General features: G+C 36.2%; 1 protein-coding gene and 1 long non-coding RNA gene across 7 annotated transcripts in view; both read right to left on the bottom strand.

The window, feature by feature from the left end:
- COL11A1 (collagen type XI alpha 1 chain) overlaps positions 1 to 62019 on the bottom strand; it is a 131537-nt gene extending 69518 nt beyond the window's left edge. For 2 of the 3 annotated variants that reach the window (XM_042820216.1, XM_042820218.1), the window contains exons 1-18: positions 61820 to 62019; positions 45430 to 45597; positions 42331 to 42544; positions 40015 to 40177; positions 28553 to 28681; positions 19979 to 20095; positions 19289 to 19384; positions 16812 to 17057; positions 14235 to 14297; positions 12457 to 12498; positions 12034 to 12096; positions 9677 to 9751; positions 6955 to 7038; positions 6634 to 6690; positions 3467 to 3520; positions 2106 to 2159; positions 1941 to 1994; positions 1325 to 1378 (exon numbers count right to left, since the gene is read on the bottom strand). In XM_042820216.1, coding sequence (XP_042676150.1) covers positions 1325 to 1378; positions 1941 to 1994; positions 2106 to 2159; positions 3467 to 3520; positions 6634 to 6690; positions 6955 to 7038; positions 9677 to 9751; positions 12034 to 12096; positions 12457 to 12498; positions 14235 to 14297; positions 16812 to 17057; positions 19289 to 19384; positions 19979 to 20095; positions 28553 to 28681; positions 40015 to 40177; positions 42331 to 42544; positions 45430 to 45597; positions 61820 to 61934 — 1848 coding nt within the window. In that variant the 5' untranslated portion in view covers positions 61935 to 62019. The remainder of the gene's footprint in view (positions 1 to 1324; positions 1379 to 1940; positions 1995 to 2105; positions 2160 to 3466; positions 3521 to 6633; positions 6691 to 6954; positions 7039 to 9676; positions 9752 to 12033; positions 12097 to 12456; positions 12499 to 14234; positions 14298 to 16811; positions 17058 to 19288; positions 19385 to 19978; positions 20096 to 28552; positions 28682 to 40014; positions 40178 to 42330; positions 42545 to 45429; positions 45598 to 61819) is intronic. The other variant, XM_042820217.1, reaches the window with a different exon arrangement.
- Positions 62020 to 75306: 13287 nt separating this feature from the next.
- On the bottom strand, positions 75307 to 136987 carry LOC122161088. 4 transcript variants are annotated; one of them, XR_006169077.1, is made up of 7 exons: positions 136963 to 136987; positions 120568 to 120609; positions 94746 to 94869; positions 92851 to 92979; positions 91865 to 91943; positions 86879 to 86962; positions 75307 to 80633 (listed from the first exon to the last, which is right to left on the bottom strand). It is a non-coding gene; the product is annotated as an uncharacterized LOC122161088 (long non-coding RNA). The 4 variants fall into 4 exon arrangements; XR_006169074.1 differs by lacking the exons at positions 75307 to 80633; positions 86879 to 86962 and adding an exon at positions 91192 to 91381; XR_006169075.1 differs by lacking the exons at positions 75307 to 80633; positions 86879 to 86962; positions 120568 to 120609 and adding an exon at positions 91192 to 91381.
- Between the last annotated feature and the right edge of the window lie 7192 nt (positions 136988 to 144179).

The raw sequence follows: 144179 nt of genomic DNA, 5'->3' as shown, positions 1-144179 counted from the left end.
AATTTTAAAGAAGACTGCCAAACAAACATGAGAATGCAGTGATTTTTAAATAGTGAGATGAAAAAAATGACAAAAAGAAACATTTGTTTTCATTAACACGTCATAAATTTCAATACAAAGTTATTCAATTTCAGTTCTCATTTATTTAGGAAATATGGGACAAATAAAATATTTGGAAAAAAAAATTCTTTATGATACAGAATGTCCTATGGACTGACGATTCTACCATTAAAGGTTGGAAAGCAGACAAGACACGTACCCTGGCTCTGAACCAATTTCTGCTTAGCCTTCAGAGTCGTAACAAGAACTTAATGTCTAGCCCCCTCTGCTGGTCACATGCTGATGAAGCCAAATTTCAATTCTGTGAAGTGCTGATTACCTTACATATTAATAAGAAGGAGTGACAGAAAAGGATCAAGATATTTGCATGACAATAAAAATTCTTTTTCTATTGCTGAAAGAACTCAAGAGAGTATCCTTAGATGTTGTTACAAAGCACAAAGTCACAGACCAGTAGTCAACACTGGTGACATTTTCCAAGAAGGGCAGCAACCATACTAATGCCTTGAAGGGTGAGAGCTAGAATCATTCCTTGGTCATCAGCACACATGGTAATATTTAGTTCTGAAATTCCTACCCACTGTTTTTTTATGCATTTACCAGGCTTTACACTCAGTAGAACATGTTATTACTATCTGTCTTAGGGGTATAATTTAAAGCAGAAAGCCTCGGCTGTGAAAGATGCAACCTCATCCTCTCAATTGGTATGAGAACAGGAGCTAGTATATTAGTTGTTTTAAGGATTATTTCAAATTTTCCCAAATTATCTGATATGACTTTGATCTGTCATGAATCTGAAGTTGTTGGAATGAGCCACACTAAAAAGTTCAGTTTGCAGTTTCAAATGCAGTTTTTGAGCAAGATTCTTGCAGGTTAAAAATTTTCATACTCCTGATACAGAAATGTAATGCTAATTTACTGTGCTACTGTTTCCCTTAACAATCAATTTAAATCTTGCAGACAAATTTCATCATCAAAAACAACAACAAAAAAATCTACCCAAAAGCCTAGAGCAAAGCCTGAAGATATGATCTGAATTCTAAAAATATATTTAAACCAATAATATGTGTGAACTGTAGTCTGGTTGATTGATAGTACTAAAATATTTTGAGGAACACATTACCTGACAAGACAGATATTATTCTGTAGTGTGAAATGCTGACATTCTGTTTCAGCTTTCCTCACAGTTGTTCGTGCTATTCTTAATGAATAGCACATTATTTCTGTGATTGTATCGTTGTATAAATATGCATGTTTTTCTTACCCTGTTACCTTTGTCACCAGGGAGGCCAGGAAGACCATCGAATCCTCTGTCACCCTTGTAGAGAAGAAATCACAGTTTCTGTAAATTACTGCTTACAGTCTATATTACTCTGAGTAAATTGCATCTTCTTTCTGTGTTAATTTTGAGTAATGTTACATTTTCTTATTGAATGAAATATATGGAAGGGGGGAGTACAACAATAAAACTCTCAAAGTTTTCTCTATGTATTACAGCTAGAAAATATGCCACACCAGCTTCTTTACTGCACTGTAGGTATGGTGTTTATAAAAAGAAGTCTAAACTGAATTGAAAAGCTCAATTCTAGCTGCCCTTTGTAGTTACAAGATTGATTTCATTACTGCTGATACTCTGTAAATAAAAACTAAGAGGGACATAATCATGCCCAAAGAATTTAGTTATTTCAAGGTCAGGCTACTAACCATTACCATTAATTAGCATATTTCAAATACATGATTCATTCTCAGCTTTTGCATTTGACCCAGCTATCTGAAACCTCAGTATTTTCACATGAGAGGAGAATTTTGGTTTGGCCTGGCTGGAAACTGTGGTGCTTGCTTAAAATCCATCCAGACCATTCCAAGGTCTCATTATTTACCTTTGCACCAGGTTCTCCTGGCATTCCTCTGGCACCATCAGCTCCAGGCCGTCCCTGCAGAAATGCAAAAGGGAAAACAGTTGAAAATGCAGTGAAAATAGTAATATTTAAACATCTAAATAGCATCTATTTACCCAGAGCAGGATTGATATGTATGCCACCTACCCGTTTGCCAGCTTTTCCACTTGGACCAGGGGCACCTTGAACACCACGAGGACCCTGAGTTTAAAGAGTACAGCAAAAACCTAGTTAAATATCTCAACTCAGGAACAGGGTTGGCTTTTTATACTGAGAGGCGACTTTTTTTTTTTCCCCGGGAGATGATAGATTATACTTTTTAAATGCTGATTTATATTAATAGAACACAATCATCCAATCTGGCTTAACTCTGTTTTAACACTAGTTTTCATGACACTACACATGGCACAATTGGCCCCTTTACTTAAAAGCTTGTTATATTCTTTTGATGACTTTGAAGATCCCAAGCCTGTAATTTGAAAATTCTTGTTCCTGTCATACCGAAATTATTTTAGGCACATAATAATTATTTGATGAAAACTGAAGAGTGCTTATTTCAGATTTCTAATTCATATGCAAGCAGGAGTTGTGCTCGTAAATAGATCACATGCTGTCTTAGCTTTATAGAGCAGAGCTTTAACTAGAGGAGAATCAAATTACTTCAGACTGAAAAACCTGATTGCACTGTTCAGACATGTAACTATCACTGTAGGTTGAGTGGGTGTATGTTTCTGTAAAAGTATTCTTATCACCCATCCAAATGTGTCTTCCTTGCATAGAAATAACAGTGATTAAGGACTAGCATCCAAAAATATTGAGTAGGAAGAGAAACAATGCTAACAATGTAAGTATGCAAACTAGAAGACTGGCCAGTTGTTCACAATTGTTCAATTACTTTCTTTTTCTTCTGCAAATATCCATGTTCAGTTATAAGACAGGTACTTAATAATGTAGCTGAGCCATGATACCACTTGGAATATGGCAAAATTATTGTTCCAGAGACACATACCATGATATCTTTATGAATCCCATATTACTTTAAGGTATAAACTAAAATATTTCCGTATTCTTTTACATCACCACAGGAGCTGATATAATAGTAAAATGAGAGTAAAAGTATGCGCTGATTCCTAAAGACCCCTTCTTGCTATGTCATTGAGTTCTTGAAAATATTCCTGTTTATTTAGTAAATAGAACCTCTCAGCTTATGAGACCCGATGAGATTACAGCCCAAGACTATATACATGCAGATTGACATTTAATTACTGAACAGAGATAAAAGTGACATTCCAGAAGTTATAACTGTTCTTTCTTTTGTAAAGGCAGATGGGCTTTCAAATTCAAAATGAAAAATCAAGCTAACACATTTTATTAAGTCTGTATTGTAAAAGCTATTTTTCCTCAACTGCATGTGGAAAGCACATCATTAACCATTTTCTTTGAAGAGATATAAATGAATTTTTTGTGAGAGTAAACAAGTTCAAACATAACAAGCAATATTATTGTACCTGAGGACCTGGTTCACCACTTTCTCCCTTAGCACCTGCTGCTCCAGGTCCTCCCTTGATGAAAAAAAGCAAAATATTATTTGAATACAGAACTTTAAGTTGCTAAGTTATTTTTCTATTCCTATATATTGACATGGAGAAAAAAAACAATCTCCTGTTTATTATGTAGTGTGAATTCACCCTTTGAATCTGAAGGTATTACCCAGTGCACATTGTATAGACCTTGAGACTACTGGTCAAAAATCTTTCTCCTACTAAAGAAAAATTCCTGCAAATTTGAATGAAATCAGAAGTGATACTTTGTGCTATAATAATACTTGAAAGCTAAATATGAGCACAGATTGCATTCAAACAAAAGTTCACCAGCCTCAAGGAAGCCAACAGAAATTAAATCCACCTCTTCTCACCTTTATCCGTTTCTGTGTTTCACAGAAGAAAACATAGAGTTCAATTCAAAGATCACTAACTGATGCAATCTTACCATAACCTACAGTGATATTTTAATCAAAATATTTCTGCATCTGCCATGAAAAAGTGCACTTTTATTTTTGCTGTGATCAAATGATACAGATCTTCAGTTTTACCTGTGAAAAGACCTAAAATAAATCTTCACCTAGGCTATGTGGAATCTGAGGCAAAATTAGTAGTCTTCACAGTTTTCTCTCTCAGTCTCTGGACATGCTGACATAGAATACAGTCTCAGGGAAGGTACATATTTAAGTACGATGGGTAAAAGTTTTTTTTTGCATTTCTGACCTCTGTAGCGGTTCATAACCAAATTAAGGTATTCAACACAAAAAGAATCTTTCAGACCTTGGAAGACTGATCCTCCTCCCATGTTTACCATGGTGACCATTCAAAGTAAGAAGTTGTCTCAAGGCTTAGCTTAATGCTGGATCTAGCATCGCGGAATGGAAAAAGTCCCACCAACATTCCAAGTACTGAATCAAATTCTAAGCAAATAGAAAATCATATCTCTGGTAATGGCAGCGGAAAGAACAGTAGTGATAGATGGCAACTGTTGTAAACTCTGCTTTTAATTAACATCAGTAAGCCGAAATTTATTTTGCATTCTACGCTAATCAATTATGTGAACTCCATACTCAGTTGAAGCCAGACTGGGGCTACAAGAAACCTGTGTTTAAGATTTTTAATGAATTATGTGCTTGTCTGTGTCTCACTGGCTACTAAATTAGCACAGTACAGTTCATATTAAGATGAAGAGATCCTATTATTTCATTAATTTAAATAATCTGAACACACAAACACATCAAGAATCTGCAGGTGCTTCTGCAACTGTAGGCCAGATGAAAGAGTTGGATTTCTAGAGCCTCCTGGTGGCTTAGTAGAAAAACATCTATTAATGTTGCTTAGTTAAATTTTGTATACAAAAATACATGATGACTTTGAAAATGTACCTGGTATAAAATATAACTAAAGGCATATAACCCGCTGTCAATAAAACATTTTATTTACAAACTAATTCCTTGCTTATAGCAGTTCTATAACTATTCTGTCTATACAGACTTAATGTTATCCTGCAGGTCTCCTAATCTAAATCACTGCTGGAAATAGTGTATTAGTTATTTAAATAAACTCAACCTGTCTGACTTTGCCACATATCTAATTGTGATCAATCAGACGACTGTGGCAAATTTCTGCAATTGTTTGAAACATTCCATTTTGGATGAATTACTCTAGAAAATAATTACTCTTGCATTCATCTGCTTAAAAACATAACCAAAGCCTACTAATTTTAGTTTCTGGGGACTGAGTGAGATTTTGATAAGATATTTAGCTATGATTTGTCTGTAACCAGTATATTTCATCTAGACAGACAGAGCTAGGTTAATGAGATTTGGAGCACAGAATAAACTGAAACAGGAATTTTGGCTCCATTTGAAGTTGAGGTAAAGCACTGCTGAACCAACCCAGAACACAATTTAGAGAAGTTTTAGTTCTACATAGCTTTCAAAAGTCATTGAAGGGAATGTTGAGCTGTTAGGATCAGGTAAGAACAAGATTGAAAGTATTCTGTATTATCCTTAAAACATTCCTTCAGCAGCCTCCCACAATAAACAATAGAAGTAAAAATTACAGCAGACATAGATCAAATTAATGGAGGTCAAATATTTTTCAACCCAGCTGTGCCACCAAAATAGACAAATTAAGTTTCCAAATAAAAAGACTCTTTCAAAAATGGATGCTATACAATCTTTAAAAGAGAATTTCACTCCATGTCAGAGAATAAATACAGTCACCTGGGAGAACTCAGAAAAGAGATTTTTTCTAAAATGCTTATGATTTTGGCTACAGCATTTATTTTACTTCATACTACAGATACTCTATAATAGCTTTTAAAATATCTTAAATGCTAAATAACACCATTTAGTAGACTACTGTATCTGAAATATCCATCTTCTAAGAGAGGAAATTGCAATTGGCAGATAAACCAGGTGATTTTGGCTTGCTCAACTTCCTATCTGTTTTTGCACTTTCATTGGACATTGATTGCCCTTTTGAAGTCTCTATAGGCATTACAGTAGCCAGTCTGTTTGTAACCAAAAAGCTGTTTTACATATCCTTAGAAAAACTGTTGTTTGTGTTCTGTGTATAGACTTAAAACATACAAGCTTTCAAAATATCCCACAGGGACATTTCCCAGATCATTCAGTATTAGCAGTACAGGCCAAATTCAGGTCTTAAGTAAAAAAAATGCAACAATTATTTTAGTAATCAATGTTATTTTTGATTGCCTACATAATGTATCTTAAGAATTTCCAGATTCAGCTTAAATAGTCACAGCCATTCTGCACAGTCTTACTTTAGTATATTCTTCTGTAGTGTTTCATATTTGCTACCAGAAACTTTGTAAATATTGTCACAGAGATTACTGACTATAGAGGCAAATGTAGTTATCTATGTAAGACTGCTTTGTAGCCTAAGTCCACCAGTGTTCAAACATTCCAAAATCTACATTAAAAACTCATTTAGTGTTCAGGCTGCATTGTAATCTTCAAATAACAATAAAAACTGTGACCTTAATTATAGCAATTTCTTTTCAAATAAAATAAGAATATGTACAGAGGTGCAGGCAGTGTCAGAGTGAGATCAGTGAACTTTTATTGGAGTGCTCTTAGATTCATGTCTCTGTTTTGCTTACATACCACAGGACCTGGTCTTCCAGTGAGTCCCATGGGACCAGGTGGACCTCTCATTGCAATCTGAGAAAACAAACAGAACAAGGCATCAGGTGCCAAGAAAAAGCTGCCAGCCCAGCATACAGATTTTGTTTTAAGACAATGTAAATACATCAGCAAATAGACCCCATCATTCACTCAGTAGTGAGTGTATTCTGTCATAACGATGTCTACTGTCATGAAATGATGCTTACAGCTGTTTACTTCACACTCTGAATGTCATAAAATGGAAATTCATTTGGAATTATACTCTTGTGGCAGTTCTATTTGCAGGCTCCTTGTGCTCACCCTTGCTTGCTGAAGAATAGCTTGTGCTTGAGCTTCCTGAGCTGAGATTGTTGGGCCCTTCTCACCATCTCCACCAAAGCGGAACTACAGGTATCAAAAAAAGAAATGGAATTCAGAGTTTATAAAATGAAAACCACACTTATTATTCACTGCAACCATGTAAACCACTCTGAAGACACTGAGTCTCAATATTTAGTTCACTTCATTAACTTCAGTAGATTGCTGAACTGGGGAGTTGAGCCACTGGATCCAGTATATGTATTAAGAGTAAGATTTTAGATCTGAAGAACAAATCTAATTGCTTAAGTGAAAATATATTCTTTAATGTATTTCTTAAAAATTAAAACGTATAAAAGTTAATTAACTTTTAGTGCGTTTTTAGATATATACATAAAAATTAAATTTAACTTAAGGCAGAATTCAATGTGAAAAAGACATTTGGTATCTAAGAGGAAACAGTTTTTTGTAATTTCTGACAATTTCAAAATAAGCTAACGAATACTCTGCACTCATGATCTGTTATTGTTCATGAAACTGCTGGTAGAAGCTTTGCAGTTTTGGAGGGACACTGAGCTGCAACAAGTAGCATGGTTTTCCAAAGGTATGACATGAGCACAGTGGATGTCAGGGCAGTGAATCTTCCACTGTTCACAGCAGTCTGTTTGTATGGTTTACCTATGCCCAGAGTTGGCATGGCAACTGAAGTTTTTCTTCTGCAATCATAATAAGATCAGAATGAAAGACTTTCTTTGGAAAAGTTATGGAAAACTTACTTGCTTTAAGCCCTTGCAAATAAGTACCTGACTCTTCTCAAATGAGAAAGGAAGAGAACTATCGAGCTTGCTGCCATTTGAAAGGAAGCCAGATGGCTCTGTAGGCATCTGCATAATGCAGAATCAACACTACTTTCAAAATATTGTTCCAAGCAATTAGTTATCTTGCATCCATTGAAAGAGTGAACCTATTTTTACGAATTCAAGCCCCACACATGATAACGAAGAGCCTCACAAAGGCCTCTCTACATGCCCTTTAGGACTCAGAATGTATCTCTGAGAAAAGTTAGTGTAGCTACTGCCAGATTTACTCCTTTACACTTTGGGTCTCAAGCTGGTCGGCAGGTCATCTGTAATAAAAGGATAGCAGCTCTCAGTGGAGCTTGTAAGTGGCTGAGGGAGAATAAGCAATTAGGAATGAGAATTATGACTATAAAAGTGATGACAGCAACACTGTCTAGAGTAATAAAACTCCCAAGAAATGCTCATTAACTTGGAAATCTGCTAAAAATAAAAGTGACAGTTTATACTTCAAAACATCTATCCTCATTTTGTGTGATTAACTATTTAAACAGCACCTGATTTTTAGAAAAAACTATATCACCTCGTTGCAGCTGGAACTAGACCTGGAGGATACCACTTTCTCCACTGAATGTTTAGAAAATCAGTAGAATAGTAGTGTATTTCAAATAGTTAGCAAAGATCAACCTGAGCCACAGACTCAGAAACAATATGATGTCCTGAAAATAAGATGGTAAATGAAAATGGTAAAGAAGTCTGGATGTTGGTTAAACTACTAGGACAGAATTCAGAACAACTGAAGCCAATTAAGAAATTCTTCCTGAGAAACCTCTCTTTGAACTTGGAAAACTACTTGAGCTCAGAGTGATTAATGTCTTAAACAAAGGCTTGTGATATTTTATAAATTGACTGATAGGTATAGTATTAGTCCACACTTACTACTTTTAATGGAACAAAGTGGTGAATCAACCTCTTCTGGCACAGCAATTACATTTGGAAGAATGATTTGGGAATAATACACAAGTGGCATTTTTTCACCAACTAATTGTTGGGCACTAAATATTTGCGTTATACAGCCAGCTGTGATAACAAAACACTAGCGCAAGCATGAGACAAAAAACACTACCTTTCTTTGATAATCTTTCCTTGATTGTTTCTTAAATAAAAAATAAAATTTAAATCATCCTTTCCTCATTGATACTGATGGAGTCTTGCCTCTTGGAACAGAACTGATGTAACTACAGCTCTGACCTTTTTTACAAAGATAATCTCACAGAAAATATTGCCCTTTCCTTTACAATTGCTTTATTATTACTCTGGTATGTTATTAGTCATCAAATCTTTCAACTATACACACTCTGGAATAATAACTTCCATGCACAATGCATCTCATACTAAAAAGCTGCAAGACACTTTTGAGGGCTCTGAGCTTGTCCCTCCACCTGCTAAAACAGATGGTGTTTTGCTTAAATTCCAGTGGGAGAAGAGCTGGCTATGTGCATCTATTTCTATTCAAAGGATGCTCTGACTTTTCAAAGAGGACAGTGAAGTCCAATTTTAGGCAAAGAATGTTTAAAACTCTCCAAGTGAAGGAGATTTGAAAGCACACATCTGCCTTTGTGGAACAGCAAATTCCTTGTTTGGGAAATATGTATCAGATAACAGCTACTGTTGAAAAAGTAAGGACCATTTTAGCATATGCAATACAGTCATGTAGGTTCTAATCAGGCAGCCATGCAGCAGCTAATGCCTATTCTCTGAAAAGAAAAGCAAACAAATAAACAAAGACCTCCAAATGATTAAACCATATGAGAAACTGTATCATCTCATTCCAAAGACAAAATCAGATGAAAAAGTAAGTACCTTTACATTTATTGAAACACTATCTTTTTGGAGTCTCTCTACCCTAGAACCACAACGCAACTTACCGGTAGCATTAACATGGTACCTGGGGGACCTGCTAAACCATCAGCACCAGGGAGACCAGGACGACCAGGTGGACCCTGGGAGAATACAAGGATGACAGAAAAAGGGATGAGAGTGAAAGGACAGTTATTTATGGAAAACGTTTGAATCACTTAAGCTTGTATTCATAATGAGGCACTCTGGGAATGTTATTGTGGTAGCTAAAGAAGCAGGCTTGGGGAAAACATTCAGCAATAGGGAAGAAAGATATTCTCTCTAATTATCACACAAATTGTTTGAAAATGATGTGAGGAGAACCTAGATTTCATAAGTTAGGCTGACTTGAGGTGTTCCAGTGTTTATTTTATCTGATACATAGAAAACTAACACTGCTGATTTTCTTTAAAAAATTTTGAGTATGTTTAATTTTGAATGGCTATATAAGTCCTACAGTTATGACTTGGAATGCATTTTCATGAGTTCCTTCTTCTGTGCCCATTTAAAAAGAGCTACATTTTTTGTATAATCTACAGTTGAAAAAATATACCAGTGTGTACACAATTCATATGGTTGCCAACAGGCAGTGCTATGCTGATTAACACCTCTGTTGTGACAACTGATTATCGAATTGCATCTTTTGTCCCAGCAGTTTGCAGGCTGCAGTTTTACTAAATGAAGCTGTCAAGGACATGAAGGACCTGTGTTATGAGTGCTCATTTGCATACTGCATGTTTGAGAAAAAAAGTATACATTCACAAGAATGACTCTGCAGGGTTGCAATGACAGATCAACAAACATCAAACTGACTTAAGTGATTCTTTTTCGCACTCATGAGTTGAAGAAAACAATGGGAAAGATGATACTAAAAAATGTGGTCTTTTTTCCTCTCAGGGAATTAAGATCAATAATCTGTTATTTTTAGCTCTTTCTCCAAAAAAGTCAGGAACATCATAGAACAAATCCCTATTAATGGCATACTGTAGGTAGGCTGTAAATAGAAAATTATTGCCAATTAAAAAGTATTGAATAACATGATGTTGTCATAATTAGAAAGAAGCATTATATATCTGGGCATTTCAGAGTTAATGTTAAAAAACTGTTAAATGCATCCACAAGGCACTCAAAGAACCTTCACTCTGACCTGTAGCAACTTTATGCCATATGATTATGAGTCTTTGTGTTACCAAGTGAATTTAGGGTTCTTGTTTCACTTTTTTCTCCCATGGCAGCATTTATGTGAGTGAAATTAATTTATGCAGTGAATACAGGTGAGACTTGTGCATAAGTGGCCTTCTACAGAAGGGTATGTTCATTCATTTCACAATTATCTTATACCCAATATTAGGATTAGGATGACAGAATAATTTATTACAACAGCTGAAGAACCACAGACATTTTTTACTTAAACTGTGTTCCTTTCCTGGAGAGGCAATGTTACTTTTCTAGCTTTTTAGCCTAAGATGAAAACTAGTCAGAATAGTTATAGAAAGAGCTACAGCCTTTATTCGTGTACACTGATTGTTTTATAAGAAAATAACCATATGTGCCTACACATATATTGAAGTCAGGCACATTACTTCACTGGGATTGAATCTGAGAGCAGAATCTAGTTGCAAACATCTGCATTGTTCCAGTGGGTTTGGTAACTAATTCCTACAATTATCTCTTTGTATAATGCATCTTTTTTAATACAAGAAATGAAGTCTACTCCACAGCAGGAACTTGATGTGTTTATTCAAGAATTTTCTTATAAGCAACGTAGTGAGCAGTTAGGTTAAAACCTGAGTATTATATGGATTTATTCCATTTTAATGTGTTAAAATTCCAATTTTATCAGTTTAGATTCCAAAATAAATCAGATTCCAAAATACAGTTGATCTACTAATCTACTAATCAAAATACAGTTAATGTGAAATAAGAGTGTATGCTGGTTTATTATCAAGGTGAAATGTTGTTGCTATTATCTATTTATTGAGGCAAATGCATCTTCTTAGCATTTTTCACTCACAAATTCTGTATAATAATGATCTTGTTTTTCTCTGCTTCTCTATATTTTATGGCTGAGTTCATATTGATTTTTTCGAGATGCAAACAAGATATTTTAACCTACTGCTTTTTTCTATTTTAAAATTATTTACATTAAAATGTACACAGACATACAGGCAAACTGGAACTTTATTCTTTTCCACTTTCATATAGAAGATATTTCTACCATTAATTAAATATTTATCCAGTTTTTCAGTTGATGCACTCAGCTGAGTTAATCAGTTCCCTTGAATTTTCTTAAGCTGTTTTTCAGATCAGGATCTAACACACTTGCTCTTGTATAATTAATGCAAGACATACCACGAATACCAGGATAATCTGTATGTTGACTTACCCTTTCACCAGGGTCACCTGGAGGACCAACAGGGCCTTGTAAACCTGGGGGACCTGTAAGACCCTATGGAAAATGAATGACAAATTATTATGTTGAATGATGACTCGCAGAATGCTTTTGAATTTTTTTTTTTGAAAGTTACGTTGAATACATATTTTGAGAAAATTGCATATATTAGTGCATAACTTTTTTTTTTTTTCTTATGAAGATTTCTAGTTAATACTTGGAAGTATTTGATTTTCACATGCACTCAGCTTGCAGCATGCTCTCACTGAAAATGCTGGACATGACCCTTATTTACGTCCTTCTTAAAATACTAACTTCAATACATCCCCTGTGAACTGTGATAAGATTAATTTTGTTTTAACTCAGGAATATCGAAACACAATGGCAATAAAAAGAAATCGTAATTAATCTACATACAGCAGGTCCTCTTGGTCCTGGCGGTCCTTCAATGAGCATACCCTGTTGTGGAGAGGAAAAAAGATACTAACTGGTCACATCTTGGACAAAGACATAACAATTTTTCTAGCTGAATTATTAAAACTAATATTTCTTAGTTTTATGACAAACTTTTCTTAGGATATTCTGTCCGCATAGTATAATACTATAGAATTTTGTTGAAAAAGTTTGTGGGATGTCTTTTTTGTCCTACAAGTTTTTAACTAAAAAAAAAATAATAAACAAAAGGAATGCACTTTAAATTCAGCTGCTGTAAGATGTTTTAAACCTATTTTGATTTCTTTTTTAGGAATTACGTTGAGATCTTCATAGGTCATTTACTAGAATTAGAATCTGAATTGTTCTTTTACTTAAAAATTAGAAAGACTTTTAGGCTACAGGGATCTTGTAGTGCTAGTTTCACAATAACATTTTATTTTTAATATATTGTTATTGTCATTGTGAATAACTCCAGTTATTTTTAGACTCAGGCTCCTATAGCACCTCATAATAAGTTTTCAGAGCGTAGATGCCAGTCTGATTTCCAGGTCACACTAAGATCCAGGAACAGATGACCTCCACCTATACCTGGCTTTCCACAGGAAGGAAGACTGGGCAAGAGAGCAGGAAGCTAGCTGTAGTGAACTCCAAAAATGTTGGATAGCGGCAATGGGTACCTCTCCAGTATTATGGAATTGAACTATCTCTTGCAAACTCTAAAAACCTATGCATTTTATGAGATAATGCATAGTGAGCTTCTTCACGGATTATGACTGACAAGTCAGCCTTAGCATACAGCTTATTCATTACTGTATTCCTCTATCTCTGGTGAATGGCAACTGAAACAAATGCTAATCCTATGATAGCAATATAGAATCAAAAGGAGTTCTTTGATCATGGAATCCAGAGTCTGAGGTTTATGTAATGATGACACATAATAGTATTTTATCATGCTTCAACTTTAGATATTTCTTCCCCTTAATATTCTGTTCTTCATTTGCTATGAAAGAGAAAACAGACCAAACTTTAAATTCTATTTGAGTCACATAGATATTTGAAAGCAGTCCTTGAAAATTCTAAAAGAATGAACCACACCAGCACTGAACTCCTGGCACATATTAAAAAATAGAACATTTTCATACAATCTTTTTAAAATCCAGGTATATTTTATTTTATAACCATCGCCCAGTAGTATAACATCCTGCTACAAAAGCCAAATTACCACACTACTTAAAGATGAGAAGAAATATGTAGGCTTGTGCTCCTTTACTGTAATTATGACCAAGTTATGACCTTTGAAACAAGTATTTAATTATACCTTCAGCAGTTTGATTGCACAAGCATGGGTTAAACATCCAAGCATTTATTTAGGCTCTTAGGTGGACTTCCCAGCCCATGCTGAAACCTGTACTTACAGTGTTACCTGAGCTGGAGGTTGGAAGATATCGCTGCACGTTTGTCCAAGCAGCAGTTACGCTAATTGCCCTGAAGAGCAGATCTATGCTCTGTTTTTTCCTAGACAAGAAGATTCTCCTTGTTTTAAGTGGTATGTGGTTAGTCTCTTGTGAAACAGAAGGAGAAGGCTGAACAGGCTACTGTCTTTTGCCACCTTTACACAGTCCACACTGCAGGTGATTGTTTCAGAGATCATGGATAAGGTTACTGTCATTGTATCATGAATGACGTAGTTTGAAAACGATTTATCAACAGTGTGCAAGCTATATAGTGCTAAAGAAAAACTCACCCACGTCTGTACTTACAGGTTCAATCACAGCTGGTTCTCCCTTTTGTCCTTTTTCTCCATAAGCCCCATGTTGAGTCACCTGACCAGTAAAAACAGCCCCCAGAATGAATATAAGTAGAAGGCCTAAGGACCTGGCACAATAAAGAACTGCAACAACTGGTAACTGAAAGCTAAAGCTGGAACTGTACTGTGCTATGAAAAATATATCACAGGTACACACATCAATCAAAAATGTTTAATGCAAAAATTGCACAAACATTTTAAAATCACTGGATATCATCAATTTGTAGAAATAAAATTAGTGTTCCAATGGGATTCAATAGTTTGCATACCATGGTTAGCATTAGGACTTTGGAATTTAAGATTTCTGTGTGCATGTCACAGAGTTGTTTCTTTCCATATTTGAATGAACGTATTCTCGGCAATTAGCAACTATTTTCACGGTCTTCTGAGGTAAGCAATTAGAGATTCCCTGTCCCTATATGGACAGTACTCTTCAAGTATTTCATTCCATTCTTTAGTCATCTAATGAATGAAAGTTAGTCTGAATCTGTGATTACATGGCTTAAGTGGGAGAAAAATTAAATGGCACTGCAAACATTAAATAGTGTTTAATGTATAGCCAATTATGGCGCTAACAAAACGAACTAGCATAACTGCAGAATTATTTTATGGTCAGCTCTGTGTAAAGTTTTAGGTTCAAGACTGAGAACAGCATGACCTAAAACAACAGGTCTATAACACATGCTAATGGCAGAATTCAAACAGTGAAGGAAGAAATATTTTTATTCAATCTATGAAATTCATGTTTTTCTTCAGAGCTACCTCTCTCGATTGGCAATATATCAACTGCAAACTAGAAATTAAATCCCATGCTTGTCAAATGAGAATTTTTTGCTTTCTGTAAAATGGTTCCATGTTTACACTAAAGAAGCTGGGGATTTGAACATATCAAATGACTCTGAAGACAATGCTACAGTATTTTAATATGAGTTATTCTGGAAAGGAAAACCAGAGGTATATATTCATTGCTTGTGCATTTCATACTGATTTATGAAATTACAAATTTCACTGTACAATAGTTCTGTACACTGTACAATATAACTCAAGTACTAAATGATCAGATAATTATGCTTGATTATATTCACACACTGTAAAACAAGGACACTGAGCACATATTGTAATTGCCCCTTTCTTGTAAGTTTCCAGGTACTCAGTACTTTTCACTTTGCCTTTTTGAACAAAGTTAAAACTTAATTTGCTTTAAATACATCCATATGTCAAAAGAAAATTATATGATACTCTAATTCAGCAGGTGAAAGCATTAATAAAGCTGGCACAGGCTAGAGGCCAGTTTCCAATTCAAGCTTCCTGAATCCTTTAGTTTTGGAGCAAGGCATTTTAAGGTGAAATTTATACCAGGGAATAGAGTCTACACAGCCATTTGCTTAATGCAAATGGTGCCTTATGGGCTCTTTCCTTTGCAGATAATCTGACCTTTTCTGTGTCATTCTAACACAGTGTTCCCATCTGTACTAGAAGGAGAAAAGTAAGCTTGTATCTCATTGCAAGATAAAGATCATTAAAAAAATACAATGACCTCAACTGAGTTTAGAAAGGAGTGATAAATGAAATACAGAAGCATGGATTTCAAGATTGGCAGAGAAAAGCAATCTCACAGCATTTGCTTTTATTTCTTGAATTCTTTGTAAACTGAAATTTCAAGTTTGTGAGGACAAAATAAATACTGAGCTAAGAAAATTCTTCAAGTTGGAACTAAGTCCTGCTTCTCGCCTCAGTCACGTTAGTTTTCTATGCAGATTCTACAGTCTGGTAAACTGGTAAATGAGGATCCTGGCACAACCAAGGGAAAATTAAAGCCTTCCTTTAAACCTATGTTTAAGTCAGAGGGAAACACAGAACTCTAAAACATAGAGCTCTAAAAAACTCTAAAAAAAAGAGCATGATTCACAGGACCCACCATGTCATCCTATCTTCCTTTAGACATACTGAGCTATTAAATCACTCCTACAAGGTCATAAAAATGTCACTGTTGACTAATTTTCATATTGAACTTATTTTCATAAATGAGTTCAGAACTCTAGCTTTTGACTCATTTCTTTTTATCCTTGGAAAGTAGAGGCCATATTATACTAAGGACTTGCGCACAATTCAACTTGTTAATGTAATCATGTAACAATGCTGATATTTTTTAGTTCTTGCACCTGTTTTAAAACTTACATTCTTTCCAGCTTTAGCTCTAGTTTAGAAAGATTTAAAAATCCGTGTTCATTTTTATCATTTATTCTTGACATTCCAAATCTCTTCTCTCTTCTATTTCCCTCCCAACTTCAATCCCTCCCTTACTCCCTTCCTCAGAAGTGACAAAAAAACCTGCATATAATAAAAAAACCAAACAACCTCAGGGTTACTAAAACAAGTGGACAAGTTTGATCCACAGACTATAAAAAGTGTGAATACACCTTATCTGTACAATGAGGTCTGTATTGGGCTTTTTAGAGTTATGAGAAAATGTAACTATAAAAGCATTGCTAAGTTAAATTAATCTGCATTATGCCTTCAAACAACTTACGCTTGTTTCTGTGATATCAGTCTCTGCAGGAACACCTGGACCAAACTCCTCATTAGTAGAATCAGTCGGTTTCTCTTCATATTCTTTATATTCATAAAAATCATATTCGCCTAAATCTCCATCTACCAGAAGATCAGATTCACTGAGGTCTACTCCTCTGCTTCCATATTCAGTTTCCTCAGTTTTTTTATCATAATCCTCTCCAGTTATGTATTCTTCAGCAAATACTTCTTCAACAGGGTTTTGCTATTCATACCAGTAGCAAAGATTTGGGAATAGGAGGAATATGTGAGTTAATGTTAGTAAAGCAATATAGGCATATGCTCAACCACAATGATGACTTGCCAAAAAGAAGAAGGAACAGTAGAACTACAGCACATTGTCTTTTAATTAGAGTCTGAAGGAATGGAACTCCAGTCTTTCAGAGTAATTAAAAGATCTTTGTATACATAGTACAAAGAAATAATGCTTTCATACTTTATTTTCTTCTAATTTCCAAAACCTCTGAATTCAATATACCCAGTACGTTATGTGTAATGCTTGCTTAATGTTTCATTACTGCCAAATATAGCTAAGTTTCTCTGCTTGGTTTCACACATAGGTATTCATGAATTTACACATACACACTAGTAAACAGCAAATAAATTCAGAGCTAACACATGTATTGTAACAATCAGTGAAAAAATTCAGGCTTGTGTACAATAACAGTGTGTAGACAGTGCAAGCATCACTTTTGCTAAGCCCAGCCACCTTCACTATCTTGCATCTACAAATCTCACTTCCAAGCTAAATGTTTCTCTTTTCATGATTTGCAGTTAATTTATCATTCCAAATCTAGAGATGTGTCTGTCATGTCATTTTAAACATATTTTTCGCTGAGTCAAGTCCCACCTGCAAAACTCAGATTAATTTTAACATTTCTCAAAGTTCAACATTGCTTGTAGCTTCCAACTTCGATTATGCAAAGTGTCAAACCAAGCAATCAACTTATAGGCATGCATATAAGGATGCTATATCTGAGATGTACAAAACTATTTGTGGAAAAAGAATTGCTTTATTCTGTTACAAAAATCTCTTGAAAGGATAGTTTTGAAATGAATCAAAGTTAAGATATTGCTAATATGAGATGGTTATTCCAGAGATGAACTACCATGATCTTAAAAATATATATTAAGAAGTTAATTAACATCCAGAGTCATTAAAATATAGTGCAATTAAAATAAAGGCCAGATTCTAATTTGACAGTTGTCTAATTCCATTAGCTACAGGACTATGAGTTTTCCCATATAGTACAGTAAACGCTAGAGCTCTGAGCCAATTCTTAGTCAGATTACGCTCTTAAGCAGAACTGTTCTCATTAAGGACATAATTTTGTGCTTTGGATCTATCTCATTACAATTGTACTATTGTACAATTAGCCTGTTCTTGCCCAAGAAGCAGAATAAATCTATATTCCTCTATCTATAAACGTATAGAGGTAAACATGAGACTTAATACAAGAACATTTTATACTAGAATAAGTAAAATATCTCTTAATTCATGTTCACCAAGATACATAAGAGGAAACCAGGAAAACAAATAGGGATTCTCTCTCTCTTTCATTTTGCTCTTTAAATCAAAGAAAGTGTTGAACAAAAACTATCCACAACATAAAGACAAAATACCATGGGATTTCACCAGTTTTGTACATCTTATAAGCAACATATTTTCATTTGCAAACAATATGTAAAAGAAAAATGACACTTTCTCTAATCAGTCATCTTTTTTCTAAAGCTAGCGTTAATTAATATGCAGACATATTAATCAACACTGCCTTTTAGGTGTAGTAATGTTAAAAAAATAATGTTTAGGCTTGTTGTGGATTTCTGAAAACAGAGTTTATACTAAGTTGAAATAATCATTTTATCTTTTTGATCGTTCAAAACACAAAGTTTCATTTGAATAGAATCTCAGTGAGAAATAATTAAGTTTTGTTGGCTGAAGAACTATTAAAAGAAGGCTTTGTTTTCTGACTCAACCTCAATACATAGCAATGCTTGCATTCGTTCTTTTCTTTAGTTAGGCTTGCTTTATGCTGCATCTTAAGAGCGACACAAAAAATTAGAAAGTGCACTTCCAATTACAGCAGGAGTACTGTGTCTGCTATTTAACCTAATTTATACTAGACATAGCTCCATTCATATCCACACTGAATGCAACAACCCAACCCTGCATTCCCACAGAATGAATCAATGAATGATTTTCAAAATCACAAACTTCGCATGAGTTCAGCAAATCTTGGAACCAAGGGGAGCTTTGCCCACGAAAATATTAGGTTCTGATATTGGCTGAGAAACCGTAAAATCTTATTAATCACTATTACAGATACATATATCTTCACAAACTGATATTCTTCCTTTAACAGTGTGTTGTTTTGCTTTATTGACACCTGACAGGTAAGTACATTTGCCTATAATTTTCTCAAGCGTTCTCATTACCTCATTGGCTTCAGTAGTTCTGGAGGGAGCTTCTGTCTGGGGCCTGTAGTCATTTTCAGCTATGCTATATTCTTGAAATTCATCGACAATGTTTGCCTAGTATTAAAGAAAAAGTACATTATCAAAAAAATCCTGTAGGAAAAATCAAGAGATATCACTTTTATTCAGGTTATGTTATAAGCCAGATATTCATCTGGTGGGGTTAGGTCTATTTTTTTCTCATTATCAGAGATCTTCCAGTCTTGGCCTGGGAAAGATCTTGATTTTTTCTTTGCTACCTTTACCCCTAGTTTGTCTTTTGTTGCTGCTTGATAACTTTTCTTCTTCTTGGATGCATATTTTTCAGATTTTTTTGTTGTGGCCTTTTGGGATTTGTCCTTTGAGCTAGTGGCCACTGTCCTCTTCTTCTTTTTGACCATGGCTTTCTTTTTCTGCAAATGTTATGAAAGATGGAATGGGAAAACATAAATAAAATGAAAAGAATGAATGAATGAAAGTGTATATGAATGTGAGATGAATGTTGTCAGTTGTGGGCCCTTCCATAGCTAAGGAAAAGTAAGTGTTAAAGCTGAAGAGAAAAGAAATGAATAAAAGAAAAACATTAAGTTTACATACAGATGACACAAATTGACAAACCACATGGTAGGGGACAGCTGGACACCACACAACAAACAGATCAGATTCTGTTACCTCTGTTTGTGCTATTGTCTCTTCAAACAGTGGGGGTCCCTCTGTTACAGACTCAGTTTCTTTATAATCTGCATCCCCATACTCATAGTCATATTCGATAAAATCTTCTGGTGTGTACTACATAGCAAATGAAAAATATGAGGCATTCCCATGTTAGTGGAAGCAAATTATATTTGCAATACTGGAGAGCATCTTAGCCTTTTTCTAGGACTAAAACTTAAGGTGATTAAGTTAGCATGAACAATTAAATATAATTGGGGGGAAAAACATAGTTCCTTATTCTTCTCAAAGCACAATGCAAAAATAGTAAAAGTAATAATAATAATAAAAAGAAGTAGCAGTGTCAGGAAAAAAATAATCTTTTATTGGACTGAATAGAAATACTCAGCTATAATTTGGATTACTGGGAGCAACAACTGATGTTTGCAAAATAATATATTTATTTAATATTTTAAGTACAAATAATGCCTCTTTTATCCATACTCTTTTATATATGTTTTCAGGCAACCAGGAGAGCTGAAGAGATGCCAATATCTGATGTGAATAGCATAAGTAATTTCAGATTCAGGGAAGAGCCTACAACTCACAAATAACCATGGCTATCCTCGTGTTTGGAGAGATTTAGTTCCCAAGACCAGGACTGCTCCACGATACACACTATCTGAGCAATTAAGTTACTGATATAATTTCATTTAAGATTCTCAGTTGCTATAAATTACTCCATAGCTCTGTATCTATAATAAAAGTATCAGGCAGAGATTTGGCCCACAAAAATTTTACAAGTGAAAATGTGCTTACAATTAGGTTATGTAATTTTATGACACTAGCTAGGAAGTCAGCAACTTCTGAACTACAATCTCAGCTCTGCCCTGAAGGTCTAGATTAGGCATAACAAGTGCTACTCATCACAGCTGAGAAGGTATTTTTACTTACTACCTCCATCATGCTTGAAGATACAGGGACTGACTGGTCCTGTAAATTAAAGCTATCTCATGTCTGCTACTAATTGTTTTCACATCTCCAGGCAGCCAAAAGGAGGTGGAATTGGGGCCAGAATCCCACCAATTTGATCCTTTTCCATGTTTAGAATATTAGAAACATTCTGATGTGCATAATGGGAACTAATGACTTGTGAAATCTCTTATTTCCCACTATAACCCAGCATCATTGCCTGAAGAATGAAGACAATATCTATTTGTTTCTTCAGATTGCTGAGAGGATTGCACATCTAAATGACTCCGAGAATTCATGGAAGTAATAAATAACATCAGCATAAGAAAGAGACATTTAAGAAAAAAATTATAAATGGGGTTTAAAAAAATGACCATATTTTAAAATATATTTGACTATGTGACCTAATGTCCGGCTTAACTGTTTACCTTAACTGTTTACAGAGGCTTTTGATACAATTCCTGCACTTCCGTTGAATACATTTTACTGAACATAAAACACGGAAAAGTTTATTACTCAGGACGTATGGGAACAACACTGAAAGACCTTGAACACTTATAAGTCATAGAATCATAGAATCACCAAGGTTGGAAAAGACCTCCAAGATCTTCCAGTCCAACCGTCCATGTATCACCAATATTTCCAACTAAACCATGTCCCTCAGTACAACATCTAAGCAATTCTTAACACCTCCAGAGATGGTGACTCTATCATCTCTCTGGGCAGCCTGTTCCAGTGCCTGACCACCCTCTTGGAGAAGTATTTCCTAATGTCCAACCTGAATCTTCCCTGGCACAACTTGAGTCCATTCTGTCTAGTTCTATTGCTAGTTACATGGGGAAGAAGCCATCTCCCATCTCACCACAAACTTCCTTCAGGTAACTGTAGAGAGCAATAAGGTCAAACTTGAGCCTTCTCTTCAGACTAAATAATCCCAGTTTAACCAGCAGTTAAATCTTAAAACTTAAGTAATATGTGATTGTTCTCTCTCTATTCAGTAAATTAAGATTCCATCCTAAGAGCAGTAATGTCAATGAAACATTTTGACTTATGTATGGCATTATCCAAAGGCGTCATGGGCAGTGATTATACATTTTTACAGGTGTATAAATGTATAAAAACATGTTTTCTGACTTGTGAAATTTTGGAAATGCATCTGAATACAACTTGTTTCGAATGAGCTATGCCACTGACATCCAGAAAACAAAACAAGGTGAAAAGTTTCTAGACCATAACCAACAACATAAAGGAAGTATAGAAAATACATAAAAGGTAGGCTAAGTGTCTGTGATGAATTGCGCTATCTATGCAGGTAATAAAATTGCAAGACTAAATGCTGATGTTGACTGGAAAGAAAAAAAAAAGCCTGATATTTATGCTGTGATCTGCCAGCAGTATAGTTTGGAAAGCCAGATACTTATGAATGAGAACTAGAAAACTTTCATACATATCCATGACAACATGAAAAGATCTGTTTCATCAGGTAAGATAACAAAAAAATATATATATATTCTACTTTGCAGGACTGTACTTTACTCACTTCTATTAATGAAAATTCAACTTTGGTTGAATTTTGATTGCTATTATATGCAGATATACAGGCAAAATGAACAGAAATAGATGATAAATGAGGAATGCCAGTTTCCAGGCTGGAATCTGAGTACTGCCAAGGAAGTGAAGGTTTCCACAGACATTTCTTTCTCTTTCTCTCTCTTTTTTTTTTTAAAGGCACAGTATTGGAGGGACATTATGGAGAGATATGGGAAACTCTCAGAAATCTGTAGTCGTTGTTCTGTTAATTAATGTAGGAGAAAGCATTTGGAATTTCAAAACTACTTAATGAATTGGAAAAGTACCCTCTGCAACTTTCTAAATTTTAGCCAAGTTTAGCAAAAAAGTCAAAGCAGGCAATGAAAGCAAGTATGACAAAGATGAATTTTGTCATGGAAGACAGTATAGCTTTGTTGCTATGTATCAAAGGATGGTCTTATTGGCCAGTAATGCAGGCAGAGAATGAAGAAATTGGAAGAGGATTTAAAGAGACATTCAGGTTGTAGAAGATTCTGATGATCTTCCTATGAGTACAGGCATAGTCAAGTAAAAGTATTGTTTGATTGATTGCTTTAATTCTACTCAAGTTGAGCTCTGTCTATGCTAGCTTACCAGTCCCTTTATACTGCTGCATATGGGGATGGTTATAGATTGACTATGTGCTCACAGAAAAAGCAAACATATATAACTTTATAAACTTTTCCACATATCTAAAACATTGACTGCATGGCATTTTAACTTGCTTAGGACCTCAAATTGGACAATAGCTAAAACATAAGGAGGGATTTCAGCTAACAGGGATCAGGTAACACATTTCAAATGTAATGTAATTTTCTGTTGTTTTTCTTTCTCCTGTTCTAAGACCACCAATAGTTACAGAACAGACGTTCTTGTAATGAATATTGCATATGACTACTTTCTTACAATTGAAAGGAAGAATAAAGCCTGCTGTTTCTTGATGAGACTTTCCACTATGACCTCATGCTTTCTTTACCAGAGTGATTATATTGCACTACCAGATCACCATGCTATTCCAATTAAAGAGATGAACTGTTTTCTTCATCAGATGAATTTTAGAAGCAGATCAGCAGCACACAAGGCCCATTTCAACTGTGGAATGACGTAAATATTCTTAGAGCCTTACTCTGAAAATGGTCTCTTCTGCTCTCCATACAAAAACTATTCCAAAATTGTCTCCTGTTCTGCAGATGTAAATTTTAACATTTTTTACTTTCTTTCAAAATTATGAAGAACCAGCAATTCATATGCTAAAGCAAAGAACTGTCAAGCCCATTGTTTATTGCATCAGCATTATACAAAGTCATCTATCTACTTAAAGAGTCAAAGATTACTATGAAACACTTTAGACTCTAACTTTTTACAAAATGCAATGAAACAAGGGATTTCAAGCATAATAGTAGTTTCAAATTCTGATGCAATAATAAAAAGAAATAAATGGCAGTAGATGTCAATCTTAGGACAGAAGGAAACAAAAATATTTAAAAGACCTCCGAATCTTTACATTATTTATAATAGTGATATGGGCAAGCAGATAAAAGAAGATAAGAACAAAATCTTCAACTTCCAAAGGCAGCTTCTGTCTGCCTTAAGGCTCTACATTATGTATCTATACAAAGAAAGAGTGCTAGGAAGATCTTTATTTTTAACAATGGCCAAGGTAGCAAAATGTAGTTTAAAGATGATTGAAATTAAACATGGTTTTCTGAAGAATATAGGTTCTGATCAGTGGAACACCTGAAATAAAGAATACTAAATAAACATCCTCTGAAAGGATGCCTGAATACTGCAATTTGAGTGTGTTCAGGAGCCATTTGCATCTTTGATTTAACAAGCTCATTTCATAAAAGACAAACATTTCATTTCTTCAAATAATCCATTAGTTTGGGATAGATCCAAAATAAACGAAGCAAAGTTCCTTTGGGGAGCCATTTCTCAAGAACAAGTGAGACAGTGTGATTTACTGGGTTGCAGAAAAATCTTCCAAGAGAAAATCTGAAATTCTGATAGCTGGAGCTGTTGAAAACTAGACTTGCCAACACTCCACAAAATACAATTCCCAACATTAATGAAGATGAAGACTGACCTCATCTTTCCCTAATCTAATTTCTGTGAGCTGGCCAAATGTACGTGATTGAAAGGAAGCTGAATTTAACTGTATTTCCATTTATAGTAGAAAGTGTTGTGAAAACAAGACAGAAGCCAGGCTATTCACAAAATATTTATAAGAAAAACATAGGCACATAACTTCCCAAGGAAAGAGCATCCCTGATATTTTTAAATTATCATTTCATCTGCTTATTCAATTCTTAATATCTAATTATACAATGCTGTGCTTGATTATAAACAATTATCTACAATCAGATATTCTTTTTCCTCCAGAAGCAGATTTTTCAAGTAACTTTTAGACACTACTGCTTTGACGTAGTGACAACAACTGAGGTCATCACTCTGTACTTAACACGTTATGGAGATTCATAGGTATTTGCCACCACAAACAAGTACAGTTAATGCATGCTTCAATTAAAGCATATCTTGAAAGTGCAAATAAATGATAATAAAGAATAAAACATCCTAGTACTTTCACATTTGCAAATGCCAGACTGAATGATTCTTAAGTCTGATGAAGCTGGACTTCGGTGCCCAAGTTTTGGCTTGCCTGAGCTACACTGAGTGAAGTGGAACTGTCTTGGGCACCATATAAAATATATGATATAGTTGATTATACATCAAGTAACAACTTAAAAAAATATATTTTTTATTAAACAACAACAACAAAAAAAAAGACCAAGAAAAACAAAGAGCTGGTAGGGTATTTAACCACTGTGTATGTTTTTGCTCTGGTGAAATATGTCGTATAAAAGTCTAGTAAAGAGAGGTTATCAGTTTTTTTCCTTGAGTTGAATGTCTGATTCCAACTCTATACATTAAATTTAACAAGTTGAACATATTGTGACTGAAAATGGCATTGCAAATATATAAAAATTGATTTTTTCAGAAATCTTGAAACCTGTTCTCAGATTCCCTATACATGGTCAGAAAAGCAGAAAAGCTATTAAATACATATTGCAAAATTAGATTGTAATGTTTTTAATAATTTTATGCTTTTATTGAGCTTTTTTGAAATGTTGAAAATTACAAAATTGGTCAGCATAGCATAAGTATTCTGGATATCTCTTCCACAGCGAATGTGTTAACTTACTAAATTACTTCATGAAATAATTATTAAACTAGGGCTTGTGTTAAATAAGAAAACTTGTATATGTGCTCAATAGAAAGAAAATGCTTGTCTTCACAGACACATACACATGTTTAGTATGTTGAAATATTGTTACTGGTAATCACTGTGCCACTGCATGGCAAAATACACGAGTTTCAATTTGACTGTGTGTGGTAGATACGAGAGAAGGATTTAACGCTACACTGCCCTCCTCTCCACAGCATTCCTTTGTCCGTGCTCAAGCTGCACACAATTGACTCACCAAAGAATACTGCTTAAATAACGTAATGTTAAAAGTGTATGGTCTTGTGGGTCCATGTTACTAGCTGTCCAGGGTTGCGTGTAGCCTGCATGCTGGATGTGCTTGTTATAAATGATATCTTACTCAAAATGCTACATATATGATGTATTACTCAAAAGGAGAACATTGTCAATTGTTTGATGTTATGGTTCCTTTTCTCTGTTTGGTGCTCATCACATGGTACTTCACAATAGATGTGAAGTATGTAACTGGGCACTTTATATGATGAACATAGAACTATATACGTGAACACACATAGCCTTATTATAATTATGAAACCTTATTTTTCTTTTGATCGTTGAATAAATGTCTTTCTCAACTGACGTTAAACAATTTTGATAGACTATAGGAATAATACTTGGCAGCAGGAAATTTAGCTGATCATCCATTATGGAGAGAAAGTAGACCCAGGGATATTTTATTTACTGCCTACATTCTTTAGAAACTCTAAAATACAGTCTAATAATTCTCCTGTAGTCAATGCCCAATTATTCACTCCTAATTTATCCAAAGAATATACTCTGAATCTGAAAGCTGATCACAACTGTAAGCCTTGTCTGCATGCATTACACTGATGAATAGGGACAATAATTACTGTCAGTGGTGGCCAAAACAAACAGGTATTTGTAATCCAAGACATGTTAATTTCTGCTCAAGAGTTGATGTCAGCTGGGAGACAAGTGTTTTCATTTTAGTTAATATGTTGTAAGCATTTAGATACATTGCTCCCCTGTTGACTCTGTTGACTAAGGGATTTTAACAACCTTTTCCCCCAAAGATCAGTTTATTAGACTGACTCCTTTCAGTTTTATTCAAAAATAGAAAAGCCTTAGCTTATTCAAACCTTTCAAGTCTTTACAAAGAAAATAATAATAATTAAAAAAAATAGTCCCAAGCCATACAGAAGCAAGTACCAGGGAAGTTCTGCAGAAGAAATGTAATATTGTTTGAAATTAAATGATGACATTAAAAAAAATAAAAAATGCTAGCTTTGGTTTTCTTTCCATAAAATATCAACAAAATGATTTTAGCCTGATCTGGTCTGGAACATAATGCATGGAAATCTGTATAACTAAACACACAGACAGACAGTCTTACGAGGGGCTCATTAACAGAACAGACTTTATGTACTGCCATGTAACTGTCATGCCCCTACATGTAATGTGATGTAATGTAATATGAGCTTGTAATTAACTTCACACATCTTCAACTGGATATCAGATGCAATGGATGTGGGATCCTGTGTAGGAGCTGTTAGGTCAGGGCCTGAACCAGTCACTCAGCACCTGGTGAAGGGGTGCAGCCAGACCAGGGAGCACAGGTGGAAGCAAATCACCTGTGTGACTGGAATGGTCCACCCCTCCCAAACCTCTTTTAAGGGCTGGCAGCTGTAAGGGAAGCACCTCTGCTTGTCTCTTTTGGAGTGTTCAGCGAGCCCTGATCCTTAGGTAGGGGGTAAGTGTTTCCTTCTTTACTACTGGATTATAACCACTGTGTTTCTTAGTTGATCCAAAATGAGTTTAAAGCAGCTATGTCTATTACTGCCTATCCTTACAGAGCCCCTTTAAACCAAGTTCTTGAACCCGTGGATCTGTGTACTTCATAACATAATTTTCAGTCAGACACAATAAATAGTAACAGTAAATAAAGTTATTGTTCATTAAGGAAAATTTCTGTCCCAAAATTAGCTCAAAGCATGCATCTGAGAACAATTCAATAATTTTTTAATGCTGGTTTCTTGAGCAGTTGGCAAGAATAGTCACTCAGGTCACACACAGTTAACTGAGAGCATACTAACTGTCCAGAGCCAAGTTCAATTAAGACATAAAAGCCACCTTTTACAAAAGATTTCCACCTCATAGTGAAAGTATGAGAACAATTTTATTACAAGTATTTGGAATATGTATGACAATGCATACAGCTGCTGACCCTTGGAGGTCTAATCTGAGAGGCTGTCTTGCCATTAGTGAATTGATTAACATACAGTTGTGAGAACTGTCTACAGTGGCAAATGGTTTCTGAATGATTTTCATATTTCTGAGGAAAATGCCAACATCAATATTATTCCTGTTGATGTTATTAGCTGCTACCAGTGGATCTGGCTAAAATAATTTTGTGGCCACATCTTATTAGAATATGACATTTCTAGCAGAAGAATTTCTTGACTCCAACTTACTCAGATCTCCCATCTCTTTTTAAATGTGACATTTGAAGGTACTCAGGATCACTGAAATCATAAATATACATAGGAGGAAAAAACAGATACAACTGAGCACAAATTGCTATCTCATTTTAAATAATTAGTTTAATGCTATTGAGAATGTTGGTTATTCAGATACCAGTGTGATAGCTGCCTTCAAATACTTGACATAAATGATTGCATAGAAAAAACTAATGTGCTCCTGCAACCTTTCTTCCTCATGTCTAGAACAAAGTACGCCATTTAGCTGTAATTAAATGCTCCCTGGGTAACTTGTATTCAGCACAACCACTAATGTGCAATAAATCTTTTCATACATGACTGATTACTCACCTCATCAACTTGAGGATCTTGAGCCTGAGCAGCATTAGGCACTGGGGAATCGCAGTCTGGACTATAATGCTCGCAATAGTCATATGCAGCTCTGGGGTCAGCTATAATCAACAACTGCTGGATCTCACCCTGTAGGAAAGCATATGTAGGTTAGGCAACATTTGTTTCCATTATTTAACACTCATCAAAAGCTCTCATTTTAAAAAACAGAACAAGGCACAGAGTATATATATTAGATATTGCATGTTATCACATACATAAATATAACATATCTACTTCATTTCTGCTTCCAAATGGCATCTTAACTATTTTTCACAAGACAAATGGTTAGGTGTGAAATTCTGGCTGAACACACTGTCTGCCTTTGAAAGGAGAGGGTGGGAAGGTATAACTCCTGCTTTGTCATTTTCATGCTGTTGTTTACTTTTTCACTGGGAACCAGTCTAAATTCCTAAGATTTAATTCAGGGCACTTCCTACTACCAGCATGCAGCTCAGCATGCAAGTGATCGACAGTATAATTGTGAGAGTTTGCATCACATCTGAACTCTTGACAAGAAGGAAAACAATAAAATGGGTTGCACAAGAGGAACACTTCTTGGAATAAAAAACAAATAGACAAACACTATGTGAATACACAGTATAGAATATATGGAAACAAACTTTATATATCACATATAAAAACAACATTGCACTAAAGAGACATACTATTCTGGATAATAAAAATGTCTTTGAGATCCCCTACAGTCATCACGTATGTTTATCATTTTCTACAGAAAGCTGGCTGATATTCAGTGTATTTCTCAACATAACAGTAGTTATGTTGCAGTGTTTAGTAAATTCCAGACATTTCTATTATGAGTTTCCTCATTCAGAAGCTTCTCATGCTGTCATAAAAATAAGGTTGTTGAAAATTGGCACATGTTCTAGGTCAAAGCCCATTAACTTCAACTGCCCACTGAATTTCCACAGAAGGAAGGTTTTTTTTTATCCTTTTATGTATTTCTAACATTACTTTTGATTTTACCAGTGAGAGGGTAAAGGAATAACTTTGTCGGTATACCTCTGCATGCAGAGTTGTTTCATGCAGAGAAATTATTGTAAGTGGTGAACTAGGAACTAAGAAAATTTGTGATCACCTCAATGTTTCCAAAATTGCTTTAAGCATTTCAGAATAGTAGCCTTCAACAAATAATAAAACTTGGGGAATAGTTTCAGATAGTAAAGAATAGTTCCGAATCCTCCTTCTTTTCCAAAAGAGAAATTACAGAAACTAGCAAACAAACCACTAACTGAAATAATCAAAATCCTCTCTCTTCTTTTCCTAATTCTATAATAATTTACCAACATATTTAACATGAAATATGAAATATTTAATTGCTTAGCATATAGCAGCTATATATTACAAATCTGATTGTTACAATAGTGTCAACTTCTTATCCTTTACAGACTTACTTGTATCTCAGATGAATTTAGAGCTGGAATGTACTTTTTTAAGCTTCTAGAAATGCTATAGTGCAGTAGTCTGCTTCAATCAGTGGTTTTGAACTGTCCCTTTTTTTTTTTCCTCATCTGATGCTTCCTTATTTGGACACTGACCTACATACCCTGCTGTACTTCCAGAGAAATTATCCAGTTGATTATATATGTAACTCCTACAGGGATACAACTGGGTACTTTGAATAGTTTTGTACAGTCAGTGTCGGCCTTCTTATGCATTCCTTTTCTCTACCACAGGGTGTTTCTAAAGTGCTCTGCCCTTCTTCTTTCAGTAGCCAAATTAAAGCTAAGAGAAGCAGTGGAATAAGTTAGAAAAAATTAGCAACTGAAAGACAAAAGAGATAAATCTTTGAACAAGAATTAGAGTAAGTTGCTATCAGCTCCTGTCCTCTGCTGAGTTCAGAGTATTGTCTTCCTTATATGTGCTCATGCATGGCTTTCTCAGTTGTCCATATAGATCAATAAAGAGTACATGGTGTGCCAGCCATGTAAGTAGTGTAAGAACTGCTCTTAAAACTGCTGTCTTTTTATTACAATGAGCTTAGAGAACCCAACTGGGGGAAGATGGCTAGCATTCTGTTGGAAGCTTGCTTTGTGCTGATCTTGAATGCCATGGAATTTTGGCACTTGTTCTTGTTGGATGTGTGTTCGCAAGAAGTACTCAGCATGCTGTTACCACTTGGCTTAGATGTCCCTAATTGCTAAAAGCTGTTCCCAATCCATTGACTGTACTTCTCAGCCCTGCCTGTCCACTTGTCATGGGTTCATATAGAAGGAGGCTCTCAGAACTCTTGCACAATATATGCAAAATGCTACTGGCCATTCATGTGTGATAGGTTTACAGAGAAACTAATTTATTTTCCATTTCGCTTCTCAAATGTTAATTTTCCTCTTTTTCCTTCAACGTCTCATACAAAAATACTGTTTTTCTTATAAATTATTTTGCCTTCATTTTCTTGCCTTTGCTAATTCAATAGCTTCTTTCAGTATTTATGTGATGCGTTGACAATATTCTTTCACTAGTTAACAAAGAACTTTCATTTCAGATTGACTGAAACATCTCAGTACACAATTCCACAAATTACTGCAGATTTCACTATTGTGACTTAGTCATGATGTAGTCACATCAATTTTTGACAATTCCACACACTTTCTCTTTGAGAATTTTTCACAGAATTATTTCAGTCTTAAAGTGTGTTCTTCAATTCAACCTTTTGAAATTTTGACTCCAAGATGGAATGTTATAGTTGTTTGTGCAGAAACCACAGATATTTAATCTGGCTATACTCTAAGGCCTAGACTCATGAATTTGGGGCACTTAATGATCTACCTGCATAAGTCCAACAACTTTAAATGAAAATATATATAAATGGAAATATGAGTTAATAACAATACTGATTGTTAACCTGTAACTTAACACTGAGATATCTAAATATATATGCATGTAGGCATAATGTTATTCCTATATAAAAACTTGCAGGATGAAAGGAAGTCTCACTTGAATTATGAGAGTAAGAGAGGGAAAACAGAAATGGGAAAAAGCATAAGAGAATAAATTACACCTGAGCATCCTTAAAGAACCTAACAGTACTCTGAAAAGTGTATGAAGAAAAAAAAAGTGCACAAAAGGTAGCTGTCTCTATAGATTAGTTCCATTTCCTTTCCTACAAAACTGCAATGGCAACCTTTGCTGGGCAGGGCCACTCAATCAGTTTCCTACACTCCCTCATCATGGGTCTTCCCAGAAAAGGAAATCACCCCAGCTTCTAACGCGTGTCATGTAATGACACACAAGCTGACAGCATATGTGTACTGAAAAAAAAAATCCACTGCAATGAGTAAATCAAAATTCTATCATCAGAAACAATCTATTACGATCTAATTTATAAAAAGAAAAAATACTTATCAGTCAGATGTCACATAATATAGTGAGACAAGACTTTCAAATTCCTTTGTATTTTTCACTAAGTTTTAACAAATCCAAGTGAAGTATATTGAAATAAGCAGAGGAAGCTAATTTCACCTCAGTACAGAAAGGACATTGAGGTGCTGGAGAAGGTCCAAAGAAAAAGGACAACAAGGCTTGTGAAGGGCTTGGAGAATATGCCCTACGGTGAGAGGCTGAGGGAACTGGGGCTGTTTTGTCTGGGGAAGAGGAGGCTGAGGGGGAGATCTTATTACTCTCTTCCAATATCTGAACAGTACTTACAGCGAGAGCGGGGTTGGTTTCTTTTCGCTGGTGACAGGACAAGGGGAAATGGCCTCAAGTTGCACCAGGGGAATTTTAGGTTGGATATCAGGAAAAAAATTATGGAAAGGGTTGTTGAGCACTGGAACAGGCTCCTCAGGGAGGTGGTTGAGTCACCATCCCTGGATGTGTTTCAAAGCCATTTGGATGTAGTACTCAGGGTCATGATTTAGTGGAAGGTTGTTAGAGTTAGGGTAGTATTGTTACGTCTTGGATGAACTCAATGATCTTTCAGGTTTTTTCCAACCTGAGTGATTCTATGGTTCCCAAACACAGTAAAGTTACTGATTCTTTTGAGAATAACTTGCGTGAGTGTAAGATACTTGTGTGTAAGAACCTGCACTTACTATGCACAATGGGAATTGAGGTGCTATCTGAATTTCCACCATATTTTGATGTCAGTGATAAGCAGATGGTAGTAGAAGGCAGAAGTAGGCAACTTGTGGTGGGGTATCAGAAAATTACACACAGCAATGTTTCCGTGTTACTACTTGTAACGATGTGTGTAATTCAGTTTGTCCAGAAAAGTGCTGCTAGCCTATTTAGCTCTCAGTATGTGCTGCCTTAAAACATAATATGTTTTTAATCCTAGAAAATAATTAATGTATCTTATGCACTGTTTATCAGATAGTTGCATAATGGACATGAAAAAGCTGAGATCTCTGCTGTAATTGCTCATAGATACAGGAGAAGGTTTAGCAAAATATTTAAGCATAATAATAGTAATATAGTAAGTATACAAGCACCTTTTGTAACCAAAATGGGTTAATTTGAAGACATTTTATTTGGATAATAAATACTTAAGTGAAAGAATAAAGAATAAATTAAGAATAAAAACAGTACAACCCAGTGCGTAATTGAGTAGTCCATTAAGATATGGAAAATAAATAGTTAAAGTCTATGAATGTTTCAGCTCCCCTGCTTTGGGAATGTGCACATAACTAAAATCACAGGCTTTTGAATCAGCCTCATGGTTATACGAAATAAGCTGCCAGAGAATCATAAAATAACTTGCCCATCAGTTATGCCTAGCATGCAAACATGACACAGAAGCATTACTTCTGTGGCATTACTCTAAAGGGGACTGTATCAAACAACTACTCTGCAAAATTCTCCAAGACTGTTAAAAGGAGTTAATTAGATGTGAGGAAATGTTTGCTTTTTTAGAGTGTCTTTGTAGCATGCCAAAGTAATTGTGAAGAACAAGACTAAAGAGCTACAGAGATAGAATACATTCAAATTAGTTGAATGTCTGCCTATTGGAACAGTGGGACACTTATTCAGATTTGTTTTTCTATGACGAGAAACAGCTTAGCTTAGAATAGGAAGCGTGTGATTAATTCAGTTGCTGAAAATTCCTCTGTGAATCTCAGGCACTCTACACTGATACTGCAGAATAAGGTTTGTGTATTTGTGTTTCTAGATGTGGTTGAAAAAGCACACCTCACTGAGTAGTAATATAATCCATAGCTTCTTCAGACTTGAAAACACAAAAAAATACCAAGTTGTCTAATACAAAATGAAATGGAGACACAGTCTGTAGGAAAGCAATAGACTGCCAAGTTCTCTTCCCAGTTTGAAGGACTAAATTTCTCTTGATGTAATTTCTGCTTTGGTTAGTTTCATGATTGTAATCTCTGTATCTGATTCTAACTTATCAGAGCTTCTGCTAGGTTCTACAGAAATAGCAGAATAAGGAAAACACTGAATTAGTTACCGTGTCTGGTTTTTCTCAATGTAAATCATTGAGGGCCTCAGATGTAAGGAACAAATATTATATCATTATAAGCAAAAAGTGCTTATGGCTCCATATTATCTTAATTATGTCAAAATCTTATCAAAAAATCTTAAATATTATGTCGTATTGAAACATTGAGGCAAATTCTTTTTTCTTTAAACTAAGTGATATTACTTGTGCTTTCTAGACATGGTACATTACAGAAGTACAGCCATAAGGTAATCTGTTTGCCAACTATCTTTTGTTTTAAAAAAATCTCCAATCCTACCAGCTTTGTTTAAAATAAATAAATAAATTATACATTTGTCTTTTTAACAATACTGTAAAGGGAATCATGCTATATGAAGAAAGTAAAGCTAAATCTAGTGTTTTTTTTCTCCCCCAGTATTAAAATTTTTGCAGTCTAAATTTTAGTGTAAGTTCTAAAAGAACCTCAGACAGCTCAGTTTTACGGACAGATGTCGGTCATATCTCTTTCTCAAGAAGCTTAAAATAACTCTGCAGAGTGAAAGTGAACTTTTTCCAAGGAATATCAAGTACATACCCCTTAGGAGGCTCTACAGGACCTTCCCTGCTTGGTCTACAGGGGTAAACTTCGCAAATGATTGAAAACTTTTTTCATAATTTTTAAAAGCTCCTCCACTTTGTGGTTGTACGAGTAGCGCTCTACGTAACAGTGTGACTGCACCTGAGCTGAGAACTCAAGCTGCAGTTTCATACTGTAAAATAATGGGCTTTCTAGGATTATTTCATTATGACAAGTATGTAATGAAGGAATTACTTCAATGTCTAATTTAGATATTAAAATATTAGAAAGACTCCTCATTAACAAAGCCATATACTTCAGAATAATATTCTGAGGAAAACATATGTTTATATAGATAATTAACTTTTAAATAGCACTAGGTAAACGGAGATAAGTATATAACAAAACCAGTGATAGGCTGAAGAGAACATCATCAATATGTTTCTTTTTCATATAATGGCTAAAACCTAGGAATTCCAGGGTGAACTATTCAGTAAGTGAATAAAAACCCTAACCTGTGTGAATATGACAAATTCCTTTAATTAGTTAAGTGACAGTTCAACTACAGATTAAAAAGAACAGAAGTCTAGACAACCTGGATACTATTGCTACTGAAGTTAGGAAGCCTGCTGCAGAATTCATTTAATCTTCCAAAGATTTGAAAGATTGAAGAATTCCAGGTGCCTTTTATATAATATTCCATAATCCAGGCCCATTTCATGATATAGCTAGAGAAAGACATTGAGAGTCTGCCAGACTGCAGCACTGTAAAAGCAATACACTGTGAAAGAAGGATTCTTTACTGGCCAAAGTTTCCATAGAAATCAGTGTCTTCCTGATTCTTAGAAAGCCTATAGTTACAGTAATATATATTCAGCTAAGTTAAGGGAAGGGTTTATATGTTAGTTCATAATTTTTAACCTTCAAAACATAGATATTCACAAATCAAAGGCCACTGCAACTTTTGGCTGAGAAATTGTTATGCCTGTATATAAAGCACGTGTATGTAACACACACACACACACACACACACACACACACACACAGAGTATGTGACCATTGCTTAATGCTATACAGATATACTCTCTCAACAAGAAAAAGGAAAAATGTGTCTGAAGATTTGGAAAGGACATCCTATCTTCTGGAGGAAAGATCTGCTAATTTTTAGGTTGTCCTTCATTTTTAAAACCTTATTTATAGCTGTTCACTTTTTGAACCCATCTTTTTAACGTTAAAGCTAATTACAAACAATTCAGTTAAATGACAATTTCTTTGCTTGTTGGGAACATCTTGAAAAGGAATTTGAACTCCCTCAGATCTGCTTTCAGAAATAAGGAAGACAAAATTGCTTTTCTTGCTCATGTGTAAGATTGGAAAAACTATTAAGAAAAATCACCAAGTCACCATTTCTTCAGAGAAGGAAAAAGACGAATAAACAAGCGAAAACAAATGAGCTAAAAAATAAGTTTTTGGGGAAAACGCTTTTTTTTACTATTATTATTAAATGCCCCTGAAATGGAAAAACCTGTTGCTCTGCTTTTTTGCTATTGCTTTGCTTTTTGGCCCAGTATAGAAAGTTGGCCAGTTCTCTGGTGTTGATAGCTGGAAGGTTGCTTCTAAATAATTCTGCCTGGAAGTGATTGCATTTTTTGATCCACTTATGTTGAAAATTACTGTTCTGTCTGACTGACATTAAGCATTTAGTTGGTTACTTGCATCACTTTTAATAATTGCAACATGCGAATCACTTTGGCTATGTCTACACTAGCTGGAAGTGCAGCCCAGCAGGCCAGTGTAAAACAGGAGACACTGACTCTTTTTTTTTTTTTTTTTTTTCATACTGCATGCCTTTGGGGAAGCTTTACTCAGGGCTAGCTTCTCCACTCTACTTGAGCTGTACAGCAAGTTTGGTCAGCTAGTTAAAACTATTCAACCTTCCACTGCTACCTACTGTACACTGATGAATGGTCTTCTCTTGTGTACTTGGACTTGCCATTCTTAGAAACATGCAAAGGATAGTTGCTTATCTGAAAGGGCCTGTAAGTTCAATCGCTTTGTCAAGGTACTATCACCGTGCCTTCAAATGCTTGCTCAGTTTGTGAAAGGACTCTTTTGCTGTACAGATGTATATAAACGCGCTTTTTCTAAGAAATCGGGTGAATGCCTAGCATCAAAATCAACACCCTTTATTAAGGATTAGAGCAAGTATTTAGTCCTGTAGACTGTGTGTAGTTAAAATTTTCATGACTTTTAAATAAGAGTTTTATATACATCAGGTTTTAGCTTGTTATACTCATTTACAGTATGATACCTAAAATATTCTTTGTATCAGTCTGACACCTGGGGAGTTTTGAAGGAGAAAGTCCCTTTAGGGAAACATCTGCATAATGACTGTGTTAGTTAGTAACTTATTATAAAACACATGTTGTATTGTTTGCACCAACAGTGCTAAATGAGGAGTGACAAATCCTTTAAGCTGGCAAAGAATAAAAAGATTCCTGCTTTTTATCAACTATTTAAGCCATAAACATACTTCAATGGACATAGTAAAATAACTTAATAATTTTTAACTAGGTGCCATGTACCAACATCTGATCAATTTCTTCCAGCCTCCCCTGGAAGATGTAATTATTTTTCCCAAAAATGCAATCAAATTAGAAAATACAATCAAGTTAATGGTAATATTAAGTGATATTAGCTTCTGACTCATGCACGTATTCAAGGATTGAAAGCAATTTAGATATACTCTCTAAGGAAACAGGAACGTATGATGTATATAATTGGTTACAGCACTGATTCTGACTACACTGAAGTGCTTACAAAGGGAGCTAATTCACTTAATGATGTAACTACTTTTTCCTGCAGTTATACAATACTGTATGAATGGGGCTCAGGAACAGAAGAAACCTTTCCTTGCATCTTATACTAGTAGGTCACTGAAGTCTAAGATTACATTATTTATTTACAGGTCCATTGTGTAAACATTTTGAATTTCCATTCAGTTTTAAGAGACCGAAGGGTATTACACAGTTCCTGTGATCAAATCCTTGGTATGACAAAAAAACCCAAACAAACAAACAAAAAAACATAAAAAACAAAAACCCAAAACATTATTACTCAAGATAAAACAGTCTCTCTGTTTTAGTGTAAACCTGACATTCTGAGCTGCGAATTCCAACGGGTGACTGAATGCTTATTTCTTTTTTATGTAGTTGCTGCACTTAAGCTAATATAGGCATCAAATGCCATGCGGAATGTCTGTCCTATGCAGTTGTAAGTCTTAAACACTTAAATCTAATGTCGCTGCTGAATAAACTAATTTCATAATTTCCTGCAAGTATGATGAGACGTAGCTTTTTTCATGTTTATTCAGTGTCTGATCTGGCCTTGAGATACAGCAGGGTTCACAACACAGAAATACCACCAAGCAGGTCCACGGAACCACCAGACATCATCCTGTGCTGCTATTGTTATTATGAATGAGCTAAATAGAGCATTTATGACACAACTAGGAGACTCAAGAAGGAAACAGATTGCAGAAGAGATCTCCAAACTTCAGAAACTTAGAGGGGTGGATAAAGTCATGTTGATGAAACAAAGGAGTACTATCTGTGTAGGAAGCAGAAAAACATGGTGAACTCAGAAAGAACTAGGTTATATTCTGCTTTGCCAACAGTTGAAGAACACGTATCAGTAAAACTGTATATGACACAGCATTTTGTTTTTATGTTGAGGGATGTTTCAAGTGCGTACTTTCAATGCATACTTTTCTAGCTAAAGATTCAAATAACTGTGAACGTTTATATAAATATACTAATTCTGTCTCTGCAGTAAAATATCACAAAAGAAATAACTGTAAACTGCTGTTTTAAGCAGTAAGTAAGTAAGAAACTTCAGATCAAATCTTAACCTCTAGCATCTACAAGGACAGCAAGAATGTAACTGGTTTATCTGAGAAAATGGGTGCAATCAAGTATATAAGCAAACCTAACTAGGAAGGAGAATGGAAATCTACAGTGATGTTGCAAATGGCAGGCATGTTGTTGTTCTCAGCGCTGAATACTGAGATTCAGCTGGTAAACCAGAATTACTGTACACGGCACTATTTATGGTGCGAGTCCAAAGCCGGTTTATTTCTTAGTGGGTCTTAAATGGAATGGACGGATTTTTCAAGTCAGTGTGGAAGATGATAAATAAAAATTTTAGAGGATCACTAGCTTCCTTTATTACTCTTGATCACATATAATCTTAGACAAAAAATCCCTTGGAGAAAAGTATTTGTATTTAAGTCACTGCCACAGATTGTTGCAAGTTGACTATACACATAAGTTTCAATTCAAGAAAAAATGTAGCAGTTACTTTTGGGATTTCTTCAACTTAAAAAGGAAAGTGATGTGCAAACTTTACTAGTGACTCCAGATAAATTAGGCTGTAAATACAAGATGTGTACCATAACAATTGACCCACTAAGTCAGCCCAGAAATTCTCCAAATCAGAATGCTCAATGTTTTGTCACATAAAGTATGTCTGAAGGAAACAATGTCACAATGTTACACTTAAAATTAACATTTTCTTTTGCATCATATATGCAACTTCTTAAGCATGCATGCTACTTAAAGCTAGGTCTTATTCTCTGGCTGTTTAAGCAGCACAGATGTTCAGTACATGAACAAAGTTAACTACTGATCTGTATTTTCTTATTGTTCAGTTTTAATTTGCACTTGACAGTTTTCACAGTTCCACAAGTGCATTATAAAAGAAACTCTACAGTGCAGACTTAGCGAAGCTGCATTATTAGCCCACAAAAATAATCGTTGACATAAGAATTCTACCTGAAAAGGCCTCATGATTGGCAGCCACATACTTCCTTAGAGGCATTTTACCCTTCCTATATGTATTTCTTGGCCAGTAAATGATGGAAACATATACGTCCTTATTGCCAAAGTATGTTCCAGTTACTGGAAAGATTAATAAGTGGGATAAGCAATGTAAGAGATCCACGTTATGTAGAAAACTTTCCAGGTCTTTCCACCCATCTCTCAAACACTGTTAACCTGCACAAATATCAGTAACTGCTTAGGAGAGGCAGAACTGAAATAATATCATCTAATTTTATCACAATACTCAGCTTTGCCAGAAATTCTCACAAATATTTCAGGTATCTCAATAGTAGGCAGGAATACAATAAAAGCAAGCCCTTTCCAGAAACCATTTCAGCTCAAGAACAGAGAAATGCACTGTAACTTCTAACAATAGAGACACTTCCGTTTCTCTTGTTTTTCATCTCAACCTATTCTAACATGCTCGTAAATGAGTTTCAACATTTTATCAACTTTTCCCATATAAAAATCATTCCAATCTGAATTAAATCCTTTTCTCAAAACTAAATAGCTCAATTTTCTTAAAAGTAGATTAGAAAACAAATGGAATTGAACATTGATTTTTTTTTACCTCAAATACTTCTTCATCCAGAATCCTGGTTCCAAAGACAGTGATGCCATTCGTGTCCACAATTGGTTTGTCACTTCTCTCCAGTGGTTTTGTCGTTTTTTTGTTGCAGTCAACAATCATTGTAACACTTTTCTTCTCCACACTAATGGCTACTCGATGCCACCTATTAAAACATAATTCTACTCTAACTCCTGTTTTGAAGAGTATGTCAACGTATTTATATCAAAGCAGCTTACTACACTTAGTGCACTGATAAAAAGTTGTACCTAAAATGTTAAATGTCTATTTCCTTCACACATGTGCAAATGTATTGTGTTTTGTCTATCCACTGTGTAACTTAGGTTCTTTTGTACAAAGGAATCTGATCCAGAGCCCATATTAGGTCATGATCCTATGTTAGATGAAATTCTCTGAAGCTTTTGCCCAGTGAACTTAAATTAGAAGTGCACTGTTTACATTTTATCAGAGTAGGCTAATTTGATTTTCTAAATTACTTAAATGACTCATGCAAAAGGCTCATTCAGAGTAGCTCTTAGCTACTACGTTTTACTATCTGTTCTTGATGATCAATCCCAAGAATTTTATAACATTCTTTTGCCTTTCTGTTCCAACATAGTAATTTTTCCAGCTACAACTACTGGAAATGATTGCCAATATTCCTGCAAAAATAGCTTCCTCTACATAAAGCTTCACCAAAAAAGTGAAGCAGTTCAGAATATTGACACGTATTTAAAAGACATATAGGTACATTTTTAAGAATTTGCCCAATTGTACTATGTTCTTTATGACATTTGAATGGCAGAGCATATTAATTAGTCAGTCTGCCTGCTATGACTATTTAAATATCTAAGAGTAAGGCACTTTATAATTTAATGTGGAAAAAAAAAAAAAAGCATTTCTGATGCAAAAAGTGTTGAGGCTGTCTGTTTCAGTGAGACAACTTAGACAATGAGCTGCTGTATACAAAGGGAGACACCTCAAGGCTATTGGAATCTGACTGGTAAACAGTATCAGTGAGCCAGAGCTCACTCATGTTTGCTCTAGATCACAGTTAAATATTATCAATATAAAAGCAAACTGTCCACGAATCCTCATGCATATTACACTGTTTACACTTCTTCAATATATTTCATTTTGAGATGAAGGCGGCTGCCCTAGATCCTTCCTAAAAGAGCTGAATCAGAATGAAAATTTCAGTCCATTTTTGAAAGCATGCAAAAGCTGAATGAATGGAAAAAATAGCTCACTATGTGACTGACTCCAGTTGGCTTAGAAGTTTTATATGCCCACTGCAGAAAATTGTACCAAACTATTCTCATTTTGATTTTTCTTTTTATCAGATTCTAAAGATTTTAGGTGAAATTCTGAGATCCATGTTCACGTTTCATGGTAAAATTTCATTGTGTGGCAACTCAGGCCATAATAATTGGTAATTACTTTTCAAAAATATTTCCTTTATCTTTGTATTAACTTACTAACATATCATTGTAATTGAATTTACTTGTCACCTTTTCTCTACCAATCTGTTTATTAAACAAAAAGATGTAATCATATTCCATCTTGTGCATTTCTGATGCTTGTGGCAGCTTTTCTTGAACTGTGGCACAATAAGTATTAATTCTCTGAAAGGATATATGTCTTCAAAAGAAACAATAACAAATGCAAAAAGCACTAGAATGGCATTCCTGGAAACAACTGCTTGTCTTCAAAGGGAAGTTAGAGTATAAAGCATTAACACCTGTAGTTAGAATGCATTAAGTGTTTGAAATTAATTCCCTTTAATAACGATGAAGTGTGAATCCTTGCAACATTTCAAATTAATTATCCATCTGACTTTTCCCTAATTTCTTTATACACAGGCATATCAAAAGATCTTATTCATCCATTGTTTTAGCTCAGGATAGGAAAAAGTATGCATTCTCATGTCAATTTACTTTCAGTTTTCATATCACCTTCAAATGGAGTAGATGACCCTTAAAGTGAGACTATTATTTCAGCCTTCTGAAAAAACGGCAAGAGTCTTCTTTAGTTTACTTTTACCTTCCATGGCTATTTCCTCATTCACTAATTCCTCACTATGAATTCCTCATAATTCATAGAAATAGAGAAGTTTGGTTTTATTGGTGGCTCTGTACTCCATTTCAGGCTGGAGTTGTGTTCCGTTTCAAAGCTCCTCTGATTTTGTACCACAGCAGTTCAACTATATGGAAATTGTTCATAATTAGTTAATTATTTGCAGTACCTATTTGGAAAGACCATTATATGATGTTCTGTGATTTTATTTTTTTTTTTTCCACCTTAAAATTTTGCACTTACTTGCCATCAGCAATGTTGACTGTTCTGAAAAGAGGATAGTCTTCTGGGGCAGGCTTTCCATTTTGGTCTTCAAAGAGGAAGACAGGGGATCTTCCAACTTCAACACCTATTTGTTGAATTCCTTGTTCATTGTAGACAGACAGAAGGAAGGACTGAATGCCCTTTTTAGGTTTTACTGTCATCAATATTGAAAAATCTTCTGGAAAATCTCCATCTGCAAAGAGAACAAAGTATACTGTTACAAATTCTGTAACTACCCTATGGTCATTTAATTTTTTCTCTAAGAGGATCCTATATATAATCTGTTTTTTCATTTGTTTATTCAAAATGAATATAGAGAAAACTACCATAAGAAAATGTTTGCTCTCTCTTGTAACTGTGGTCTTTCTTTAATTCTTAACATGTACAACTTAACTTTTTAAATCATTAAAAATGATTTTAAAAACTGATGAGAAAATGCTTAAGGCAGGTGATGTGTACATCTATTCTGGGCATGTGCTCTTCATTCGGGTTATATCCTATCAAAAGAACTTATGAGTTTTAGAAAGATAACTAAAGATGACTCTTACTTTGTTCAGTAGTTCCCGTTATCACTGCAGCGACATAATATTTCCAGATTTTGCACATACATTGTGTGAATATAAGTAATATTCCTGCACTGTTCATCTTAAAATTCAAAAAATAAATAACTTTCTAACAGAAATTGAATGTTAAATTTTATGCATATGCAGGTTTTGGACATTCAACTGGAACAGATATCAAAGCCTTCTAAACTACTAAATTTCTTGGTTATTCATGTTCTATTTGGACAATACAAAAAATAATACAAAAAAAAAATTGGAGGAAAATTGCTAAAAAAAATCTTTGGGTATTTCTGGACGTACATTCCTGTCATTTATATACTCTTTTGTAAAAGATATTTAATAACTGACAAATAATCAGTACGACAAAATTCTCAACAGTTACTTTTACAATTGCACAATGTCTTCCAATCAGTGAAATCAGTGTCTGTTGTTCTCTGGTTGGTGAATATTATTAGCTCTATTTTTAAATGATGAATTTATTGATGCTCTCAGCTTTTATCATTAGTTCTCTAGAAGCTAGAAGCTAACCTATACTCTCTGATGAGTTATACGAATTAGGTGTAAGCAAGCATAGGATGGATTACAACTCATTTTGTTTAGCTAAAATGGCATCTCACAACTCAACCTTGGTTTTCACATGTTGTCTTTTCACTATCATTAAGAAAGAAATGAAGAAATTTCATGCTAAGAAAAAGGGACAGACACATCCAAGTATCTATAAGAATATTCTATGAAAATGAAGGATTTCTTGTGGTGGGGAGAGGATGTCTGTCTTGCAGGACTTAAAAGGAAGCAATTGTCATAATCACTTCCTAAAAATTGTTTCTAGGCTCTTTACTGAAGTAGAAGGTGGCATGACATTTTTCTTGTATTAAGCAAAGTTTTGTGGTAGTTTCTTTTCACATTATCAGTGATCTGTGCTTTTTATTTACTTCTTGCACACACAAATGTTGCAACAAGCCACTGAAATCAAGCAAACTCATCCAAGTTGTAATGCATAAACTGAAAGCAATAAGAGGAATACTTAAGTTAAGGCTGTCAAAGGCTATAGAAATTTACAAGTCAGCCAACAACATGAGGTAAATATTTGTTCTGGCATTAAAGTAAGAATCAAGTGAACAGTTATTAATGAAGCTGCCAGATCACCTCTTCATGCTACGATATCATTCATGAGCAAGTGCAAGACAACCCAAGCTCTCTGAGACTCAGGTTTTCATTCAGCACAAAGTGCCTGTGCTGTTCTAAACTCCTTTAAACATCAATGAGTCAAAGTCAGTTTAATCTGTCCAGTTGTATTTAAATGAACATTTAAAGTTTTTTTCTCACAGCACTTGGCTTCAAGGATACACATTGTAAAGCTCATAAGGATGACAATTACACAGTGCAGCTTCTGCAATTTTTCAGTATAATGGATCATTTTGCACCTTTTAAAGAAAGACTAATCTCCATTCTGACACCCTTACTTACTTGAAATAACAACTACACACAATCATACCGATATCAGTAAGGCATTGTAAATTGTCAAGTGCCATTCAGTGAATAGTACTTTTAAGTGGTGAGCTCTGTTAACTACATGTAACTTTGTTGAAATGTTTTAAAAATTAACAAATTTTATCTTTCTAGTGAATTTTACTTTGATTTTCTACCAAAAAAAAAAAAAGTGAATTGATAATTAAAACGAACATGCAAGATATGCTTGAACTGTTTGTAGTTGTTTCCCATATCACTGTAGGAATGCATTATTGCTAGAAAGTAATAAATATTTGACCATTTTATCTTTGCTGATGTCCATATGACTGAAACTTCAAAAGAGAAAAAAGGTATTTTCTTTGCTCACAACTGTGTTTATAGAGGCACTTAATCAAACTGTATGTGATGTATCAAAGTAGGAAAATTAAATGTTTCAGGATTTCTTTTAATATCCTTATAATCATTTTCCTCAATATGTTTGGGTCAAATGAAGAGTGACAGCAAACTAATGGAGTAAAAGCCTTTCTTCAAGGTACAATTATTTTCTTCCAAAATGTGATTATTTCGTTTTAGAGAAATTTGAGAGAAGATGGAATCACATTACTTGCTGTCCACAACTAGCCTTGTTAAGTCCTCCAAATACTCAGATACTCTTAAATAACTTATTGCAATGGCCAATCACAACTCATTTCTACCAGCATAAAAAGAATTGCTTTTAAATGCTCTACTGAATCTAGAGGAAGCATGCCAAAGCCACCAAATAAGCTTTCCTTCAGATAAAATCATGGAAAAACTGAGTAACGTGGCTTACAGACTTGTTCTACTGGTGATGCAGAATTTGAAAAGCTTTATCACTGAAACCAATAAAAACAGCTTCATTCCATGGATTAAGAGCACATCCTGTCATTTGTGTGCAGTCACACTTCTAGGGATAACAGAATTATTTTGTGGTACTGACAATGGACTACATGCTGCATTTTTAGATACCGTAAATGGACAGGCAGTAAGATAATTTAACAAAGTAATAGCTTTCTGATAATCTTACCTGGGTACAATTGCTTTGTTGGGGCACTGAGCTGTGCAGTTTTTGAAACTCTGTAGGCAACATCTGAACCTTTTGAATCTCTTCTGTTAGTGCAAAATCCTGCTGTTCTTGATACTCCTTCTGGTGAATTATGAAATTCTAATACTTTTAGCACATCAACTGGTTCAGCTGACAAAGAAAAAAAATAAGTTACCATCTTATATCTCCTCACTTTGCAGACTTTAAGAAGAAAATGCATTTCATTACAAAAGCACATGTGTAATCATAACAGTAACTGCATCCTGGTTTGATTTACTGCAGACAACTCCTACATCAGAACGCTCTTTTAACGGGATTATTAATTTTTAAATATGTAAAGGTTCATTAAATCTAACAGAAATGTTATGATCAGATAAATGAATACCCTGACTCATTGAAAATCACAGTTTTCCAAAGGCATGGAAATTTGGTGATTTAAATTTATAACATTATTTTCTTGAGTAACTTAGAAGTAGAACTAATTTCAAAAGTTTCAGAAGCGTTCAGCTACTAATCTTGTAGCTGAATCTACAGTTGCTAACATTAGGAAATATTTTGACTCTTATGAATGCTTTCTCAAATGCCATGTCATAAGGAAGAAGCTTATCTCTTTTCCAATTGGAGAAAAAGAAAACTGTTTTGACTGCAAGGAGTGCACAGACAGAATCATAGAACGGCCAAAGTTTAGGGAGTTACTTGTCTTCTACCTACAATAGCACCAGGAAATGGATGTATTTAGATCAATCTTTATTTAACAACTAAATTTTCAGAAGGAACATCTTTAGTCAGAAGTCCAAAAAAAGTAAGTTAGTGGGATGGATTGTTTTGTCTTCTATTTATCAGAATTAAGCCATTCATCAGATCTTTACTTAGAAATTTAGTAAAAGAAAGACCTGTGCTACTTAACCTGCCCTTAAAGAGAAAAGGCACCCAACCATCTTCTCTGACTGTCTTGGTGGCCACCTACTTGACACACTTCAGTTTATCATTATCTTTCCTACACTGGGAATTCAAGACATGGTCTAATGAGTGCTGAATCAAATAAAGTGAAAAATTTTGTGCCTTAGTCTGCTGTCTGCACTCCTTTTTATGCAGGTCAATATGTTTTAGGCTTATTTACAGTCATGGTATGCAATTGATGCTTAGCTTTCTGTTTGTGTGAAGCTCTATAGCCTTTCAACAGAGCTGCTACCCTAGACAGTACTGTTGCAAGAGGTTTTTCAGTTTCAGGAGTATCATTATTTTCAAGCCAAAATTCAAATGGACTGTCTTGTCTTTAGGTGCCAACTACAATGCATTTATGCTTGTTGTCTGACAGTTCAAAATTGTAGATCCAAAGAAATTCAGAGCTACTATTTCACTGAGATTGTTACAAAATTGTTTTGGAATATATCACAGAATTGTAGGGGCTGGAAGGGACTTCTGGAAATTGAGTCCAGCAGGTTGCACAGGTAGAAATCCAGGCAGGTCTTGAACATCTCCAGAGAAGGAGACTCCACAACCTCTCTGGGCAGCCTGTTCCACTGCTCTGTCACTCTGACAGTAAAGAAGGTATTCCTTGCCTTAATATGGAATTTCCTGTGTTCCAGTTTTTGCTCCTTGCTTCTACTGTTGCTCACCACTGAAAAGAGTCCAATCCCACAGACTTGACTCCCATGCATTTGAGTCTATGAACAGTGATGAGATTGCTTCTCAGCCTTCTCCAAGACTGAAGGGTCCTAGATCTTTCAGCCTTTCCTCACATGGGATATGCTCCAGGCCCTTTATCATCCTTTGTCGTCCTCTGCTGAAATTTTTCAAAGAGACTGCTGTCTTCTTTAGAACTGGGGAGCCCAGAACTGGAAACAGCACTCCAGATGTGTCCTCACGAGGGCAAAGTAGAGGGGAGAAGATCGCTTCCCCCAAACTGCTGACCATGCTCTTTTCAATGTACCCCAGGATACCACTGGCCTTCTTAGCCACAAGGACACACTGCTGGCTCATGGCCAACCTGCTGATCACCAGGACAACCAGATCCTTCTCTGCGGAGCTCCTTTCCAGGTCAGGCCCTAATCTGCACTGATGCATGCAGTTATTTTTCCCCAGATGCAAGACTACTATTGCTCTTGTTGAAACTCATTGGCTTTCTCTCTGCCCAACTCTCCAGTCTGTCTAGATCTTGTTAAATGCCTGCATGTCCTTCTGGTTGCCAGCCACTCCTCCCAGCTTTGTAAAAGACCAGACCCAGCACCGACCTCTGGGGAGCACTGCTAATTATAGGTTTCCAACCAGACTCTGTGCCACTGACTCTGTAAGTAAATAATAATAATAATAATAATAATAATAATAATAATAATAATATCTTTAATCAATGGAAGTTCACCTCAGAAGGGCCAAGTACTGAATAAGCAAGCAGTGACAGTATATAGTTTGCCTACTGCACATGTTTTCTGCCGAAGAAAAAATCAGGTGTTGATTCTCATACACCCTACAGACAATGGTTTCCCTGAGATATATATATAAGATATATATATATACTTTAATGGAAACATGATTTTAACCGGTCATTTCTCCACTAGGACTTTTCTGCAGCTTTCTTGTTGACAAACTCATAACCACCACAGCTGGAAAAACAAAATCTTACATGACTATCAAAGCTGAGTAATGTATTTGGGAAATACGACCTTTCTACATATCATTGAAATGCACTGTGGCATTGACTATTGTTAATTTACTCTCTGTTTGTATTCACTTTATAAGTTGATAAATACTAACTTAAGCCCTGAAATTCATTGTGTATGCATATTCAACTATTTAAAGGATTGCTTTCATGCAACAAACGAAAGTGTGAAAACATAGGCAAAGTGGTATTCTAATTAGAGTTCCTCTTGGACACATCTGTCTTTATTCTTTTTTCTTACTATTTCTAGCCAGTTTTGCTATTATTTCCCTCACTGAGGCATCTTCTCACTGGTGACGGGTGACAGGATGAGGGGAAATGACATTAAGTTCAGCCAGGGGAAGTTTAGGTTGGAGATCAGGAAAAACTTCTTTACAGAAAGGGTTTTTAAGCAGTGGAATAGTCTCCCCAGGGAAGTGGTTGAGTAACCATCCCTGAATGTGTTTAAAAACCTTTTGGATGTGGTGCTCAGGGACATGATTTAGCGGAGGGTTGTTAGGGTAGTTTAGTCAGGTCATGGTTGGACTTGATGATCTTTAAGGTCTTTTCCAACCTGAGTGATTCTATGATTCTATTATTCTATTTCCTCTATTGCCAAATATGACGAAGTCAACTATGTGTTAAACCTAACTTTGAATAACACAGGATTTGAAATTTTCTTAATCAGCCTAGAATGTACATAACTTCTTCTGGTTTAAAACATAATCACAAATAATGCCCATAAGCTTTACTTTTTTATTTTAATTCCATTTAATTTTTTCATCTGATCATGCTGTTAAATACAACTCTTAAATGTTTATTACAAGCTAATACTACATACAATTTGAATAAATGCTATAGTACACACCTACTCTAACTCTGTTACTTAAAATGTCCTACAGATTCAATATGTTCAAACAATTTTGAAAGCAAAGTTACAGTAGTCAGCAAATTCTGAAAAACCTGCCTTATTTCTCTGGATGTTAGTACGTATAAAGCTCTTTCTATAGGTAAACATATTTCTAAAGCTACTGAAGGAACACTCACATTGTTTTTGATAGCTGATGGCTATTTTTGCAGTATCTATAGTTAATTTAAATCAGTCACTGGAAAACTCAGTGAAAGTATAAGTCAACCACTGCTACATTCTTTTTTCTTTGGTCTTTTATATAATTTGTACCAGATTATTTTTCTTCATTATTTTTTTTAGAACAAAGGCTGGCTAGAAAAGTCTTCATCCTTAAACAAGATTATTCATTACTTCATGCTGATTTTGCTGCTAAAAAACTTCCAGTCATAAAACAGAATCATAAAAGTGAGCAATGTTCAAACCACAAATTCTAAATAACAAAAATGAACATTTGTTAAAAGTCTGTAGGTGATATTTATTTCCTCAAACTGTGAGTCAAGGCTCATGAACAGTAAAAAAAAAAAACAAAAACAAACAAACAAAAAAAACAAAAAACTACTCAGTTTACAGTGGTTTCTAAATAGAAAAGGCATATAAATTTAAAAAAAAAGATTAATCAGTTCATCTCCAATAAAAAAGCAGACAGGAATTCATAAATTCTAATATTCTTCTCTACAAAAGCATGCTTTTCATAGAAACCTACTTAGCATTCATTCATAGAATCATTATTATCCCCTGTGGAAAACGATCCAGAAGGATCATCAAGTCCAACTCCTGACACTCATCCATCATCCAAACACAGGATTTCTGATTTTGTGCCTCTTCCTCAAATATTTTTGCAACATTCTTGTGTACGCCATTTTTAAAATCAGATTAGGATGCAACCTGTCTTATAGTTCAGGCCTGAAAGTCTCATAGCTGCCAGTGCCACTGAAAATAGGGCCTCAGTGTTAAAACTTTGCCTCTACTTTTTTTCTGTGTCAAGCTGTCGTATATTTAGATTTCTGCAAACATACTCTCGTACTAGAAATTTTGTTCTGGTGAATTTCAACACTTTTTACATTTACTGAAACTATGGAAATATGGAAATGTAGTTGGAACAGCCATAAACACCTATATTTATCCTTACATTTACAGACAGGCTGATATGGCATTAGTCTCAAAATTCTTGAGAAGTGCACCATGCACATTCAAATCACCTACACAAGACCTCTACAGAAAGCACTAAATGCAGTTGCTCTTAATAAGTCACAAAGCTCACACATTTGGGAATCCAGCCAAAAATAAACAGGTCTTGGAAAACAGCAGAACTTACATTCTAACTGTTTAGAATTATCCTGTCTGAAGTATAAAGGAGGATGAGAAATATGTTTGCATAGCCAACAACTGACCTGCTTAGAAGACCAGGATAGAGAGGTAGAAAGATGACTCTCAAATTCAGGGAAGAACACAGTCTAGCAGCTATCAACGGAGACCGTGATTGCTCTCTGCCAGTTTCGTAAGGTTCTGCAGTGCTCAGTGTCAGTCTGACCTGTGAGCTTCATCTCTTCCTGTAAACCATCTCTCCTCTAGCATGTTTCTCCCACATAATTGCTGGGATGAAACAATAAGTAGCAGCCACAAACAGTATCAAGGCCACGCTGTTTGCCTGTTTGTATGAAACTCAAATTAGGATTACAATTTGTATGAGAGCTGCTCTCAAAGGAATACCTCCCATTTTACTGTGTCAACCCAAGACCTGCATATAAGGGACACCACTAATTTATTAGCAGACATAGGGCCACTCACAAGAACTTATTTATTTTACTCTCTAATATAATGTCCCTTAATAGTTTTCTCAGATGAGAAGAAAGCTGCAAATTAATGATATACTTTTGCATCCTTCTGACTTAGCACTAAGATTTGAGATTGCGAAGAAATAGACCACAAACAAACAAAATGAGGAAGCTCTGTTCACCAGTCTCTGGGGTGCAGTTAATTCTCCCTGTGGAATTTATGTATCAGTTTTGAAAACTGGACAATATAAGTTTGTCAAAATACAGGATCCAGATCCTGAAAGTCAGTCCCTTCAGGCAGTGACTTTATGGCCACACTGGCTTGATGCTTGAAGCCCACCTCCTGCAGGCGAACCAGGCAGATCCTGAGTACATGCCCATGTAAAGAAGCCTATCTTCTCCAGAGCAGAACCTGCACTTTTCAGGCAAAGCTCTCCTGAGGATCAGGCTGCAAACAAAATGCAAGCTTCCACTCTTTTATGTTTCCAATGATGGAGTACCAACTGCAAGTGGTCATTCTTCTCATTAAATACTACAGTGAGAATATCAATAGTATCTATCCTTATTTTGAAAAACAAAAGTCAAAAAGAGACTGTTAGTGCAGCTTTCACTGCCACTAACAGACTATGCAATAGTAGCCAGAGAAAAACAGTTCATAAGTGCTGGGATTTCAGGAATGATTAAGGAGAATCCTTCAGAAATCACATTTTTAGAACAGAGAGGTGTATGAGCTATGATCCTAAGTGTCTTATCATCTTTCAGTATACCATACTGTTAATCAGATAGCTCCAGCATAATTTCATAGTTTTCAAAAACGTGACAGTACAAGAAAATTTTAGCTGTGTACTACCTCAGCACCTGAAACAACATCATAGAATCATAGAACAGCGTGGGTTGGAAGGGGCCATCAAATTCCACCCCCCACCATGGGCAGGATTGCCACCCACTTGTAACTTTTAATTCTGTTCTTCATTACTGCAGTATGACTGAAGTACCTTTACTCACCCAGTGAACTTTTCACACTTATACTGGTACGGATAAGAACATTTGGTTCATATTAAATGTAAGACATAGACTATATTTAAGCTTCCTTTGCTTTCTTTCCCCACCCTAAGGTTTCTATTTACTTCCTGTGGAATAAAAAAAGAGCAAGACAGAACTAGATTGGCAGAAACATAAGAACTTCTAAGCCAGTTTAAATTATACCAAAATATGTGTAAAAGCATGTTAAGTAAGAAGAAAATCCACCTCTGCTGGCATCTCCCTTTTAAAAAATTAAAAGGAAAGCAGCAAATAACTGAGCATAATAAATGGTTTCTGATCTGGTCCTGCTAAGTGAATAAGAAGCACCTAGAACTCAGTGGGGCTAATTAGCTGTAAACTGGATCCCAGATCACAGTGTAATACTGCAAGGTCAGGATACATTATGATAATGAATTACATGAGGCAAACTTAATACGTTTTTTTGTTGCAGGTTTTTTGTTAGCATTTTGAAGACTAGACTTCCTATACATACAATGATACATTTACTTTAAATCCTATGGCAGTGCTTTACATTCAACGCTTTAATAATCACATCTTTTAAAAATACAAAATCATAGATTGAACAGAACCTTTAAAAAACTAGACTACATGTTGATTATATTGTCATAGTTAGAAATACAGCTTTCACTTAATTCCATTCCACAATCTCTAAATGGAAATTAACTCTAAAATGCATCATCCTCATAATCATAGCTAGTATCTCTTAGGTAATATGATTCTACCTTTATTTTGGTTGAAACTGCTCATGGAGGATGCTCAAGGGTAATAATAATATAGACTATCATATAAGAGGAATGAAAGACTGAGAAACTGTGCAAAAAGACAGACTGAAATACTTTGGATAGACAGTCTGTGGTGATGATTTATTCAACATATGATATAAGCCTACTTGTTTAAGGAATTACCCTAGTTACTGTATTAATGCCCAGCATGATCAAGTCTACCTATGGAAAAGCTTCTGATAGGTGCCCACATAACTCTAGGTAAAAGCACAAGAATCACAAGACAGGGTCAAGTTGTATTTATCAAGACAGTTTGCCTTGGTATGGTCAAAGCTGGTAGATAACATTTGGCTTTTTTTAAATGCAATGGCAGGTGGTAATTAAATGAATGGTATTTAATCTTTTCCTAATTTATAAATAAATACCCTTGCTGTAACTAAGATCATGGCAAACAATATCTTAGTGATAGGTAATAAAATTTATTGTTTGTGCTTCAGCAGCCGTCATTCAAATTCTGTATATAAATATATGAGGATGAAAGTGATCTGAAAAACAGTGTTTTGTAGATGAGAATTTCCCCATTCAAATAGTTACTGTGCTCTTTGTGGTAGTTTCCATAGAAATAAATAGTTAAGTAAAGATTTTGATTTACAGCAGATGCTTCATTACAATTTCTAACTACTGACCAGCTGCAGCAAAGATCCAAAACAAAAAGAGGTTTACTGTATAGGCTTACTTAAATAATATATAAATAATTAATATAAGAAAAAATCATAAATAATGCAACATAATACATAAATATAATACGTAGTATATAACACATATAAATCTATTGAGTGACAATAATGTGTATTTTAGGTATGTTAATGTTAAGCAATTAACACACACTGCAAGTAGAACTGTACTGGTTCATGTAAGTACAATGTGTTTCTATCCCAAATCTCTTTTAAAAGCTGATGTGTTTCTATCAATTTTCACTTAAGCATGAGGACCACTTCAGCTCCTGTTTCTTCCCATACTTATCAGCTTCCATTCACAGCTTCTTACTGGAAATTTGAGTCTGCTGCTGTCACAACTTGACAAATTCTGTGTTGGGTTAATTTCTTTGATGGAAGATGACCTGGACACTCTGCTACTAAAATTATTTGCAGAAAAATAAATTCTCAGCATACTTATGTAGTGATTCCCCCAAAATTCTTTTTAACTTATATGTGCTAATTGGTTATAAGATAACCATCTTTTCCTACATAAACTTCTACTGAGAAGCAGTTTATAGGTCAGTTCCATGAACCGTTGCAGTTCATCATAAACAAGGATTTCTCTTATGATTTCATATCTTAGATCTCAAGATTCTAAACATCTATAGTGATCCTATCACAGATGCACAAAGTGGTACTCAGCAGTCTTGGAGCAGGTGTACACTGAAAAGAAATTATTTGTCAAGAGGTTTTTTTTTTTTGAGTGAATATAATTATCCCTTTAGAGAAAACTAAGAAAGTCAGAATGGACAATTGTCCCTATAAACAAAAAAGTCCCACACCTTGAGTTTTTTTCTGTTCAAAATATAATGGGCTGCAAGCCACTTAGCAGCTTCAGTGAGCATTGAAGATAGCCCTGCACGTTTTTAAGTAGGATACATGAAATCTGACATCTGTTCTCTGTCCAAGAACTGTACAGCAAATAATTTTTAACTGCAGTTAATGGTGATGGTGACCAAGGACCAAACAGTTCAGGAGATTTTTATTGAAGACAGGGTTTGTAAAGAAAAACAATCAGCTTCTGTAATTTCAGAAGGAAGGATAGCCATCAGCCTAAAAGGACTGACAGGAAAGTGACTGTTGTGGCAACTTCTGGCTACTCAATTCCCACAAGAAATTGTTGAGACGGTGAGTCATTTAGAATTAAAAGTATATATATTTCTGTTCAAGAGCCTAATGAAGACTAGAGGTCAAAATCCTATTATATTTAAATTTTATTCTGATAACTCCTGAGTTTTAGGCTCTTAATTTTATGAGACAGCCCAGGCACAATGATCCTTCCCTATTTAACCTACATTTATAAGATACTCCAAGATGCTTGCTGGTGAACATACTGTAAATGCAAATAATAATAAGACTAAACAGGGAAAATAGAGAAAGTATTATTTATTTATAGATAAATCTTAGGAAACTAAGTGTGCTACAGTTTGCTATGCTTTCAGTAACATTAGCAAACATGACTTTTCCTTTTTCATATATAATAAACACTATGGGCTTTCTTCCTGACCTACCGTTATTCTTCAGTAATACCATTCTTTTAATTAATGCAAAAGTGAAGAGTTATCAGGAATTATCCCGGAAATAGCCTGTAAGAATTACAATCAGTAATTCATAATTGGTGAGATACAACCCTGGAGTAGAAGAAAAGGGGTGCATCTGCATCAGTAAAAGAGCATTATCTGAGAAATTTAGGAAGACAAATGTTTCTAAAGCACTATTACTTCATATTTTTGCATGGAATTGTTTCATTCTGCCAGTAATCTGTTCCAATAGAACCACTGCAAAACTAAAGAGTGTCGAAACATTCATCTTCCATTCTAAATTGTGTTGTTGTTTGTTTTTTTTTTTTTTAAGTTTAGTCCACTTTTTTTCTTGCTGTGATAGATCATTTAAAGAGTAGCAGCTATTACAGCCTGGTAGGCTAAAATATGCATATTTAGTGGGTACTGATGAAAGGACTTCTTATAATATTTGTGGACAAGATTTTCAAAATAGGACATCTTATGGTTAGATTCCTATGTGTATATTTAGGAACTCAAATAGAAGGTACTGGCTGCTCCTCTGTTTCGAATCCATGTTTCTTATTAAAGGTATAATGAACAACAGTTAGTGACTTTTCTTAAATTTTTAATTTTCATAAGTGCTCACTCTAAGGACTGCCACGATTATGGTATCCAGCTGGCGTTCATTAGGAAGCTAAGAGCTAAATTAATGTAAGAACTGAAAATACTTTTGTGAACAACAACAACAACAAAAATGGCTGGTCTTTGCTTTCTGCTGCTCACCTTTCAGAACAGTGCTTTCAGGCCAGAAATAGGGATAAGTCAATTTTTTGTTTTGTTTTGTTTGTTTTTTTAAAGTCTTAAATACAGCTTTTGTCAAAGTTCTTCTACATAGTTTTTATCTAGGCACCATTTGTCAAACTGTTTCAGCAGTTCTTCTACTGTGAAATCTGATAACTTTTCCTGTTTGCATTCCTTATCCCAGATTATTAGGCCAGTTTCTGATTCTGTCAACAACGGCAAGCAATTTAGTTGACCAGACAGACCTAAATGTTCTAAAACATAAATAACAACAAATGCTCTGAATGATGAATGAATGACCTGCAAGAAAGTCTTCCCTGGCAGTGTTACAATGTAGACGTGCTGACCTTAGTCTTATGAACTGTAGGACACAGCACAAGAGACATCTATTACTAGAAATCTGTGCTATTTCTAAAGCAGTGGAAGTATCTTCATTCATGTTTTTATCACTGCATATTTTAATTATTGTCACTGTGGGCAATCATGATGGGTATCTTTTAAATACGCATAAGTAATTATTATTATTTTTCTGTGTTCTTCATCTGTTAAGCATTAATACTGAAATAAATGCCCAAGGGCAGGAATTCAAAAGCACATTTTAACCAAGATGCTTCACTGAGCTTCCCAGTTGTTCAAATACAGTCACTTTTAAGTTCTCACTTCAGGCTCTGGTCTCTGTAATCCAAGCAGTGCTTTCTTGCAGTCCAAGCACCAGATGACTTTGATGAATACGCTTGCAGGCTCATTTAAACTAAAATATTCAGCAAGAATTAAGAATTGTTCTTTCTTGGTTTTGTTATTTTACACAGCTCTAGAATATAACCTAGATTTTGAGGCTGACATTTCATTTTTGCTTCCTATACTTTTCATTGCTTAAAGCAAAACCTTCTTTGAAAGTAGACAGGAAGAGACAAGGTATGCTCTCAGCAATTAAAAATGAAAGAGACTGAGGCCACTTAAGCAAAAGCTAAAGTTGCTAAAATTATTTAGAAATCATCCTAATAGACTTCAAAAATATCTCTTGACAAACAGTAGTTTTCAAATACCACACATATGTACATTTTTCAGCTATAAGCAATGGAATGTGTTAAGACAAACAGAAACAGCTGGAGTCAGTATTTACAAATACTCAAAGTAAAATATTCAAAATAAAAATATTCAAAGTAACCCTATTTAATTTCATAGAGAAACAACTAAATGATTTTTAACCGTATAACTCAGAAATTCACCATACTTTCATTGTTGTCAAAGACATAATCTCCCATTTGACAGCAAGCCAAGGAAGCTAGTCCTAGTTCTGTACCCTACTGATACTTGCAGTTCTGCTTAAGCAGAAAGCGAGGTTGTAAAACTTTGACTGTTTCTTTCTTTTTTTTTTTTTTAAACTATGAATGCTTGATTGAAACCTCCCAGATTACTAAAATATTTTGAATAGACACATAGATGAGGAAACAGATGGAGTAAAAGCATAAGCTATGGTAACACTATCATAAAGTGACAACAATTTGACTTATAACTGCAGTTGATTTAAATTGCAGGCTGCTAGTGCTGTTATTCGTAGCAGGATCTGGATCTTCAGTTTTTAATCGTACTTTATAACACATCTTTCAATTTGCTTTGTAGCAAATACTTTGCTTCCATAGTATCAGCTCTGCCAAATAATATCTACTTCACATACTGTTTGCATTAACACTTTGACATAAGTCCCAGCCTTAGAATTCACAAAGATTTTTACAACCCTTTATGTGTGATAATGTGTTAAAAAGAATTTAAGTTCTGTCACATTCTATTACTATTGTTGTAACAGTCAGCAATTAATCCTTACATTTACAGTCTGTAAACTTGGTATTTAATACTGAGCAGTACAGTTATAAGCCACTGCAACAGGCATGAGTGTCCTTTCAAGCAACTGCCATCTGCTGTGTCCAGCCAGAGGGCAAATCTGTGTCATTACATGAGACTTCGCAGTCTTGCAGGACTAGAGATTCCACCCAAGCTCTGCTTAGTTTATTCCCCCATATTATCAGCAAATATTCAGAACAATTATAACTGAATCAGTGCTAGGAGGATTTCTAAAAAGAAGCGGAGAACTCTACAGAGAGACGCAACTTCTTTATCTTGCTGGCAGATGGAAATCCTATTGTTCACCACTGAATAAGACAAATCCAGGAGAGACATAATCGCTCCAGTGTGTTTTAGGTGTAACTTCAGCAGAAATGTCACTGCTCTGTTATTATGCTGCAGCCTTGTTGGAATTAAGGGCCACATTTGGAGGAGATGAAGTATCTTTGAGCAAGACAACTGCAATAATGAATATGTAACAATCCCTTTTTAATAGGTACACGCAAAACTGAAGTTGAGAAATGTGCAGCAACTTTTTTTCTGCACAGCCTGCAGTCTGAATAGTTCTTTCTGAGATCCTTGAGAGGTCTTTTTCTAAATTAAATGCAAAGATTCATACGCTAGAGAATGTGCGACACGATACCAGTCATTCTTCCACCAGATGGCTGCTGGTGATGTTTATATAATTATTTTACCCAAAAAATAATTTTTAAAATGTTAATAATACAGTAAAACAGACATATGCATGCAAGTCTCGTTTGCTCTACACTGGGAAGAGAGGACCATTTCACCTGCTGATCCCTGGGACTCAGAAAAAACTTCAGCTAGGATCACTAGTACAATCTAGCCAAATCTCCCTTTGATTTAATCATTTTTGTCTATATTTTGTCTGAGAAACCTCTCTTTGCTTCCTGCTTCTGAAGGATCATGGCATTTTGTTAAACCAAAATTAACACAAAAATAGCTATTTCACTGTGAAATTTAAAAAAAAATGATGAAAGTGTTTCACATTCTATTTCAATATTAAAAGTGAATCAGTTAGAAGTGTCATACCAGTAACAGTTCTGAGAAGAGATTAATCCTTTTCTACTTTAGGGACACCTTTTCTTTACTGGTTTAGAGTAATCAGATACAGCAAACAGTTTTCATTCAATAAACAGATCCATATCTTCCCGGGGTTACTTACTAAGCAATTGCAATTAAATATCAATACTGAGCCCACAAAGAAAACTGTCTTTTTGCCAGTACTAGTGGACCCAGTTCTCCAATCCTTCTGCACCTAGAACTCCTGTTAGTTTTCAAGCCCATCCAGGGGAAGCACAAGGAACCTTTGTACTTCCTAAGATGACTGTAAAAAGCATTTACGGTATACTAGGAGCCAATCTACTTGCCACTCACACAGAAAGTATCTTTTCTTTATACAGCTTTAAAGTCCCATTTTCAGTAAGAAATCTTAAATCTTTTTGCACTCAGAGCTGGATTGAAAAAGCTTATAAATAATAAAAAGGCTAATTTTTCATTTCTTGCCCATGAAAATTAAATCAGAATCACAATAGTGCATTGATGCCAGAGCCTTACAAAAATTTATAGTGTTGAAGCCATGCCATTTTGACTAAATGAGTTTATTCATTCCAACACATTACCAATAGATTTAGTATTAAAAGGTGAGGAAGGGGAAAGGAAATCAAAGGATGTCTTTTAAAATACTGAATACTGTTGACTTTTGGCGAGTCCTAAAGCAAAAATATTTTCTAAAAAGAGCTGCTTAAGTGCTGGTGGGCACTGAGCTGACCAAATATGAGTCACTAGCTTTTCCATTCCGCTCCTTCTCATTTCTATAACCCTTCTAAAGAAGAAATAAGCAGATCTTCACACCTCCTTTCTCGACTCTGTGGATGACACCTCATACTTCCATTTCTTTTCTATGTTAAATAAAGCAACTTGAAAAAAAGTCAAGAATTTTAGGAATCTTTTGAGGTTTTTCTGAATGGAAAAGATTCTGCTGTCTTAAGAAGTCGCTGATGTATAATTAATACTTTATACAAATACATAAAGAAATTTTCTTTACGTTTCTTTACAAAGTGGCATTTTATGAAAAGAATTAAAGAATACAGGATTTAATGTAATAGATTTTATAAGGGCTATGATTCATATTTTACCCTGGTCAAAACTTGCAGCATTTGCACTTAGTCATATTGTTTCCCCACTGCAGTATTCTATTCTATCTGAGTAGTTTCCCTCTCCAACTTTCAAATGTGAGGTTTTATGTCCTATTTTATCTCTAAACTACTTTAAGGAAGAGTAGAATAGGCAAAAGACAACACTGAAGTATCTCCCTCATACTCTATCAGGGAAATTGTGCCAAATTCTTCTCTCTTGGTAGCCAGTGGAAATACTCTGACTTCAGTAACAGATCAAGCCCTGCACAGACAGCTCCCTGCATCTCTACGTAAATGGCACACTGTATTTGCTAAAAGTGCAAGCAGTAATTTCTCTTCAGAATGCCCCTATAAACATGAGAAGCCTGAAGCACTTTTTCCAAAGCTTCTTTTATACAGAGGACTAGAGGAAAGGATTTTTAAAATAGTTACCAAACATAAAACCTAAAAACCTATCAATGTGCTCAATGTTGAAAATTTTTAAGGAAGTACCAGCTAACTTCTGGGGTTTTGTTTGTTTGTTTGATTGATTGATTGTTTGCTTTCCAGGCTGCTTGGGTTTAGATTTTCATTCAACTTTTCATTTGTGTCAACACAACGTGAAAAGATCATCTACATAAATCTTGCTCACCAGAGTGACTTCTACTGTGCTCACAGGAAAGTGACATAAAACATCAAAATCTATCATGCCTTTCTATACGGCATTTCTTCTTCAATAAATTTAGTTTTGACATAGTAACGGAGAACCAAATCTTTGAAGCTCTGCGAGATTAATTCATCCTCAGCATAACTCCACTGGAGTCCGTGGAACTGCAGCGAGGATGAAATTTGACCCCTACAAATCTCTGGCAGAAATGGGGCCAGCAGGGGGCAGAAGCCCTGACGGAGGTGACACCGCCAAGGTTGTGACCAGGTATAAAGGGCTTCAACGGAGACCCCGATCACCTTGCTGAGCTGCCATTAGGACACCCGTTGATTCAGAAAGTGGAGATTCACACCGAGAAATACTTCGTGAAAGTAATAATAATAAAAAAGCCTAAAAGTTAAAACTTCATTGGTGGAGAGTTAAAACTCCTTCATAGATGTTGGAGGTTGGAACTTGATGATCCTTGAGGTCCCTTCCAACCCAAGCCATTCTATGATTTTATGATTCTGTGTCTGACACACAGAAAAATGAAATCCTCAGACCCAGCTAGGTTGGCCCCCACAAGCGCCTGCGGGACGAATGAAGGAGGGAGGAAGACGGGCAGCGTTTCCAGCCCGGCAGGAGGCGAAGGGGCTCCTGCCGCCACTGCTCACGCATCGCAGCTCCGCAGATGTGCGAGCTCAGCTCACAAAATCGCAGCGCACCGGACGGGACGGCGCGGCGGTACCCGAGGGCCGAGCCGTGCCTGGGGGCAGAGATTCCCTTTCTTTCTGCGGGGGCTGCCTCTGTGTCCTTCATCTGCTGCAGGTCGCTAGCGGGCTGCACCGCACCCACCGTGTCCACGGACACCTAAGGGACCACTCGCCCCCCCTCTTCCTCCCCCCCCCGGGAGGCGGCAGAGCGGAGGGAGGCTGGGGACGGCAGCACTGCCCGCGCGGAGCCCGGGGCTGGGCCCCATCCTCCCCGGCACGTCCTTCAAGCGTGCGCCCACCTGCGGGGTTGCCCTCCTCGCTGCCAAGGGCCCCTGCCATACTTCTACTCAGTCGCACTGGAAAACATCCTGCCCGCTGCGAGCCTTTGCAAAGGAAAAATCAGGCGAGGGGAGGAAAGGAGAAAATCCGAGAGGAGTCTCCACATCCAGCTTTTCCCCTTCCTCGCCTCTCCGAGGAGGCAGATGGTTGTCGCTCAATTTCTGCCACAACTTCGTGAGCTTCAGCAGCGTCAAGAACCTAAGTTCAACAGAACTGAAAATCGCAGGCACACTCTATAAAAACCGAGCGGGGTGCCGGACGACGGGAAATCGCTCAGCGCAACGCGTATTTGTTTCACCATCCCGTCCTGCCAGCGCATCCCCTCGGCGGCGCTGAGCCCAGAGCGGCGCTGAGGTGGGACGGGCGGCTCCGAGCGGGCACCCGCGGTCCCAGGGGCTCTCGGAAGGGTCCGCGCCCCGGGCCCGAGCCCTCAGGGTTCCTCCTCGCCCCGGCAGCAGAGGCGTTCTGACAGCCCTGGCCTGGCCTCGGATCTCTTCCCCGACGCGGGGGAAGAGCGGCGGCCGCGGCGCGTCCGTTTCCTTACCTCCTCTGACCTCGGCAGCCTGGAGAAGGACAGCGAGGGTGATGAGCACGGTCACGGCCGAGTCCCGGGGCCACCTTTTCGTTTTCCACCGCGTGGACCACCTCTGCATCTTCATGCTGCGCGCCCGCGAGCGTGAGTTAAACCTGGGCGCCTTCAACTTATACTCCGTCCTTTCCACAATATTCCCAGAGATGATTTGTCCTATAGAGCCATACGTGACACACCGAAGGGATTCTCTCTCCCTCGCCCGGCCCCGTGCAGGCCCCTCCGCCCCGTGCTCCCCGGTGCCCTGCCTTCAGACTGGAGGGAGACGAGGGGCTTTAATCAAAATGCACGGAGCGCCGCATCCCCCTAAAGGCTTCATCCCGTCAGAGGGCTGGGCGAGCGGCTCCGGGGCCACCCCTGCGCCCAACTGACAAGGCAGCCGCCGCCCGGAGGCCAATCGCGACGCACCCCCGGCCGCCCACGGCACCGCCCTCCGCCTCGGTGGCGGCACACCGGCCGCCCACGGCACTTTCGAGTGCCGTGTCGGCGAGGACCGGCTCTCCCGAAGGGGAGCTTAGGGAACGGGAAGCCGCCGTGCGGGAGCGACCCGGGGGACGCCGACGGGCGTATCCTGTCCCCGGGGCGCGGAGTCCCCTCTGCCCCGCCGCCCCCAACCCCACGGTCGCGCTACGGAGCATGCGCAGTGCCGCCCGCGGCGCCCCTCGAGCGGGTGGCGCGAAGCGAGGCTGCGGGCGGGGGGGCGAGTCTCCGGGCGGGTGGAGCGGGGAGGGCGAAGGGGGGCGGGGGGTGTGCCGGGCGGCTGGGGGAGAAACCAGGCTGAGAGAGGGGCTGGGGGCTCTTAGGGGTGGCCTGCCCCGGCCGTCTGCTGCGCACCCGCTCCCGAACGCGTCTTCTTTTCGCACTGTCGCGGGGTGCCCTGTGCGAACGGAGGGAGCGGGAGGTGAAGGGAAATCACGCGCCAAACAGCCACCCGGTCCCCGCCGCACCACGTCCCGGACGTCGGGAGTGCGCTTCGGATCTCCTCCCCGAAAGGCCCCCCGTTCCCACTGGACACTCGGGGACCCAACTGTGAGAGGGGAACCCCGCAGCGCGTCCAGCCGCTCTCCGCCCGGCGCCGCGTCCTGTCCCGCTCCCCTGGAAAATGAGACAGTTGGGTCATGTTTCGGTAGAAGTGTGTATCAGAACTGTGAAAGTTGCCTTCACTGAGATCTCCTGCTTCAAAAAACAGCTTCTAACTAATAAGGAAATGGTTGAACCACAACATGAGTGTTATTCAATACGTTACATTTCAGAAGTGTATCGTCCTTTCCTACAGCACCCGATCACAGAATCACAGAATCACAGAATGGCCAGGGTTGGAAGGGACCTCAAGGATCATGAATCTCCAACCCCCCTGCCACATGCAGGGCCACCAACCTCCACGTTTAATGCTAAACCAGGGCCCCATCCAACCTGGCCTTGAACACCTCCAGGGATGGGGCATGCACAACATCTCTGGGCAGCCTGTTCCAGTACCTCACCACTCTCTCTGTAAAGAATTTCCCCCTGATGTCCAACCTAAATCTCCCCTCCCTCAACTTGAAACCATTTCCCCTCGTCCTGCAGTTATCAACTCTTTCAAAGATTCCCCTCCCCTCTGTAGGCTCCATTTAGGTATTGAAAGGCTGCAATGAGGTCACCCCGCAGCCTTCTTTTCTCCAGGCTGAACAAGCCCAGCTCCCTCAGCCTCTCCTCATAGGGGAGGTGCTCCAGTCCCCTGATCATCCTAGTGGCCCTCCTCTGGACCCTCTCCAACAGCTCCCTGTCTTTTTTTGTACTGGGGGCTCCACACTTGGACGCAGTATTCCAGATGGGGCCTCACAAGAGCAGAGTAGAGGGGGACAATCACCTCCCTGTCCCTGCTGGCCACCCCTCTTTTGATGGACCCCAGGATACCATTTGCAACCAATGTTTTACTGTACTACAATACTATTCACAGCTCTTTCTGTGCTTGCTTTTCTGAAATAGTTGATCTTGTCGTTATATTTACAAGTGAGGGGACTCACAGCGCATGGCAGTTGTCTCCAGGCCCTCCCAGGTCTTACTGGGTGCTGTTCATCAACGTGAAGGTCTGGGACTTGGAGCAGCCTGCTGCAGTGCAGCAGTGGAGCATCAGTACACCAGGTCTACCTCACTTTTCTGTACCAAAGCCTGCTGCTTCAGAACAAGTCCTTCAGTTGTCTGTTTCAAGACATACACTGATCCCAAAAAGTCAGGCATTAATTAGTTAATTTATTAGTACAATTACTGTTGCTCTCCCTGTTTGTGTTGTCCTCTGGTTTACCAGAGACTTCAGAGAGGACATTAAGTTAATCCCTTTGTTGCCTCATTCTTCTTCCTTGCAGTGCCAGTAGGTAGCCCCGCAAGTGGCTTATTCTTTTTGCTTAATACTTTGTTGCTGGAAAATCCCATGCACTATGAAGTCTGAGTTTCCTCTTGATGTTTATAAATCAGACATCTTTCTGTCAGCAACACTCCTGTTACATCCAGTCTGTTCTCACACATTGCCTCTGGCACTACTTTTTTGAGCCTTGCTACTAGCCTGAATTAATACAGCTACAATGGATCATAGAAAAAAGAATGTCTGTCCTCATCAAAAAGGGAAAAAGGAAGTGTTTCAGATAGGTGGTGAAAAAGGACAGGTAAATGTCACAGTGTAGAGAATGGTAACTTATCATAATGCCTTTGCAGTTACTTCAGTTTTAAGATACATAATTCAGATCCCAAAATGTAAACAGAAAGATACCCACTCATCTGTACGGTCCGGCACTGGTTCTAAGAACAACTAGGACAAAATGCAGAGTGTTTGTCATTCCAAATTGAAACTTTAGATCTCTGCAAGAGAGTAGATTGAAAATATATCAATCCAGGTGAAGTGGCATGCTCCTATTGGTATATAATTCTGCAGAGTTTTATATTAATTCTATATCAATTCTAGTGCAAGAGCTTTTTTTAGTGCTAGCTCAGTTGTTTCTGCATGCCACCATGTCAAGCCGTAAAGATGTGTAACAAAATGCCATCACATTCAGTGGCTGCAAGACAGAAGCCACGTGCTGTTTAAGTACTTGAAGATCCTCATCTTGTGACACATGAGATCCAGTGTCTAACGACTACTGAATTTTGTTTAACTGATTTTTTTATTTTTTCAGTTTGTAATCTTAACTGCCACAGTGGTGTCCCAGTGAAATAATCACAGTAATCACAGCCTAAGTGCAGTGCAAATATATCAAAGAATAGATATGATTCAAAGTGCAGTTAAGTTTGCTAAGATTTATAAAAGTATTAACGATTTGTAGTACTAAATTGCAGCCCACAAGTGTAATTTCAGGAGAAATATGTTCTTTCTTGAAACTAATAGAGAATTGAAACATGAAAATGTTTTCAAAGAAAAACTGAAGAGAATAATGTTGTTTTTTAAATCAACTGTAATCCACAGCGGTTTGTTTTTTTCATTAGCTTTCTTGTTCCCCATCTCTCTTCAAACAGTTTTAGTGAAAAGAAAGGCCAAGCATTGTGACATTCATTATGTTCTGTCCCTGACACATCAGTGTTGGCAGATTAGCCCATGTTTAAATATTAGAAATTGCTCTCTTGTATGTGCACAGATGGGTCATTGTTGTATTTTGGGGCAGAGAGGGGGAGGGGTTAGGAACTAAAGAGAAATAAGTATGTTTCTTTGGTCTTACATAGCTTACAAGAAACTAAGGGCACCTTTCTCAAGGTATAGGTACCCCAGTGAAATATGACTGTAAGCATGATGATCTCTTGCAATCTTGAAATCATAATGTGTTTTCATAGCACACTGCTCGATATCATCAAAAGTGGAGACTTCTCAGTTTATGAAGTGTATTATTCATTGGGAATAACTAATGCACTGAAAGGAACAGGATGCTTTTCTTAGTTTCCATATATCCTGGGCACACTGGCTTGGCTTAAAGCACCTTGTTTCTAGCTTCATAAGGAGCTTGACACCTTCTAAATCTTTCATAGTACAAATATATATATATAACCCTTACATTTTTAACTGAATGTGCCCAGTAGTGTGTAGTTAAGTTGCTATCAGAAACAATAACCTGGGAAATTAAAATTTCTCGGCCCGTGTAAGAAATAAAGCTACCGTTAAGATTAGTGTTAGAAATTAAAAGATCAAATGACATGAGTACAATTTGAAATAGAGGCTTTGCTAATGTAAGAAAGGAAAAGTAGTTGGTAGGAGCCCATACAATGACCTCTCTCTTTTGCTGCAGAGGTTTGTCTCCTTTTTGTTAATGTTAATGTTGAGAGTTTAAAAATGCAGCTCATAGAAAGTGTGTCCTGTTCCACAGGAACAGGAAGATAAGAATGAGTATGGATTTTTTCACTCAGAGTTGTGAAGCATTAGAGTAGGCTGCCCAGAGAGGTTGTGGATGTTCCATCCATGGAGATGTTCAAGTCCAGGTTGCATGGGGCCCTAGGCAGCTTGATCTTGTGCCTGATTTAGTGGTTGGCAAGCCTGTTCGTGGCAGGGGGGTTGGAACAAGATGATCTTGGAGATCCCTTCCAACACAAGACATTGTATGATTTTTTTCTATGATTTCTTGAAGTGCCACAAATGTAAGATTATGACTAGCGTTGCTAAAAGCCAATAACATTATTCTTAACTGTAGAAGAAATGCTAAACCATAGCTTGAAACTGCGATTGAGCACCTGGTGGGAAGGCAGGGACAATGCAGGGGAGCTCAGGTGCATGCAATGCTGCTGAGTGACTGGAACCTTCCCAGACCTCATTTAAGGGTTGTCAAGGGATGCAGGGATATCTCACAGGAGATCCTTGCATATTGTGGTCTTCTGAAGGTATGCAACTTATTTTTGTTGTTTCTGTACTCCTAGCTGTTACATTTGAGCAAATCTCACTTGCTGCAGATTAGGACTTTGCTTCTCTGTTATCGCTGTTGCTCTTTCCATTGTGTTACATTAACTGTGGGGGTTATTCACTCAAGAACTAATTGAGAATTTCATCTGCCCTAAACCTTCAGGAGTCCTTAACTGTGCTATACTGCCAAAGATGAGTAGCAGGGATATATTAATAGAATCTGTTGTATTGTTTCACTATTCCCTGTAGAAATTAATGTCCTATTTTAAAATACAACTACTGGTAGAAGTGATTGTTGTTGGTGATGCTTGTATATCTTGAATTGTCAGAATTCTCACTTAAATTTGGAGCATGTGGCAAACAAGAAAATGAAAGAAGTGATCACTGACAGAAGCCAGTGCATTATACCAATGGTCAGGAAGAAAACCTTTAGCTTCTTGTAGGCTAAGGATAAGTCTAGTGTCAGGTGCAAAGTTTAGGGTTTGTTGCTTTATTTCACTAAGAAGTAAATCCATTTTTCATAAAAGTATAAATCCTGGCAGCAGGCTTTCAGTTAGCGTAGTTAGCAGTCAAAGTCTTTTGTTTTCTTCCTCTAGAGAAAACAATATTTCTATATTAGATGTAGGAAGAAGGTAGGGATCTCTATTGTTGGATTTCATTCTTCAGGTGTGAGTGAGACTTTTCTTACACTTGAGGATAAACTTCTTTAATATACTGTGTCTATGTAACTGAGTTATGTTTTATTCTATGTGGTTCTAAGCTATAGACTTATCTTTGTCTTGTGTTACATCACTAGGCTTCTATGTATAACTTAAACTATTCTCAAAGACTACAGAAATCTACAGATGTGAGAAATGAGCAGATGTTTCTAGAAGCCTTATGCTATTTTTTTTTTTTTTTTTTACCAGCCTCTTTAGGGATACTTTCCCTAGGAGAGTGGTGTTAGCATTTAAAATAAATTAAAGGTAGAGTTTTGGAAATGGACAACTAAGTGTTTAGAGCACAACTCCTGACAGAATCTATTATATTCCCTGAAATAAGAGTTACTAAGTCTCAGGTCATACAAACAGAAACCAACAGCTTTCTGTCTAGAAATTGATCCTATAGTTACTAATTATGCAAGAGTTAGTCACACTATGGGAAGTGGAGTTAGGATTAATATTTGAAAATTTAAAAACTGCTCACTGTTTCCTAGTATTTGGGAAACTTTTACTTACAGTGTTAATAAAAAACAAAACAAAACAACAACAACAAAAAAAAAACCTGTTCTTGGGCCTAGAAGTGGCTGATTTTCTGGATAGGGTTGAGATTAGATTTACTATCTGGAATCCAGTTTATAGTTGCCTATGGAAGGAATTTGGAGGTGGGAAAGAGAGTGGTGATGCTATAACCTAATGTCATTTGTCCTTTTTACTGTCTTCCAGATTAATATTAGGAAAGCATCAAGATCTCAGTTGATCATCAGTTTATGTAGATCTGAAGAGTTAGAGAAGGTTTAGGTGAGGACTCCACAACCTATTCCTAAACAAATCAGTTGATTGGCTCTAGACATAATAAGTGAACTGACATCATCAAGAGCCAATATATTATTTTGAGTTTGCTATCATTTTTACCTGTTGAATTTATTTATAGTTGTCATTAAAGTTGCATACAAAAAAGGAGTTCAGGATACAGGGCTATGTTGTGGTAATATGAAGCAGGTTGTTACTGTCAGTATCCAATCACTTCTTTTCTTCTAGGCTTTGTTTTTTTTCTTGTGTGTTTCCTACCCCCTCACTATTTGGATGCCCTCCCCCACTTCTTGCCTTATGTCCCACAGTTGTATTCATTCAGGTTTTCTGTTTCTTGACCCTCCTGTTTTATCACTGTACCTCTATATTTTTATGTGAGAGAAGAAGTAATCAATTATGTTTATATAAAATGTTACCACAACTAAGAGCACATCTGTTTTATAATAAGTCTTTTTTTCTTTGTTAGCCTGGCAGATTTGAAGTTTTCTGAAACTCTTCATAGCCTTCATATTAATTAATAAATAAATAGGCATTCTTCTGATGATGACAGAGATTACCTGCTTGAGGAGCCACAGCAGACAGTATGGGAAGTTAGTTCCTCTGTGGCCTGTGTATCTGTGAGAGCATGTGCGTTTGTGAATAAATATTCTGTGTCTGGAATTGTTCTGGGAGTGTGCATGGGTTTGTCCTCAGGTTAAAGGAGAATGCTGTGACTCTGTCATCCAGAAAAATTAATTGACTAAGCGCAGCAATAAATATCTTTACTGTTCTTACTTTTTTAATCTTAATCACATCTATCTTCTGGCTCCTTCTTTGGTAGAGATAAAAACATTGCTGAAATACCATTTTACAGCATATAAAAAGCACATTACCATCCTGTTTGGCCAGCAGCAGGAAGTATCAAATATCATGCTGTATTTCTGACCCAGCTTGGAAATTCAAACAGAGTTTGGGGAGTTTATCTAAGCTAAACTCCCTCATCTCTTAAAGTCCACCTACTGATACATTTTATAGCACAGTGCAATTGATACAGCAGCTCACTTTTTTTTTTTTTTTTTTTTTTTTTTTTTTTCTCTCTCCACTTGTATGGATTCTAGTGATCTATGGAGGTTGTAACCTTTCATAATTGTAACTTAATTGTAACCAATCAAGAGAAGGAAAAAAGTGATCAGTTACTGTAATATGTAGGGGTTTCAGAATTTTTCTTATCTGAGATAACTGCAGAAGAAACATCCAGATTTGTTTTAGGGATTGTTTTTTTCCATTTATGTTGAGTTTTGATATAGTGCCATTGCACACCAGAAATAGCAATATCTACATTTCATCTGTTGTATCTAAAGACATTCAGCAACCCATTCAAACTCATCTTTAATTAAAGATCTTAAAAATACTTCTCTTTAATGGCCTGCCCAGAGAACTGTGGCTGCTCCATCCCTGGAGGCATTCAAGACTATGGATGGGGCCCTGGGCAGCCAGATCTGCTGGGTGGCGAGCCTGCTCTTACTAAAGGGTTAAGTGCTGTTCCAGCCCAAGACATTCTACAATTCTATGATTCTATGAATCTAATTGGTCTTTTCCTTTATTTATTTTTACAATTTATCTGAGACTTAATTTTGATAAAGACCAGTTGAAACAGATATGTGGGCTGGAGAAATAAACAGGGACAGTCTGGAGAGGTTCACCTACTCTCTTTGCCAACTATTTATCTTATCATACAGAGTTCTCACTGATCAGTTTTGCTTTAATCAGTTTAAATCATTTAGTGGCAAATTAAGAATGCAAATGTCTAGGTATAAGCAGCCTCCTATGGGCCCTCTTTGACATTGTTCTGTGGCATTGTTTTGTATTGGGGGAGCACTGGCAGCCTATCTGATACACAGGGAGGCAGTGCAGGCACAGACTAATGGTTTGCATGTGTTACACACTTGTAGCATATTTAGTTTTGGGCAACACTACTGCCCTCACATCCCCTGTGAACTGGGGGATTAGAGACAATGAGAAGTCTAACAGCAAACTAACTTGTGTCTAGTCTTGATGGTCCTGTACTTCTATTTCCTGTGCATAGATGTCTCTCAACTGAATCCCTTCTTAAAGTATATTGGAGTAGAATCAGAGTTGATCCTGTTCTCTGAGAAAGAACACTGAGAACACAAGTAATATTTCAGGGAGGTCTTCTGTCTCGGGCAACTCCCTGTCTCATGTCTGCTCTCATTCACCAAAGTTCTAAAAGATTGGGACCAGAAAATCATTGTGCATATTTAAAAAAACAAAAACACGAAAAAAACCCCACTCACATTAGTATGTTAATTCCACCAAAGGACTTACTGGTGTTGCCAAATGACAACTGTCTCTCAAGGTGATTGTACTGGCAGACTTGAATATTTCTTCCTATCCGATTCAGCTCATAACACAGGTTTAAAATGGCTGTTTTAGTAGTACTAGGTGATAAGAACTGAACATGTGTTATTGCAATATGAAATTAGTCTTCACTGAAGACGTAATTCCATATCACAGGAAAGAATAGAAATCCCCTTGATTTCTATTTGAGTTGTTATGTTGAGTATAAAATTAACACGTGGCTAAGTTTTAACTTGATTTGGTGCCTTTTAATTGTTTAAGATTTGAAAACTGTGTTTAGGGCTAACTATTCTGAAGTGTGAGACAGAGTTCAGTGAGTAAGCCCAACCAAGATCCGTGGGATCAGTCCCAGGAGGCCAGTGGGCTGTGTGTGGTAAAAGCAGCTCCCAGAAGGTGTTAAGTAGTTTGTACGATGGGAATAAAGAAACAAGAATTGCACTGAAACTGCCAAATTATCTTGAGCTTCCTGTTCCTGGGCATGGGTTTCTGCAGAACACATAATTCTTCTGTCAAAGGTAGCATACTGACATCTTGTTTGTACACTCTTATGGATATTAAAAAGGCAAATCTCTAGGAAATATTATTCTTATCCCTAATAAATAAGTAGTTTTCTGCAGACATCTCATTCTTCAGTTGTTTAATGTAATCAAATGTATTTGCTTCTGAAGTTAGGACAAACAAAGGAGAATAATCTGCTCTGTGAGAATCAGTAAAGGACGCATAGAACATCGTTACGTGTGCTTTGTCCTATTTGATTATATCTTGAAATTGTGATTCACCTTTTCTGGTGCTTGTACTGGCTGATCAATAAGTGGATTAATATTTCATATGCTCTTATCATTATTCATCTCCCCTTTAAAAATACACACGCATCAAACAAGTGCTTACAACGCTTCATGAAGTCTACTGCAATCTGTAATAGCATCAACTGCCCATATGTTATTTTTTTCCAGAAAGTGATAAATTTACTAGTCAATATTGTGAAAAATTATTGACCTCATCTGAAAAAGACCAAGTTTTTCTTTCAATATATCTCCAAAGCAGCAGTGGGTGTTCAGGCCCCGCTGTCTGCCAGGCACATTGCCCAAACTATGAAATAATTAAATTTGTTTGTAGGCAGTCTGAACTGAAACTGAGAAAGTAATGGTCTGCCAGTGAGATGGTAGTTGAGGAAGGTAAATGTGGTAAATGAGAAAAGGATAAAAAGAAATACATGTTCATTTCATTGCTTTTTCAATTACTGTTTTGTTTTATGTGATTCTGACATTCAAAAGTATAATACACAATGCAGTATTAATACAGATACTCAGTGTCTGAAGGCATAAAGATTCAGATATGATTTGGCTCTACATGTATGTTTGCATATTCCTAAATTGTAGGAGACAATACTTATTCTGATTTATGCTAACGATTTCTGTTGTATCCACTTTGATTACAAATAATTACTGTACTAATTTTCCAGACTTCATAAATGGTTTCGTCTTCTAATTCTGTACCTAATTATAATCAGATATAATATTGATATTAAGGAGTTGACAGAAAGACTATGTATTTTATTCCAAATATTATTTGGCTGCCTTGCTATCATCCCTAGATTGCTCAGGAGGACTGAATGATTCAGAAATTAGACCTTGAGGATCATCACATTTGCAGATATTAGCATTTTCAAAATCTGGCTGTGTTGTGCCAATAGGATTTTATACATCTGTTTTTATTTTCAACTATGTAAAATGTTCAGAATTCATTCCAGATGATGTATAACCAACTTGTTTTTCACTTTCCCATAAGTAAGAGCACTGAAACTGTCTTCACAATAAATGCTGCTGCTTTATTTACATCTACATCTACGAGCCAACCATGGCTCTGATCCTTCTAGTATTTGGTAGGTACTGCATTTTTGAGTACATAAGTATTATCCATGTACCTCATTGGGATGTGTGTTCATACCTCTTTTTCTCTCCCAGACTAGACCAAATTAATACATGGTTTCTAGGTATTTTTAAAACCATTGTATGTAAGTATTTGGTTTTTGGTTAGTTATGTGTGTGTGGGTTGGTTTGTTTGTTTGCTTTAAGAAAAGGTGGAATCCATTTCTTGGGCATCTGTATGGTACCTGAGACACAGGTCGAATTGGAGAGTTGAAGTGGTCAAAATAGTTAACTAAAGAGGATGATTAGTTGCCTATAGATAATCTTCTCTTGGAGAGCGAATTATTCTGCTACAAAAAAATATTGAAATAACTGAAGGAAGTGGTGAGCAAGAAAAGCTTATCTCCCTAAAGACAGCACTACAGATAAGTACTACTACATAAAAAATGGATTTCCAGTCACCACAGTTCAGCAGTGCCTGTACTGCTAAGACCCAGGCAAAGAAGCTGGTGAAATATTGATACTAAAATCTGTTAGAACAATCTCTGGTAATATCTAGATAAGCCTCAGTATTCCAGTTTTTGTTTTCTAAATGACTTGAATTCCCACAAACCCATGGTAAATTGCTCTTCAATGTGCTCCAATAGGATAAGAATTGCCATTTTAAGATATGAGACAAGTTTCTTCATGAACAAAAGAGTGAAATTTTAGATTTCACTGGAATTGTGGCAGGTTATTAGAGTTCTGAATTTGGCCTGTTTGCCCTTGGAACCTACAGGGAATGTTTTTTTTGAGTGACTGTGTAAAAAGAAAGGTGCACTTTGACAGGAATGAGAATAATGAACAGACAGCTGGAAATACCTAGGCATGTTATACTTCTTGGCAGACTTCACAAGCAGAGCTGCTGACTTGAGAGTTGCCTATAGGTCTGTCACTTTGTTCATCTCTATTGGGGTTGATTTTTCAGAACTACTTTGTCTCCGAGGTGTCATTTTCCTTATGGCTTACCTTTGCCTTTAAGTAATTAACATGTTTTATCTATTTTGAGTACTTACATTCACCTAAAACTCTGAAGTTGTTAGTTTACAATAAAAAAGTAATTGGAAAGAGATGGTGGCTTGTTATCCCATTATTTGTTTAGAGGCATAATTTGTGATAGCTTTATGACACATTTCTGTTACTTTATTTTTGAGGAGAAATTAATAGAAAAAGACAAATGAAATTACTCTAAAAATTGCTAATTTACTTAGTATTTGTTGCCCTTGCACTGTTAGACACTGCAAAATTCTGTCTAATACTACACTGAAAAAGAAGTTACACAAACAATGTGTTAAAAATTGTGATTAAGAGAGCAATAGCATGCTGTCACAGCAGATATTCAAAAAATTTCAAACACCTAGATTGATCAGACAATTAAAAAAAAAAAAAATAATGAAAGAATGCACAGTTAGATTTCAAACATGACAAGCCAGTACAGTCTGCTAACTTTGAGACCTGACCACAAGTTTGTGTTGCCTGCTTTTTCTGTTTAATTTCCAGTTGTGGGAGCCACAGGAATGGGCTGCAGGCATGGGAATGCTGCTGTTCATTCAACAGGGAGTTTCCCTGTTCCTGACTTCCCCTCCCCAAAGGCAAAATGGTCTGGCCTGTGAAACAGTGGCTTCTTTCTATGCAGAAGGCAGCAGGAAGAAATGCAGGAGTTATTTTGTTTCTGAAAATAATGCCTCTTAAAAGTTGATGTTTGGTGCTTTGCTTTCTCTCTCACTTCCCAGTGTTCATCCTCATTTCTTAAAGAATTGTCAGTTTTACTTAATCAGATTAAAACTGAGATTAAACAAATTAAAACTATTCTGAGGGTCATGATCTGGTAGATAAGTAAGATCTAAATTTTTTCCACCAAACTACTGAAAACTTAAGTGTCAAGAATTAATACAAATTAAAGCTCATGCCATCTTTCTCTATGCCAAATGTATGTTTGGGAAGTTCAACACAACAACAAAGACCCTAGTAAGCAGTTTTGATAAGGTAGTAAATTATTATAATAAAGTGTATTTCGAGGGGAAAAAAAAATGGCCTGCCTTTAAAAAAAAAAAAAAAAAAAAAAAAAAAATTTAACAAGCACTACCCTTGTACTTGTATTTTTGTGTTAGAATGTTGTTTCTTGCAAGCGAAATTTTATCTATTCATCAACTAGTTGAGAGTAAGAATAAAAAGTCTAATTTTAAGTGAAAAGAACAGAAGAAATCAGTGAACTCTACCTGAGGAAGCACGTGCTAAAGGAAAGCCTTGCATTCTCCATTATTGTGGTAAGCACAACCAAGCGATTTAGAACATTCTACTGTACTTCAAAAGTACTGAAGAAATTCAAGTCCCGTAATTTTAAAGTTAACAGTAACTGTTGAGAATTATCCTTCATCACAGTCAGATGGATTGTGTATTGTGTCACATGCTTGATTTCAGCTTACTGTGTGTTACAATTTATACAAAGGTAAAAGTACTTCTGTCAGTCTGTTTTGGTCTGTTGATGATTTTATTTAACTCTGGTGAGCTTTCACAAAGAGAAGGGATGGTGGGTCTTCCCTAGAGTAAGTTTCTGAGGCAATGTTCATCTGGCAAAGCTCTCTCTGCTCAGTGCAGTCAACCATGGAGTTTGCAGCAGGGAAGAGTGTTCAAAATCTCGTATAAGAGGCAGGAACCAGCATATAGTTAGGTGAAAAAGAGTCAAGAAAGGTGTTTTTCAGCTTTTCTTATATATATATATTTATATATTTATATTATTTATATTATATATATTTATTATATTTATTTATATATTTTCTTATATATATATATATATACACACACACACACACACACATATATATACATACGAAGATGCTGAGTTTGCAGTAACCTGAGAATAGAAAAGTGCTGAACCTTGGAGCAGGATTTGGCTGTATGGCTACCAAAAATACAGAGGAGTTTGCATATAAAATATTTAATTTGAACTTGTTTATTTCAATATAACTGAATTTCCTCTTATTTAAAAGCTACCTTGTTCCACTAGGGATTCTACTTAAAATATGGATTAAGAACTTTTGAAGAACTAATTCTAAGGCAATGGTGCAGACAGTTCTGCCTCAGAGTTCTGGCTTGCTTAGTAGCCTGTTGCACATCGTCATAAGCACACTTGCATTAGAGGAGTCTGTTTTTCTTTTTGGTGAGCTGGAACGCTTTTTCTTGCCTGCTTGTTAGCATATGGCTGTTATCTCCACAATGAGTTCTGGAATCATGTGATAAACTTCACGTGTGTCTTTACTTCACCTGCATTTCCTTCCTCAGCCTGCCTCCCACAGAATGTCTATAACTTCCCAAACCTTTGGGCAGTTTTAATTAGCTGGCTTTTTATTTTTATTTCTCTCTAAAGAATCTGCTGAAAATGTATCGTCTTCTTTCTCCTCCACCTACGGAATTAATCTTGAAATTAGGCTAACCTAAGGCCCAGGAGTACACTATCCTATCTTTGACCAGGGTTGAATTGCTGTCAGGCAGTCTGTTAAAGCAAGAAACAAGAATTGAGAGCTAGAACTAGGAAAATTATTTTGTTAAAAAGGGGAAATTACACTGAGTTACGAGTCCTGAGATACCAGAATTTAAAGGCTAACATTCTTATATAAAATAAAGGCTTTGAAGAGAAGGCTTTGGCTTACTTCAAATTTGTACAGTAGGGTACTATGGACAGCCACACCAAATTCTAAATGGTATGGACAAAACACGCATCTGGAGGTCCCAGTAAGTACACTGTCAAACCTACACATAGTTAATTCATCTAAGAAGTTTTTTGCTGGGATAAACATAGGCTCTCTAGATTCTGAAACAAAAGCCCTGTTATGAAGCAAATGAAACAGCTCCCTGAGCTCAAGCCAGCTGAATCTGTTATATTCAGTCCAGACTGCTTTACAACCAATAATTCTTTTAATTTATATACAGTACCCTGCTATTTCCAGAGGGATGGTTTTATTTGACTATCCATTCACCTAGAATACAAGTTTAAGTTAAACTTGATGGTGCCAAATATGGCAAGCTGATCTTATACCACTTTGATATCTTATTTTGCAAAGCCAAAACAAGCATTACCATGCTCTACAATTGTGGCTTACCAGACTTACCGTTAAATGCACAGTTTTAAAACTTACTATGGCATATCAAAGGAATGTGATCATTTGGATGCACATGACCAAAATTACAGTGCCAGAGTCATATCATTATGCACTATTTCCTGTATTTTCTTTACACTGTCATGAAATATAAAATAGATGCTACAAAATGTAGATTAACAAGGAAAAACAATAAGAAAGTATTCCTGAACTTGAGATGTTAAGAAACTTATAAAATCTGAAGGAAATTTTAAGTTTCATAGATTTTAACTTTATTTAAAATGCTAATGTCTGCTTGTAGAAAAAGAATTAAGTCAGTCTACCAAATAAAGTATCTATAATGATTTGCATAAATGTAGACAACTCCTGTGTAAAGTTGCTAAGATAGGTTGTTACTGGTTCCTTGTTTCTCACTCTACTTGATGACATGGGGGCAGATGACACTTCAGTGTAGCAGAAAGGCTTAAATAATCTACCACACTGAAGCACCTTCTTAATACTACAATAGTGCCTCCCTCCATCCAGCCCCTAACCCAACACGCATACACCTATTGCAAATACCCTATTCCGCAGGAGTGTAATGTGGGAGAGAGAGTATGACAACTATCAACAGGAACTCTGACACAGCTGTTCTTCTCTTGTTAGATGACTCGAAGAAGATGTAGTTTTGTTAATCAGAATCTCTGTTTAGAGTAAGACATGCAAGCGTCAAGCACGTTAAATAAAAGTGACAAAATCATGCTGCATTGTATCTAGATATTGCAGGACTAAGGCAATGCGTGAGACTGTCCTCTATGTGCATGTTTCAAAGGCTGAATATAAAGCTAACAATGGGAATTTATGAAATTTGGCTTGGCAACCATGATGAATTTATGAAATCCACATGCTATGGCACATTGGGTGATACTGTCACTGCATGATGAGGTCAGCAATGTGTAAATCAGAGGAAGTAAGCCATGTATGCAATGTTTCAAGATTTAAAAAAAGAAAAAGGAGAATTACTTCAAATAACAGAAGTAAACCCAAATAATCACAAGCGCATGTGTATGCATGGTCAAAGAACTTGACCCTTGATTCAATCAAGTACTTTGCTCAAAGTACGTGGAGATTTGAAGGGTAAGCTGAATGTAGGGATCAGGATAATGTGGAACTGAAGTTACTAGAAGTGATCTCTCTGACGAAGTAGAACAGGATCTACAGTTTGGACTTGCATCTTATTCTTCTGAATCCTTCAGGTGTGAAGGAGAAAGTCATGCAACAGATCCCCAGTACCTGCATTAGTCTGTATATATTGAGATTTACTCTAAATGTGTACACAGTTTACAAATGTGTACATGATAATACTCTAATCCCCGTAGATTTACTCTTCATCTTCATTTATTGAAGAAATGCAATAAAGTATGAGTGCAAGGAAGAAAAAATCTAAACGAGGCTTCTGAAAGACATTGGAGCTAAGGACATTTCTTCAAAGTTAAATCTTATTAATTTTTTTCACCGAGAAGTATGTGTTTAATTACTTTAGAAATCAGTTAGGAAACATTGGGGTACAAGTTCGTTTCTTTCCTGAGTTTGCGGGGGAAAAAAATATTCAAATCTGTTCTAGTTTCAATGTTTTTCAAGTGCCACTGGGAAGGCATTTATTAGATACATAGTATATCTGAATATGACAACACTGAATGGTTGATATTTTAACGAAAAAAACTTTCTGCCATTCCCAAGGTATTCCAGCTGTTAGAGTTTGAGACAGCTGTTAAGAAACTGAATGCAAAGACATTACAAAAGTGACATAAGATAAAAATTGACTTAATTATTCTGACAGTCCCACTGTATGCTACAGACTTCCATTCCTGAATTATGGGCTGACTGCGTAAAAGGCTAGTTTTTATACATTTATTGCAAAAATGTTCTTTTCAACAACAAAGACTAATTTTAATTTCTCGCCTCAGTCAGACTATTTATTTTAGTAAAAAGAATAAGCAGTGCATATAGGCTATATGTGTGATATGCTACAGTTACATCTGAAGAGGAAATAGCTTTGTTATATCCAAGTATACAAGTTTTAAGAATGCCATTGCCTCTTCTACTCTGTTGACTTTTTTTTAGTACTATATCATAAGAGAGTCTATCACAACAATTTTAGGAAAAAAACTGCATTCTAAATTGTCACATGTATTTGAAGAATCTGTGAGAGTAATTTCTAAGCAAATTGTTTTTTTTCACATGTGCTGTGTATTATACAATGGAGAAGAAAATACTATTTAGAAAAATAGGGGAGAAATCAAAAAAATTAATTGATTGAGGTAAAAAAATTCTTACAGAGAAACATCAGGAAAAAAAGAATATACGAACTAGATATAGGGGATAAAATGAGCTGTTTTGGGCACTCCATCTGTGACTGCTTTATTCCTGCTAAATCAGCATGTTTTACATGAGACTAGGTTACTTGTTTTAGCAGTTCATATTGGGCTCTCTTGATGTGCATTCCAAGGAAGATAACCCTCCCCCGCATACAACGTCTTCACAGAAGACTTGTTGGGGATCACCTGTTTCTTTCATGTTCTATAGAACTTCGGGAGATGAGAAGCATACAACATTGTTGCTTTTTGTTCAATTAATATATTGCTTTTTTTACATTCATACTGTTTGCTGAAATGTAACTTCATCCTTCAGAAAGCATTTTAACTGATACCTGCCTTTCGTAGTTGGCTGCCTTGCATGTACATATACTCTATACATCTGTGCTTTTTTCCATGGTTTCTGTTACTACTGTATTTGCGTCACCTAATTTAAAACAGACCTTCTACTGTTTTCAACTATAATGGTTTGTGGCTTAGTATGTGAAATAGAATTGACTGCACAAAATGTTAAATTCTGATGCTAGACATTCCAGCTAGGTCTTTACAGACAGGAATGTGCATTTGTCTGGGCAAGCATTATAGTCCTAGGGGTGCTTAACTCTTTTAGTGACAGCCTCAATATTTTGAAAAAAGATAAATATATTAAAACAAACAAACAAACATTCGTTTTAAAGAGAAGAAATTGCACTGGCATACCTACTATTTTTTCAGAGTAAATCTCTCACAATTACAAACTGTGGAAGAGATTGTGAAAGAAACATTGAAAATAGAATGCAATATCCAAAGCATATGAAGCCCTGAATACTAACTGTAGAATTTAAGAGAAATACCTACTAGCAGGGATAACCATCAGCTATCTCTGATATTTAACTACATCTGCAGAAGAATACAAACACATTAAATGCATAAATCCTCTAAAATGTTATAATATTTTAGAGCATGAGATGATTTATATCATTTTCCAGTCCTGTTTCCAATTTCTAGAGAAAGCAGATTCATCATGCTGCTCCAGTAAAAATGTGCTTAGTGACTAGAACAGTCACAAGAAGCTCATAGGAAGAGATCAAGCAGTTAAAACTGGAATCATCCCTGTGGAAAAGGAATACTATCTCTGCACAAGGCTAGGAAAGAGGTATGAGGGAGGGAGATACTCCCAGCATAGGAGAGACAGAGATGAGAATTTTGAACTGCTTTCTAACTTAAGTTTCTCAGGGTGGGCTGCTGGGAATTAAGGCTACCAAAAGTCCATGTCATTTATTTAAGCTCAGGTTTCAGAAAACAGATACTCTTGAGCCTGCTACTAAGAACCACCTTCTTCCTCTGCCTGTAGCAATTTCCGTATGTCCTGTTAATGCTTTGCCTTCTGCAGCTACATTTAAAAACCTTTTGTCATCATTTCTAGGGACAGAAGCAATTAAGCAAAACCTATTTCATGGACCTAGATATCTAGTGCGATCAAACAATCTTTCTTCCATGGGAAATCATCTGAAAAATATTGTTGCTGGTTCCTGACCCAAGTGGTCCCTGAGTTTTTATTACATTGCTAAACCAACTCTTCTTCCATTATCCAGTAGCCTGGCTACGTGAATTGTTTGGACACCTATTAGCAATGCGCCCATATCCCAGGCCACTAGCAGAACTTTTCTTAGAGGCTCTCTGTAGCTATTCTGATGATCCCAGTTGTCTCCTGGAGCAGAAAGAACAGTGTGTGAGATGGGAGAGAACAGGTCATAGGCTGTAAGTTCAAGACACTGAGTAATCACAGCATGTCAGACTTACACAGTGGACTCTGGTTAAAACAAGTGGTGGGTCGCCTTGTTAATAGTTCTTTTAAATAATGTCATGGAAAGAAAAATGACTAGCACACACTTTGGATCCATTATCATCACTGGCATAAAATTTACTTCTAAAGTAATGTGCTAATTTAATTGGGTTTTTTTAATGGGTAATTATCACAGTGTTTTACTATGAACCAAACTGAAAATACTTCAGGAAAACAGGGTTTGTGTTTATATTTCATTATGTGATAAGGCATGAGGCTCTTGAAAGACAGGAAACTGATTGAATTGATAATTCTCAGTTTTTCCCATTCTGAAGCTCTATCCCCTCCCAGGACCCTTCTGTCTACTCAGAAACTAGAGAAGATTTCCCTGTCTATTGAGGGAGAATGTAATGGCCGGAGACAGAACAATTCAAGTTAAAGTCTTACAATCTAAATACCATATGATCACTGAAGCAGTTAGATCATGCAAATTCATTTTCTAACGCTTTTAGAAAGCACTAGGATGCTTCTGTAGCATTCACAAGCAGTTACGCAAAAATAAATATGGCTGCATCGTGTTAGTTTTGAGATCCATCTAACCCAACATCCTGTCCCAGAAAGTGGTCAGGAGAAGAAGCTTACAAGAATGTATCCACTGTGCTGTCCTGTCTTCTGAAGATCTAGTAGAATCTTGTAGATTCTAGTAGAATTCTGGGGTGGAAACATCTGTACCATCATGTCTGAGAGCTACTTACACATCTATTCTACACCAGTTTGCTTAACCGTTTTTTTTTTTTTTTTTAATCTGTTAATATCTTTAGAATTCAAAATAATGCAGCTATGAGTGATATGACTTTGAAATGCAGTATATGAAAGAGTGTTTCCTCTTTTTAATTTTAAATCACACAGTGTCTTCAGATTACTGTCAGGTTGTTGGTTTTTTTTGTTTGTTTTTTTTTTGTTTTGTTTTGTTTTGTTTTTTACAACAAGAAAGAAAAAAAAATTCCTGGCCATTTTCCCTATTATCTTGTCCAGGGCAACTTGTATCAGAGCTAAACAGCCTTATCTTTCTTTTTCCATTCTATAATACTGTTTAATTTGGAAATCTTCTACTTACATAGTGTCATACTGAAACATTCTCTTGTGAAAGGTGATCACCCATTATGTGTTCAGAAGATGTACGTGCTAAAGATCTAGTCAGTGTAAATTATTTTCTGTGTATGTTACTTTATTCCTATTCATTTTTAACTTGTCTTTCTGTCCACACCTCAATATTGAGTGAACTACTGTTTTCAGAAAATTATCCAGTTAACTATAAGATGTTTTAGAAGTTTCTTAATAATTTATAACCCAACATATTACATGCGTATTTACAGTAAGAATAATCATAGAATCACCGAGGTTGGAAAAGATCCCCAAGATCATCCAGTCCAACCATCCACCTATCACCAATATTTCCAACTAAACCACGTCCCTCGGTACAACATCTCAACATTTTCTGAATGCCTCCAGGGTCGGTGACTCCACTGCTTTTCTGGGCAGTCCATTCCAGTGCCTGACTGTGCTCTTGGAGAAGTATTTCATAACGTCCAACCCGAATCTCCCATGGTGCACCTTGAGGCCATTCTGTTTAGTCTTATTGCTAGTTACATGGGAGAAGAGACTGACACCCACCTCACCACAATCTCTTTTCAGGTAGTTGTAGAGAGTGATAAGGTCACCTTCTGAGCCTCCAGTTCTCTGGACTAAATAGTCCTAGTTCACCTAGCTGCTCCTCATAGGACTTCAGCTTTGCTGCCCTTCTCTGGACACACTCTAGGGCATCAATGTCTTTCTGTAGTGAAGGGGCCAAAACTGAAGACAGTACTCACATGTGGGCTCACCTGGATTGAGTATAGGGGGATGATCACTTCCTTGCTCCTGCTGGCAACACTATTTCTGATACAAGCCAGGATGACATGCTTACTGGCTCATGTTCAGCTAAGCATCGAACAATACTTCCAGGTCTTTTTCCTCTATACAGTCTTTCAGCCACTCTGCCCTAAGCCTGCAGTTGTTGTGGCCAAAGTGCATGACCTGACATTTGGTCTCATTTAACTTCATCCCATGGGCATTTGCCCAGCTATCCAGCCTGTCCAGATCACTCTGTAGGGCCTTCCTAGCTCCAGGTGATCAATGCTTCCTGCCAACTTAGTGTCATCTGCAAACTCACTGAGGATGCACTCAAAGCCCTCATCCAGGTCATCAATAAAGGTATTGAACAGAACAGGCCCCAATACCAACTCTGGTGGAAATTACTCATGACCAGTTTCTAGCTGGATATGACTCCATTCACTACTACTCTCAAGACCTAGCCAGTCAGCCTGTTCTTTACCCAGCAAAGAGCGTATCTTTCCAGGCCATAGGCTGACAGCTTCTTCAGGAGGACAGTATGGGAGGTAGTGTTGAAGACTTTGCTGAAGGTTGGTCAAGCAGGACCTGACTTTCATCAACCCATGCTGGCTAGGCCTGATCCTCTGGTTGTCCTGCAAATGCTGTATGATCTCCCTCAGTGTGATCTGCTCCATAACCTTACTTGGTGCCAAGGTCAGGCTGAGAGGCCCATAGTTTCCTAGCTACTTCTTATGATCCTTCTTGTAGATGGGAGTCACATCGGCAAGCCTCTTATCTTCCGGGACCTCTCCTGTTGACCAGGAATGCTGATACATGGTGGAAAGTGGCTTGGCTGTCACTTGCACGCAGCACCCTTGGATGGATTCCATCTGGCCTCATGGACTTGGGGCAGACCAGATGGAGTAGTAGGTCTCTAACTGTTTCCACATGAATAATGGGAGGTTTATTCTGCTCCCTATCTGGCACTTCCAGGTCTGGAGGTAGAGGATAACTGGTCTGACTTTTAAAGACAGGTATAAAGAAGGTATCGAGAACATCAGCCTCTTGCTTATCCTCAGTGATCATGTTCCCTGCTGCGTCTGGTAAAGGACAGAAATTTTCCTTAGTCTTTTTCTTACTGTTAATATGTTTGTAAAAAAGTTTTTTGTTCTCTTTTACCCCAGCAGCCAAGCTGAGTTCAAGCTAGACTTTTGCCTTCCTAATTTTCTTCCTGCACATGCTAACAGCTTCTTTGAACTCTCCCCAAGTTGCTTGTCCCTTCTTCCACAGGAGCTAAATTCTTGTTTTCTCGTGAGCCTCCCTGTTCATCCACGTTGGTCTGCTTCCCTGCCAGCTCATTTCGCAGCACAGGGGGTTAGCCTGCTCCTGTGCCTTTAAGACTTCCTTCTTAAGGAGTGTCCAGCCTTCATGGTCTCTTTTATCTGTCAGGAACTGAATTCCAAGGGACTCTCCCTACTAGTGTCCTGAACAGTTGGAAGTCCACACACCAGAAGTCCAAGGCAGCAGTTTTGCACCCCTCCCCCCCCCTCCCCAACTTCACTAAGAATTGAGAACTCTACTATTTCATGGTCACTCTGCTGAAGACAGCCCCCAACCTCCATGTCTCCCACTAGTCCTTCCTTGTTTGTGAACAGCCAGTCCCCTCTAGTGAGGAGGTGCCCCATGAGAACAAAGGCTGGCAATCATGCAACTCCTGCGTTCAGAATGCCTCATCTGTCTCTTCATCCTGGTTAGGCAGTCTATTACAAACTCCCACAAGGATGTCCACCTTGTTGTCCCTTCCCCTTATCCTTAAAAATGTTCATTTTGGGAAACACACTCTGCATAATGAAACCATGCCATAACTTCGTGTTTGTAGCCAGGGAACGTTGCTTTGTCATTATCACAGAGCATATATCTCCCAAGTCACAGCTCTTGTGAGCAAGATTTTTTGATAACTTTAGAGGATAAGAGAGGGAACAGCTTCATTTCGTGAAGGAAATGTAAACAAGGAAAAACAGTTACCCTAATGATAGAAATTGCTATTACACTTTCTGTATTTTCCTCTAAATTTTGTTCTAATAGGAAAGAAGGTCTTTATCTCGGTATATGTACTAAAACCATGAAAACGCGATTCTGCTTCTAAAGAATAGAAAGGTTGAAATATTAGATTTCATAAAAGTTTGGTATATAAAGGCAAAAACATACATATGATATTCTGGCAATGTATGGTAGCTTAAAACATTAGCATTCACATTTTTCTTCCACCCAATACTGCTTTGTTCCTTTTACGGATGTAGGTACCTTGGCTTTTTTTTTCTGCCAGGTGCATATCACTTCAGCTTTTCACTAGGTATATTAACATTTATGTAGGCGTAGCTACTTCATGAAAACTTGTGAACAAATTATTATTTACACCTTTCTAAGAAAAAGTCTTCATTTATGATACAGTTAATAATTTAGTAAAATTGTCTTTGCTTTTATTGGTATCAAGTTTTTATTTAAATGCCTTTTTGAAAAGGTCACTGTAGAAGAAAGAAACTTTTTGTATGTGAATAATCAAAATCTATTTCTTGAGAAGCTTCTGTATTTCTTGGACATTTTTTATTTCCATTGTGGGTTTTTTTGTTGCTGTTTTTCTTTCTTCTTTGATAAGAAAAGATAAAGCTCTTAGTTATTCTTACAGTTGAAAAAAGCATTTTGGCTTTTAAAAAGATCTTTAAAAAATATATATTGTGTCATTTTTGAGAAAAGTTGAGTTATATTTGTATACAGTTTTAAATCAAATTTCTTTGGGAAATTTTCACTTTTTATGAGATATAATTTTATATATTATATATAGATAGATATAGAAAAATTTCTTTTTTGTTAACATTGATGTCTGAGGCTTTTTTTTCTGCTTAATTTTTTTTCTTCAAACTACTTGTCATTACCATGTTATCATGGAAAAGTAGCTTTAAAGGCTGGTAGTGAAGAGTATTCAATTTTATTTTAAGTAGTACTCTAGGTTTATATGACACATTGCATTTTTTGATAACTGTTACTATGCACTGAACTAGAACATTAGTAGTGGAATTATTTTCATTTTTCTATCCTTATGGTAATCTGATTACCCAGGTTTATGAATCAGTCTTGCTCAGTTTGGAACATCTGCAATTTCACTAGACTATATTCAGTCTACCTTATTTTTACTCACATATTTCATACGATCTGTTAGATCACCATGTAATGGTTTGTGCTGACACACAAACAATTCCAGTTTTCTCAGTCACTTCCATGTTTATGAAATTGTCCACTGAGACAGATTTTGAAAACAGTGTTAATTTCTATAATCAGTACAACTGTTGAAAACTCCATTGCTTTTTTCATTTTAAGTAAAATCAGGTTACCCCCCCGCTTTCTCCCATGAATTTCTTGATGCATTCAATAAGCAGTTTAAATTCTACCAACTCTCTGTAGATCATTAATTTGCAATCTTGAATTTCACATGGAACCAATATTTAAGTCTGAATACTACAACTCATTTCCAGAGTTCCTCAGAAATGATGATTCCAACCAACTCCACCATTAGCTTTCCAAAAGTTGATGTGGCTGCTAAACATGCTACTTCTGCTATTTCTGGTGCATGCCCTCCTCATAAAAATTTTTTAATCTTCGAATTGCCAACTTTAGAGAAACTTGTAAGAACAAACAAACAAAACAAAACAAAAAAAAAACAGGGTTCTGTAGTCTGAATGTAATTGCTCATTAGAAATTCTCACTTTGCTCAACTGAAAGATAGATTCTGCGTTGGCAGCTGGAAGTACGCTATGGAGTCTCCTCTAAATGGCTTCAGGGGAACGAAAAATAAATGTAACCCAGAAGGCATTTCTGTCAAGAACCAATAGCATATAATTAGCAGCCAAAGTGTAGAAGAGGTTCCCTCTGATATATATCAGGCTATAAAGTACTGGCTTCTGTCTGGAAATTCCATTTTATTATGTAATATATTTTGGAGCAAATCAGCAACTATTGAGCCAAGACACAAGTGCTACAAGAACTGGGATTTTCATTACTGCAAAACCACTGCTTTATCTTTCAACTGCTTTAAATAAATCACTGAAAGAAATTTAAAAAAGTATTAACAAAATCTATTCCTTAAAAAATATCTATTTCTATAGTTTGCCCACAAAGTTAGACATTTCTAGTACATCTAAGAATGTAGAGCACCTCACTGGGAAAAAGTAAGTTACACATTTTAGGAAGACAAAGTATATATGAACTTAATTGTGCTTAATTTTTTTTTGTTTAGAACATACCTGAAGATTTAAGAATTCCAAGAATGAAGGAAGGCTATTTAATCCCTTCACACATGTCCCACTTGTGAGAGCACAGGAGGATTCCTACAGAATTTAGTAACAAAAAATTTAAGACAATTTAACTCCTTTTTTAAATTTTACTTTACCAGAGAGTGTATTTGTCCATGAAGCTGGCAGAAAGTCAAGTTAGTGTATAAATTACAAAAGGATCCTTTTCATCTTTACTGGATTCCACTTTTTTAGGTCACAGTAAGATAAGAATACACAGAGGAAACAAGAAACTTCTCCATATTTAGGAGTATGGTTGTGAGAATGTGAACCATCCGTAGCACTTTGTTTCGACTTCTTATGAATCAGTTATTTTAGAGTCTTATCTGCTGGCTAGTATTCAGAATGTAATAAAATCAATGAAGATTTTCCCCTTTTCTTTAGATAAGAGCTGAATGAAGATAGTAGAAACATTTATTTTGAGATTCTAGCTAATTTTTCTGGTATTGCACACTAAGCTGACTAAAAGGAATTTTTATCAGTAAAACTCTTCTTTAAATATCAGCCTTACTGAGGTCATAAAAACTCAGACATTCAAATAAAAGACTAAAAATTATACTGTATATGTTCTAATTTTCTCTAAAGGTTTTCAATCTGAAAATGGACATTTTTCTTTCAAATAGTTTTTGTTTAGAGGAATCAGAGCTCATTTCTTGTGATAATCCAATAGACAAAACCAAAACAGTTATGCTTGCAGGCAAACACTTCACTTTTATGAAATGCCAGCAGTCATTATAATTTATAGCTTGAGTTTAAGATTGCTAGTTTCCTAAAACTAGCAGAAGGACATTGTGATCAGATTCTTGATAGTAAATGTCTTACCATATGCAAATGCTTTCATTTTCTTTTTGGGATTGTTTGTAAGCATTCTCAAAAAAGGACTGTGATAGAATTATTCTCTCATTATACACTGCTGTAACTTTTATGCGTTTAAAATACAACTTTAGAAAAAAGTTTGTGTCCTAATCACAGTCATCATAATTTCCTTTCTGGTAGTGAATAATGTCAACAGCTTTGTTTGTTGTCTTGTTTATATTAGAAAGTTAAAAGGGTGTCTTTCAACATGCTGCATAATTAGTACATACTTTCAATTTTTTTCCTGACCCACTATCCGGTTCTCGGAGGAAAAGAAAAAACAAGTGAGAGACCTCACAGCACAAACTTCCAAATCTACAGCAGGAATCTAAAATAAATACGAATCCCTTTGGGCTCTGAAATACAGTTTTCCAGACACAAGCTCCACTGATATCACTGTCAGGGAGTTCATTCCCTTGATCAATTCTGTTTACTTAGGCAACTCACTTTGAATTTGTGGTTTAGTGTTTGGTGGTTCTGAAGGGTGCTTCTAGCAGACATCAAGAAAATGAGACAAAGGCTGTAGGTGCTAGTAAGTAAAACTACTTATGGTGATTCAACTGTTTCTTTCTTAAGTACATTGCTCCCCATGTTTAAACAAACCAACAACAACAACAAAAAAAAAGCAAACAAAAAAAGGAATACTTAAGAAGCATTTCTGAAAGAGAAATATGTGCATCCACAGCTGTAGTCTATGACCTCTTTCCTGATGGGAACAGAGATTCCCACTGGCAGGAGATCTTCAGCTTCACCTTCAAAGGAAGGGAAAGAATGTGGTGCAGAAATTGGAGTTGAGCACGAAGGCTATCCTGAAATTCTGTCTGGGCAACACAACACAGTCTGTATTTGTAATAAAAAGTTGACTAATTATGCCTTCTTTCATTGAAATGATAATTTTTTTTTCAAGTGCTTAAAAAGCAAATTCTGTGTACTTTACTAGTGAGCTGAAGGGTAATACTGCTTGGAAAATAACTTGGTTCAAATGATAATGTTTTTCCTTAGAGAGAATAAAGCATCAATAGAGGACAGGAGGTGTGTGTAGATGTGTGAAATGTGTTTGAACTAATTAAGACGTTCCAGTGGAAGGAACAATGCTTTTGTTGAAATAAGCGAAAATCGGTGCTATTCAGGATAATTGTTCAAACAACCAAGTTATATGGATTTACAGTAATACCTTTTGAAGTTAATTGTCAAAAAACTTGTGTATTGCATCTTAAATTTAAGTCAAATGTCAAGTGATCTTAATATGATGCTTGTGAATACTGAAGAGTGTTCATTTTAGATGCTGAAGTAACACACATATTTAGAAATATGTATGGGAAGTGAGAAACTGAAATCTTGAAGGTAAGAGATTGAAATATTTTGATTTCTTACTGCTAGAGTGTTATGAGTGTTTCAGTGTATGTAAAAGTAAAGAATAACGGCACAGGTTTTTAAATGTCTGGCAGCTACTCGTGCATATGCAGCTACCTCTGCATGGGAAGCATAAAACTTTCAAAGGTGGCACTCAGTACTACAGGCTGTATCTGTATCACAGAAAAAGCAACGTTTCCCAGCTGTCAAATCTGGCCATACTCTTGTCTCACCAGGACAAGACAGGAAGGTCATGCTTCTTTGCCTAGAGGAAAGCCTTAAGGAAATGAGAGTGTGCCTGGCCACAAGCCAGTGGTACTGTGATCACGCACATGTAGACTTCCCCAGAGAATGTGGGTGCTTCTAGGAAGGCTGGTAGTGTGAAGTCTGATTATACACAGTTTAATATCTCAGTTGCAAGGTAACAGGGACAGGCCTCTGCCAAGCGCATGCTCTGGAATATGTGTTGAAATTGTTTTAATAATAGAGAATCTGTTTGCTAACCAGTGTGCCAACCAGACTAGAAGTTCCTGGGAGAGCTGATGCGGAGTTGGGATGTGCTTGAGGAAAGGAGAAGATGCTCCACTAGTGTTTCCACTTCTTAGAAAATAAGTTCTTCTGGTGTGACTTCATGTGTGCTCGAATGAATAGCTCTTGGTGACGAACAGACCCCAGCGTAAGACAAAAGAAGAAACTCATTCCATAAGAACAATTCTTATAAAAGAGAAGAAAGTGAAACTGTCTCTATGAGCTGACCGCAGATTGTTCATTCTGATGCACACTGGGACTAATTTCTTTCCAGTAAACACCCACTCTGAAAACACAGTCTACTTTCCATTTGTGAGATGAAGTCCTTTCTCACAAACAATTAAATTTATCCATAGATAGTCAGTATAGCTTGATCAATTATGTTGTGATATGTTGCTGAAAAAAATCAAGACAGTAAAAAAAAAAATAATTCTAAAATGGCAACACAGAGAAGCTCTCTAATAAATTCTGCACCAGTTAGGCTTGGGCACTGCTTATAGAGCAATGTTGTAGTGTCTAGATTTCACTTCTTTGACTGGACTGAGTGGCATGAAACTTGTTAGCAGTTGTTATTGTGCTGGTCTCATTATTGACATGGTTTCTTCTATAGTGATAGAGTATTCTTTTTATCAGATGTAAGATGTATACCTGGTATGTGACTTAAGTTCAGCAGAGAATCCTTTGTACTGTGTTGACTATTTGGTGCAAATAAATATCCTCCTATGAAATAACAACATTGATTTCTTAGTTTAGTGGTTCATTGGAAGATGAAATCCAGCTGCCTAAAATTTGAAAAGTCAAAAGTAATACTGCTTAAAATACTGCTTGTGGAGTCTCTGTAGATCTGCAGAATGCTTGAATAATTGTTGCAACCCATGAAATACTAATAGCAATGCTTTTTCCTGGGAAGCCACCAGACCCTTTCTGTCATGTTGCAGGTCTGGCTGTGGGAAGTTGGCAGTCTGGCCAGGACACAATCATGGGGCTCCTGGAAATGACAGCTGTTGGGAACTGGCCATGTTCTCTTGCTCTGGCTCTTGCAACTTGTTTCCAGCTTCTGTCACTGTCATGCTGAAGAGTTTTGGGTATTGGCCAAAGGTATATACTGGGCAGCTCTGTTGCGCACTGGTTGTATTGCTCACAGATCAGCATGTGTCACACACACTATCACCATACTAAGATGACAGCATGTCTGATAATATCCATATGGCCTTTCAGCCCTACCACAAAGATTAGGTATCGTTAAGAGCAAAATTACAGAATCAGACAGACACAGAAATGTAGAGGTTGGATATATAGCTTTCATCAAATTGTATACCAGACTTCATGTTTTTTTTCTCTAATTCTATCAGTCTACTTTTTCTCCAAGAACACAGAGTATGATAATGCGATAGCAATCTGTGATTCAGTGGAATGCTGTAAGACAGAATCAGAAACCATCTAATTAAACTCCTTCAATATTTTGGAGCATGTTGATGCATACAAATTTGACAATTTGTACATACACATACAATACAAGGGAGCGGAGCTGTCAAAATTCCTGCTTCTCTTTATTCTGGGATGAAGAGCAGCTTAGATGTTAAGTCATCAAATATCTTTGTCTTGCAACCTTTTGTTGTTTATTAGCGGGGAATAACATTTTTATCCCAGAGTATAATGTTCCCAAGGTTCAGGTCATGCAGATCAGTCCAAAGAGAAGAATACTGGCCAAGAATACATCTGGAAACAATGTTAAAAGCAGACAATTTCTGTGTGCCCAGCTATTTGGAAGATCTGAGAACTGAACAGAATAGGCTCACGCTATGATGTTTCTGAATTATTTCTGTAATAATACCTACCTCTTGGACTGCTGTCAACAGACGGATATTTGTTTGTTATGAAACTGCTACTGTCAGTGCTGTCATTGATCTTTCGTATGTCTGTATGACTGTTCAATTGGAAGATTGATATGCGGTAAAGCAATGCCCATAACTTACCTGGGCTGGGAAGGATTTGTCCTAACCCAACTTGACTTGTACTGAAACCTCATTAAATAATTCAAATGCATCATTTTGGCGCTTCTCAGAAAAAGTTAGATCTTACAGCACAGGTAAAGGAAATAAAAGCTAAGAAAATAACTGAATTTTCTTTAGTTGACTATAAAGTAAGATGATAGATTGAAATATCTCCTATATTTTGTGTGTCTATATTGCACCCATTTACCTTTGGGGTCTTAATTTCTTTCCTACTTCCTTTTCTTTCAGTTCTGCATCAGGACTCCATCCAGTTCAGTATTATATTTCTAACAGGAAGAAAGGAAAAAATGCAGCCAATTAAATGATTCAAAGAAAAACATTTTAATGCCCCTTGTGTGGCTATGTTCATAGATGTTATTGTAAACATTTTTTCTTTCTTTTAGCTATACTATAAGAAGTATGCATAATTATTGTCATAGGCATAGAAATAGTTTCAGGTCAGTACATTTTTCAGGGTACAAGTAACACTTCTGCAATTTTATAGAACATATGTCGATTTATTTTATTTCTTTTTCATTTTCATACTACAGACAATAAACTTCCACTTTGGAATATCCACAGTTCCACAGTGTTGTTCATTGTTTTTTTGTTTTTGCTTTGTTTTGTTTTGGTTTTTTCCTTCAAGATTGATTGAGGTTTTTTTTTTTTAATTTATTTTTTTAAGATTTATTGTGCAGTTCAGTGAACAGGTTTTGTTAGCTTTGTTTTACTGACATTTAAACTGAACTGAGATTTCAAAATAATCATAAACTATTGGCCACCACCCTGACTGGAGGCCTGGCTAGCCTATTCTGACGTGACTACTGCAGGTGCCTTTCACTTCTGACTACTCCTTTTCTGGCAGACAGGCTGTTTTGCATCAGACATTCCCATTTTGCTTTTTTGCCTGTTTAAATTCTTAACCTACATTCCCCATTGGACTGTAACACTTCATTATTTCTGCTTTGTCCCAGCACTGCACACTTGGCTGTTATGCTTTGCCCAGATCAGACATTCGAGAGAAGAGGTGCAAAAGTAGTAGTTCAACAGTCTATACCAAAAATTACACACTTGGCCACTGTACTTAGCATTGCTTATTTCCAGCTCTTCTGTTTTGACATTTTACTTCTCTGACACTTAATTCTCAGAATTAATGTTTCATAAATAAAGTGAAGTAAAGGTTTTTAAATCTACCTTTTCTGAGATGTTATCTGGTTTCATCTATTGCTTCAGTTTAAGCTGGCCACTATTCTTCTCATTAAAACATATTCCAGGGAGACAGGCTCTCTTGGCAGAAATCATCCCACACTAGTCCTCATTTTTCTAATTAAAAAAAAAACCATTATATTTATCAATATGAAACATTTCATGAACATCATCACACAGCAACTGTAGTGTTTGTCAGACTGTGCTATAATAAAAGGTTGAAGGAGTTCTTACAGCAGAGAGATAATAAAGAAAAATATATGAGGTGAAGGGTGGAGTTCAAAATGTCTTGGTTTTGTTTCTTTGTTGTTGTTGTTTGTGTGTTTTCCTGTAGCAAACTGTTTTCTTGGAGTTTCTAGCTTTTTCCATTCCGTTTACAGTGTAGTTGAAGACCTGGTAAGCTGAGTTTGGTAAACAGTCAGTATTTGTTATAAAGTTAGGTTAGTATGCATCCTGAATCTGTACTATTCATGCTGAAGAAATCATCTAGTCTCAAAGAATAGGGTGATTTTAGAGAGCACAAGTGATATTTTAGGCTATATCTAAATAGAAGCACTGAGATTCAGTATTATTTATACTTTTTGAATTAGAAGAATTCAAGCAGGATGAATCATTAACTGCTTTGTATTGTTTGATGTCAGTCATTAAATGGTGAAATTCTGTTGTTTCACGATTACCATAATCTCAAAGGTTAATGAATCAAACAAGATAAACAAGTATCATTATTCGTCCCTAATTAAGGAAAGTCATGGTAGATTATTGTATGGCTCAGTTAGCTAACGCGAATAGTTCAGATAGCAGTTTAAGAGCCACAGAACTGAGCAGTATTGCATTACAGAATTTTACTTTCTAACAGTGTTAGTTTTACTTCCTTCATGCTGGCTGATTGTCATAACTTTAGTATGTTTTTTCCTGTGTCTGACTAGTACAAAATAATTTACCCTGGTTAAGTGGCAAAATAAAGCTCTTTAAATTTACCTCTACTTTTGTTTGGATGCAGTGTGTTTTTTAAAATCAAGAACATTGACCTTATGGATCTCATTAACTTTAGAAAATTTATCAGCCAACAGAATGGAAAATAATTGCAGCTCAATAAAGAAGCCTTTGTTTACTAACAGCTAAGATGAAATCCTTCCATTATATAAACTCCCTTTAACTTCTTGGGGGTATAGGCGTTCATTTCAAATGAAAGTAGCATGTCATTAACTAGATTTGTCATTGACTTAGTTGAGAATTATAACCTAGACATAAAGCGTGTAAAAGAACACAAGTTAATATAGCAATATTGAGTGAATATTGCTATAGTAATACAAGGGAAGAGTAGTTTGACAGCCGTTGCCCTCATCGTGTATTCTTAATCACTCAAGCCTCTAAGATTATTGAATTCTCCATAATTTTTAATTTTAGCAGGAATTTACTTTTTTGGAGTGTTTTTTTTTGTTTGTTGGTTGGTTTTTTGGTGTTTTTTTGTTTGTTTTTGTTTTTTTTTTTAAATCTGCAAATTAGAGGAGATTTTTTACTAAGATGGTTGACTCTTTTGTATATTTGTCTGTACAGTGAACCTTTGGTACGAACAGAGAGCAGAGTGACCTGCTCCATGATATCTGCTTCAGTACCAGTGTGAGAATGGTAGGGACAGGGAAGAATAAGCATCTCTTAGTTACTGCATATCGTTTGCATGCCATGGGTAATCAATTATATTGGTGTGTTACCTAGTCAGAATTAAGGAACAATGCAAGTGCATGAATTGTAGTTTGGCTACTGAGAAACAGCAAAAAATCCTCCAGTTTATACTTATGCTTAAATCATGATTGGTCATATGCTATGCTTTTGTTTCCTTTACAGTTTCATGTACGTTTTTACTCATATTGAAGTCTACTTACATTGTTTGTGTCAGAGAGCTATGACCATTAACTCTGGCATAGGATCAACTTTTTGTTCTGTGTTTGTGAAGTGATAAACCCTGTTACGGTCCTTCTTGTTCATGAGTTTACATGATGTCTGCTCCTAAAAAAAATTAATAATGGTTAATTTTTCATTTTCACTCACACAAGCAAAATTTAAAAGTGAAGATTCTGTTACAAAATATAGCAGTCATATCAGTGATAGGGAAGATATGTAAGGTAAGCTCCCTGAAGGTAACTGTTCAGCAGTACAAACTTTTGCAGCTTGCTTGAATTGAATTAAACAAGTCATTGATAAATGTTTTTCTCTGTGCACGTACAGTACGTATTTATCTGTCTGAACCAATATGTTTTGCCACCCTTAATATATGCTAAATTTTATTTCATTTCTGAAATACTCTTACTAATTTCAGTAGAATTTCCTTCTTGCAAGGACAGAATCTACTCAGTGAGAATATGGAAAGAAATGAAACACTAATGTTCTTTTATTAGGTCACACAGTAATCTTTGGAAAAATTAGACACTTCTTAAAAGCTGGTAGGATTTATCTTCTCCAGAGTTAGGCAGAAATTTTTCATCTGAAGCTGTCATGTAGCCCAAATCTGCTGTAGGTGTGCTTGAAATTGTTGCTTTGACTATGGAGTATGATAAAGGGGGGAATAAATCTAGCATTATATTGTTCTTTTCCTTTGGGCTAATCCATATTCTATATCTATTCAGAACAGAGATCAACAAATCTTGAAACACGGAAAGAAATGTATCATTTCTACTTCATTATAATTCAGTAGGAAATATTTATCTCTTTTCCCCTTTCCTCTCTCCTTTTGCCCTTCCACTGCTGAGCAAACATGAAATGTTTTCCTCTCGGTACTGTAGTGAAAGGTATTGATTTAGAATCCCTAGCTGTATCACAGTACACAGGATTTGAACTGTTCAGGAACTTCTACTAAACTCCGTGCAAGAGCTTATGCAGGGAGATGCCTGGAGCTATTAGGGATGGGGTAAGAGCTGGGTCTTTCATGCATGGGGACCTTGCAAAGATTGCCCAATTCCTTTTTGCAGATTACTGTAATGACAGCAGTACTGACCTAGGAAGACAGGGGAAAACACTTCCTGAGTGCAGTCACCCTCTTTTCTTCTTTGCAGGGAATTTTCTGGCAGACCATAAACTCTTCTGTGTTTCCTTTTCCATATGACTTAATGAAAAATGAATTCCTGGTCATGGCAGTGGGCACTGAAGTCCACACCTCTCATACAAGAATATACATTTGAATTCTGTCAGGTTGAATAAGAATCTGGTTGGAGTGTCCTGAGTAAATCATTAGGTAGTAAAAGGAGAGACATTTTCACCTCCCCTCCCCCCCCCCCCCCAACGCCACCTTTTTTAGCTTTGCCAGTGACATTTGAAAAGAAAACAGGAGTGGCTTTTACTTCAGCTAGGCAATTTTCAAAGTTTTTGTAGTAAAATTGATGAAATAAGTTATAGAGCAATTACCTGCTTCTCGTGAACATTTTCATCTCTTTTAGGTCATTTTCTAACCCCAAAACCTCAAGTGAAGTAGCTTTAAGGAGTTTTCCCATATATAGGAAAAGCGTCTGCTTTCATTCCTCCCCCACCTCCTTCTTGGGCAGGGCCTTAAGAGGGTGGGGAAAGCTTTGGCCTTCACTTCAAATAGGTGAACATCTGCTGTAACTCTCAAAATGGATGTATATATTCTTGTTATACGTCTCTGTGGCTGTTTTTCTGAAGTAAATATATGATTATGTTGTGTTTTGTATTGTAATCATCTGTCTCCCCCTCTCCATGCAGGAGAATGCTTTTCTCTCTATTTTAACATTTGTTCTTTCATAAACCCACAAATGACAACTTAAAGAATAACTAAATATTCACTCTGGCAAAGCCAATACTCTTTTCATGAATGCCATGCCTTTTGCATTAGAACATCACATGGTAAAAAGCCTTTGTGCTGAAGGACTGATGCATGTCTAATTGGCACAGGCAGCATTTTAAACAATGTTTAAACTAGAAATGGTTGGAAATTTCATGTCACAATATATTTTCAATCTACAGTACAGTTTCTACAAACCAGACTTCTTAATGGATGTTCATTTTTTAAAGAATATTTTTTTTCTCAGATGAGGGAGCTCATAAAAAAAAAATTCAGCTTTTTAAAATCTACTTGACTCAGATCAGACCTTATTATTTCTTGTCTTAATTAAAGTGTTATTTCAAAACACTCAAATTATATAACTGCTCTTTCAATAAATTGCATTATAATTATTCTTAAATGGGACTCTGTGAAGGCTTGTTATTCTCATAATATATATAAAATTTGCAAGATCTCACTCCAGGTTTAGAATGTTATTGCTAATATACTAAATCTCAAAAGATTATTACAAAGAAAATGCAAATAGCATCAAGCATTGTGATGGGATCTGCATGGAATACACTCAACTGATGATAAAGGAGTTTGTCAGACAGAATTATATACTTCAGGAAATAAATCTGAATGATTAACAAGGTAAATCTGAATATAAACATATACCAAAATAGCATGTCAGACTGAAGTAGTTATCCATTAGATGTAGTACAGCTTAACTGTAGGAGAATAAAAATATATAAAAAAGAATAAATAAGTGTTGAATGATACACTTTCAGTTCAAGCCTTTAATGTGCTTTCAATCACTTTGACAATGCCATTTTTTTTGGTATTTATTTAAAATAAACAAAATAAAAAATTATTGTTTATCCAGTTTTCATATTCAAAGTTTATTATACAGTAGATATAGAAAAAGTTTTTCCATGATGTCCAACAGAAAACAAGCATCCAACTCCATAAGAGATGATATTTCGCTTCCATTTAATTCCATTCAGAATGTTTCTTCGGAATTCAATTCTTCTTATTCAAATAAACATTGAATAATTTGTCCTATAACTGTTTTCTATGCTGCTGTTATTTTTCTGAACTTTCTGACCTAAGAAAGCAGCTGCTAGCAGATGCCAGTGTTTCTTCTATATTTTATATGGTTTGATTTCTGTTACTTCTGAACCTGTTTAAATAGCTTCCCATGGACATTTAATTAGATAATGAAAAAGAAACTTACAACCACACAAAAATCCAAAATCTGTGGGAAACTGAGAAATAATTTTATTTTATTTTTTTCCAAAAACTTGATTCAAATCAACAAAAGTAATGGAATGATTCCCACTTCTTGCTATAAGCTCAAGTTTTTGACAGTAGGAGATCAAGTAGGAGCACATGGTGAATGCTTCTCATTTCCTGCTTATACAACCATGAACAATATTTTTAACAAGAAGAGTTACTTTTGAAATAAATTAAGCCTGAAGAGTACTAACCTACTCAATGGACATGCCTGTTCGTCTAGCTCTACTGACTCCTTTGAAGGTGGCATACATATATGTTGTAGGTGTTGATGCACTGTTCAAGAAATTTAGGCCTTCTATTTGATCTTCCGGAAGCGGGAGACTAGAAAACCATTTTTTTTGTGGCTTAGTGCATTCAGCTTAGAATAAATATAGCACTGTATCCTTCAAATCTACAATTTTCACCAACTAACCTTAGTTAAATGCAAAGGGCTAGTTTCTTTTTCAAGCTGAATGTTTAGTAACCAATAATTTAATGCATAAGGTGTTTTGCTAAGCAAAAATAAACGCTATACTTTTATTTGATCAATCACATGTGGAAGAAGAATTTGACATAGTTACACCCAAAACTTTTTTTTGTAGTTAGGACAAGTATATATGGCTTTTCTCTAAGCTGGAAACATAACTTTGTATAGCACTGACATATAAGATTAAGATAGCTGAAAGATTATCTCAGAATGATGTAGTAAGTCATAGCTTTTATTAATGGGTATTTGGATGTGAACAGTTAGTGGATGAGCTACTAAGGGAGTGGAAGTGAGATTTATAGTTTATAATATGGATTTAGGCTATGCCATCTTTCTTTTAGACTTAGAATATAATTTTGCTAAGGTATTTTAAATATTCAGTTCTTTACTGAATTGTGGAAGAATACTGAATTTGTAGTGACAAAATTGTTCAGCCAGATCCAAATAAGGTGAAAAGCCAATATACAAAGCAGTATCCTAGAACATGACAATCTATCCAGCCTGTTAAGATATCTAAACAAACTAATATTTTGTCTGAAATTGTTCTTTGAAGACAGTGTAGAAAAGCAATGGAATGACTTGGTCTTGCAGATCAGTGGAAAGTCTGAGGTACTGATGAGCGCAGAAAGACTGAGATGCAAAAGTACACAGGGCCCAATGAAACTGATCAGAATTATGCTCAGAGTATGGAAAAAGTCAATTAAGCATGATTAAGGAAGATGTCACATAAAAGAGAAGAAAAGCCAAAAAGTTTTTGCTTTTTGAGTTCGAAAATCTTTTTAAAAAGATCTCAAGATATTATTCAGTGCAAAGATGAAATGAGATAGTTAAACTTTTGTCCTGCTTGGGTTTTTCTTTGATTTGATTTCTTACCAGTTACAACCACATCTCAAATTAAGCTGCATCCCTGAAAAGGCTTAATAATAACTGTATATAGTGTAAAACTCTGCACCATACAACAAGATTATTTGAGTTGGTTGATAAAAGAGCAGAATATACTTAAGAACAGGACACAGGTAAAAATAACTTGGAAAATGCTGGATTAATTTCTCAATCCACGTGCTGCACCCCCTTGAGTTGTGTTTATCTCATTGCTTTGTGTTCTCTACATGTAACTAAACTGCAGTCAGTTCCTCTGCTTGGATCATTTATTCTGGTCAGCAGCCAATAGAGTTCTGAGTGCCACCTCAGTAAATCCCAACTAATATTTTCACAGTTGAATAAACTGTGGTACATGAAAACCTTCATAATTCCTTTCATAAACACTTGATATATTCTGTCATAATCAGGTACTGCTTATTCATTCACTCTATCCTGAATGCCTGTGGCTTATAAGTTATGCAGGCATTTACCAGCACATAGCAAAGAGGACTATTGATTAAATATATGTCTAGGAGTATGAAGGAAATGTAGACAAAGCTTTAAAGGCCAAGAAAAATTTATCTACAATTTTTTATTGTGTAATATTTTTAGATATATTTTTAAAGGCACAAATAAGGATTCATTTCTTCCCAAATACTTAATTCCGCCTCCGTGAGAGAGAGCCTCCCCACTGCTTTAAGTCTTTAGTACAGCAACAAAATGAAATCCATATATTCTCATGACAGGAAGGACAGAACAGCTACTACATTAAGTTTTAACCACACCAGCATCTGAAATAACTCCTCTTGGCTATTGCTTAATGAGGAAGTAGAAGCATTTCTTACTTAAAGAGCAAAATACATTTGAGTTCTGATGCAATTATTTTGTTATGCTTCCTTGATCACGCAGTGATATCATACCACTTTTGACTGACAAGGTAGGTCATTACTGTGCTGCAATACTACAAGACTCCTATTCTGTCTCAGACATGACTGACAACTGAAAGTAAGACAAATTCCAAGAAACCTGATATTCTTGCACTTTTAAAATCTCAGATTCTTTAATGGGAAAAAAAGTCCCAGGAAGAAAAGTCTCAGGGAGCCAGAACCTGCAAAACTTCTGAACAGCTGTCTCCTATTTGCATTTTACTTTATTATCTTTAGTTATTTATCATTGAAGATCAGATTGTTCAAGCATGATTGCTCCAAGAAGTCAGAAAGTCGTGTAATCACAGATACCAACAGAATACTTATCTGTATTTATTTGATGAGCTTTTAAGTACCTTGATGGTCCTGTGTCTCACATAGAGTTTTAAAAATTGTCTCCCTTTATTTCTGTTATATTAACTAGATTTGGATATATTCATCTGGAATTTGAAATAGTAGGGAAAAAAAAGCAAACACCAACATAGTAATTTTGTACAGGCCTTTGTTGCACCTTCTTTTCATTCCAAGAGAAAAGATCATGATCCAGAACACATTTGTAATCAGAATAGTTTCACTAGTGATCAGAGAATGACACTTTCCCACAGCCACTCTAGTGGGAGGGAAATTGAGGAGTAGGTAGAACCTTATCTTTATTATCTATAAACCATGATATAAAACAGAGATGCAGGTTTAATTTTAGTGGATATCAACTTCAAACATTGAAAGCCTATAAATAGGCCATACATTGAAAGCCTATAAATAAAAATTCTTAGTCCTCTTTACTAAATTGGTATGGGATAGAATACACTGCTATTTCAAAATCTTTTCCATCATCTATTGCTGAGTGTTTTTCTTAATTATTTATATATAGAATTTTATACTGTTTAAATATAAAACCAAAATGAATTTATTTACAATACTCACTCAAAATTGAGGCCTGTTGTTTGAAGAAAAGTTATTATGGAATAGTCAAACACAAATAAGTGTAGCAAGATTGTTTTATACTAACAAAAGCAAGTTTAAAATGATTAGAATGAAATGTGGACAGCTGATTGGAGTTAAACTCTAGGAAAAGAAGAATATGAATTAACGAATGAAAATACATTACTGTGCATGAAAAAGTATAATTTGATATTTATTCTAGGGCCACGAAGATGATTAGAGTTCTGGAGCACCTCCCCTACAAAGACAGGCTGAGGCAGCTGGGCTTGTTCAGTCTGGAGAAGAGAAGGCTGCTGGATGACCTCATTGCAGCCTTTCAGTATTTAAAAGAGGATTAAAAAAAAGAGGGTAGATAGTGATAGGACAAGGGAGAATGGCTTTAAGCTCAAGGAGAAAAGGTTTAGATTAGGTGTCGGAGAGAAGTTCTTTGCAAAGAGAGTGGTGAGGCACTGGAACAGGCTGCCCAGAGAGGCTGTGGATGCCATAGAGATGCTCAAGACCAGGTTGGATGGCACCTTGAGCAACCTGGTCTAGTACCAGATCTGTAGGTTGGTGGTCCTGCCTGTCGCAAGGAGGTTGGAACTTGATGATCCTTGGGGTCCCTTCCAACCCTAGCCATTCTATGATTCTATGATCTTCATTTTTATTTAAGCACTTGCTTGAGTAAGCAAAAATAGTACCAGAGCCCTGATCAAAGAAAAATATATGTATTTTTCCCCCATAAAGATCTTTTCCAAGGCCAAGAGAATGAAATCTCTGATTTCTTGTGTTAGGCCATTATCAAATGCAGGTGAAAAGTCTTCTAAAGCAAATGTGTCATCAGGGCAGTAGATTTGCTCAGGGAAAAGTTGAATGTGTAGATATAGGTTTCATAAGAAACAAAAATGTTAATTATATAAATATTAGCAGAAGTATTTTTGATTTGAAGAGACAATGGATATTTTCTCCATTCTTGCTATGTCCTTCTTTTGTTTTCATGCCACACTCATTTACAGTTAAAATGATATTAATTTTCATTTAAGTTCTATTTTTATCCTGCATCCTGATCTAGAAAAACACCTTTGCATGACTGAGAGAAATCTTTATTTTTCTCTTTTCAAAGAATGTATTTTTTCTCAAACCCTTAGTGTATGACACTAAGCAGGTAGCCAAACATCCTCTTAAACTACTTTCTTAAGGCTTATTTCCATTTTCCCCTCTATCCTGCTCTGACTTGAAGGGAATGTAATTTTAAATTTTTATCAAAAACAATCCACTTTTTCTTTTGAGTATGTGTTATATATAAAAAGATGTATTAACAAATATCCATTTGATGATCTAGATACTGCAGGAACTCAGTGCTGTGTAAAGAACAGTAAGGAAGTATAACATACACCATGAAAAAAACAACAACAAAAAAATAATAATGGTGATTTCTAATTTTAACTAGCAGAAGAAAAAAATATACCAATGTACATAAAAAAAAAAACTGAACACAGAGAAAGTGGAGCTTGATATACTTCATAGCACTAAGGATAATTCATCACTAGAATAGGTTAGTAAGGACATAGCTCTGTGGGCATGACCTAAACAAATGGCTACAGGCTGACCAGGCCTTAGTCATATACATGCATTAACTTACGACTATCACCTACTAATGCATTCTTCAAAACAAAGCCTTAAAAATAAGCAAGTTGTATAAATAACTACTTTTTAAACCTCTCTGAAATATTAACCTGCCAATTTGAAATAACGTAATTCATAGAAAGGCATCTTAAAAGGTTTAATAACCTAGAAATATACTTTGTTCAAAATAACTGTTTGAAGATTTTATACAGCTAAGATCATAGAAACAAACTGTAATTGCTGGGATCCACATGATAGCGTAGGCATGTTTTTGTGGTCAGGGCATAACTGAAGATTTCAATTTAAAAAGGCTACGTATGGTGTTTTGGGTTTTTAGAATGACTAATTACAAAACTGTAGGTATTATATTTCCATCCAAATCTTTTTATATATTGGTAAGATCTTTCATTCAGGAACAGGCAATACCATAACAACAACAACAAAAAAAGACAACAGAAAGAGAGGAACTGAGCAATGTCTTTTGTTCTTTGTATATCCATGCTTGAGACTCAGTGGTAATTTCTGATTACATCAAACAGCTGATGATGAAAGAAGTGCAATTCTCTCCATTTATATATAGTGGAAGGAGAAGTCCTATGAAAGATGAAAGCAAATCAAGAGTGTTAATACAGAGAGGCACTGGGGAAACAGAGTGAGACTGCTGGGTTTCTTTCTGCTTCTTACTTATTTCTGGAGAATCTACTCAGGCTGCAAATAAATGGACACGTTCCTTTTGTTCCATATTTCTTTGAGCTCTTCTTCCTAGTGCACATGAGAGAAAGGGTAATTCCAACACTGTGTAGATGCACTTCTCATTAACTTATTTTCTTCTGTTCCAGTCCTTTCTTTTCCTAACTGTTCTTCATTTGTGCACCATAGGAAAATTGATTTCTGAACACAGCTGTCTTTTCTCTATTTACATCAGCAAAACCCCTGTAAATAGTGATTTAAGGGTAGGTAGAAATTTTCCTTTTCTGATGCACTTGCAGGACCAGACATGTTAGGATGTGGTGTGATTCCAGATGCTTCTTAAAGTATGCAGCTAAAGATCTGGAAAAATATGCTATACAAAAACAGCCAGAATACCTAAAGAGTAGCATGTTAGAGGTAGATAGTATTTCATGTCTTTATGGTGCTGCATTTACCATATCTGTATCTACTGATACATTCCTAAGGAATGGTGTGCCTTTCTTAGAGCTTTATTTGATTGTCCTCTCTAAAGAAGCCATGCAAGCCGCCTGTGAAACAACAGAGTAAACTCTCCAGCAAAAGAAAGCTGAAAGTACACAACTATCTGCTCTCAGGAACTGTTACATTAGGGACATTTTTTTCTAGCTGAAACGTTTCATCACTGCAAACTGCAGAGGTTACCAACTGGCATGAGTGACAGAATTATAAAAATGGGCTGGTCAAATGAGGTTACTAGCAGAGGAAATGGCAATTAAACAATTTGCTTGAACAATAAATGCTGGAGTTTTGAACTGCTTACGCTGTTGTGACAGCACAGATACCATTCCAGTTATCTGACTAGCTTTTTATGTAGGTTCTTGAGTGTGTTTTGCTATGACTAGGTATCTAGTAATGCCTACAGTATGGCTGTGCTTCTGACTACCTTTCATCGTCTGTGACTCAGTGATTTTCTCACATGATTTTCAGCAATAATGAAATGCTAATACTGGTGTAGCTGGAATCCTGAAAAGGACGTTTGTAATAAGAGCATCAGAGTTCTGTACCTGTTACAAACTTTGTGCTGAGCCTACTTTGCTACTGTGGGCTGGAGCAGCAATCAAGATACTAATTCTTGCACAAATAAAAAAGTGATAATGACAGATTAAAGCAGTAGAGTGTTCTGAAGGAAAAAAAAAAAAGTGAGATTTTAGAAATTTTGTTCTTCCAAATAACTTGGGCAAGGAATGAAGGAACTGTCCCGCACTGAAAAAGCAACAGATCTAGGTAGTCTTTCCATCTCTAATTGCCTGGACCCTCTGGTTTCACAGGGGCTAATAGAGCTGCAATGTGAATAGGGTTGCTCATGCAGCCACTACGCCACGTGAAAGTTAGCAGACTCTGCAGAATTAGGTATGGTTAGGAGAATCTATTTCTCCAAGCAAATCCCCTCTTCCTGCAATTAAAATGCCTGATTTTGGTTTGTTGAATGAAAAGTTGCCTAAAAGTAATGCTTGTCATTCCCTAAAATCTTTCTCCTGACCTTCTGCAAAGCAGGGAGTTTGCTGTTTGGTTTCATAGCACAATACCATTCATCTTAGCTTTACTGCATACTCCCAGTAATAGCAGATATATAAGCTGCTTCTCAGTGGTCTGCTAGATAAAACAGGGTTCTTTTTACATAATGTACTATTAATAGCAGACAGTTTCTCAGCTTGAAATACTTCTGTTGGTGAAACATCTGTGCTGAGTGCAACAACTCCAACATGTACATTATCAGTATAGGCTTGTGAAGAATTATTTGGAAAGTTCACTCACCGAATACATCATGCTAAGTGAGGTCCTTTGTTGAAAAATACTTCCAGCTACTATGAGAGTATTCAAATAAAATAAAATTATTTATGTGTCAGGGAAATATCTGGAGTCCATCCATGAATGGCTGGAAAGAGTGAACAGTATATTACCAGTGTCAAATATCAAGGATCTAATTTTAAGTGTCTGTTCTTTCTATACAGAAGAGTCCAACCTTTAAATATGAGTAAAATATTCAAAAATTTTATCCCAGTACCTTCACTGGGGTCCTGAATATATTTTATAGTGTCAGAGAAATTAGTATCACATATTGTGGAATAAACAGAAGAACTGAGCTACTATTTTTCTGCCTCAAAATACAAAACCAGATTCCAAGGCAGATTATAACCTTTATAAGTAGTTTCACTGAGGATGGAAGAAAATGAGCCATGCCAAAGCAGAATTCCTGGGAGAACTATATCTGACTCAAGTTTCTTCTTCTGAAGACTGTTGAGGAAAAATTATGCACATGTGAAGAGCACAGGATCACACCTCTCCATGTTAACACATCCCTCTGTCCTGGGATTTTGTTTGAGCTAAATACCAAAATGATCCTTCTCTACACTTCTATATAGTGAAAAGCACATGAAATTTATAAATACTAGATGTGATATTCATTGTTTTGTTAAAATTTGAAATAGAGACAGAAGTTCTGTTTACTTTGGAAAGCAGCGACAGGCAGAGTTTATTTGCAACTTCAGTGCCAAGTTGAATTGCAAATACAGGCAGAAATAAACCCACGAGCTTGCTCAGTGAAGTCCCTGTTGGTGAAAATTAACACAACCATTTAAATGTATATGTGTTCTATATATATTTTCTTGCATTTGTAATGTTGAATTCTTCTCCAGTATTTTAGAAATATTTCAATATCACACGACTACACCCCTGGTGATCTATAAAGGGCAGAGCCTTAGTCATCTTAGCCATCTGAGAAGATGTGCAAGATTTTGTTGGGAGTTACCCAGACCTAAATGTGGCTTAATCTGGGTAATCTCAATCCAGTAAAACAGTTACAGCAATGTAAGATGGGAAGATACTGAATCCTGAACAAAATTTGTAAGACATTGAACATTGGTCTCTCTAGAGATTTAGGAAATACATCAAGTATAAGAAAGCACCAGAAGTGTATTCCAGACATGACAGCTGAAGCAAAGGGAGAGGAGAAAGATACTGCAAATAATACCTCTATGGTATTCTAAAATAAAAAAATGTTCACAATACCTAGTGTTAATTGTTCATCTACCTCAGTTTAGTATACTTGTTTAAGAGGTAAAATATCCTAAAAGCATGTCTGTACAAATAAGGAGGAAGTTCACAAAGACTACTAATTTGTAATTCCATAAAAGAAAAAATACTGCTTTTAATTCCAGCTCTGATTTACACTTAGAATGCCTTTCTGTCTCAGGTGGTAGATACAATAATTGCAGATGTTGTTCAGATGTTATAAAATTAGATGGCTGCCCACGCACAGTGAAAGAAACATTACACAGTGAGGGAATATGTACCTCAGCACCACCTTATCTGTGATGTCTGAGAACTTCAGAAATAACAAAAGTGATCAGGCACATTCCAGAACAGCAGCTTTTTCTTTCCAGTTGTTGCCCATGAGACCTCCAAATCAATCATAACTTTCACAGTTTACGTGTATCGTTTGTTCATACATAGAAACTAACCACAAATCACTGCATGCAATTGGGTAACAGTTTTTTTATTCAGACCAAAATGTAGCATCAGTCTTTACAGTAGGAACCAAATTGCACTCTGAGGTGCTCCCACAGTGGCATGGTAGTGACAGGGATACCAACCAGCCAGACTGTCAACGTATAATATTAGCAACACTGTTTCAAAAGGCAACATAGGCCCCCTCTTTGCCTGACTTCCTCAGTTCCATTTCCAACATGATTAAACAAGCCACTGACAAATAAAACAATTTAAAGACTGGAATGTGGCTAGAAAGGCATAGTTTTGAATATATCTGGCACAGTCAGTCAGCATTTCCATTCCTCCTGTGGGCAAACTACTAATTAATGCAGGAGTACTATGCAGTAGTTGAGTTTTGAAGAAAGTATAGTCAGAGGTAACAAAACGGAATTTTGTGTGCTTGTTTTTTTAATGTATTGATAACCACTTATAAAAATTGTCTCATCTTTCTGCAATGAAAGGACTGATACAGTCCAGTTTGTCTTATCCAGATAGTTCATTTCATGCATGACTTTAACAGGGCGTAAAATGTACTTGGTGTGTGCTCTCTGTATTTAATTATTTTGATCCTGCGAATCTTTAATTTTCCTTGATGCATGAATTTATGAAACTTTACTAAGCATCATTTTTCAAGACTTTATTTATGACAGTACATACTTCAGAGAATCATAGAATTGTAGAATCACTAAGGTTGGAAAAGACTTCCAAGATCATCCAGTCCAACCATCCACCTATCACCAATATTTTCCCATTAAACCATGTCTCTCAGTACAACATCTAAGCATTCCTTGAACACCTCCCAGGGACAGTGACTCCACAACCTCCCTGAGCAGCACATTCCAGTGCCTGACCACTCTCTCACAGAAGTATTTCCTAATGACCAACCTGAGTGTCCCCTGGCACAATTTGAAGCCATTCTTTCTAGTCTTATTGCTAATTACATGAGAGAAGAGGCTGACTCTCACCTCACCGCAATCTCTGCTGACAAACAGCTATTCTTGTCAACAGCATAAACCTGTATACAAATATATCATTCACTACATTTAATGAAAATAGCCAAAGTTTAAAATCACTGAACCCAAACACACGATGTTCACCTTCTATAAAACTGTCTCTGTTCACTGTGACATATTCTTCCTGTTGCTTGTCATTTCAGTGTTGCTTCTGGAAGCACCAATCTCTCTCAGATTACTCAGCTGACGGGAAAAGTTAACTATTTTATTTGTAAATGTGATTTCCTCTGAAAAGGTCTAAACAAGAGTATCTATATGCATAAGGAAATATCTATATGGTAGTAAAGGTCTCCATAGCATCACCATTTGTTTTCCAATACTGCAATTTATAGCTTTCCTCCGATTGCTCTTCCTACTAGGAAGACTACAGATCTCTTTCCAGCTTCTATCCAGTTATGGCAAACAAGGTATTTTCACGCTCAAGGGATCCTAAAACAGTGTACAAAGTTTTGCTTTTGTAATAAGGGCATGAGGGAAGTACCATGACAACTGTGATGTCTGAGGTGTCCTCTGGTAGGCTTTGCATAAGCAACTCTTCATTCTACACTACAGAGGGAAAAAGATTTCATAGCATAGTCCAGTATTATCATGTTCCTTTTCAAACTTCTGGATGCAGACTGTGGCCACATGGAACCTGCCTGCAAAATCCTACTGTTCAAAAGTAGGTAAAATCAGAAGAATTTCAAATTGATATTTGTCAAAATGAAATAATAACATACTGATATTGGAAACTGCATTGAGAAATTCTATGTGCTTGATAAGAGAAATACTTGTATTATATACATTATATACATTATATATCCACAAATCAGCAAGTTTGTAATATAGAATTTTGTGACTGGAATGTCTTCCTGAAGCGTGTGTCACTGTACAATATCTGCTTTGTGGCCAGAAATTTTTGTATTACTTTAAGTCCCAATGCTTCTCACACGACTTTAGCAGTGGAGACCATATTTCAGCGTAAGCAATCAGTTGCTGATTGTGAAGCAGTTTATCTGGGACGTTTCTCCAGATTTTTGAGGTTTCCTATTCTAAACATTAAGACAAGCTTAAACTCTGGAAAAGGGCCATAAATCAACAGACTGAAAGAGTTTACAGATCAGTGTAAATGACTTCTGACTTCTTTTCCATTTCAACCTGCTTTTTTTTTTTTTTTTCTAAAATAATGATTTTGTGTGTTAGAAGAAGTGTTTGAAATAGCTTATTATTCTTGGAATTCTGCGAGATTCTTTTCCAAAATTAAAAGTCACTGAAACTTGCCTCCTTTTATGAGCATTTCATTTTCCATAAGCTGATGTTTTCCAATTAAAAAAATTTTTTTTGACAAAATTTTAGTGTGCACTCTCAGTGTGAGATATACCTACTTCTTCTTCCTTTCTACTTGTTAGCAAAATCAACTGGAGACACAATACAGACTGTGTTAAAGAATAAATTTGAAATTTCTTTAATTTTATACTGAATTTAATGATTCTGTTTTTATTATTTATCAGCTGTTATTCTTTTTTGAATGTGCCAGTACAGAGAGTTTTATTTAATGTTTCCAATAAATGGTATGGGCATCTGCTTCTTGAGATTAAATGGGAAATATTTAGATAGTCCTTCCTTTCTTTCTGATTGTGAGGTTGTATAGCTGTAAGAAAAGCCAGAAAAGGTTTAATTTATAACATTTGTTCACTTTTTAAATAGAATTCTGCAGATGTTCCTTGCTGGTGTGGCTTTTTATTTGGCTTTGCTGCTGCTTTGTTCTCATATTTCAAATTTCAGTATGAAGTAATAAATGACTGTGGTACAAAGAGAATTTACAGATGGATCATGATTTCCATACTGTTTTGGAAAAATTTTATTGCATTTAACTTCTGACAAAATTATTGCAAATAGACTTTTTAATACAAATTCCACAGAAGTTGAAGCAAAAAATATAAACCACTGATAACAAGAAAAAATTGGATTTTTTTCAGAATCAGAAGTCCTGAATATGGCTAGTGAATTTCTATGTAAAAACCATCAAGAGTATCACCTTAAAGAGAACAATGCTTTATGAAAACATTGAGTCCAATCGTGCTTCCGATTGTCTGCTTAAAGTACATTTTTTACATGTTTTCTAAAATGAGACATTCATTGGGATACGTAGTCACAGACTGCTAAATTCTCTGACCTCTCCCTTCAGGAATGCAAAACCCAAGAAACAAAGCAAAGCACACTGTACCCATTTAAGTTCTGCAAGTCACCAAGCCTTGAAGCCTGTTAACTCACTGCTCACAGGTAGCAATAAAAGAAAATGCAGCTTTTCTGACAAGAAGCCCTCTCAGGCAAATGGAAACAGAGCAGCAACTGCAGCTAGCCAGGATCAATCTACAACAGACAAACTGGAACCTACACCCATACCCAGTATCCTGCATTGTCAGTAACATGGTGCCCTGAGATGTGCAATCTAACCTATGAAGAATCCTCACCTACATATTTTGTAGGCAATAGTAAAGACCAGATGACTGACATGATGAGAGCACAGTTTTTCTCTGTGAGGATGCCTAAATATGAAAATTGAAAGGACACCATCCACTCCTGGTTTTATTTCAGACCCGCATACCCAAGATGACTTAAAAAAAATGACTGCCTTTCAGAATCATGTAACTTTTTCTCTTCTTTTCCTTCCTCTCATTTTTTTTTTTTTTTTTTTTTTTTCTTCACACATACTATCACCAAAGCACACTGCTTCTTTCTTTCTATGCAGTAGTACCAGCAAACACTTCAAACAAATTCTCAGATTTGGAATCATAGGATCACCAAGGTTGGAAATGACCTCTAAGATCATTCAGTCCAACCATCCATCTATCACCAATATTTCCCCAATAAACCATATCACTTAGTACAACATCTAAACATCTCTTGAACACCTCTAGGGATGGTGACTCAACCACCTCCCTGGGCAGCTCATTCCAGTCCTTAATCAATCTTTTGGAGAAGAAATTTTTTTTCCTAATGTCCAGACTGAATCTCCCTCGCACAGCTTGGGACCATTCCCTCTAGACCTGTTGCAAGTTATATAGGAGAAGAGGCTGAATAAACAGGCTTCTCAGATAATGAGATAATACTGCTCACAACACAAGGTCTGGTAACAGAAGTACCCGCATGTTGAGTTCTGAAAATAAGCTTTTATTCAAGAGGAAAAATACATAGTTAAAAGCACTAAATAATAGTGTTAGTTACTGTTGATTTTTCCTGCAGAAAATCCTATCCTGTAAGGAATGTGTCATACAATTATAAAGATGTACAGAGCACGTAGTGTTTAAAAGAAAAAAATAAATTCAAGTTGGCTATTTTTTCCCTTGAAATTTCCCCTTGCTGGGTATGAGCACCATGGGTTTCTACCAAGATACCCTCTATTTCCAGAAAGTGGACTGTGTTGGCCAGCATTAACAAGCACCCCTTTATACCTTTCCTTCAGCAAGCACAAGGATTCTTTTGAGCTCTGCAATGAAGATTTGTTCTCCTGAAATTTACACAGTGGGATAAACTCTGCCCTGGCTTGCAGTGCTGCGACCCTGTTGAGCAGGTTCAGTAAGGTTACGTGGGGATAACTGAACTTGACCTCCTGACAGTCATTACAATAAACAACTAAATATATATATATTCTTATTTAAGACGGTCCATATGCATTGAAGGTTTTTAAACCTTTATCTTACAAACTTAATTTATATTTTGAGTGCACCAGTATGGTATCTTAAAGGTATGTTGTTCATGGAAAGCAATATCTTCTCAGATATTACGGAGTAGCTCAGTAACAGATTTCTTTACACTCACTATTGTGGAAACAAGACTTCAATATCATCCGGAAAACTTGTGGCACTCATGCTTCTTCATGTGTACCCTGTGAGTTAGCTCTGGCTTCTCACTAGGAAACACAGATATTTCCTGTTTTGTATGATGCTTTTGAGCCAGAAGGAGAGCAAGGGAACGTGAAAGCAGCAAATTCAAGAAAAATGCTGCTCTTAAAGATGTAAATTATTCTCGATAGTAAGATTGTTCTGACTATTGTTTTTTTGTTTGCTTGTTTTACAGTACATTTTCTGTAATTACCTATGTGTTCTCTAATACTTAGAAATGTGTTTGAAAGTATGTACGTACAAAGAGCATTTGCTGGGAAATGTGTCAGGCAAAACATGACCTGGTCACCTACTCCAAGGATGGATGTTTAGTGTCAGCAACTTTTTGCCCCAGCATAATTTTTGAGTTATGAGGGTTGCTCTGAAAGTAATGCTTCCTATTTTATTATGTTGGCCCAAGATGCTAGAGGTGGATGTTGGTGGTGTGGCAGTAGAGATTGAACCTTCCCATTGATATTTCACTGTATTTTGTTGCTGTGCAGTAGATGGCAGCAGAGGGGCAGTTTGATAAAATGGTGTTTGACATGAAAGAATACATGAAGCAAAGGTGTGGAATTGAATTTCTCCATGTGGAAAAAATGGCACCCATCAAGAACTGATGCTTGCTGAATATTTATGGAGACCAAACTGTGGGTGTGAGCATGGGGAGGTGGTGGGCAGTGTGTTTCAGCAGTAGCCATGGTAAGTCACCTCTGCTAGTGCAGATTTTAACAAGAGGGGTACACAGCCCTTGTTCATTGCAGGCAACAATACATATCTACTGGTGGTGACTATGCTGAAAAGTATTGCTTTATAGTTGAGAATTTGCACTATTTATAAGTAGCATTATTGTGTTCTTTGTATCTGTTGTAATTTCCACAGCAATAAGTAAAGAGACGTTACTTTCATAGCAATCCATCTAACTGTTGCCTTTCTGAGTCACTTTGCACAACAGGGTGTGTTATAGTTCAGAATGCTTTCTTTCTAGCCCGAATTACAATCTGTCCCGTGCTTCTCTCTTTCACTCCCTCTCCCTTCAACCTTACTCTACACAGCTTTCACAGGTTTCAGCTTATGATTTATTAAAGCTGTTGTTATTTCCTGAGTATCTCTGGATTCCTTTCACAGGAAAGTTCTGACTTGTCCTTACAAAGACAGCTGGAAACTACTTAAATCTGCTATATTAAAATCCAGCTGTAAATAAAATGTATCATTTCTTACTGCAGATAAGCATATTTCTATACTGGAAAGAGATGATCACATCCAGTAGCCATGAAATAAAGGTCTTTAAGAGAAGACTTTGTATATATTCTTATTTCTATGCAGATATCAAATTGTCTGCTTTATGGGACTTAAGTACACCTCCTTAGGAGGCGGTCAGATATGAGGGAAATATTTCTGTGGAAAGGAATAGGCCAAGAATTGTAGTAATTCCAAATAATTTTCTCTTGGAAGGTCAGCAAAGAAGTAGTAACAGACAGGCAGACTGTAACTACACAGGCAGAAAGGAAAAACTAGGGTAAGAGGTGTAAAAAAAAGAGTTAGGCAAAAGGTTAATTCAACATGTAAGTTGAATGATTAAATAGGCATTGATTTTAAAGTTATTTTAAATTATTCTTTAGTTGTCCCTCTATTTCACTAATTATCAGTCTCACTGAAAGGTACTACAGGGAGAGACTATCCTGAGGATATCTCCTCAGTCAAGCAAACCACAGGGTTAGCAAACCGTGGGGAAGTAGCAGACATTGTGTAAAGGCTTCCAAAAGAGATAGAAACAGAAAGGGGCAAGATAAATATATGAAGTTTATGGCTCTGAAAGCATGAAGAAATCTTAAACAGATAGGAGATGGGAGACAGAAAGAACTTGTGAGGAACAAGCCATTAGACAAATGACAGAGTTACAGGTGTCCTGTGTTCTACTGCATGAATGAGTTCTGTTAATTGTTGTCATACCTTTTCAAATATTAAGAGTATTTAATCAAATCCTGTTTCTAACAGATAAAAGAATCCGTTGTAGAAGTTAATGTATAGTTATGTAGAAGTTAAGTGCATAAAATAGCAAACAAATTTTGAATGTGCATCTGCAGGAAAGTTCTTAGTTGTATTGTTTTTGTTGTTTGAGTGAGGACTAGATGAAATTTTCAATGAATTTCCTAACATTCATTTTTTTCTAACATCAGCAGTTAGAAGTCATGAGCCTTTTTCCATCTCTACCAGCATTGTACATTGGCCTAGGTAAAGCAAGATTAATTCCTCTTTGATTTCTTGTTCTGACACGTTAGAAGTATCCAATTATTTGGTATGCCTGACCATTTAGTTCTAGTTTTTACAGTGGGTGAGTTCTACTGAGCCACTTTATTTTGAACTGAGGCCATTCAGATTAGTATTACAGGCTGTGTAACTTCTGGGATTCCACAAACATTTGCTACCTGGAGCTGTGCAAATTGCTCAGACAGCTTTCCAGATCCACACATAAAAGTTTCATTGAAATGAATAGCTCTATTCATTTCTAAAAAGGAGGGAAAGAATCAAGCAAAGTTATAAGAGGCTCTCAGTCCAAATCTATAGCTTCTACAGAAGTCACAAGTTTAGTTATAGAACAAACCTTGCTGTCCTAATTGTTACAGCATTTTCTGCCATTCCTTAATTGCTTCATTTGGACCAGTTCATGCTCCTGTCTGGGATCATTTTTAAATATTTCACTTACTAAAACACTGTCAGGATATGGCAGAAAAAGTGAAAAACAGATCCAGTATTCTCATACATGAGGAGTTTTAGTAGCAGAAGTAATCCCTTAAAAGTAAATTGGATTCACTATGCAAGTAAAATTACCTACATGCATGTTTGCACTACTAGACCCAAGACATTCACTAAGAGCTGTAAGGTTTTTTATAGTTTTTGCTTCTTGCAAGATCTGAATTTTTAGCCAGAAGGCCTGAGCTGGGGCCTTTAGAACTGTAATGACTAAATTAAGGTAAGAAATTTAAGTGACAGCAGCAGTTGTTGTAATCTACTAATTTTAGTGCAGATGCGAAAAATGTATTATTGCTAACATTTCTCAATTTCAACCAAGTGAAACTTCACCATCATTTTTGCAAACAGATTTTGTTGTAATTACGATGACACCATTCCTTTGAATAAACAATAAGCCTATATGCATCTGTTCCATTGGCAATTCATCCACTAACTGAAAAAATATAATTTTTCAGTTTGTTTCCATTTTCACAAAGTTTTGAGGCACAACCAAAAAGAGGTTTTTCTTCTTCTTTAAAAAACATAAACCTGGGTATTATTAAAGAATAATCTCTTTTGCCGTTATATAGATCCACATTAGTCTCAAAAGCCAAAGGACAAATACCACTGAAGTGGATTCAAACCTGGCCAGTCTGATGAGTTTCTGGAGACAGTCTTATTACTGTCCCCAGTTTTCCAGTGCTGTTCCTTCAACCTCATCATCTCCTTGACAACCACTGCCTTCCACTGGTTGGGTTCTTTCCTGTTCTAGTCTATCTGAGGCACTGCTGCCAAAAACATGAAATTCTAAATACTTTTCCTTACAGCATCTTGAACCCATTCATCGTCTTTCCACCTACTCCCCACAGTATTCTACCTTTTTTTTTTTTTTTACCCTCATGATGCTATACAAAAGAAAACATGCTTCAGCCAATACTCTCTTTTTCTATTCCTTGATATTCCTCTTTATTACCCCTTTTTCCTTCTCTTCCCTGTCTCATCTTTTATGCTTCTCACCACTGTTCGTAGGGAACAAAAGGAAATGCAGGGAAGAAAATAATATTTTTTCCTGTATACAGTTCTCCTTTTCTTTTTAAACTCAATTATCTTTCACAGCCTATCCAAGGAAAGCTCATGTTGTTACTCTTTACCGTCTAGTAACTGTGCTTTCCTTTTCTTGTCTGGACCATGCAAACTCAGCTGTAGGATCTTTGAGATCTTTGCTTTAATTTTCTAAACAGCTGTATGTTTTTGCGATACCACAGACATCTTGGGAGCACAGACAGTGAATATAGACTTCTAAAAAATGAAATTATGGACTAAAGAGAAACACCAGTGGCATAGCTCAATTGTCATCTTCTTGATCTCCTTTATTAAACCACCATTATAAACAGGGATCCTGGCCTGCCTTTGGATCACCTGCCCTTAGGACAACTAAAGGTAAGCTGGGGGATAACAGCGAGAGGAGAGACAGTCTGTGATCATACAGCCTGTTCCAGGCACAAGTGATCTCAGAGAGGAGCTTATAACCTTCCACTTCTTGCTCACCACTAGCTGAGATCAGCAGCCTTCCAGATGGCGGCTTACTGTGTAACCAGCCTGGTTCAGTCTTGCAGTGTGATTCCTTTCATACATTTCTGTGTCAGCAAAACTGGATGCGGCCACATCTTTGATACAATACCTTGGAAATGTGTTATTTTTGTCAGTGTTTCACTATTTAATCTTACATTTCAAGAGGAGACGTTAGCTCTTTGTGTATAGTAATCACAGCAAACCAGTTTTATTCAGCTTGCTGAGCCAGCTCAATGAGGTGGAAAATACATACAGAAAATTTTAACATCTGTCCATTTTTCCCTGTGTCACAAATACTAATTAGCATTAGGTCCATAGACTGTACTGAGGCAGAATTTCCAGACACACATAAGATCTGGTCTGGGAAATTTAGGCCTTTGGTAACCTGACCCTGATGAGCTGAAACTTCTAGCAGAGAGTGATCAAGATTGGTTGGGACAGGCCAGTGACTGTTGTTCTCTTCAGCTGTTTATAGAATATTCTACAGCCACCCTTATATATGTAATTTCTCTGTTAGGTTTGGTTCTTGTAAGCATAATGCAGCCACATATAACTGTTCAGTGGAACACTGGTAGTTTTAAGCAATGCATGGAAATACACGTGTTTATATGTCAGTAAATTATCTCCATTTTTACTAGCCTATATGCCTTGATCTGAGATCTTAAAAAGAACCTTAATTTTGGGCATGAAATTAATTTTTTACAAACTCTGATGTATTATCAACATAGATGAATGACAAATAACCAAATAATGAAATATCATGCTGACAGCCTGTTGAAGAAGTATTTACAGGCTATGTTTATGACAAAACATGTAAGCATTCTTCCTAATTTCTCTAGAACATACAGAATTTAATCCATTTGTGTTAGGTACAGTGCATTCACTCCCAGAGAAGGCAGTGACGTTCAAGTCACTTGCAGATCAAATATCACTTATCAACACTAAAATCAAAATCACTTATTTTACTCAAGCTACATTTCACTTATAATATGTACATTCTTTGTAGATTATTAATTATTTTCATTTCAGAGCAAAAGTGTCTCATGTTAGGTAACTTGAAGCAGAAACATTTTTGATAAATAAGTATTATTAAAACTATTTTATTCAGTAGGTTATTAATTTAAGGATCTTAGCATGTATAGAACATACAATTTAATGTTATAAGAGGATTTTTACTTGTTTTGTATATCATATATTTTTAGAAAGTGTAATGCAATGCTTGAGGCTAAATTCCTTTAAGAAGCTGTTCCAAGTTCTGTTCCTTAAAACCAACAAAACAAGTTTGAAGTGCGCAGTTGTTAGGTCATTTTAAAAGATTTTCAGAATACATCTTTGAGAAAATAATTCTTTTATCTGTCGTTTGAATTTCTTTTGTGTGGAGGTCGATCTAGGAAAGGCAATCCTGCATGATAGAATTCTAAAAAAATTAAAAACTCTCTGTAAGGTGTTTTGTGTATCAAGTGTCAGCAATATATTTTTCATTACTTGCTTGGCCAAAAAAAAAAAAGAAATGGATATGTAAATAAATGATATTCAAAGGCTTTATCACACATAGTTGTGGGTTTTTTGTTTTTGCTTTCTGAGTGTACTTAATATTACTTTAAAATGTTCATCTAATTAAAGATGGCTGGTGGCAGCTGAGGCAGTAAAAAATGTGAAATGTTAAAACACACAATAAAAATAAACATACGGAATGTTTGCTGAAAAATACTCTTTCCGTATATATTTGGGTGCTTACATATCCAAGAAAATTTAAACATATTGCACTTTACTTTTTTCTCTCATGCATATGGCATGAGTTTGACCAAAAGGTCTGACCAGTTATTTGCAGAATCTTCTTATTGATAGTATTCATATTCAGCTGTAGCTGGTAGATACATCATACAAGTCTTACTTTTATGTGACCAAGTCCTGTAGAACAGGAAAAATGACACTCTCTCTGTCACTAGGCACATTTATTCAAGAATCCAAGTGATCGTAGTGTCCAATGCTTAGGCTGAATGGCAGAAATTACAAAACACCATTGACAAAAAAGAGAAAAAGCAGTATTATGAATAAGAATACACTTAATTCAGGTTATTGATATAATAAGATTGATAAGTTAAAAACAATCAAATTTTGCAGAATAAGTGTGAAAGTTTGACTTTCTCTGCTGAAAACAGTTCTTTGCTAGCCTGCATTCCAGCCTCCCATGACAACACTTCCCCCGTTGTTTTTAAGTCTTTTTTCCTTTCTTCTCCATTCTTTCCATAAGCCTTCGAAAGCACAGCTACTTCATGTGACCACATTTGTAGTATGCATTTTACATTTGAGCAGATCTTCTATGCTGCAGAGCAGGAGACAGATTTGCAAAGTCTGTTTCCACTCAAGGATTCCAGCCTCTAGTTTTGCAAAGCCTTCTGGGAATACATTTTCCCAGTCTGCATTCCAGTAGCGTTTTATTTCCTGTAGCTGTGTCAAAAGCAGTAATACTATGTCTAAGGAGTGGAACAGGTTCCTTTATAATATATGTACCATATGGCTTTGCAGCCTTTTTTCTTCATTTGTTTGGAAATGATTGCAGAGGATAATAGTGACTTTGTTCACTAATTGCTGTCCCATGTGCCATATTCACAAATGAAGAATTTATGCTTTCTTTTAAGATTTTCTCTGAGATCATTATGTGACCTAAAGAAGTTAGTTGTAAGTTTTTAGAAAACTTTGGCTTCAAGAACATCTTTAGGATCATCATCAGTTCCATATACTATAGGTGCACTTTGCATTATTTATTTCTTTATATTCAAATATGTTTTTCTGTGGCAAGGAATGCCAAGCCACACCACGTGGAACTCTTGTGACTTCAAATTGATCGCTGGAAGCAGATCATGTACAGAAGCTGCAAACTGTGACCTTATGAGAGGTATTTTTAATATTAAAGACCTCCCTCTACTTAAACTTCATCAATTATTTTATTTAATTCTTTTCTGGACAAATTTACACAAGATGTCCTACAGTGTAATAAGTTAACTACCAAGTAGCAATTCAAACAGTTCAGTGTTATCGCTGCTATCAGTAGAATTTTTACTTCTTTTTTTTTGTCACTGAGTCACTAAGTGATGCAAATTATTAGCACTAGAGAAAGTTGTGTGCATCTCTGAGCTTTTTGCTTTAGCCAGGTTATTCAGCTGGGAGTGGGGGAAATCAGTGAAGAAAGTGGATTTCCTTAACATTCTTCAAGTCCCGAATGGCAAGATAGTAAAAAAGAATGCCCATGCACAACTGTTAAAAAGAAACAAGAACAGAAAACAAACAAGTGAAACAGAGACAATAGTTGGAAGTTTTTTTTTGTTGTTGTTTTTGTTTTGTTTTGTTTTGTTTTTAAGTGGAATAGAAGACTGAACAATGATGTAAGTGAGAAAAAGGATGAAAAAAATTACACTGAAAAGCTAAAGGAGTTAGTTATCTGGATTAATTTCGTAATACTGTACTGCATAGGTCATCAGTGAAAGGAGAAATTGAGGATATTGATAGAGAAGGGCAGAAAAAGAAAAAAAATCCTGACTAAATAATTTTAACTGCAATATACATTATGGGTAATACAGCACTAGAATGGACTGCTGAAGCAAAATGAAATGGAGCATTTATAATGTTTAATTCGGGCACATCTGAAAAAATCTTTCAACCACTGGAGTGTAACAACTGTGAAGAACAAGGCTGCCTTGTAGAGCCAGCAGATCATTAATCAGCCAGAGTGGGAAACTGTATTCAGTAAGTGGTGGGACGAGGTGAAGAGATTCCTTGATTGCATAGCCCCCACCATTATCATCAGTATAGCATATGTCCTGGCAGAGATTTTCTGTATGTTATGGCAAAATGTTATATGTTATGTGCAAGCCTTTCACTGAATCACTCCCTTTCCACATCTTCACTGTTTATACTAAACAAGAACCTTCTGAGTCCGTCATAGGGCAACTTTAAGGTAGTGATGGGGTCACAGAAATGTTTAATCAAAGAGAAAATAAGGGTGTCCTATACATGTTATGTGTATATATGTTATATATATTATTTCATTTAAACCTACAGTGTTCCCAAAATGTGCCAGGTACAAAGCAAACATATTGAAGTACTCAAATTTGGATGGATAGCCAAGATAGAAAAGAAAGAGAAGTACTTAATTCTGTGGTAGCCTTTTTCACACTATCCAGTTACACTTCACTGTTTTAACATTAATAATTCTGAATGAATTTATGAAGAGTTTAGATGCTATCCCTTGTAATTTTTTCCTTTTCATGTTTGGTTTTCACTTCTCTATATTTCCATGTAAGTGAAAGACATTAATTAAGACTCAGCTATATAATGTTTTTCTTTAGTTTTGTCCTGTCCAACACTGTACTTAATTGGTACACAATCCACACTTATGAGGATAAGGACAGCCGTGGAAAAGGGAAACACTTACCTATTTGCCAAGCAGCAGAAGAGCTAAATTTTCCAAGGTCTTCTGGTGGTATAAATGAAAAAAGAGCAGTAAAATAAGGGCTATAGAGAATAGCTAGATAAACTACTATATGATAATAATCTTCATTTTCTCTGTTCTCTTTAACAGAGAGAGAAAAGAGCTAAATAATGTTTTTAATCCACAACTCTGTGAAGCACTGTTACGGATTTTGTGAAAAAAAGTGCTTAATTTATTCTGATTGTCTTGTGCTTGCAGTGGGGAACAACAGTGCTTAACAGGGTATTAGTCCAGCAATTAATAGATACTTTGAATGTGGCTTTTCTCTTTTCAGTTGCCAACAGAAGTCTGGAATTTATTTTTCTGTATTAGTTTTGTGATAGGAAGGAGAGAATATTCATAGCCCGAGTACCCATACCTCGTTGTCTACTTGCATACAAAATCTCCAACTAAAACTGTAATTGGCAATTTCAATTACATCATTTCAGTTGAAGATCTTATGTGTGAGTATAGGTCAGATGCCTCATCAATACAGTCTTTAAAATATGAATTTACCGTGTATCTGTGAATGCATAATTTCACAGTTTCTGTATCTCCAGATATTTCTTTTCCACTTGTTTGCTAATCCCTCCCCCAGGTTTTGTTTTTTCTTGTTGGTGCTTTGCTTTTTGTTTTTTTTGGTCTTTTTTTTTTTTAAATTTCTTTGTTTTGTATTTGTTTTTTTGTGGCTGAGAAGGCATTCTGTGTAGTGTAATGTACAAGATAAAATGGAGATAATGGCTGTGGTTTAAAACGGTAGCACAAAGAAGACCTTTTTTCTTTATTTTTAAATTTTCTCCAGAAAGAGTGAAATCTGTATGTGTATCTGTAAGTCACCTTTGATACCATTTGGAATGGTGAGCAGAGAGGTACTGTATAAGCCATTTCCCCATCCTGAGGATAAGCCTATGGGGACAAGTGCTTTACTAGGTGTCAGTGTGTAAATGCCTGCCACCAGTGACCTTCCCATCACAGGCAGTGCAGACATGCCATAGCTAAGAGAAAACTGGAGATTTCGGGCTGTTCAGTAGCTACCTTCACTAACAGTCTGTTCTTTGGGAACTCTTGCCAGCTGGTTAAGGTACCGACAGGTCAGACTAGCTTGTCCAATCTTAAGAGGGACAGAAAAGTACAAAGCTCAGCCAGCTCCCTGATGGGCTCCTCTTTCTGCTTCACTGAAGCAGATAATGTACCAGCGCTTGTGTCAGACGTAGTCTGAAAGGATGGCTCCCTGAGTTGCCCCTGTTTCATTACTGTCCTTCTCAATAATAACAGATAAAGACCATGATCCTGGGAGTGTTAAAATGCCCTGAAGTGTTATGGGGGAGCTGATGGATTTCGGTTGTTTGCTTCACTGGAAAAAAGTGCTGTTACTACATCACCACTAGCCAAGAGGAATGTGTTGAAAACCTGTCAGACCCACTGGTCAGACCTCAACTGCCAAAAGTTTTGTTTTATGCAGTAGTTTTTAAACGAATTCAAGGGGATTCTAACTGCTCTTCAAACAAAATTTAATATCTAAATACCAGACAGATAGCATATCATACTTCCTTATGGTTCAGAAGCCAAGGTAGTTCAGCCTAAGATTCATTTGCAGACATCTGTAAAACACATTGCTATGGAATGACAATTGAGGTGATCCATAAATTGAAGTGGGCACATGTTCTTTTTTATGAAATGCAGATAAAGTGACACAAAACATTGCTTTTCAAGCAACTGTGCTCAATGCATTCTAAAAACACTGCATAACTGTATTGCAGACATTGATTTTCTTTTGCAACTGAACATCTGCTTGATACACGGAGGCATTTTATGATTAGGCTTCACTCAGTAGCTGGAGTAGTGAAAAGAGTTGAGGGGAGGAAAAAAAGCTTTCTTTCTGCATGCAGTAAAAAAAAAAAAACAAAACAACATAAATGTGTTTATTTCCATAAAGAGTAGAAATAAAGATTCAGAGTTCAAAAGGTATTAGCTTTCAGCACATTTATTCATCGGAACTGCATGTTTACTTTTCTTTGGTAGTGATCTATAATCAAGGGTATTTTCTGGAGGAAAGACATTTTCATCTGCTGAATTTAGAGACTTAATATGGAAACAAACATGCATATTATTGTACGCATGAATGATGAAAAATATGAGCTATTAAACCAATTTTCCAAAGTAGTGCAAAATAAAAATGTTGCAATCTATTGTTCTTAAGAAATATTACATCTCACCAGGGTTTTTAATTCCTCTGACTCCTGTGGGTTGTAATTTCCAGTTTCATAAATACCTTTGTCATTTCTGTATGTCATTGCAGTAAAATCCAGTTGGGGCTAGATCCTACTATGATTCCAGTTTCCGTTCCTGAGTGACAACTATATGTGCTGTTAAACAAACAGGACAGAGTCTCCACTTTACAGGTCCAACACAATTTGAGCAAATGATGTGTCTTTTGTGGTTCATCAGTAATGTATAATGCATATGTGTACTAATGTATACTTTTAGTGCTTGCAAAGACATACTAACTAGCAGACTTTCCTTCTATGTTTGTTTGCAATGCAGAAAATGTGCAGTTAATGCATTGGTTAGAAAATCAGAGATCTGCTGAAGATTCCTAATTACAGTTTATAGGTACTTCATCCTCCTTCTCAGTTAATAAACTGAGAACTCTTGTACTAATCTCTTTTCTACCTGGGATACTTTTACCATTGAAAAGGATGTTACATTCTATAAAGGCATAAAGGAGTCTTCTGTTTGTCTAGTCTGCCTTGTCACATAAAAAAGCTGTAACGACTCCCTCTTCTTCTCAGGCAAACATTTTAAAATTCTGAGCCTCAAACCCTCACTAGTTTGTTCCACACTTTGATTGTTGTTAAATTCACAGGATTTAACATTGTTAAAAATGTGAATCCTGCTTCCGGTCTGCATCTTGTACGTTTTAATTCCAGCATTTTTATTTTGTTTAATATTTGTCCACTGATATATTTTACCCTTGATAAACAACTTAGACTCATACACCAGCTTTAAAAGCCATAGTTTCCAATCACTATAATAAAATAATCTTTTTTTTATGACTTTTCTGACCCTTCCTTATCATTTTGGGATGGTGTGCATAGAAACTACACTAACCACACCAGTATCATATTTTGGGCAATTATGACTGCTGTATGAAGTGTACTCTGGCCCCTATTGCTTTGATTACACATCCAAGGCCAGTTTTCAGTCCCTCTGGACTCAGTGTCTCTTGATCCAATGTCTTGCTTTTCCACTTGACTCCCAGTGAAGACACCATAAAACAGAGTTCCAAGCAGATCAAAATCTTCTGGAGTGTGATGTACGTTTTTCCCTCTTGGGTATATGGCATTAAAACAATTATTAGTTTTTGTATACAATATATATATGTGTACATACCTGAAACAGAAGAAGTAGGGAAAATGTAGGGAAGATAATTCTGTGCAGATTATTTGTTATAATTTGTTATTTTCAGTGTTTGCTGTCCCTTTAAAATTAATGTGAAATTTTATGATATGGCTGGAAGAATCCACAAATAGATAGAGTATATATGTGTTTCACTGTTGAAGAATGCCCACCTAACTGATTCCTTGCAGTAAAAAAAATACAATATATCTCCAACTTCTTATGATTTGAAAACTTTTCTTCACTGTCTAACTAAAATCTTCCTTTCTGCACATCTAAACCAATTAGTCATTATTTCTCTTTTTGTCAGTTTTTGATAGAAGTGTTTAAAAAGTGTTTAAAGTGTTTAATCAGGAAATAATTATCTTAGCAGATAGCGTTACTTAGTTTAGTTACAGGCTATTGCCTTCCTAAGAAAGTAAAATCTATTGAACGTTGTTACTTTTCTGGAAATAGACATAGCTCTTTCATAAGACCTGCTAGCTAGTAAAGAACTACCTTAGGACTTTATTTGTATCTTCATCATTTTGGTGTAACCTCTTACAGAATGTATGTTAAAATCATTGTTCCATTCCTCATTAATATCTTCATATATGTCACTTTATATGACATTGTATGCAAACTGTTAGGTCATGGCCTGAACCAGTTTTGACTGAGCACCTGGCGAAGGGGTGTGGCCAGCCCTGGGAGCACAGGTACAAGCAATTCACCTGCGTGACTGAAGGGGTAGACCTGGGTTCACTCCTACCTAACCTCATTTAAGGGCTGGTAGCTGGAGGTGAGTTGCTGCTACTTGGAGATTTTCTCCTTCGGGAATTTTTTAGTGAGTCCTGATCCTCTGAAAGGGGTGAGTTTTTCCTTCTTTATTATTGAATTGTGACTGCTGCCTTTGTTGGAATGATCTGAAACTGGGTAAAGACAACTGTATCTACAGCCTCCTATCATTACAGATACCTACTGTATGTTTCCAGAAAGTTAGGGACAGACAAGAGAGGATTTTTACTCCCTCTCAACAATCTCAAAGAGATGCTGAGTCTTGAATATTACTTGCCTCAAAGCGAAAATCTAGTATGCAACTTTGCCATATGTTTCTTGTTTAGTATTTACAGAGTATCTTTGTATTATTCTTAAAAAAATAATAATACAACATAAAATAGAATTAATGATACTAGAATTCTGTGCATGGTGTACTTGATGTGGCACACTGCGGTGCATTGAAAAATTTTAGATTAGCTGTTGAACATGCCTCAAACTATGTGGAAGTAGTCTAAAAATGACCCATAATAACAATCCTGCATTTTAAATGCATTGTTAATATTAAATTGCCAACTAACTATAGGGTGGTTATACAAAAACATTTAATCTTGAATTTTCTACATTTTTGGCTTTTTTCTGCCCTTTTTCATGAAACAGAAAGAATACATTAAAAAAAAAAAAAATAGGGCTTTGAAAACACTTCTCTGAAAGACTTCATGCTGAGCAAAACAGTACTGCTAGAGAATGACATCACACATATCTTGTTTTTAAAGGCCTAATACAAACTCTATTTACATATTTTTATTGATTTTCATGAATTCTTCATTATGTTGTAGGTGTAAAAGAATTGTTTCCAACTAGAAAGAAATAGTGAGTGTACTCATACATTAACTTGTATGTAGAAATACATATTAAGACTTTTTTTTCTATGAAACTCAAGGGTTTGGTTTTTTTTTTTAGGAATATTCCATAGCAGTATCCTAAGCTATTTCTCCTTACTGATGTCTTAATGTTTGAGTAATGAAACAGTATTTTTTTCCTTAGAGGAGCAGGAAAATAATATAGTCTGCTGCTAGGACTGGAAATACTTAAATTACTTATCTGACAATAAATCTATTTCAGATATGGTTTCTTGTAAGAAATACATTCATTATAATAAACGTATTTCTTTAATTTGGAAATATCCTTGAAAAATCTGTTACAGCTGCAGGAATATTGGAAACAATGGTTTGTAGTGTTTTTTTTAATATTTTTTCCTTTATTATTATTTGTAGTATCAGGATGAACATAAGTGAAAATCTGTTTTTCTGTTATATCCTTCCTTCTTATTCCTTCTTCAATTTCCATTGTTCTATTCACTGTAAGCAGAGAGCTTTGCTTCTGTGCTTGAGATATCTCTGAGATTAATTTTTGCACATTCATTAGGTCCTCATTCATCCTTGCTAGTGTAAAACTTCTAAAAATAATATGTCCTCCCCATACTGGGCTTTCAGAACACTTGCTAAAAGTCCAACACAGCCCCCTTCTAAATATATGTGGACAAACAGATATCCTTTATGGAAAAAATCACTTTTATAAAGTAAAGAATACTTTAGACATATCTTACATAGAGTAAAAAGACTCATGGCAGGGAATAGAGGGAAAAGAAAATTAATTTTGGACTTGAAAGTGAGCTTAGTAATTCCTGAGTTTAGACAAAGTTCAACTCTTTATTAAATGAGCAATTGGTGAATCTGAGCACTGGGTAAACTTAAGAATTGCTTTTTGCAGGTCTTAGTCTTGGAGACTGTAGCACACTTTTGTTTTCGTAATATAAATCAATAGGCTGTGGCAAAGACCATAATAAAAGCTTTTCTCACAGAAAAGAATAGATGGAAACGTTCATTCTGGCAGCTGTGTTTGTGTGTGTGTGTTCGATGTGTGATCTTTCAGGCACAACTTTTACACGTTCAAAAACAGGTTTGTTTCCCAATTAGGGGTGTACAAGTTCTTTGAGGTTTCTCATCTTTGGACGCCTCTGTTGTGAAGACTGTTTTCTCCTTTTCCCCTTTTTAAAAAGTACTTTTTAAATTTATAAAACAATAAAATGGCATGAGGATAAATTCTGAGTACCGAGTTTCTTTTGCAAACATCTTCTGACTGATTCTGAAAGTTGCTATGAAGGAAAAAGGCTATTTAGAGTCACCGAATGAAACACCTTAAAGCATAGAGTAAAGTCATTCTACTTCGAGGTTCTTGTCTGTCTCAGGAATTCATCTGAGTAACGATGTGATTAGTTGTACTAACACAATTAGTTGTACTAACACACTATTAAATGTACTATATTTAATAAAAACGGAAGTATCCTACAAGCTTAGTGTGCAAATACCAATTAATATGAAGCCAATATATAGTCAACAGTTATTGACTGTAAAGTATCTAGAACTAGAAAAAGAATGGTGCTAGAGGACTTTATTAGGAGATAGATGTGAATTTATCAGCATAAGGAGTTAGCTGGCTCTGTTGATCTACTTGTACAATGTATATGGTATCCTTTTCTTTCTTTTTTTTTCATGACACTATAAAACATATAAATGTTAACCTAGAAACTGATGAAGTTGACTAGGACCAAATTTTAGAAGAATTCGGGAATATGAACTATCTGTGAGAGTGAAGATTGACTATGTGTTTGACTATTAGTGCTTCATGAACTAGAAGTAGTTTGGATATCACAGAATTACCTGAAATACCTGTTTTTTCTTGAAAGGTTATTGATTAGCATTATGAATACTTGGGTTATGAATACTTGGAGTGATATACATTTTAATCCTGAGTTTAGTTTAAATTTGTGACATCTAGAACAGATTTACTTCATTGTATCCAGAAAACTTCATTCATGAGGTACTGAGCACTATGCTATTCTTCAAGCTATGCAGAAACTAGTACAAAACCATACTACTGGAAAACAATGCCAATGGAATGTGAATTCCATGTTGAAATGCATTATTCTTGCATCACATACTGAAATATAAAATCATGAAACCCACATCATTTTAGCAGTATATATGCTCATTCTCAAAGTGCCTATGAGGTAGGAAATGTGTCCTATGGAATTCTTAGAAGGCTGAAGTATAATCTGAGTTTGTATATATTAAGCTACTAAGCAAATACCAGGAGAGTAAGAGTACTGTTTCAGTAACAAGGGAATCGGATAAAAGATATAATGTTTAGGCCTGAGAACAAAAACAAGGGCAGAATGTGAGCTTTCTAGAATTGGATGAAATATTTACATGAGAAAATTTCATCACTTCTGTCACGTTGAATTTACAAAGTACTCAACAACATAAAAGGAGGTAGACAAAAAAAGAATCAGAATACCATGGCTTGTACCTGGGATGTTCAGTGGACTGAAAGTGCTGCCGCTGATTGGAAATAAAAATTTTTCCTCTATGAGTAGAGGGAAGAATCTTTTGGTATTGGTAATAGTTCTTGTGCAATTAGTCCTGAATGAGAGCAATAGATGTGGCAGCAGCTAATAGCAGGTATAATCTACCTAATTTACCTCCTGCCCTCTAGGAGGGCACAGGAGAAAGCCTGCTACTGCTTATTGTCAATTTTCATACATAAATGTTTAAAAATGGTGGAGCACTGATGGTATTATGATTTTTTTGCACTTGAAATAGGAAATAGCTCCACTCTAATGAGTGACAATGAAAAGGAAGTAGTAACTATGCAGGAAAAGAGTACCATATAGCTTCTCTACACGAACAGTATGATTTCATCAAGTTATTGTTTAAAAACAAATTTAACTTTTTTATGATATCCAGTCACACAAAGTATGTGTAGCCTTTTTGCTGATTCTGAAGTTTACTTTGCAGTTTCACAGGTTGTATCCACACAGTGACATTAGACTGTGTAAATAATATATATATGTAAACAAAAAAAAATCCAACTGATTATAGATCTCATTACTTGTATGGCCCAAAATAACCCAGCATTTTCTGTTACAGTCCCTATTACCTATAAAAGTTCTAGCTTTATTATATTTCTGTGGATTCTAAGAATATTTATGCGAGTATTGACGAAGCTTGAAGTGGTAGTCTCTGGGAATGATGATAGATATGTGATGCTATTGATAATATACTTCTACCAATTTCATTGGTTTAGTTACATCTTCGAAATCTTTTGTGTTCATCAGGGTAAGAAGAACTTAAACAAATGCAGTAAGAATATATGGTTCACTGGCAGGAACTGTGAGGTGCCTCATGGAAAAATGTATTCAGCAACTGTGGAAACTAAAGCTTTTTTTTTTCTTGCTGATGGCAGCAGAACTGAATCAACTAATTGACTCTGTCTATATTTTTACAGTTGGCTTCTAACATTCTGAAGTTGTTTTTTAGTCTTTTTAAATTTGTTTCAATTTCAAGATTGCTCTGGTTTTCAAACCGGTCTGATCACTGTTGTGCTATAAGTAATAATTTATGGCAGGCAGGACAAAAATACAGTCTAAATATACTCTACAGAAATACAGGAGTTTTTTAACCTGCACAGCCTTTCTGACTGGAACTAAGAAAAAAACACAGAAAAACAGCAAACAGATGTTATTTGGTATGCCTTTCATAGAAAGACAAAGTAAACACAAATTATCAGTGTGTAAAACCAATGCAAAACTAGGAGATTTGACATTTACAGAATACTATCTTTGATATCATTGTGTTGGTGGTGGTGTTGTTAATGTTTCCAGTTTTAACATTTTTAGTATTTCTGGTTCAAAACAACGGAAGACAAACTGTAGAGTGTGCCAGATTTTTTTTTTTTTTTTTTTTTTTTTTTTTTTTCATTAAAATGACCCCTCAGAGATTCCAGGAAATTATTTATTCACAATAAATTAGAGCTGCTAAACTGCCAGCCAGACTGTCTGCAGCAAAACTTACAAATGTTTTATTGTTTAGCATCATTGAAGTCTGCCAATAAAATTGGGCTTCATTCTGCAGTCAGTGAAATATTGTACTCCCTCTCCATAGGGCTATTTACTTAGCATCCACTCACGTTGTGTGTGTTTATGCATGTGTAAGCATGTGCACTGACAAACGTGTTATTTTACAAAGAGGAAAATCAAAGCAGACATTTCTGAAGGCAGAACAAGGACTTTATGTCAAGTAATTTCAATTCTGAGTCTTATTTAGAGACCCAGTAATATTTATTCTTTTCAGCATTTAAAGTCTCAAAGGTATACTGGGCTAATAAGCTGTGAAATTAAGTTTTGTTGAAGCTTTTTAATACTGTTGTTTTTATCTCTGTGTTCATAGAATCATTAAGGTTGGAAAAGACACATGATCATCTAGTCCAAATTTGAATCTTGTTAGAAAAATAGTTTGGAGACTTGATAAATGAATACCCACAGTCTGACAGATACAGTATGTCTCCCCATATTCTTCGTCCCGCCTTATCTACGTGGTGGCTGTTTTAATATTTATCTGGAAACACCACTTGAAGATTAAGAGGTTGCTCTTTCTTTAATATCGCCATAAAGTTGTACTTCCCAATTTGATCATTTTTTTTTCTTCCAGGTTGGGAGAACTGAGGATCTGGAGAGACTTATTTAATTTTCCATTTCAGTGAATTCTCAAGAAGACTTCTTGAAAGGGCTTTCTAAGAACTGAGGAGACTAGGGGAATCCTGCTACAATTCTAGAAAAGCAGATTCTAGTTTAGCTCCTGGAACAGAGGAGTCGCTATATACCTATGAGCAAGAAGAGAAAGAGAACGAATAACAGGCTACTAAGACAGTCCTCACTCAGTTAAAACCTATGGCCTTGTGTTGGTTGCATAATTTTGTACTTTGCACAATTTGAGGCAACAATTCCATTTATGTGGAATCAGAGGTAAAATAGGCTTTGAGTTGCTTCCACTTGCCTGCTCTTTTCTCCTTTTTTGAAGTTGAACATGATTGCCTTTGTGAATTTTCCAAGTGGATGAGATAAAAAGCTTTAGTCATGTTCTCCTGCAGTTTTTTGACAACTCTTAATGTAATAGCATTGCACATTACTTTTAAGACTAAAATTCTACGTTTTTTGAAGTATTCAAATGAACAGCACAAGAAAGTAAAAATAATGGGATATTACTCCTTTCTCAATTTTTAACCCACCCTAGAGTATTTTCAGAATAGTGTTTCTACCGAAGACTATAAATGTGATCATAAGTTTAGAATGATGTGTTTTCTTTCAGATGTGATACATTAAATGCTCTCTATTTCCTTCTTCTTAAAAAAATGTGACACTTCAAATTTTATATGCTATGCACCAGGATATTCCATTTTTTGCAGCTCTCATAGTTGGAATTACTTGGAAAACATAGTCAAATCTGCATGGACTTATGAGCTTGATTTAAATCAATACAAGGGTCCCACAAACAGCTTTGTATGGTATATCAGTAGAAACCAGCTACCTTACTTTGTTAACACAGATGATGAACATTGTGAGAAAATGCAATTAAAATGTAACTGGTAAGAGTCAGAAGAAACTCCAATCCTTATTTTGCATTTCTGGTCTTTAAAAAACCAGAAGATACATTCCAGAGTCAGACCACATTTCAATATTTTTGCTTTAAAAAGTGTCATTCATGACAAGAGAGGCTCCAGTACTTAACTATGTTTCAACTGTTGACAAAGAATAATGTTCAGTTAAAATGTTCTTGAGCTTATCTAAATAAGTATGACTGTTTTACATCTGAAATTGATTGAGAGATCATTTGTTTCACATTCTCACAGATGGATAAGATGATTTTATTCTGATGTTACCTATAGATTGTCTAGAATCTAGCTATTTAACAGCTGAAGATATTCAACACAGTTTGTAAAACATGAATAGGACAATAATTGCTGTGCTCTCTGCACTGTCATCAGCACTGATTTCTTACATAGCTTCCAATAAGGAGAGAAAGGGAAGAAAGGTGAGAGGAAAAAATAAGGGAAAACTAGCTAAGATATTTATACTTCAGAGCATAACATCTTACCAGGAAGAGAGCTGATCTTGTTAGAAAAAGTCATCTTAGCTTTGACCATAATGTTACATTTGCTTCTGCAAACTGACACTTCAAATGGATGTCAGTTAATACAATCTTAGACTACGCAATTCTGCAGCACAGAGTTACTAAAATTTTCTGTGGTGTTCACAACAAACCTAGCTCTACTTAGATACACATGTGGGCAGACAATGTTCCATGATCCAAGGAGTCTTTAGAGCAACACGTAAAATAGCACATGAAGAGAAAGGCAGAGGAACAATTAAAGTGCTGTGTACTACTGGAGTTTATAAGGCTCTATTTGAAAAATGCTTACGCATGTTTAAATCCTTAAACATGATGGGAGAAATCTGCTGGCCACTAGACCCTATGGGAGTTGTTCTCATGATGTTAAGGCTCGTGGAAGGATAAAAAAAAAAAAGCAATATACAGTAAAAAGGATGACAGTTTGTACATGACAGATGTAGCTTTTTCATCATTACTACAGTGGTTAGCACTGTAGGAGGTATCATTACATACTGGAGGATTTTTATAACTTATTTCCCTGTCTCCATTGCATGAATAACTCTATTTACAGCTCCAGGAGATGGAGAGAGCTGGTAGCAGGGGTGGGAAGAGAGGACACACTTCAGGTTTGAGCAGCACACATTCAGCTCTGCCTTTTTGAGGTTTTGTGTGGGTCAGGTTTCATGTGGTTATTTTGGTGCTCTACGCAGGTATTGGGTACTGCAAATTTAGCCCATCTCCAGTGGCTGGCACTCAAAACTTAAGAATAACTTCTTTAGGGTAGTAAAGGAAAATATCAGAAGTGTTTGCTAGCAGACAGGCATAGTGTGTTTAACCAAGAACACAAATATATAGTATGTTCTGCCAAAGTTATTACTGATATCATCTGTACTTGTCTTACTCCAAGCTTTAATCCCTACAAAGCCTTGAACAGAGCATTTTCAAGATTTACAATTTCCTTCTTTTAAGGAGAATGCAAAGGGAAAAGAAAAAAAATCTGCTTACAGGAAACTGCTTTTTAAAGTCCTGCTGTAATGTTTTCATGTTTTAATTGATAAACCTTGCAGAAGCACAAAGTTAAAGCAAGAGATATACTCAGTTCCATGCTTCTGAAATAGTGGGAACTTTGGGGAGAAAAAGAATAAAAAGAGAAAGTTACTTTAAGCAAAACTCAGCATAATATTTCTGATTAGCCTTATCTGATAGGATCGACTTAGATTTTAACTACTAATCAGGAAAATAATCATGTTAATTTTCTTGAAACCATCTCATGATGTTTACTTTGGAAAGCATTGACTACAATGAAATTTCTATTTGTTTCATCAGTTTCTGGATCTACGTTTTTTTTTTTTTTTTTTCTTTCAAAATGATAAAGCTGCCAAATTAAACAGCAATGTGGTGAAGTAGAGTTCCAGTAAACAAGCAAAAACCAACTTCCACACGTACAAATTAAGAAGCTGAATGGGATTAATGATACCCCAAATAGCAAGGTACTCCTGCTTTCTTCAGTGCCACAAGCCGCCTTCAAACTCAAGACCAAAAAGGAGACTTGCAGAAAAATTGAAAGGGAACTCTAAGGTGTGACACTGATGTAAAGATCTTGAGGATTTCCTGTGCTAAGGCAAGGTTGTCAAAAGAACTATTCATTTCATTCAAAAGTCCTTTGTGTTTCCCAATACCTTAGTTATTAAATTCAGTTCTGAAGCAAAATATAATTCATGTTCTAACTCCATTCTTTGCTTCACATACCTCTGCAAGTGCTTCCAGCCTTTTCAACCAGGCTGGTCCCAGGGAGAGCTGACCACCAACTGGTCCCTCCCTGTGTCAGTAAGTCCTGTTTCTCTGCCAGTATGGGTGGAGCACCTGTATAAAACAATCTTCTCCCTGTGGGAGATTGTACCAGCCTTTGTGAGGGTTGCATGACTGACCCACTTTCTTCGGAAAGCACCTCATTACAAGTCCTGCAAGCAAATTTCATCACTCTCTTGGTCCTTGTCTACACAAGAAGCATTTCTCATCCTGCCCACGCTGGTCATCACTTTCTGGGCCCTGAGCACTTGCTGCTACTGAGCCTACTGACGCAGAGGCAGTTCTAAATACTTGGAAGAAACCTAGGGTTTGATTTTCAGCTTTTGCCATGTGTGAGATTAGGCACAAAGCCAGACATAGTTTTTTCAAGTAATGGCAAAGTATGCCAGATGCATTGTGGAACAGAAGACCAAATAATTTTCCAGATATTCATCAACGGTAGTGAAAGCACCACTGATTATGTTGCTGGTAAGCTCACAGTGGCAAAGCTAATTGATGAGAACTCAATGTGGGCCTATCAATATTCCAGCCAATACCATCAGGCACTATAGGGCATCGTGCCCATCCTGTGTTTGCTGATATGTTTACATAGTAATGCGCATCAGTGAACCCCTCCACTGTGAATTTAAGAAAATCAATAAGAAAGCCTTGTGTACAAATGCTGTGAGAGAAGAAGATGGGAATTAAAAATAGCAAGTTATAGAAACTTTTGCTTCCTTCAGAAGTTTTTCTGGTGATTATAGTTCACTTTGGATTGAACACCTCAATGTAATGGCTGTAAATATGTATGCTGTTAATTCAAGAAATTTTCAGGACTGAAAATGGAAAAATGTTCTCCCCATTTAAGTACAAGACTACTCATAAGTCCTGTTGGTTACCCAGTGTAATTGTTTCTCATTTTAATTGCATGAACTGCCTCAATTTTTCTATTTAAGCGTTCTTCAATCAGCTTATGTGTGAACTTGACTTTTTCTAAGTATCAATTTATTCCTGAGAAAAGGGAATCATTCTGTTAATGAAATGGACCAGAAAAGAATGAAGTAGACTAGGACATTCTGGGAATATAATTCAGAACTTGAGATATGTTTAGAGAGGCTTAGGCCTTATAAACAATGCCTGAAGTGCAGTATGTCAATGGATGCAAAGTCTGAGAATGTAAGCTCCTTAACATAAATCATAACATTTTTCATTCTAGAAAAGCTCTGTTTTTCCACTTTGAAGGCTTAATTGAAAGTTGGCAAGGTTTTAGATACAACTTCAGCTTCTGAAGAAGGGTAATGGAAAATACACATCAGAATATGCCCAAAGTTTTTCAAGTCCTTTCTTTTTTGCAACCGAGTTCCTTGCAACCAATAATCCTGTTGTCCACTAAATACACCTAGCCATCTTAGTCCTGTTCAGTATAATCTGTTTATCTCTTGATTCATTCATTACTAAAAGAATTAGCCTTGAAATAGTGTAGAAACACTCAAATTCTTGGTAGGTACAGAAAAACTTGCTGTTAATCTCACAGTCACTAGCAGGAACTAAGTCCAGAAGTAAAAAAATGCAAATTTCCAAAACAGTGGAGTCATATATTTCTTGCTTACAGCACGCATCTTTGCAGAGCAATGCAACAGAGCTGTTGCAGTAATCGCTGTAGCTTTTTTAATTTCTGTTGTCTTTGACTCATAAAGGAAGAAAAGTACTGAGCATGAGGGTTTGTTTGCTAGATTCTGCATAGTTATCAAACTGGTTTTCCTGTCTGTGTCATTCAAGTGAACTCTGTTTTTTAAACTATTGAGGCAATATTCATAATTCTGTGGAATAAGTAGATAGAGTCTCTTAAAAAAACAAACAAACAAACAAAAAAAAAAACCAAAAAAAACAAAAAAAACAACCAGATACAGATAACCTTCACAGAAGTTTGAACAGTTCTTCAGCTGATCATCACCATTTAAGATTTTAGATTTATACATAGAAATTGAAGATTATCTCTCAAACTCTATGCCCCAGCAGTATGTATTTTTAATGTGCAGTGAAATACCAAGATGATGCACTTAAAATACAACCAAAATTATAGGATGTGCACTTTGGTTAATGTTTAATACAATAATATAAGTAAAAGCCCATTACGAGAGAACAGTTTTAGCAGCAAACAGGAAGGCTTTTTTTTTTTTTTTAACAGAGAAACAGTAGTTATGGAATCTATCTAGAAGAAAGTATGTAGCTATGCTCTATAGTCTGTATGAACTTTGAATAGTTTGTAAAAATAATTTAAATATTGGTTTTGTTACTGGTTAGGAATCTTGTTGCCTTACTGGAAATAGCCAGTGATTTGTGAGTGATTTCTATAGTTTGGTGGTGCACATCAGGGAACATATATAGCCAGATTTAATCAGGGAAAATATATGCTAAAGGATACAGGCTAGGAAAGCAGATGCAAATTCACGGCATAGCATTTTTGCTTTTAGTACAATTAGAAAAGTTTTACTGTTTACATTATTTTAATTGTTATTTCAAATATCAATGTGGTTTCATCTCCTCCTGATGGTGAGTAAAGTGTATATATACATACAGAAAACTTAGGAGCAAAAAATGATATCATATAAGATAATGGTAAATGTGTTTCAAAAGATGGAAATCCTGCATTTTGTCAAAGAGTAAAATTTGGGTGCAAGATAGAAATGCAGACTGGCAATACTGTTAAACTGGCTTTTAGTTAAGCTAATTGATATCATTGTCTTTGCACTTGAGAAAATGTGTTTCTTCATTGATTTTTCAAAAAATGTTAAACATGAATCTGTTCTCTGACACTATGTGGGATTTTTAAAGATCCCTTCCAACTCTAAGAATTCTATGATTCTTATTTATTTATGTATTTGCTTGTTTGCTAGTTTGTAGTGGAAGACAAACAATAGGACACTAATTTTCATTATGGTCCAAAGACTTAAAGGAAAGAAAATGCTGAAGCAAGTATTCCCCTGCAATGCTGGGAAATACTTTCATGAAAAGAGTCAATAGACACAAAATGGAGGGACACAAGTTCTGTCAGGAAGCACTTATTCACTGTGTAGGTTTCTGAGCAATGGAACAGTTTTCTAAGATAGATTGTGGACCTTCCCTCCTCAGAGATATTCTAAAGCCACATGGACACGCTCATGGACAACCATGAGTTAGTGGCCCTACTTTAGCAAGGCAGTTGGACCACATGACCTCCAGAGGGCCCTTACAGCCTAAACCTTTCTGTGATTCCATGAACAACTATTACAAAGCAATCATTCCATAAAACCAAGATCACAGTTGACTATGTGAGAGGCATGTAAGAAACACTGTTATCTCACCTGCCAGTTATTACGTAGCTTATCTCAAAAATGTATATGGTCTCCTGGCTGGTACTTTAGCTTACCTGGTTAATGTACCCAGATTGGCTCATAATATGCCTTGTAATTCAGTAGGCACATAATGCATAAATTCTCTGAATTTTAGAGGCAAAATAACTCTCAATGCAACTAATAAATAAAAGTTGTTTATTTTTTTTATTATTATTATTTTTTGTTAACTATGCAACAAAAACGATCTTCCATCACATGAATTTGTGATACATTCCAATTTAAGAACTGCTGGCTCTGAATATTTACCTCCCATCCGTCAAATCATTTGGGAGGCTTCTGCCATCAAACCATGTTTGGATGTTTGGAGTGAGGGAGATTGCAAATCCAATCTTTTTAAATTCTGTGTGCTTTCTGTAATTAATGTGGGGGTAGTATTCAGCATCCCATTCCTAAATAATCTCAATACACTTCTGTTTTCTAATGTTTTCTAATGCTGCTATAAGCAATCAGTTGGAATTAAGCTGGTCTGCTTGTTTTTTTTGTTTTTTTTTTTGTTTTTTTTTTTTCTGAAATAAGGCCACTAAAGCATGTTTCAAAAGCCTTAATTCATGTTTTAGTTTCAAGTGCCCCCCAGTACACAATATACTGGCAGTGGCTTCCTTTAATTTGTAAATTCTCAAATGGAAGTTCTCACTAAAGAAAACTCACTAAGGAAAACTTTTATTCCACAACTCGTGATACAACTTAGAGACCTGTCTCCTGAGTTCTGCAGGCCGTGTTGCCCACGCTTGAAAAAAATTGAAAAAGAAGCTGTAGCATGAACTAAGAGACAAACTGATTAATGCTTCACAGGGCTCCCGTGAGCTGTGGGTCTAGATTGCCTTTTTCTGTCACTAACCAGTTTTGCCAGTGCTTCCATGACAGACTCTGTCTTCACTTTAAAAAATGCTAACAGGCTCCTTGTGGTTGGGATCAAATGACTGCCCTGTTCCCTTCACCTGTGAAATTTCAGAGACTACTTGAAAAGGGCCATTGTTTCACAGGAATGCCAGGCCTAGTCCAGGAAAGAAAGTCTTCATTTCAGCAGGAATTTGGAGTCTGCTTGAGAAGGCCTTGCAGTTTGTAGGTGAAAGCCATGGCACATTCATTAAACATCTGAGCATTTATAGTGACTGGGCCTCACCCTTTCTGGGTTCTTTTGCTTATTCCTGCTGAGTGGGTGGGAAGGAGAAGGAATGGTTCACCACTAAAACCATCGAGTTTGAACTATGATTAGCCCTCCAGACACAGATTTCTCTGTTCTTGTCTCTATCCTAAGCATTTGAAGCACTTGTATGCTTTCATGTGAAAGAACTTGTATGTTTAATAAGCATTTTTTAAAAGCACTTCTAGAATATATTTGTACCTCAATACAAGGAAAAGATACAGGGAATGTACTTGAAATCAGACAGATGATTCCTACTTCAACAAATAGGTGAAAACTGATAATACAAACTGTGAGAATATTCTCTTTAAACCATTTAAACACAAGCACACAGGTGAATTGTTTTTACAAAAATCTACTTGGGCTGGCCAACAGTTTTACTGAGAGTCCTACTAGCTAAATCTCTGGGATATTTTCTACAGAATGAGTTGAGAATGTTGCCAGGATGGATTGATGACTCTAACAAGCTGTATAGCTTTTCATAATCCATGTTAGGAGTACTTAGTCTAGTGTCATGAAACCTTTAATGCATTACACAGCAAGTACAGAACATGCAAATGTGAAACATAAAGTAAGGATGAATAATTTCAGTAAATTTGTAACCAGATTGGGTGAGGGGAAGAAGGGAGAAGTCTTCAAAGGGTTTTTCAACCTGTTTTTCAAAGGAAGGAGAAATCTGACCTGAATATGAACTGATGATAATAAGTACTGTGCTCAGTGAGCTGAAGCTCTGAAATTTTTATTTTTTGTATAAATATATTTATTTTATGTTTTGGTTTCAGACTTCATTTCATCTCAAAATGGTAACGCTTCATTGGCATTAAATTTTCAGGATATAATAAACTGACTGTTTTCTCAAAGTATAGACCAGAACGCAATGCTAAAGCTAATAAATAATGTATCTTGAAAAACTCAGGAATTTTTATGACATTTTAGATTATTTTTTCCCCTTTCTTTTTAAAGATGTTTCCAGTGATCTAGCTAAAAAAAAAAAAAAAAAAAAAAGTTGCAGCACTGTGTGTCCTTAGACCCTCGTATAGATGGCACACAAAAGGAAGCTTGTCCTTTTGGGACCTGGCTCTGAATCAATTACAGACGACAGAAAAATACTCTTTTGTGGCTGCTAAAGTTCAGGAATGAATTTTGGCAGGCTTAGCCAATTCCCTAATGCAGCATCCATGTTACCAACATCAAATTGGCAGCTTTTGCCTGTCCCACTGGGGATAGAGTAATGAATGGATTTAGTTAAGGTGTCCTGACTCATCTACATAGTGCCTGGAATATGTACCAAAGCTCTCCTGTATAACTTCCAAAAAGCTGTCATTCAGAGAAAAATGAAGTTTAGAAAGTTTGCTGGTTAGCACTAGCATAGCACACGACTGGGTTTCTATCTGTTCTGAGTGCCCTAGGAAAAGCTGCTGCTCATTTTCCTTTTAATTGCTAGATGCTAAAGCACTGTAAGAGAAGTACATCTGTCATAATCTATGATTTATTTTCTGTGTATTTTATGGGAGATAATTTATTTATGATCTTCCCACTTTCTTCTTTCATTGTCTCACCAAAATCATCTAATTAATAATTAATAATAATTTGAAGTGATTTTTTTCCTAGAATAAGATGCTGTCATTCTTGAGTTCCTGGGAAGTGTGTTTAGAAATTTCTAGAGGACAATATATTTATCTAGGAGAATCTTACCTCTACCCATATGGCAAAGATTGACAAGGGATTGAAAATCAAATGCATCAGAAAACACACGAAATCCAGACTGTACAGAAATGACCAACCCGTTATCTTTTTTTCCCACGTGTCTTTAGATACCTTCTCTCTCTCTCTCTCTCTTTTTTTAATGGCCTATTCTTAAAATTTCATAATACTTATTTTTACTTCAAATGCAAATAGATGGGAAAAATTCTTAAATCCACTTTTATTTCATTTTATCAGTCTTTGCTCATGTTCCTAAGATCCATACCAACTCTCAGTGGGAAAAAAAAGTGATTAAAAGGAGAGTGAGAATTAATCTCCCTATATATATTTTTCTGTTCAGCCTTACATTTGCCTTCACTGAACAAAAATAAAGAGAATAAAATGACCAAGGTAAAGATTTTCCTTTGATTTTCTTTGTTTATCTTGGTTGCTTCAGAAAATATTGGTAACATTCCTTAACTGTGAAGGCACATGTGATCAGGTGTAGTAAAACAATATATATATATATATTTCTATAATAACTTGATACATTAGAATGATCTATTCAACCCTTTCATTTAATATGAAATTGAACTCTAATTTTTTGAAGGGTTTGTGCCAAGCAAATTAATTCTCATCCTCATTCTACAGTAAGTCAGGTTATATTTCACTGCACAAAACTGCATTAGATTGGTGTCATATTAGTAGGGAACTGAGTCCATGCGCACATTATAAATGCATGTACATATGCATGAATAGTTTCTATAGCGTTTGTTTGTTCTTTCAGTACTTTCAAACAAATACATTTGTTGCTATGCATAAGTCCCTCAAGGAATTACACTAGAGAATAATTTAAAATATTTGCAGAACCTCCCAAGCAGCACATGTAGAAAATGTTAAATGTCCAAAATGATATAGAAATATCTCCCCGTTTCTAACGCCAACTATGATAAGCAATATGAAAAAAGCAGACAGAAAAAGGTCTCAATAACAGAATCCACATTGAAAAGTTAGGCACTTTGAACTTTCCCATCACCTTACCAGTGTTTCCCCACAGGCTGTCTAAAAGACAACTCAGCAATGTCTGAATGGAACTGCACACAATAGCTCCTTCACAAGTCGGTCTTTAATTGATTACGGCTGTGTTTATAGAAGCAGAAGAGAATTTACACAAAATGACAGATTGCCTTTAGTGTTAAAATAGTTTGGTAATGTTAATGGTAAAGGAGGTCCCTTTTACCTCCTCTTTAGCTGCATGAAGTCTTGAAGATGAGCTTTTTCATACCTCAGCCTTCAGTTGCTTTTTCTTTCCTTCCCCTCCCCACTTTTTATGTCTCCCAAAGCAGTGATATTCTTAACCTACTGAATTGCATGAGCTGTGCAAATTCACAGAGGATAACAACTAACCGGCTGTTTCAGTGTTAAAATACTCGAAATTGCAGATTCAATAATCACATATGATAAAGCAGAAGATAAACAATACAAACCTACAGGAATTCATCCTTTCTGCACCCCTGCCTCTGTCAATTTGCTCAGATAATCACAAAGGCAGTGTTTGAAAGTATTTTGAAAGTACAGTTGAAAGGTTAATCTAAATCAAATACTGGGAATAAATACTTTTTTTTTTTTTTTTTTTTTTTTTTTTTAATTTGCATTAAAATACTCCCACCTAACAAGTTAATGGAGCAGTGGGTGGATGTGGCTCAGAACCACAGGAGCCCCCTGGCTGCTGGCAGCGCGCCCCGGGAGGGTCCTGCTGGCCCCTCGCAGTCTGATGACTCACTCGCGGCCCAGGGACCAGCCCCCAGATCCGGCTGGCTGCGGCCGGATAGCCCCGCATTAACCCTGTCCTGCTTTCCTCTGAGGAATCTCTTACATTTCCCTGTTAATAGTGACCTCTATTGGTTACGTGCTTGAGTATCACAGACTTTTAAATATGAAGGATAGAAATGGTTATTGTCCCTTTGTAATACCAGGATACTGGTATAACAAAATAATACTGCCCTTTTGTTTTACCAGGCTTAGTCTTTTTCTTTTTGTGTCTTCTAGTTTTTCTGTGATTTGCATCACAGTGCAGATTTAGAGCAAATCCCCGACGTGTTAAATTATTCTGATTTTACAGAAATTGAGAAGAAAAGGTCTGGTTCTTCTTAATGGCATTTTTAGTACTACTTCTGGGTTTCCAGAAGGGGGTCAGGTATTTATGAAAGGATTTCTTCTCATTAACTAGAGCTATATAAGACTGAAGTATCTGAGAAGCTATTTATTCATATTACACAACAAATTCTCTTTGACTGTGCTCTCAGCCTTTTTGCATCTGCTTCTTGTAATAGAAGCCAAGTGCATTTAATATTCATTCATGGAAGCAGCTGACTTGAAGTGAGTATTAGAGCATATGTGGAGTAGCCAAAATTCTTTGCACAAACAGGTTGAAAGTGAACTTAGGTTATGCAACACCATCAAATTCAAGGTGGAGTGGCAGACTCTCTTCTACTAAATGGACTCAGTTTACTGGAGAATTAATGGACAGCAAAGGGAGAAAATACATTGGAAATGTTATGTAAAAACAAAGCAGCAGTAGGCCAAGATCTCTTCAATTCGTTTCCATACAGTTCTTGGCATGAAGGTGTTACAGAAGGGATGGAGTGCTTGGGAGATACAGACACATCAACAGGAAAGGATGTATGGCTTCTTTTGCCAGAGCATCCTGCCCCTGTAAGATCAAGCCTCACGTGAACTGCCAGCCTAAGTGCTCAAGGAAGCAATTTGGAAATGTGAAATAAACATTGCTAGTAACATAAGAAAAAAATTGTAAGCAACCTTAGTTTTCTGATACTGCTGTACTTAAGCTCCCTTTACATTCAGAGGAGAACTAGGTAGCCCAGAAAGGCCCAGTGAGGAAGCATTACTTATTAATCTGAAGGTAAGGCTGTAAACCAGCATACAAAGGTAAGTTCTCACTTCTCAGCTATGCACTACAACGCCCTACAGGAGACATCAGAGGTTATAAAGCCTTCCTACCTCCTGAATCACGGTGCCAAGAAAGCAAATACGAACAGGCTGTGTACAGTCTTGAATCTTAACTTGACTCTTACAAGACTGTTCAAGAATGGAACCTTAGTTTTCTCTTTCTTCATACTCCATTAATTTGGCTGAATTTTCTGCAAGGAAATCATACTTCCTATCCCACTTCTGAGACTGCATAATTTTTTTCTGAAGACTCAACAAAGAATAGACCTAAAATTTTATTTATCTTTTTTTTTTAATTTAAATATTTGCCCTTGCTATTTTCAAAAATACAAATCATCTGATGCTAATAAAATCATGGACCCATTTGATATATGTGAGAATGCCAAAAGGAAACATTGTCAATCAAGAAATATTCTTATTTCAGTCTCATAGAGAGCATGTATTCATGCAAGACATTTGTGACAGAAACAATGCATCCTATGGAAATTCAGAGCTATAAATATATGTTCTTTTTAAGCCACAGGAAATGTCATACTTGCCAGTTCCCCATGCAAAACACATACAGAAATTCTAAAATAACTTCATGCAACATTTGCAAATATACATCGCATTCTGGAGTCAACTGAAGAAAAGTGAGATTAATCCTCCAATCCCCAAAAACTGGATAAAGCAGTAAATGAAGCATACAGTTGATAAGCTTGCTCCTGAATGTATGAGTTAGTGTGGCTCCATTAGCATCAACAGAGCTACTGTTGAAATAAAGTAATTCTGTTTCCGTTTTTGAAAAAAAAAAAACCAAAGTTGTCCTTACTTTTGCCTGTGGTCAGTGTAGTTAATAGTCCAGAAAAGGACATTGGCCCTTGATTTCTAAACATTTAAAAGGCCACTAAGATTTTGTGTCTAATGTGTAATTAACCTTATTCACCAGAATAAGCTCCTGTTCTGGCAGATGTGGAAGGAGAAAGGTCAAGCTCAAAAGGGATAACACATGCAGTAACATTTGCTAGGACAAAATTTATAATAAGGTCCTTGAAGGAATACATTTCTTCCTTTGGGCAGAAATATGGGTGTTTCTTACAGCGTTACACAATCTGATTCTTACTACTTTTCTTCAAAACTATCATAGCTGGATACAAAATAGTTAAGGAGATGGACAAATTAGTCTGCTTTTTGTTAGACATTTCTTACATTCTTTTGTTGTTAGAAAAAGTGGGGTGAAAGAAGCACTGAGCCTGGGGCCTGTTTTAAAATGCAGTGAAACTGTTTTAAGTCTTCAAATTACTGCAGTGGATGCTAGATCATGTCAAAGCTGAGAACTGTATTTGGAACATTAAACTTTAATATATTTGGTGTAGTACCCTCTGTGGAGTTTGCTAAGTGCACCAACAGTGTAACAGCTGGTAAGATATTTCTGAACAACTCTTTCTGTTACAT

The sequence above is a fragment of the Centrocercus urophasianus genome, unplaced genomic scaffold, assembly GCF_019232065.1.
Source record: "Centrocercus urophasianus isolate 14NV4802_14NV808 unplaced genomic scaffold, USGS_Curo_1.0 seq_18, whole genome shotgun sequence".
Classification (NCBI taxonomy): Eukaryota; Metazoa; Chordata; class Aves; order Galliformes; family Phasianidae; genus Centrocercus; species Centrocercus urophasianus.
Note: the sequence above shows the minus strand (reverse complement) of the source record. Positions and strands in the feature narration are given on the sequence as shown.